This window comes from Chroicocephalus ridibundus, chromosome 3 (genome assembly GCF_963924245.1).
Source record: "Chroicocephalus ridibundus chromosome 3, bChrRid1.1, whole genome shotgun sequence".
NCBI classification, from domain to species: domain Eukaryota; kingdom Metazoa; phylum Chordata; class Aves; order Charadriiformes; family Laridae; genus Chroicocephalus; species Chroicocephalus ridibundus.
This window is the reverse complement of record NC_086286.1, coordinates 128,207,324-128,319,399: the sequence shown is the minus strand read 5'-3', so window position 1 is coordinate 128,319,399 and position 112,076 is coordinate 128,207,324. Positions and strand designations below refer to the sequence as shown.

The 112,076-nt window shown below is 55.8% G+C and overlaps 4 protein-coding genes across 6 annotated transcripts; 1 reads left to right on the top strand and 3 right to left on the bottom strand.

Annotated features, from left to right (window-relative positions):
- The first annotated feature begins 745 nt into the window (after positions 1–745).
- ESCO2 (establishment of sister chromatid cohesion N-acetyltransferase 2) lies at positions 746–19,682 on the top strand. The gene is made up of 11 exons (XM_063330777.1): positions 746–798; positions 2,587–2,655; positions 4,193–5,192; positions 7,565–7,655; positions 10,173–10,233; positions 13,559–13,688; positions 15,173–15,304; positions 15,584–15,673; positions 16,122–16,265; positions 17,031–17,218; positions 18,828–19,682. Exons 1-11 carry the CDS (start codon positions 782–784, stop codon positions 18,961–18,963), a joined length of 2,058 nt encoding a protein of 685 aa, XP_063186847.1. The 5' UTR covers positions 746–781; the 3' UTR covers positions 18,964–19,682.
- Positions 19,683–19,923: 241 nt separating this feature from the next.
- PBK (PDZ binding kinase) lies at positions 19,924–36,257 on the bottom strand. Its single transcript, XM_063327883.1, has 8 exons — positions 36,197–36,257; positions 34,281–34,341; positions 32,837–32,927; positions 29,266–29,408; positions 26,225–26,394; positions 25,312–25,441; positions 23,063–23,239; positions 19,924–20,466 (listed from the first exon to the last, which is right to left on the bottom strand). Exons 2-8 carry the CDS (start codon positions 34,327–34,329, stop codon positions 20,261–20,263), a joined length of 966 nt encoding a protein of 321 aa, XP_063183953.1. The 5' UTR covers positions 34,330–34,341; positions 36,197–36,257; the 3' UTR covers positions 19,924–20,260.
- Positions 36,258–38,250: 1,993 nt separating this feature from the next.
- On the bottom strand, positions 38,251–77,778 carry SCARA5 (scavenger receptor class A member 5). Of its 3 annotated transcripts, none has more exons than XM_063327880.1 (9): positions 77,509–77,778; positions 76,137–76,258; positions 71,479–71,607; positions 62,154–62,828; positions 56,579–56,659; positions 54,073–54,171; positions 46,372–46,419; positions 40,121–40,318; positions 38,251–38,413 (listed from the first exon to the last, which is right to left on the bottom strand). In XM_063327880.1, exons 2-9 carry the CDS (start codon positions 76,246–76,248, stop codon positions 38,277–38,279), a joined length of 1,479 nt encoding a protein of 492 aa, XP_063183950.1. In that variant the 5' UTR covers positions 76,249–76,258; positions 77,509–77,778; the 3' UTR covers positions 38,251–38,276. The 3 variants fall into 3 exon arrangements, with proteins under 3 accessions (XP_063183950.1, XP_063183952.1, XP_063183951.1); XM_063327882.1 differs by having other exon boundaries at positions 40,121–40,315; XM_063327881.1 differs by having other exon boundaries at positions 76,137–76,255.
- Positions 77,779–88,395: 10,617 nt separating this feature from the next.
- On the bottom strand, positions 88,396–108,427 carry LOC134513692 (L-gulonolactone oxidase-like). The gene is made up of 12 exons (XM_063330771.1): positions 108,268–108,427; positions 106,259–106,360; positions 105,491–105,616; positions 104,127–104,221; positions 101,924–102,014; positions 101,046–101,231; positions 92,680–92,787; positions 91,733–91,809; positions 90,348–90,497; positions 89,802–89,966; positions 89,326–89,416; positions 88,396–88,839 (listed from the first exon to the last, which is right to left on the bottom strand). Exons 1-12 carry the CDS (start codon positions 108,268–108,270, stop codon positions 88,711–88,713), a joined length of 1,323 nt encoding a protein of 440 aa, XP_063186841.1. The 5' UTR covers positions 108,271–108,427; the 3' UTR covers positions 88,396–88,710.
- Positions 108,428–112,076: the final 3,649 nt, after the last annotated feature.

Here is a 112,076-nt window from a genome sequence, read left to right as displayed (position 1 = left end):
AGGGACATCTTCAACCAGATCAGGTTGCTCAGAGCCTCATCCAGCCTGGCCTTGAATGTCTCCAGGGATGGGGCCTCCACCACCACTCTGGGCAACCTGGGCCAGTGTTTCACCTCTGTCATTGTGAAGAAATTCTTCCTAATGTCTGATCTAAACCTGCCCTGCTCTAGTTTAAAACCATCATCCCTCATCCTATTGCTACATGCCCTTGCAAACAGCCCCTCCCCAGCTTTCTCGTAGGCCCGCTTCAGGTACTGGAAGTGGCTATAAGGTCTTCTCTTCTCCGGGCTGAACAACCACAACACTGTCAGCTTGTCAATGTCTGTTTATGGAGGATGATGCTTTTCAGAGCAGGGCTCTGGTGGCCCATTTAAAAGCAAAAGCAAGTGCTGGGCACCCCCTCGCCGCCCCCTCAGCCTTTCCAAACGCCTCTCAGTTCACCCTCCGTTCATATCCCGAAGTTCACCACCCTTGAACACCCAGGCCCCCACTGCATCGTTCACGGACTACAACTCCCATGATGCCCCGTGCTCTCCCAGCAGCGCGCAGGCGGCCCAGCGCTCGCGAGGCACTCTGGGAGTTGGAGTCCCTCTGGGCCTGTGTATGTGGCGAGCTCTGCTCTCTGATTGGCTGCAAAACGGGGTAGGGCGGGTGCAGAGCGGCGCACCGCAGTCAGGCCAATGGCAACGTAGTAAAGGTGAATGATGGGGTATTCGGCCAATGGGAAAAGGGAGGGCGGGCAGGCGGGAAGAAGGCGCGCGGGTTGGAAGGCGCGGGAGCGATGGCGGCGGCGCTGAGGTGAGGGAGTGCAGTTGGGATGGGGCTATGGGGATGTGAGCTCGGGGGGTGGCTGGGGTGGGTCTGGTGTTGTGTCGGCGGGTACGGTCTGGGAAGGGGAAGCGATGGGTGTCAGGGCCTGGTGCGGTTCTGAGGCGCCTGTGGGGTCTGAGGGGTGTGGGTGGTTCGCTGGGCCCGAGGCCTGGCGGGGTGTTTGAGGGGGCGTGAGGGCTGCGAGGCCCCGGGTTGGGGCTTTCGTGCGGTGCTGAGGTGCTCCAGGCCCCACGGACCGGTGCAGGTGGGGTGGGAGTGACAAGAGGAGCAGCGGGGGTCAGGAAGAGGGAGATTTGGATGAGATATTGGGAAGAAATTGTTTGGTGTGAGGGGGGTGAGCCCCTGGCCCAGGTTGCCCAGAGAAGCTGTGGCTGCCCCATCCCTGGAGGGGTTCAAGGCCAGGTTGGCCGGGGCTTGGAGCAACCTGGGCTGGTGGGAGGTGTCCCTGCCCAGGGCAGGGGGTGCCACTGGGTGAGCTTTAAGGTCCCTTCTAACCCAAACCGTTCTGTGATTCTATGAATACTGAGATGCCGGGCTTCGGGGATGAGGAGCTGGCTGGGAACTGGACTAAGAACATTTTGGGAAGCCGGGCAGGTGTAGAGCCCCTCTGCAGAGAGCTGGCTGTGGGATCAATGGGTTAATGGTGGAAGCAATAAGGATTGCTCCACACACACACGCACCTGTGCTCTCCTGCCAACAGTATGTCCTTGTCCTACCTTCTCCCTCTTATCTGCACCTGATATCTTACTTCCCAGGTCCCTGCAGGCTGTTGTTTTTGCCCTGTGCTTCCAAGGCATTGCCTGCCCTTCTTGAAGTTCCCCTCTGCCAGCGCTGCTCTGTCCTGAGGTTGTTCAATTCCTGCTGCAGCTCCTGGCTCCATCCTCTGCCATGTCCTTGGTGTTCCTGGGCTTGACAGCAGCTTGTCATGTCTGGGCTGTCACCAGTCACCGCTTCCCCCAAAACTGCACTGTGTTAACGCGGGCAGGTTAGGAGGAACTTCCCCCTACTGGCAGATTATTGAATAAATTATCCTTTTGAGCAGTTTATGAATATTTATTGGTAGTCTTCTTGGACACAGGGTATTTGTTTATTCTCAGGTTTCAGTTTTGAAATGCCACGTAACAGAAAATGAATATTGTGCGATAGTTGTCGCAAACTGGTAGAGATGACACAAACAGCGTTGAGTATTAAAGTGGTTTAAATGGCTACTGTGTTAATGAAGGCTAAAAACGTGTGGTTTGTGGTATTTGGTAAGGAGGGAGCTGGGAGAGAAACTCTAAAAGTCTGTTGGGCAGAGAGCTGTCTTGTCTGGAAGGTAAATGTCACCATGAAATCCTCACGGGACTAAACTGACCGTGAACACAGGCAGGAGCAAGAAGGTTTCTAGGAACTATGTTAGTGAGGTCTGGAATGAGCTTTGCGAGGGGAATGTGACAGACAGAAAGTAAAACACATTTCTGAATTATCTGACTCCATTTTAGAAAAGGGACTTTAGGATGCATCTGTCCGTGATGACAGAATTGGACTTGACCTGGAAGATCCTTTCTGCGTGCACTTGGTTTATGGCTTATGCTCGACTGAAACACAGCCCTGTGGTGTTCTAGTCCCTGTCATGCATGAACTGCTGCCACTCAGTGTTTTCTTCCCAGTTCCCCACCTTCTCTTCCTTCTTTACTAATTCTTTTTTTGTTTAGTTTTGGGTTTTTTTTTTTACTGCAAATCTATTTCAAGATACTAAAAAATGCGTTCTTGTAGGCGCTCTGATGAAGACATGGCAGCTGTTACGCCGCAGAAAAGGAGCTGCAGTTCTACGGATACCGATGGGTACGTTAACTTTTCGTATTTTTTTTCTAATAAAACCACCGTAATTGCTGCGTACAGAATAAAATAGATGTTTAAAATCCTTGAGAGCTCTTAATGTAAAGTGGAAAAGATATTAAGATCTTTCTGACACACGGTTGGCATCAACCTGTGTTTATTATTTAGTGACTTACAACATTGTGTATTGTACTGAGCATCTTGAGGGATTTCATCTAATATTTACAGAAAATGAACACAAAAATGATCTTCAGTCCATAGCAGAGCCCAGAATTAGAAACGAGAGAAAGCCATTACACTGAGCTGACACTTTGCAGGCCCACATTAGTGGGTTGCATTAATTTGCACCTTTTTTTTTTTTTTTAATAAACGTACGGTGTCTTGTTTGAGCAGTCACCTCTGTCAAGTGTGTATCGCTGTACATGACAGTCACGCACAGACCTTGCCCTGAGTAAGTCACAAAACCAGCAGAAACCTAAAACCTGATTGTTTAGAAACCTGAGAAATAAACCCCCCGATATTTGCACTTCTCTGTGTGGCTTTCCCATTTGGAAAGGCTTTGATATACAGTGCGGAAATACTGAGGTCTGCACAAATCATCTGAATAGTCTTCTAGTGTTAATAGAAAAATAGTTCCTGTGTTATGCATGCGTAAAAAATTATAGATTTTTTTTTTTTCCCCTCTAAATCCAGGGGAGGAGAAGCCAATGGCTATGAACAAAGCTCATGGCTGAGCTTTAAATGCAAAAGAATACATTATTTCTCATTCTTTTGTAACTACCAGCTGAACAAACTTTTCTCATGCTTGTCCTGTACTTCCCCCACAAAAATATTTCGGGGGGAGACCAAGAGGGAAGTTTGATTTCTGATTTTGAAGGACAAATTCCTGAGATAGGGTGTAAATACTCGCTGAGGAAACGCCTCGCTGCCCTCTGCGCCAAATATGTTACAACCAGGAATGGATGAATTTGTCCTTCGTGAAAATGTGTATCTCTTTTTGGGCAATAGGTTCAGAGGCTGTTAGTGGTTTACTGATGAGGTTTGAGATTCTGAAATAGCCGCCAGAGCCAGATTTTGGTGTAAGCCTTTTGGAAACTGGTGTAAAATATTATAAGATTCCCCCCCAGTTTTATGCGTCTTACACACGGGGGTGGGGGATGCACAAGCTTTTTCAGAGGCACAAATCTGTGTCAACAGAGTTGGTCTGAAATAAACCAGACGTTATTTTTTTTTCTCCTTAATCACAAATAATGCTGATCCTGGCAGCAGCATTCCAGAAAGTAGAATGTTGCTCCCAGGTGCTTTAACAAGTTCAGGCAGGAAACTAGATTTGCTATTTAAAAAAAGAAATATGTGAAGAATGGCCAGACAGTCTTAGGCCTTTTGATATTTGTATATTGTATTTTGGTATTTGTATTTATTCCAGGGCATATACCAGTATGAGCAACTAGGCTGAGTGAAAATTAAGTGTTATTAAGTAAAACAAGAATTGAAAACCTTTCAATAGTACATGTGATGTTTTTCTCCGTAATTATTTTTACAGTTCATCCTTAGCCTTTGAGACTCCTGTGAAAAAAAAGATGCTGGGCTTTGCTGAAGGTCGGTCTCCGCTCAAGAAATCAAGAAATAATTGGTTTGCTTCTCAAATAAAATGGTCATCGAGCTCTAGTGATGAGATGAGAGACAATGAGGATGAAAATCAGAAGCCGGTGCTGTCGAGGAGGTTGGATATTTCACCCCTCCAGGCCACCAGTGTTCCCGCAGCCGCACAGAGGGAGCCGTTGGGGCAATTCTCCCCAAAAACTGCTGCCTCCTACAAGCCCCTTGTGCCTGTGGTGTCTTTTTACAGCAAGGAAAAACGATACCTTACTCCTCTTGAGAGGAAACAACTGAACGAGAACCGCTCTTTGAGGGAGAGGAGCAGGGATGAAAATCTCCCAGCTGCCAGCAGGACTGAGAAGATGAACGTGAACTCGAGCAGGAACGCGAGCTCAAAGCCAAGCAAGCACGCGACCAGCTCCAAGCATGGCAAAACTCTCCCCAAAACGCTTAAGAAGGCCAAGGGAGACATTCCACCGGGAAAACCCAGTGTGGAGAAAGAGAATGTGAATTGCCTGATTAAAAAGAAGATGGATTCGCCCTTCAGAGTCCTGAGCATGACAGTTAAACCAGCCCTGAAACTCCAGCTGGGAGCAGCGTTCTTTTCTGCCGGGAAGAAATCGCACTCTAAAAAACCAGTTGTAGACACTAAGTCCCTGCAGGGTGACCCCAAATCTCTGCAAGAAAACAGTCAGCCCGCACCACCGACCACTGCAAAGTCTAATTCAGCAGACAGAAACAAAATTCTTGAGGCGGGAGGGGTATTGAGAAGGATTTCTGTGCCTCAGAAGAAGGAAAATGCAAACGAGGAGGACTCTAAGAGCTGTGGAAATCAAGAGAGAGATTCGGCACATGAAGGAAAAAGATCTCCACAGAAAAGCGGGAGCAACCCTAGTCCGTTTGGGGCTTCCTGGTCTGCAGGAGACAGCGATACAGAGAATGTGGTGAGTAGAAGCGTCACGAGGGCCACGGAGGCGTTCAGGTGACACACACCCAGCGTGCTGAGCAAGCTGGAAGTAACACATGCTCCGGTTATTCAGACATCGGGTGTTTATTTAGATATATTAGTGGATTTTGCCTAGGAAGACTTTCACGGATTTAGTCCTGCCTTATGAAGGCGTGAAACTGGGGGAAACCTCCAGGAAGGTCGTGTCGGCATCCCTGTCTGTCGCTAGCTCTCTGTTGAAGTGAAATACTGCATTTATTGTGGCTGAAAGAAAAGCTTTCTGCGTGAAGTTTTGGCAAAAGACAATATATATTTATTTTTTTTATCCCCCTCCCCCCCCATAAAGGACAAAACTGAAAAAGAGGTTTTTAAGCATTTTTTTTTTCTTCTTGTTTTAATAAATATAACAAATGCCAGATCTGACCTCGCTGAGCTTTGTGGGAGGTCGAACGTTACCTGCTCAAAGCTGAAGGAAGTAGGTTCTTCGCAGGAGTTCTCTTCTGTGCTCTCTGAAGCCAATTTTAGTTTTCCCCAGCCATGCGCTTCTCAGCCAGTGAAATAATTGGGCAGAGAAAGCAAAATTGTTTGTAGAGTGTCTTTATTTAGAGGCTTCTCGTGGGTCACAAGATGTTGGTTGGTGGCGCAGCCTGTGCTGGAATTCCAGCAGCGCTCACGGGCTTTGCTCTGCTTGGGGATTATCTTTTTAGCGATTATTTTCTCAGCAGGAAGGATGTGTGGTAGTTCCGCAGCCCCCTTCTCCAAGGAAGTGAGAATAAGCCCCTGTTTTTCAGGCTTTAACAATCCAACAATTAATTTTCTGAGCTGGTCTGCATTTGAAGAACTTTAACCTTTTTGTATATCACTGAAGAGCTATAAACAATTTTCATCTGTCGCTACCTTAGCAGTGACTACACCCCTGGTGATAGAAAAGTGTTGTTTTGCGTGTTTTTTTTTTTTAACCATACATTAATTTCTTGTGTAAATAATGTTTATCAGTGCTGGAACGGTTAAGCTTTGCAGCGAGTCTTGCTTATTGCCAACCAGTTAATGCTGGCCAGACCTCGCTTTTCATTTTACGATTTGCCGGAGAATTGTTTAGCTTGGGATGTGGATTTTGCTTTCCGAGGCGGTGCTTAGGTGTGAAAGGTAAAGGTGGCAATGGAGCGAGTGCAGCAATAAAATACAAATCTGGAACAGGTTTGCAAACTATTTCATTGCACTTAATGTCATATTTTGCTGGTGCGCTCTGGCGTCGGAAATGTAGAAAATGGCACTGGAATATTACTGTATTTTATACCGGGCATTGAAAGGAAGCAGTGAACAAGATGAGAAGCTGTTTTTATAGGGCTAATGTGTTTTATATTCCTGCGTTGATTCAATAAAGGGCAATTTATTGCCTCTTTTGTTCACCTGCACTGGTTTAGTATCACACTCGCATTCCTGGCTTGATTGTCAATATGTTTTTACAACGCAGCGTTAATAAAACACAACTGTTAGCTTGTGCAATCTCATCTTGTACGTGCAGTAAAAAAAAAAAAAACCAAACCTAAACTTGAAAGCATTTGATTCCGCTGGGATGGCAGTTTTTTGTGTTGGAGGTTAACCAGAAGCACAGAGCGTTTGAGAAGGGAACTTAGCGACTTCGTTACTGAACACAGGCCAAGTTTGGCCTTGATCTGGTCTCAGATTCAGCTGCAGACGGTCCTTTACCTGATAACTGTCTCGGGTTCCTGATGGGAAATAATACACTGTCATATACAAAACAAGCAGAGTTCAAGGCAAAAAAACAGTTTGGCAAACTCATTTGTATTGAACGTTTGTGAGAGGCTTCCAAAAGCTGCGAAGATGCATAGCTGGAGAGAGAATGAAGCAGAGTCCCAGAAATGCTGAGGTAAAGAAATGATATGAACCTCTACAGTTAAGATTTACTTAAAAATAAAATAAAAAAAAAAACCCCAACACATCCTGCAATAAAACAAAAGCAGGGGCGTAAGTAGGTGTTAGGGTGTAGGGAATGAAAATCCATGATCACTGTCATAAGCTGGATTGGGTCTGACAGTAGTCAAAGATGAGAAACGTCGCTATTGCCCCTCAAGGCTGTGAGTAACCTGCAGGAAACGACTTTTTCCTCAGTTCTGGGGTGCAGCATTTTCAGCGACATTTTCAAATTCAGCGATCAGATGTCATTTTAAGACCTGTGAGATGGGTTGTCTGCTAAACCGCGTTCCGTTATTGGAAAATACACTTCATAATGTCAATTAATGCTCGTCGTAACGATCACTTGAGCTGTATGTGATTCTGTAGCTGCTCTCTGAGAACTTAACTGAAGAGTTTTCTTGTTGCCCTAAATAAAATTGTCTTAATTTATAGGATGTTGATGAAATCGGTTCTTCTAAAAGCCGTGAGTCAGATGATTGCATTATGCCTTCAAGCCAATCTCCGCCAAAGGGGAATAAGCGAGGTAAGTTGGACTCTCCGTATCTTGGTCCATGACTTTTGCTGCTGCAGGAAAATGAGGCGGAGGAGGCTTTAAAAATCTCAAATTGCCGGCTTTTGCCCAGCAGGATCAACTCTGCTGAATTCCCCTCTTCTCCTATAATTTAGTGTTTAAATTTGCTGGACAGTAATGATGGAGACTGCTGTCTCTCTGATGAATCTGGTTTAGCATTAAGCAGTATGTAAACTGGTTTTTATCCTCATGTCTAACCTGTCTTTCCTCTTTGCTTTACATGGCCGATTCCCGGAAAGATTTGGGAAATTGCTGTATATGAATCCTATTATTAGGTTTTTCCCCGTTCTTTTCTCCCTGGACTGTTATCCTGATTCTTTCATCTCTCCTTTTTAAATCTTGATTATTTTTTTTTTTTAGGCATCTGACTTTTTAGTTTATTTATTTTCTCCAGGCTGAGATGTGTCTTTCCTGGTGTGATACTCCCAAACAAACCTCCATGCGAGCCTTACCAGCACTAATTAGCAGGAAGGGAGTAATTCATACTTTTCACACGCAGGGAACACATACATTTGAACAATAATTATTTGAATATGGTACTTTTTTTCCCCTCCCGGTCAACTTTGCCCCTTTTCTTATGGTTGCTTTACAGAGACCATGTTTCTCTAGTAATGCAAGGGAATTTTCAGAAGTTATATATTAATTTTAAGACACTGATTATTTTTCCTCTTGGGAATAACAAGTGAAAATAAAAAGTAAATGTGTTGGTTAAATATTATTTTATTAAGGCAAACTACAGTGTTCTCCTCTACCTGCTGTCTCACCTTCCAAGTATACGCTAACATGTGCCAATATGTTTGCAGAAGTTGAGGTCGTGTTATTTTATCCTTATTTCCTGGTTTCTCCATTTTTTCCCTTTTAAAAATAGGCAGCATTCGCTATTCCAGCCCCAGCAGCCCTGGGTTAATTCCATCCTTGCTGGTCTGAAAAGGTCTGATTTGTCTGAGAGTTCTCTTCACCTCCTTCCCCCGCTGTGGAAGTTCATATCTCCTCTGTGTCTTAATTGCGCCAATGATCTCATCACAACTAATTCTTTTATTGATGACTGAAATAAAAAGGCACCGAATGGTTTGTTCTCATTTCTCATCTGGTTTTAGTGTTTTCTCCTCTTTTGGTAGCTGAAACTTCTGGGTTTTCCCCTTACAGGATGCTTCCCTAGTCCTGTGGCCTTTCCAGGTAGAGCTCATTTAACAGTTTGGCATTTCTGCTCAGCTTTTCCCTGATTTCTATTCCCGTTGCAATTCCTTGCGTTGCCAGGGAGTGAAAAAAATCATGATTTAGCCGTGTTTGTCTCTTACTCCACTTCTTTCTGGCACATCTGGTCTTAATGTGTGTCTTGAAGAAATTGCCAGCACTCCTGAGCCTCCCCCCCCCCCCCTTTAGTCTTGCTTCACTTGGGAACTTATTTATCCGCTTTTGGAACGTAGTGAAGTTTGTTTTATTGAAGGTCACCGTTTCTCCCTGCTGCCTCCTCTTGTTCTGAGGAGTGGCGTGCTCCGTGCTGCCAGCCGCTTTTCTCTCTGCTATCTCCGGTTTTGCATGAAACACTCCTCTTACTGTGTTTTCCACCTGTTTCAAAAGCTGTTGCCATCACATTCCCAAAGATTATTTAGGAATTACATTATTTGCCTGCTGGGGCCTTTCCCAAGAAGTGTCCTGGCCCACTAAGATCCTGCGTTTCTAGGAAGCCATAGGCTTTTTATTGCTTATTAGTGTCGTCTTCATGACTCCTCACAATCTTTTCCACTATTGATATTAACAGGAGACTTTTTTATTGTGGCCTGTTTCCTAGAAACAACTGGTTCATCTTCATGGTATGTTTTCTGCAGTCTGTTAAGGCCATTTTTCTGCTTATGTATTATGTTTCTGTCATTCCTGAAGTCTCTATTTGTGAATGCGGTCACAATACAAGAGCAGAAAGCAGTCCGCTACCTAAACTTTTTACACTTGAGGGAAAATGTATTCCTAACTAATAATTTCCTTGGTTTTATTTACCCAAGTCTTTGCTAAATTACCCTGAAACTTGCAGCTTGTGTGCTGAAACCTAGTGCTGAGCCCGTCGTTTCCCAGCTTCTCTAGGATGAAGAAGCCAAAATAATGGAAAAATGGAGAAACCCCTTCTTGATTAACATTTTTAATCAATAGCCAAGGAAACACTAAACTACTGCAGCAGAAATTCCTGCTTTATAATTCCAGTGTGAGAGGGCAAAGTACCAGGTAGCCCGATCAATGTCACTGAAGCGGATTAGAGGTAATTATGGCTGGATACCACTCACGAACATAACTTTTATGTCCTGCAGCACCAACAGCTGCCCAATACTCTTATAAACTCCTGTCTCTAGAACTCAGTTTCACCGTTGTGGGTCATTTTGAAGTCTCCTTTGTATTTGAATTTCCATTTCCCTGTATCAATGTGTTCTGCAGCTACAAAGGATTCTAAACCACAATAACTTCGCTCCTCTTTTCCAGCATCTCCTTCAAGTGCTGTTGTCTACCCCATATTCACTGCACCCCCCAGCAGCAAGAAAAGGTAGGTTAATCATTATTTTAAAAAAAAAAAAAAAAAAGATACTAGTTCTAAAAACAGTAGCTTAGCTTTCTCCCAATCCCTGTGAGAATTGGAAGCCTGGAGTGTTTATTGGGTTGGCTTTATTTTCTTTTAGAGGGAAGATGAAAGACGTAAGCTGAGTTGGTTTAGGGGGATACTAGGCTGTGAACAAGGAAATACACTGCCTGTAGTACATTTCACTTGTGAATTTGTACATATTATTGAGTTTATTATTATTTCCTTTCTAGTTAAAAAAATAATAATAGTTTTCTCTTAGCTTTTGCTAATGATAAAATCATTAGAACAAAGGGGGTTGTGTCATGATCTGTTCATTACCAAGAATGACATGGCCTTGCTGGTGTTACCCCTGTGGAAGGGTTCTTGTTTATGTATGCTACTTCTGTGTGTTCTGTCTCTCCACATCTGGAGTGTCCGTAACGAGCAGCATCTTTCGGTCTTTCTGTACCGGCCTCTCATCAGCCAGAGCCCCTCGCCAGCGCTAATTACGAGCTCAAGTTGGTACCACAGTTGTCAAAACGAATTGTCTTTACTCAGTTTGCCACGGTATAGCCTCAGTGGCCGTACAATGAGCAGGAGGCATTGCTGTCCCTCGCTAGAATCTAATCAACGGCCTGGCTTTCTGTATATTTCTATATATAAATCTTTTAATTTGTGCCATAGATGGCAAACATAACGCGTGCTCATGAGTTCAGTCCACCCACCGCATCAATCGGTACGGCAGCGATGCCGCCGCATGGGCATTCTTGCCGTGTTTGGAGCAATTCTGTGTCGTAAGCAACCTTTTTGAGCTGAGCTTGTGTACGTCAGCTGGGGTGCGTGAAAATTGGACTCTGTGGGCCAGTTAAAGTGCGGGTCCCTCGTCAAATAACGCCCAGGGGGCAGGTCGGTCGCACTTCTCGGGCCTGTCTGGGGCTCTTGCAGGAGCTGGCAGCTTCTGTGTCTCTGTCACACTGTACCTCCTTTACCATCAAAGCCTACAGTATTTGTTTCTAAACTATTGAAATAACTCCCTTTTGGGGAAGGCCCCAGCTTATTAAAGTTGTACGGAGCTAAAGATCTCAGAAAGCTTGTTTACCTGCCTTGTCCTGGTGGAATACCCCTGTTCTTTAAATTTACTGTCAAACCTCTGTCTCCTGCCATCAGGTTCATTGCTTTTCCACGCTAACTCTTCCTGTGATATGCATTTCTAAATATTTCAGTGCTGTGGCCAACCTTGACCAACATCTTCACTGTTAGCACCCCGAGAAGCGGCTGTGCGCTATACACAGATCACCTGAAGTGCAAAGATCAGTAACTGCACTGGGCAAGAGTATCTTGTAGTGCACTGGGTGGTTTTTTTAACCTAAAATTTAAGAAATTTCAGTACGGCAGCACTAGGTAGCAGCACGCTCACAAATTTTGATCTAGGTGCCGAAGACGCGACAGAAGTTGTAATAAAAATGGGTGAAAAGGGGTTAACAGAAGCACCTGCTTTTCTTACACTGTCCCGTGCTCACCTGAGTGGGTCTCTCATGAACCTGCTGGGCGATGTTTAGTGTGATGGAGATGAAGCACAGGCATATGAATTTTGCTTTTTGGTTCTTGATAAATTACTTGCAGGCACTGGGACTTTTGACTCATAAGGTGTAATCGTGCTACCTGACGTCTGTGCTCCTGATTAGCTTATTTCTTCAATTAATTTGCTGCCATACTCATAGATGTCTACTGGAAAAAGAGGCTTGTTTTCCCACGCAAGAACCAGAGCTACTAATCCCTTTCCCATATTGAATCAACTTCTTGGTGCATTTTGTTAACAATAAAGGCATTCTAAGCCGAGTTTATTGTGAACATAAAAAAAAACCCAAAACCAAACCACTTAAAGTTGCTCCAAAAAGAGCCAAAATAAACCTTCCAAGGCTTGTCGCGCTACTGTCGTCCTCTGCCACGGAAGTGTTGAAAGAGAGATCCGATTGCAATATTTGCTTTGCTTCCCCTTGTGGCTTTACAAATATCTTCCGTGGTGCAAGTGGAACCCTGGAATATGTGGAAATCCTGGTGTTTGTGATTAACTGAAAATCAGTCTTGGATTTGCAGTTGTCTCCTGGGAAGCTGATGAGCACAAGCTTTTCCTACATGAAGTCTCTGCTTTGGAAATTCTCCTTAGTATCCAAATCTATAAAATTGTTTGGTGTATCTCTAAATTAATTCCATGTTAAGGGTTGCTGCACAACAGTTAACAAATTCCTGCTTTTAAGATTGCTTAAGAAATGCCACCTTACGTACAGAAGTCTAAAGGTAGGTTAGAAAAACTGTGTTGTTATTAACACCCCCAACAAGGTGCTTCCCTGTCGCTGAAGCTCACGTCGTGACCTTAAAAATTCATGTAAGGCCTCCATATCTGGGTCTGAATATGAAAAATTCCTCTTGGCCTTGCTTTGGTCTGCTCCCCTCTTTGGGAAGCTGTCCCTGCTAGATGATGGTTTTTCCTGAAATGCTGCCGATCCCCTCATCTAAAGGGGTCTTGGCGTGGTGGCGGTGGAGCAGCAATGGAGTAGAGACGTGGTCTTGGGACCCCAGGTATAGATGGAATGCGGGCTTGAGACCAAGCTATGGTGATTCTTGGGCAAAAACTTGTCACAAGTTCTTGTACACCTTGATCAAATCCTAGATGAAATGCTTTGTAGGTTATTGGAGTTCAATTTTTGATTTTCTTACTTTTTTTCCCCTTAAGGGTAGAGGGATTTTTTTTTTTTTTTTTTTTTTACAAGGGCATGTAGTGATAGGAGGAGGGGGAATGGCTTCAAACTGAAAGAGGGGAGATTGAGATGAGATATTGGGAAGAAATTCTTTGGTGTGGGGGGGGTGAGCCCCTGGCCCAGGGTGCCCAGAGAAGCTGTGGCTGCCCCATCCCTGGAGGGGTTCAAGGCCAGGTTGGACGGGGCTTGGAGCAACCTGGGCTGGTGGGAGGTGTCCCTGCCCAGGGCAGGGGGTGGCATGGGTGGCCTTTAAGGTCCCTTCCCACCCAAACCACTCTGTGGTTCTATGAGAGTGGTGCTGATGTGTGTGCACTCTGAAGTCATCTTTCCTCACAGAACGGGGAAAGCTTGAAGCATTGTAAGGTGATTTCAGATGATGGTAGTGCTGAGTCCGGCCAGGAAGGACCCTTGTCCTTGCCTCGTATCTCACTGCCCAGAGGTCTGGCACGGATCCTGGAGATGCTCAGTCACTACCCTGCCCTGGTACCTGACAAGTAATGTTAACTTTCGTCTGCAGGGACTAATTTTCATCTCTCTGAAATAATTTTCAGGACACAGGCTGTGCTGGATGAATTGAATTCTCCGTTCGGGTCCAACCCACCTGCAAAAACACCTCACACCTCGCAGAAAAGCAAGAAGGCGAAAGAGCTCAGCAAGCGCTCCAGGGATCAGATGATCATTGTAAGGTTCCCCGTGGGGCACGCTGGGTCCTCGGGGTGGCTCGGTGGTGAGGAAACAAGAAATACGTCTTGAAGCTAACCGATAAGTAGATTTCCTTACGTGTAAGCCTCAAACCAACCACGTAACAGAGCGGTGATTAACATATTTAGCACTGGACGAGGACAGGGTAGTAGCTGGGAAATACATTGTTATGGTTTCCCTGGGACTAACGCTTTATTACATTAAGAGACTTACGGAACATAATACTAAAAAAAAAAAAACCCAAAGGGGGAACTGGGCCAAGGCTGTATGGATGCTATAGGAGGGAATTTGGCTGGATCCTCTTCCTTTCCCACGGCTTCCTGGCCCGCTGTGCGAGCGGCGTCAGCCACAGCACTGCAACCGCAGTGGCAAACGTCAGCCAGGGCAGCGCTGGAGCAGGACTGTGGGACCGAGGAATGTGCGACCGAGAGCTGAGCCCTGACGCAGCTCGCTCCGCTAACGGAGCCTCTTCGGTAGCTGCACGTCCGCTGTTGCCCTGCAGCGTGGAGCGCTGATTTTGGAGTGGGAGGAGGCCAGACGGTGTTGCTGAGGCTGGCGGAGCCATCACGTGTATGGGTTTCCAGAAAAATACGCCCTCAGTGATGAGTAATTTTTTAATAAACCATTTGTTCTCACTTGGTGACATACAGATGTTTTCAAGCCCGTTTCCTGAGGGAGCGGCGCTTATGTGATCATTCTCGTCTGCTGATCTGCCCTTTTTAGCACCTTTTGAGTCGTTTGGATGATTTCTGTCAAATTTGAGACCTCACAGACACAAATTTTTGAGTGTTTTGAAAGCCGGTCCCTGCGGAAGTGAGAAACGCGGGTGAGCGCCTGTGTGGAGAGGAAGGCAGCAGCGTGGGCTCAGCAGCCATCGCTGCCCCCGACAGGGCTGGCTGGTGGCCACGAGCCCCATGAGGGACAGACTCTGGGTGCTGTGACACAAGGGGAAGCCCGAGCTGGGACATGGGGCAGGGAAAGCAGCCAGAGCAGCAAAATAAAACGAGTCCTTAACAAATTAGGCTTTATTTAAAGATCGATTTGCCATTTGCTTGCACAGCTGGCATTTGGTTCCTCCTCTCCCCCTCCGTGTGTACTGACAGAGACAAAAATGAGGTTATTTTTAGGTAACTGATGAAAAGACTATACAGAATTTTCCTTTGGTTATTTGTGGTGCTCTTCTACTTTATTTCCTCGGTGAGGATGTTGCTTATCTGTTTCGAGGTTTGTTCCGAATGATGCATTCACTGTGTCCGTTGGATGATTTGATGCTGTGTAGCTCTGAATATTCTGCAAATGAGCAAAAGCTTGTCCTCCTCTTCACAAATTCAAGCGAAAACAAATACTTGAGTCTTTGATTCCTTAATCAGTCCTTAATCTGAACGTGATTCCTTAATCATTCCTTAAACTGAACGTGGTTTTGAACAGCTTCAGAGCGCCTAACTGGCTTTGTTTCTCGCTAGGATGCTGGTCAGAAGCATTTTGGCGCTGTAGTTTGCAAGTCGTGCGGCATGATCTACACGGCTGCAAGCCCGGAGGATGAAGCCCAGCACATCCAGCACCACGAGAGGTTCCTGGAGGCGCTCAGATACGTGGTAAGGCTGGAGGAGATGGGGGAAGGTGGGGTGGGATATCCAGGTACGCTGTTGAGGCAGCTGCAGGCCGTTTTGTCATCCAGAGGGGAGGTTAAAGTGTAAGTTAAGCATTTCCAGCAACCGTCTGCCTTCATCAGTTTGATGAATGTGACTTTATTCCTGAAAGCTGGAGTGGTTCAGATTACAGCTGCTTCTGCCAGAATCTCCGCTGAATCACTTCCTCTCTCTCGCTCGACCGCTAACTTGTTTGTTTGGGGTTTTTTTTCCTCTCTGTGGCAGGGTTGGAAGAAAGAACGGGTCGTGGCAGAGTTCTGGGATGGGAAAATTGTATTGATTCTTCCAAATGACCCAAAATATGCCGTCAAGAAGGTACATGTTTGTTTATTTTGGGGTTTATAATGTAGATTAGCTTTCTGCTGGCTCGGCCCCCGGCACTACCTCAGCGTGTGATTGTACATCGCTTGCCAGCGAACAGGAGAGCCAAGTGGGGTTGTGGCAGCCATCTGGGTGGCTGTGGACACCCACCCTGACACATCCCACCCCTGCTCCCTGCGCTGAAGCTTTTTCTTACCTGACCAACACAACCTGATCCTTTCCATCCCGAGAACTGGGGTGAGAGGCAGCTGCGCTCTGTGAGAGGTTTAGGGGGATGAAGACACGAGCGAGATCCTGTTCTTTAGTGTCTGTACGTAGTTAGAGCCTGATCTGTGTAAGCACAGGATGATTTGAGGGAACAAGTCCCCTTTCTGACAGCTTCCACACCAAAGAACGCGTCTGTTAGTTCCTAACACACCTCTCTCCGCTTTTGTTCTCTTAGGCAGAAGACGTGCGGGAGATCGTAGATAATGAATTGGGGTTTAAGCAAGTTTCGTTGAGCTGCCCAGCCAAGACCAAAATATACTTGTTTGTGTCCAATGAGAAGATGATTGTTGGGTGCTTAGTGGCTGAATCAATCAAGCAGGTACGTGCTGTTAATTGTATGGGGAGGGGGTGAAATTGCAGGCTAATCACTGGGGCTGTTTGTGTCAGCAGCTTTGTAGAGAGAGACCTGGGAGTCCTGGTGGACACCAAGTTGCCCATGAGCCAGCAATGTGCCCTCGTGGCCAAGAAGGCCAATGGCATCCTGGGGGGCATCAAGAAGAGTGTGGCCAGCAGGTGGAGGGAGGTCATCCTCCCCCTCTGCTCTGCCCTGGGGAGGCCACATCTGGAGCACTGGGGCCAGTTCTGGGCTCCCCGGTTCCAGAAGGACAGGGAACTGCTGGGGAGGGGACAGCAAAGGGCTACCGAGATGATCAAGAGATGGAGCATCTCTGTGCTGAGGAAAGGCCGAGAGCCCTGGGGCTGTTCAGCTGGAGCAGAGCAGGCTGAGAGGGGACCTTATCAACGCTTGTAAATACTGAAAGGGGGGGTGTCAGGAGGATGGGGCCAGGCTCTTCTCAGTGGTGCCCGGGGACAGGACAAGGGGTAACGGGCACAAACTTGACCATGGGAAGTTCCATCTCAACATGAGGAGGAACTTCTTTGCTGTGAGGGTGGCAGAGCCCTGGCACAGGCTGCCCAGAGAGGTGGGGGAGTCTCCGTCTCTGGAGACATTCCAACCCCGCCTGGATGCGTTCCTGTGCCACCTGCTCTGGGTGACCCTGCTCTGGCCGGGGGTTGGACGGGATGATCTCCAGAGGTCCTTCCAACCCCTGCTGGTCTGATTCTGTGATTCTCATCCCCGCAGGCTTTCCGGGTGCTGTCAGAGCCAGGAGCCATGCTGTCGCCCGAGCAGGACCAGGATGTGCTGCAGCACCAGCGGGCTTGGCGCTGCTCCACGGAGCCAGAACCCGCTGTCTGCGGCATCAGCAGGATCTGGGTGTTCGGGCCGAGGCGCGGGAAGGGCATTGCCCGTCGCATGGTGGACGCGGTCAGGTAGGGAACGGCGGGAGGGCCGTGGGGAGCTGGTATCCCACCTTGGGTTTGTCCTTGCGGGGGAAAGAAACGATGATTGCAGCCAAAAGTGGTTAGAAGGAACTCACGGAAAGGGAAAAATTTGCGTCCTTAGGCAAGTCTGAAATCCCCACTTCATAGTGGAAGGATATCAAGTGGACAGATACTCTGTGTATATCTAATATTTAAGTAATGCTTTCATTTAAAATCTGACACAAGTGTGGGCCAGGCTGTTAACTGCTGGGTATAACCGGAACACAGAGCTACACAGACTGGATTTTCCAAGAGAAACTGTGCTGCTTGGGAAAAAATACTGGTGGTTTTTGTTGGTGTGTTTTTTTGTTTTTTTTTTTTTTTTAATGGAGAAGTTGATGGGCCCAAACACTTGAGTTTGGCTGGGTAGGAAATTCCGAGCTTGAAAAGTTCAAACCCAGCTGGACGGAAGAGTTAAAAACTTCCCCTTGCCTGTGATATGGACCGCCTTGAGCGGGAACTTGGTAGTTCATGAACCTGTAGTAGCACGTACAAGGGGTGATAGCTTTAAACTAAAAGAGGGGAGATTTGGATGAGATATTGGGAAGAAATCCTTTGGTGTGAGGGGGGTGAGCCCCTGGCCCAGGTTGCCCAGAGAAGCTGTGGCTGCCCCATCCCTGGAGGGGTTCAAGGCCAGGTTGGACGGGGTTTGCAGCAGCCTGGTCTAGTTGAAGATGTCCCTGCTCATGGCAGGGGGTTGGGACTAGATGGCCTTTAAAGGTCCCTTCCAGCCCAAACCATTCTGTGATTCTATACGTATATATTTTTATATATTTATAATCATTGTATCTGAAGCTCATTATCCTGAAAATTCCTCAGCTGGTGTTTGGTCTCCGGTTCCTCCTGTGGTTAGTGTTTGATGTGCCAGTAGATGTGCTACCTCTGTGCCACCTTCCAGACCCGCAGGCCGTGCGAGCCAGCTGGACCTGGGTGACCTGTGGGTGCCCAGGAGAGTCCGGGCACTGCCGTGGTAGACCTCAGGAACTGCTCCAACATATTTAACAAACTTCTACGTTTCCACATAAAACTGTATTTGGGGGACTTCTGCCCGTATTCGCTCTTAGGTTACCCTTCTTCCTAATTTTAAAATGCCTCCTGGTTCCTGATTACACCAGAATCTGAGAGGGCAAACTGGCATCTCACAGCGGTTCTCTGGTTTGAAAGCAAAGGAAAAAAACCTCCCTGAAAGGAGGGGGTAGCCAGGGGGGGTCGGGCTCTTCCTCGACAAGAGGAAACGGCCTCAAGTTGCACCAGGGGAGGTTTAGGATGGATATTGGGAACAATTTCCTCCTGGAAAGGGTTGTGAAGCATTGGAAGAGGCTGCCCAGGGCAGTGGTGGAGTCGCCATCCCTGGAGGGGTTGAAAAGCCGGGCAGACGTGGTGCTGAGGGCCATGGGGTAGTGGTGGCCTTGGCACGGTTGGGCTGATGGTTGGACTTGATCTGAAGGGTCCCTTCCGACCGTAAGGATTCTATGACAGAAGAAATAACAGCTCCCTGCTGAGGGGGGCTGGAGGGGACACCGCTGCACCCCCCCGACAGCTCTGCTCTCTCTTTCAGGAGCACCTTCATGTACGGCTGCTACCTCGGCGCCCACGAAATCGCCTTCTCCGACCCCACGCCGGACGGCAAGCTGTTTGCGACGAAATACTGCCAAACCCCGCGCTTCCTTGTGTACAATTTTATGTATAGTTAACTGAGGCGGCTTGATTATTGCAAGTTGAGGTTTGTTTAAATCGCCTAAAATAATTTGATGTTGAAATTAACGCTTCTTAAAGCGTTGTTACCTGGCTAAACGCTGTTCTCCTGCTGAGCGCTAGTTCTCCCTCCCGCCGTGAGCGAGCTGGGGGGAGAGTGTGTCACTTTGTGTACAGAGTTGTGTTGTATTTTAGTGTATGCTGTGGAACCTTGCTTGGATTTCAGGTAGGTTTTGTTTCTTCTGAGATTAAATTTTATTGCAAGTAACTTAATTTCTTTAAAAGGTGGAATTAATATAAAGATGGCTGTTTTCTCCCTGATGTGTGGGGACGTAACTCTGCGCGCTCTGCTGCGTGTGCGCTGTGAAAGGCGGGGAGTTTGCTAAACTTACGGAACAAAAAGTTGCTAAATTGATGTAAAGAGCATAAGAGGTCTTAAAATGACTGATGCGTGTCAGGATTTCCCCCGGTGGGTAAGGCCTGGAACCCTCCTGGCGTTGTGCTGCCGGGGAGAGTGCCCCAGGGGCCCCCTGCTCAATAAAATGTGTGAAATGCTGCTTTTTGAGCTGATTTCTGTGTGCGGGAGACGGAGGAAGGCTTCCAAATTCGAACGCTCTCCTCATTTGAAGGGTTCAGATGAGAAGGGAGCGGTGCCTGCAGGGAGGAATGGGACAAGTGTGTGTTGCAACCTCTTCGTCTCCAGCCAGATGAGGGCAGGAATTTCCCCAGCCAGCGGGGTTTTATTTAGTAAGTGTCCAAGAGACTGTTTGGTTTTTTTCCTTTTTTTTTCTCTTGATCCTACATCCTCTTTTCCCGTGGTACGCTTTTCTGCAGAACAACCTGGTGTGTCAGGAAACCTTCTCCTTGAGACACACCCCCACCCTCTCCTGAGCTGGAAAAAACACACCGCTTTCAGGCCGAGATGAGTAAAGACTGTTTATTTTTAACATCTCGGTCCCCAAACTTGTTAATTCAACCCAGAGAGAGAAAGAGAGAGAGGGAAGGCTTTGAAAGCAGCTGTAACGTGACAACTAAAAGCACAACTCTTGCGCAGAGCGTGTAGCTTATTTTAGGCCCTAGGTGGAGGTGGGAGGGGATTGCTCGAGAAGCAACTTAGAGCAATCCCCTTCAGCCAGGGTTAGTGCATAATGAGTTCAGGCTGTAGTTTTAACTACACAGGATAAGGATAAAAGCTTCAAAGTTAAATCCCTGAGCTCCTGCACTCGCCCCGCGGAGCTCGGGGACAGCTTTGCTGTCCCCGAGCTCCGCGGGGCGAGCGCAGGAGCTCGGATGCTTTTATTCCTGGGCCAAACTTGCCTCCAAGGCTTCCACGATGCACGCGGCCGAGGGACGCTTTTTGGGGTCCTCGCTGGTGCAGATGGAGAAGAGGTCGATCATGTGTTGGTAGGATGAGTCCAGTTCCTCCATGTTGAGAGCCGGGCGGGTTCCCAGGGCTGCGTAATAAGCTTCTTCGTCAAAGCAGTCTTCATTGAAAGACTCGTCTGGGCAGGAAGGTGGGGGGAAGGGTCATGGCGTAGGGCTTTGCACCCCGGCAGATTATAGAACCATGGAATGGTTTGGGTGGGAAGGGACCTTAAAGCCCAGCCAGTGGCACCCCCTGCCCTGGGCAGGGACACCTCCCACCAGCCCAGGTTGCTCCAAGCCCCGGCCAACCTGGCCTTGAACCCCTCCAGGGATGGGGCAGCCACAGCTTCTCTGGGCAACCTGGGCCAGGGGCTCACCCCCCTCACACCAAAGAATTTCTTCCCAATAGCTCATCCCAGTCTCCCCTCTTCCAGTGTAAAACCCTTCCCCCTCGTCCCACGGCTCCCCTCCCTGCTCCAGAGTCCCTCCCCAGCTTTCCTGGAGCCCCTTGAGGGACTGGCAGGGGCTGGAAGGTCTCCGCGGAGCCTTCTCTTCTCCAGGCTGAACCCCCCCAGCTCTCTCAGCCTGTCCTCCCAGCAGAGGGGCTCCAGCCCTCCCAGCATCTCCGGGGCCTCCTCTGGCCCCGCTCCAACAGCTCCGTGTCTCTCCTGTGCCGAGGCCCCAGCGCTGGAGGCAGCACTGCAGGGGGGTCTCCCCCGAGCGCAGCAGAGGGGCAGAATCCCCCCCTCGCCCTGCTGCCCACGCTGCTGGGGATGCAGCCCAGGCTGCGGGGGGGTTTCTGGGCTGCCAGCGCACATCGTTGGGTCATGTCCTCTTTTTTTTTTTTGTCCACCGCTATCCCCAAGTCCTTCTCAGCAGGGGTGTGGTGGTATGTGACCTACATGTCAGCTTTGCTATTCCTTTGTTAGTCCTAATTACTGCCTGGGCTACGCCATTATTTTTCCTTTGACTTAAATCGCTTATTTTGAAGCTGTATCTAACCCTGTTCTCCCAGCAGAATAACTCTGAGTCACCCCTGCGGAGCTGGCTGGGAAAAAGCTCTGCAGCCAAGAGACGCTGAGAGCAGGAGAGTCAGGAAACATCCCCTGGCTGCCTGGAGACAGAGGTAGAAAAACACAAGCCAGCCCGAAGGGCCGTGCCAGTGTGAAAGCTGGAGCGAGAGTTTTCCTTGCACAGCGCATAGAATTTTTAGCTTTATATTGCTCCAGGGCATGGATCTGCCCACAGGCAACTGTAGCAGCCCCTGCCCCATCCCATCCTGTTGCTCCCCGCTTGTCTGCTTGGTGTAACTCCAAACGAGGGGGTGGCCAAGAAGGCCACCAGCATCCTGGCCTATGTCGGCACTAGTGTGGCCAGCAGGAGTGGGGCAGTGACCGTCCCCCTGGACTGGGCACCCGGGAGGCCCCAGCTCTAGGGCTGTGTCCAGGGAGGGGCTGGAGCGTGTCCAGAGAAGGGCAACGGAGCTGGTGAGGGGTCTGGAGCACAAGTCTGGTGAGGAGCGGCTGAGGGAGCTGGGGGTGTTCAGCCTGGAGAAGAGGGGGCTGAGGGGAGACCTTCTGGCTCTCTACAGCTCCCTGAAAGGAGGGGGTAGCCAGGGGGGGTCGGGCTCTTCTCCCAAGGAACAGGCCATGGCACAAGAGGAAACGGCCTCAAGTTGTGCCAGGGGAGGTTTAGGATGGATACTGGGAACAATTTCCTCCTGGAAAGGGTTGTGAAGCATTGGAAGAGGCTGCCCAGGGCAGTGGTAGAGTCGCCATCCCTGGAGGGATTGAAAAGCCGGGCAGACGTGGTGCTGAGGGCCATGGGGTAGTGGTGGCCTTGGCAGGGTTGGGTTGATGGTTGGACTCGATGATCTGAAAGGTCCCTCCTAACCTAAATGATTCTATGATAAATCCTCACTTGGGTGCACAGGAGGTGCCCAAAGTATCTCAAAGTGCTTCCCCTGTCCTCTCAGAGCCGAGCGGGTGTTTGGCAGCGAGGGCCCAGCCCCGAGCACCCTCGGCCGGGGCACAGCACACTCACTTCAGCTTCTGTTTTCCAAAAGGCTCAGCTGCCTTAAATATTTTTGTGCGCCATTTCAAGCACGGTGTCATTTGAAGCTTTTCTGGCCACACCATTTCTGCGCTATCTCCCCATCATCCGGCCCACAGCTACAGCCTGGCAGGTTGCTCCTACGCTGCCATGACAGCAAAGGACAGGGGACGGAGCCGGGGCACAGCCAAGCACACCGTGGGGCTCTCGGGGGAGCAGCAGTCAGGCTTGGCGACATCTTTCAAGCCCACTGAACCGCGCTGACGAGCAGCAGAATTTGGAGCAGCTCTTTCCAGCCGTTAGACAAGCAGCTGGAGCACTTGCAAAGAGCTCTGGATGGCAGTGATTAGTTACCCCCATTTATCAACTTCTCTTGTGGAGTTAAAAAGCTAAATGAAGCTGAACGCAGCCCTTGCACAAACGCTGAACACCACCTACAAGCGCAGAGCGGCCGCGAGGCGGTGCTGAGCCCCTCGGTGCTGCAGCAAACTCCCCGCTGAGCTCCCTATGTGCAGAAGCAGAGCTGGGAAACGCATCAGAGACGGATTTGCAAGCCCTTTGGATGGCACCCAAGGGAAACCCAGCCTTTTGGGGTTACTAACACGCTGCAAAAATCAACCCTCCTAAGAGAGGACAGCATTTCTAGGAGAAGTTGCTCAGAAGCAAGGTGCAGAGACAAACCTTCGTCGTCGAGGTCATCGTCCAGGTTGAGGTGGGGCACGGAGAGGGTCATCATTTCCCAGAGAGTCAGCCCGAAAGCGAAGATGTCAGCCTTGTCGGTGATCACGCCGTCATCCTGCAGAGCCTCCTTGGGCTTCCAGGGCTCGGTGCCCACGTAGCACAGCTCCGGGTCGCTCACTGGAAGGGAAGAACGCGGCTTGGCTGGCTGCGGGGCCTTGCAGACATGGCAAGACACCGTCTGTAGCTCAACCCTGCTGTAAGGCGCCCTGCCACGAAGAGGTGAGAAATTACGTGCATTTTACCCTTCCCCAGCTTGGTTCTCCCCCCCCAAAGGAGGCAGGACCGGGGTGACAGGGCACCTTCACTTTCCCTGCGCAATCCCAGGGGACAAAGCCAACACCACCCCGGTGCTCCTGGGGCTCCCTCAGCCTCCACCGCACGGTTCCTCCCGGCCCCACAATCCTGGTTTCTTCAAGTTCTCACTGCTTTGTTCAGTTTAATGCCTCCTTGATCTTGACGACCCTTGGGAGAGCCGAAGCCATCAGCTCTCAGCCTGACGAAGGACACGCCAGCTCTGCCTCCTTCCCCTCTATCCCTCTTCCCAAGAGGGGGATGCCGCATTTTCCCCCTCTGTCCGTAGCAAATTCCCGAGCTATCAGCCAATCTCAGATGCTCGAGAAACACATTTTTCTCGCCGGGCTCATCTCCAAAGCCTGGAAGGGGAAGCGAATGCCCAAATCCCTCAACACTTCACGGGCTGTTGCGCTTTAATCCTTGGCTGCCACCCGCCGGGGACCCAGCACCTTCGTGATCGGTGGGTGCCCGTTGTCTCCACAAGACCCCAACGTCAGGGCTGGGGGGGAGAGGACTTTTTCCTGTTAAACCAGCCCAGAAAGGGGTACTTCAACCACGCTCCTCTCCGGGAGATTACACCGGGGCGCTGCCTCCACCTCTCTCGCTCCTTATAAAAGGGAGCAGCTACTAATAAAAATGTAATAGAGCGGCTTTATAAATTACGAGGCTGTCGCAGGCCCAAGCGCTGTGTAAAGGGGCAGAGAAAAGCATTCTTGTAATTAACCCAAACACATTCCCGCTGTTCACAGCCAAGCCACGACGCCATTAGCCATCTGCTTCTCGTTTACATGAAGTCTTTATAACGCCTGCCTTTGGCTCGCGCTTCCTTCTACCCCTATGAGAAAGATTCATTTACTTAACGCTCTGGCAAGAGAATCTCTTCCCCAGGGTCTGGTGGGGCCGGATCCAGCACCCCTCGTACAACGGCGTTCCTGCCCCTGGAATGAAGGGCCAGGTCCTGCTCTTGGGTCACACCAACCCCAGGGACGCTCCAGGCTGGGCAGAGTGGCCGGAGAGCTGCCTGCGGAAAAGGACCTGGGGGTGTTGGTCGACAGCGGCTGAGTATGAGCCAGCAGTGTGCCCAGGTGGCCAAGGAGGCCACCAGCATCCTGGCCTGTGTCAGCACTAGTGTGGCCAGCAGGAGTGGGGCAGTGACCGTCCCCCTGGACTGGGCACTGGGGAGGCCCCACCTCGAGGGCTGTGTCCAGTTTTGGGCCCCTCACGCCAAGAAAGACCTTGAGGGGCTGGAGCGTGTCCAGAGAAGGGCAACGGAGCTGGTGAGGGGTCTGGAGCACAAGTCTGGTGAGGAGCGGCTGAGGGAGCTGGGGGTGTTCAGCCTGGAGAAGAGGGGGCTGAGGGGAGACCTTCTCGCTCTCTACAGCTCCCTGAAAGGAGGGGGTAGCCAGGGGGGGTCGGGCTCTTCTCCCAAGGAACAGGCCATGGCACAAGAGGAAACGGCCTCAAGTTGTGCCAGGGGAGGTTTAGGATGGATATTGGGAACAATTTCCTCCTGGAAAGGGTTGTGAAGCATTGGAAGAGGCTGCCCAGGGCAGTGGTGGAGTCGCCATCCCTGGAGGGATTGAAAAGCCGGGCAGACGTGGTGCTGAGGGCCATGGGGTAGTGGTGGCCTTGGCAGTGCTGGGTTAACGGTTGGACTCGATGATCTGAAAGGTCTCTTCCAACCAAGACTATTCCATGAACATACAGGTGTGGAAGGGCATGAGACAGACATCACAGATCTGGAAAATTTACCCTGGACCTTCTGGAGATCCCCTTCACCCACGCACGGTGCAAACCCCTCGCCAGCCCTTCCCTGCTAGGACGCGGGAGGGTGAGCGTGACAAACTCCAGCAGCCACCCAGCACCCAGGTCCCCTTCCCGGCCACCCGACTTACCGGTCATGTTCTCATCCAGGGGCAGGGACATTCCCACATCACAGATCTTGACGGTTTCAAAGTCGCCTTTAACGACCACGTTGGAAGACTTGATATCTCCGTGGAGCAGCTTCTTATCGTTGTGAAGATACTGAGAGGCAGAGAGGAGCCGTTGGCGCCCGCTCACGGACACGGCGATGGAGAGGCAGGAGGAGCCATCCCCTCTGGACAACAAAACCCCAACCCCTTCATGTTTAACAGCTTCAGCCTGAAAACCTCAAGGATGGGTCTACACCTACCTCAAGCCCTACAAAACACAGCGTGGGTTGTTCCGCCCAGCCGAGTTTTGGAGGCTTTTAGTGAAAGGCTGCGAGAAGCACCTGAGAGCGCTTGGAAAGCGCAGGCAATAGCTGGTGGCCAAGGGCATGGTCACGGCGTTGTCCCCGGAGCCACCTCTCAGCCGGGGCAGCCTGTGCTTTACCCCGAGGCCGGCACAGCCGTGCTGAGGCTCAGAAGCAGTGCCGTGGTTCAGAGTCTCCGTTTTCCCCCTTTTTCCCTAAATTCAACCTCAGCGTGGCGAGAGGAGGCACGCGAGTGGCACCACTGGCCCCAGCTGACCTGCAGGGGCCAGCAGCCAGCCCGGCCGGCTAGCAAGCAGGAACAGCAGGTAGCCCCAGGGGAGGGCAGCAGAACCGCCGTGACAAAACCCCTATTGCGTCTCTTTCTGTATTACTTCAATCTCGAGCTTTAGGGATATTTTCACCCTAATCTGTACAGCATCCTGGTAAAAAACCCCCTGAGGCTGGATACGGGGCGTCGCAGTGTCCGCTCTCCGTCGCGCCTGGCCCTCTCACACACCACGTTCGTTTATTTTTCCAGTGTCACCAGTGGATGCGATTCTGCACGGAACGGCTACGGTTAACGTTAAACATACCTTCAGCCCCCGCGCCATGCTCAGGGCAACTTTGAAAATGGTGGCAGCAGGGAAAGGGCCCAACTTTTTTTCCCGTCTTTCTTCGAGTAAGTAGCAGAGGGATTTTTCTCCGCCGTACTCCATGGCCAGACACATGCTTCCGTCGTTGGCCTCGGTAAACGCACGGTAACCTTCCAAGAGACGGGCGTGTTAGAAAGCCGAGGGAGGCAGCAGCATTTCCACGTGCTCTACGGTCCGACGGAGCCCGAGCTTTTGGGGCTGCTCCCCAGGAGCTTCCCCGGCAGCTCCAACCAACCCCAAACAAATTCCCACCCCGGGGACCTGGTTCTCAGCGTTACGTGGTGAGGTGAAGCCACAGGAATGTCCAGGGAGACCTGTGCGGCCCCAAGAAGGGCCACGAGCCACAAACGTTGTTGGGCTAAAGGAGTTGCCTCCCCCAGGGAGACCACAGACCGCCCCTGTCACTCCCCAGGTCAGGTTGGACCCTGTGCCAGGGCTGGGAGGCCCTGGGAGGTTTATCACGAACTTTGAGGGACAGAGAACCAGTAGAAAGGAGGGAGGAGAACAGCAGCAGACCTGCAGGGCCAACACAGAACCATGGAATACAATCAGAGAATGGTTTGGGCTGGAAGGGACCTTTAAAGGTCATTTAGTCCAACCCCCGGTCATGAGCGGGGACATCCTCAACTAGCCCAGGTCGCTCCGAGCCCTGGCCAACCTGGCCTGGGATGTTTCCAGGGATGGGGCAGCCACAGCTTCTCTGGGCAACCTGGGCCAGGGGCTCACCCCCCTCACACCAAAGAATTTCTTCCCAATAGCTCACCTAAATCTCCCCTCTTCCAGTGTAAAACCCTTCCCCCTCGTCCCACGGCTCCCCTCCCTGCTCCAGAGTCCCTCCCCAGCTTTCCTGGAGCCCCTTGAGGGACTGGCAGGGGCTGGAAGGTCTCCGCGGAGCCTTCTCTTCTCCAGGCTGAACCCCCCCAGCTCTCTCAGCCTGTCCTCCCAGCAGAGGGGCTCCAGCCCTCCCAGCATCTCCGGGGCCTCCTCTGGCCCCGCTCCAACAGCTCCGTGTCTCTCCTGTGCCGAGGCCCCAGCGCTGGAGGCAGCACTGCAGGGGGGTCTCCCCCGAGCGCAGCAGAGGGGCAGAATCCCCCCCTCGCCCTGCTGCCCACGCTGCTGGGGATGCAGCCCAGGCTGCGGGGGGGTTCTGGGCTGCCAGCGCACGGTGCCGGCTCCTGTGGAGCTTCTCACCCACCAACACCCCCAAGTCCTTCTCCTCAGGGCTGCTCTCCATCCCTCCATCCCCCCCTTGCAAAGATAAGGAGCTGCAGACGAGAGACAAAGGGCAGGGGGATGTCGGGCAAAGCCAAGCCCTCGTCTCACAAGGGCCATTGCAGAAAGTTAGTCTTAGCTGTCATCTGACCTTTCTTCCTCCGTGTTTTACTCCTAGCTATAAACAATACTCTTCAGGTGGAATCATAAATGGCCAAGCCTTGCATAACGGCATAGCAAAACACCTTATCCCGTAAATGATTTACGGCACCTTTTACAAAAAAAAAGCCGTGAAATGTTTGCAGTGTGAAAGGTCAAGACTCTCTTTGCTCTTAAACTCCTGCCAGGAGCAAGACGTGCCTTTTTAGGGATACAAACAAACTTCTCTGCAGGCAGCATTTCTAATACCAGCGACTGCACCGAGACGGTTTAAAGCACAAATAAAAGCAAAGTCAAACAAAGCTGCTGTTCGGAGTGGCGGGAGAGATTTTTAGACAAGATAAGAGCAGAAATTAAACACAGACTTGAGCAGCTTCTCAAAATATTCCTACCACTGAGAGCCAAGAACATAACAGAGCCTCGATTGTCCCTCACAAAGGTGTGTCCCCAGGGTGGGCTCACCGGAACCCTTTCTGCCAGGTGACTCACCCAGATAATCACGGCACGGTGACCGCCTCCATCTCAACAGGCAACGAGTGCCAAGGGGCTCCAGCCACGAGCCAAATTTGTGGGCAAACCCCATTGCCTTAATCTTGCACGGGGTCGGAGGAAGAGCCTCAGGCATCCACCCCTGCGGCACGGCGGCAACGCAGGGTCCTGTGGTCTGCGGGCTCCTGCAGATGCCACCAGCACATCCTGGCCTGTGCCAGCACTAGTGTGGCCAGCAGGAGTGGGGCAGTGACCATCCCCCTGGACTGGGCACTGGGGAGGCCCCACCTCGAGGGCTGTGTCCAGTTTTGGGCCCCTCACGCCAAGAAAGACCTTGAGGGGCTGGAGCGTGTCCAGAGAAGGGCAACGGAGCTGGTGAGGGGTCTGGAGCACAAGTCTGGTGAGGAGCGGCTGAGGGAGCTGGGGGTGTTCAGCCTGGAGAAGAGGAGGCTGAGGGGAGACCTTCTGGCTCTCTACAGCTCCCTGAAAGGAGGGGGTAGCCAGGGGGGGTCGGGCTCTTCTCCCAAGGAACAGGCCATGGCACAAGAGGAAACGGCCTCAAGTTGTGCCAGGGGAGGTTTAGGATGGATATTGGGAACAATTTCCTCCTGGAAAGGGTTGTGAAGCATTGGAAGAGGCTGCCCAGGGCAGTGGTGGAGTCGCCATCCCTGGAGGGATTGAAAAGCCGGGCAGACGTGGTGCTGAGGGCCATGGGGTAGTGGTGGCCTTGGCAGTGTTGGGTTGATGGTTGGACTCAGTGATCTGAAGGGTCTTTTCCAGCCCAAACAATTCTATGATTCCCCCACCAGCCATGCTGCCCTGGCAGCCCAGGAGCACTCCCAAGTCCCCATCACACAGGACAAGACTAATTTAATTTAACGAGGTCCATGGTGGACCCAACCGAAAGCTCATCAGCCCAGCAACCCATCGCCGACACCCAAGGACGGAGCAAGGACACTGTGCGCCCTCCCAGCCATCGCAGCCCGGGGCTCCGGACCCCCCGAGCCAGACGGGGAGGACAGAGGAACCCCACGGCAGTCTCGTGTCACATCACCTGGCCCCAGAACTGGCTCCAACAGCTCCATCTGCAATTCGTGACACGGGTTGTGCCGGAAACTTACCCACGATGTTGGGATGTTGGAGGTTTTTCAAGATCTTGGCTTCTTCGGTCAGTCTCTGCTGATAGATGCTTTGCTGGCTCTTGTTGCATTGGGAATTGACTTTTTTCACAGCCCACGGGGAGCGAGACAAACCTCTGGGAGATCTGCAGGGGGAAAATCCACACCGGTCTCGCAATCAGCAGCCCGGGTACAGCTGGCACGGCTCCCCGAGGAGCCATTCCGGAGGGCGCCTGCCTTTATTTTGTAGAAGTAATAAAGAACGGTGCTAAAACAAACTAAATCCTGCTCACGTGCACACCTCGGAGGCGCACGGCAACGCTTCGCCCCTACACAGCGCTCCTCCATCGGATTTCCAAGCGTTTTAGCAAAGGAGATTTATATCACTGATATTTATATCTCAATTTCAGGCGGAGGAGCGGAGGCTCGGGGAGGGACGCAGCTTGCCCGGCAGAGCCAGGAATGGAGCCCAAATCCCTGAATTCCAGGCCAGGGAAAGGCTGATTGTTACGGAAATTCCACGTGCCAGCCACCATAACGGAGTTTGGCCACCCAGATGGGACTCTGGGCAACCACTGCTGGACGTCGGACCCTCTCGTCTCCAAACGTCCAATTGCCGGTGTGGGGTGAGTTCACCTGGGAACTTTGGAGACGGGTGTTGAGGGAGATTAATTGTTTAGCATAAATAAGTAAGTTTTAAGTAGAATAAATTACTTAGGATTATAATTTGGTGTGATTTGTGCTGCTTGCTTAGCTCGACTTAGCAGGAGTAGCTGGATTTGCTGAAGCCTTTAGGCCGTGGGAAAGGTATTCGTAATAATTTTCCTACAAGCCGGTATGGTGGTGTTTAGTCTTTTAGCACGGGAAAGTGCCGGATATCACACGGATGTTTTGGTAGCGTTTCTTTCAAGTCCGGAACTCTTCGGTTTCCCCACGTTCTGCCAACAAGGGCAGGTGCACAAGGAATGTAAACCAGGAGATACGGAGGCTCCAACCCTCGGCCGAAACCAGATGAACCAGGCAAGAGCCTGCCTGGGCACGGGAGAAGAATCCCATAAGATGTTAGAAGACCCCAGACCAAAAGTCACCGTTGGACCAAAAGACGCCTGGACGGCGCGTGTAGAAATCCCAAGGGTGTAATTGCTCAGGGGTTTCTTTGTTCGGGGTCCCTCGCTTTGGAGGCGCCCGTCCGCGCTGGCCTTGCTGCTGGACCTTCTGATTAAATGAGTTATTTTATGAAATCTGACGCGGGAAACCGAGGGTCGAGCCTGAAGAAGGTGAAAGCGCCCGGGAGCGAGTGTTTGCGACACTGAACGGTGCGTGAAGGCTCAGGCAGCGGCTCCTCCTTTAACAACGGGAGGCCACGATCCACGAGGGGTAAAATCCCGCTACTAAATTCTAAATATTCCGAGTCCGAGAGGGTTCGAGTCCCACCTCGGCAGCGCTGGGATAGGTCTGTGCAGCCTGATCAGCGTAAGGCGCACAAATTTGCCATACAGATATGGGGAACAGCCCGGAGACGGGGACGCCCTTGGCCAAGATACTCGAAAATTGGGAGGAAAATGGATGGCACAGCAGATCTAGCAAAAAAAAACCCAACCCGACCAACGAGCAATACATTGCGTAGGGAAGACTGGCCAGCACTTAGAGGAGCTGGGGGCGAAGGATCCTTTGAATTAAAGAAATTTGCCACACGGAAGATTTTAGCAGACGAAAAACCTCAGGAAAGGGATGATTGGTATGTACGGGATACACCACCACCCCGCAACGCCGGGGCTTCGGTTATGTGGGGAAACCAAATGCCCCGGTAAAGGGAAGATGCGGGTCGATGCGCCTCATTATTTTTTTAATATCTGTTTGGGATATAATCTATCCTGGGCGATGTTAAGCTGTTATTGGAAGAGTTATTCCATCCAGACAGAAAGATAATTGGAAAAAAAAAGGTGGGATAAACCCTACAGGCAGGGGGAAATCGGACTGCCGGGCCCCAGGACGGCCCTAAGTGGGATTATAATAATTAAAGAGGTAATTGCCGAATGGTGGTTAGAAATGCGTTAAGTGTGATCAGAGTTTGGGAGGAGAGAGGAGTGAATCGCACTCAAGTGCAGGAATGCAGAGGCCGGAGGAACACCCCGCAGCTCCCGGGGAAGGTGGGAACAGGCTTCGCTGACGTGCCGGGCAACGGCTCTCCAGAATTTTAACAACGAATTGGCGGCAAATGTGTCTGTGGACCAAACCTGCAACTATTTGAAGGATCAAATGCCAGGGTGGCAAAGAGAATATTCGAAAGGTAGGAGACTACCTGGAGGGTTTATACTTGTACAGGGTGTAGGTGGTTTGTTACGTGCCAGCACGACACGCAGAGATTGCTGGAAAGACGCGGTTTGTCCACGTGCTGCTTGAGCAGGAAAAGGTCACCGTGTGTCTCTCTCTAAGCTTCAGCTGTGCCAGCAGAAAGTAAAACATTTAAAATTAATATTAACAGAAGGACAAAGATTAAGAGACCCAGAACGGGGCCAGGCTATTGTAGAAACACCTCGATTGGTAACGCATTAAAAAAAAGCGAGGATCTTTAGTAGGATACGACGGACCCTGACTCCGGGGCTGGAGGAGCTGAGGCAGCCTGGAGAGAAGCTAAAGGCAGAGGAAGTGGAGCCCGTACGTTGAGAGAAATAAGCAGATACGCTGAATAAAACACAGCGGGGACTTCTGGCACCTGCAATACATCTCATTAGATCACGTTAAATCTCGTTATTCAAGGTCACGTGCTTTGGTTGGCAATAGTAGGAAGCCGTAACCTCGCAACACCCTGAACTTCGGCCGAGCTCCTCCTCAGCCCCAGAAGAATGGCTGGCGGTTTTGCGTGACTTTGATGTATTGTAACTTAACTAACAGAAATAAATTGTGTAAGTAATACTAATGAAGACTGTATGCTTCAGCAATACGAATGAGAGTCACCGTTAGGACCAAAGGAAAGGGAACTATAAATCTTGGAGATGGAGAAAGGGCTCACTCTACCTGGAGTCAGCAGAAGATGGATGAGATCCAGGTGCAGGTGGGACAAAAAGCTCGTGAAACTGTGGAAGAAGGGAAAGGCGCCCGCACCCAAACTCCAGCCATCGAAGAGGAGACATAAAAGACACACACTTGTGCGAACAGGGGCACGGGCAGCTTATATCAGAGATTGCGAGGCTTTAAAAAGCACAGGAAAATAACCGAGGGGGTCCCGGCTCAGCTGTAGCGTTATTAACGAAAAGCGTTTCCATAAAGGAATCTGTCTTTCGGCTTGTGCGAGAACCTGGAGTCGCCCCTGTGATGGTGGCTGCCACGCGGGATTTCCATAATGCTGATGGGTGATCCCAAAACCACGGGCTCCTTCCCAGCACCCCATCCCTCCAGTGCAGACAGGAGAGCTGGAAATGGAAATTTCCCCCCTTTCCTCCGCTCCCTGCCCACTCGAAGGGGCGCAGGCAGCACCTGAAGGTCGGTGACGGCAGCTCAAACACTGTCCATCCCTTATGTTATTCCAGGGGAAAAAAGAATGCCGAGTCCCGTTCCCGAGCCCCACACGCACCTTTTCATCAAGTAGACGTTGACCCCAGTGCCGTACCCGAGCTTCTGCATGAAGGGAGAGGCCGGGATAGTGACAGAAACTGGTCCCCTGTCTAAAAAGAAGAGAGAAACCCAGGAATGAGCCCACGCAGCAACTTCTCCGGAGGAGCTTTGATGCTCTAACAACAAATCGCATCTGTGGCTCTACCACGTGCAGAACCAGTTCAGGTTTTAGAAAAGCTCCTTTCCAAACCCCCTTTTCCCCCCAGTATCGTACCAAATTCAAACTCCAGCCCCACCAAGCTGCTGCCACCACCCTCGTTGGGTTTCTCACCCGATTTCCAGTTTCTTTTTTCAAGAGGAAACGGCCTCAAGTTGTGCCAGGGGAGGTTTAGGATGGATATTGGGAACAATTTCCTCCTGGAAAGGGTTGTGAAGCATTGGAAGAGGCTGCCCAGGGCAGTGGTGGAGTCGCCATCCCTGGGGTTATTTAAAAGCCGGGCAGACGTGGTGCTGAGGGCCATGGGGTAGTGGTGGCCTTGGCAGTGCTGGGTTGATGGTTGGACTCGATGATCTGAAAGGTCCCTTCCAACCTGGACAGTTCTATGGTTCTATGACCGCTCGCTATGAAGTTTTATGTTCAAACCTGATCTCAGGTGCAGCTTTTTGGTCGTATCTGCTCTCCGGGCTAAGCAACTCTACTGGGTTTGGCTGGGATGGAGTTAATTTTCTCCGCAACACCTCATAGCGGGCTGGGGTTTGGATTTGTGATGAAAACAGCGTTGGTAACACCGGGATGATTTAGTTCTTGCTGAGCAGCACTTGCGCAGCATCAAGGCCTTTTCTGCTTCTCCCCAGCGATGGGCTGGGGGGGCACAAGGAGTTGGGAGGGGACATGCATGGGACAACTGGCCCCAAGGACATCGTGCTCAGCAATAAAACTGGGGAGGAGGAGGAGGAGGAGGAGGAGGAGGAAGGGGGGACGTTTGGTGTGACGGTGTTTGTCTTCCCAACTCACCGCTACGCGGGACGGGGATGGCCAAACGCACAGAATCATAGAATAGAATAATTCAGGTTGGAAGGGACCTTTAAAGGTCACCTGGCCCAACCTCCTAAAAAACATACGGACGGCTACACGAATTTGCATGTGGCAAAGACGACACCTGCCGATGGGAAGCAGCGAACGAATTCCTGGATTTGCTTGGCTCGTGCGGGCAGCTCTTCTTTACCTGTTAAACTGGTTTCATCTGAACGCAGGAGTTTTCTCACTTTTACCCTTGCGATTCTCGCCCCCATCCTGCCGGGATGCTGAGCTCCCTACGAGGGTGAAACCACGACACCCACCCTGACAGGCGGCTTTAACGCCCATCGCCCCCCCCGACCCCCGCAGCAAAGCACAGGGACCACGGCAAAGCCTTCGCTTTCCCTCTGGAAATATTTAGGGCTGACGCCTGAACTCCGCTCACCAGGTTTCTCCCTGCGCACCAGGTTGTTCTGAGACTTGAAGGCTTCCATCGCTGCAAACCCCTACAGCAGAGGAGAGACTTCATTATTATATTATTATATTTTAGACTTTATTACACCTCCACCCCCAAAACCGCTGGGGGTAACCGCTCCAGAGGACCTGGGAGCAGGAGCCGTGCAGGGCTCCAGTCCTAACACATGCAGGGGCACTACAGATAGCATGAAAATACATTAAAGGACATAAATTACGTGAATGACACCCGTCGGGAGTTCTCAGCTCTACGGGCACCCTCCTTCACCAATGTCACCCCACAGTTTGTCACCGCTGTGTCCCCCGCGGGGCTGATCACCCCACGGCTGGCTGGCAGAGGGGGGAACAAACCCTGTAACGGCTCCAGGGATGTCTCTGAGCCTGGGACCAGTGTCCCAGGGGAACTGGGAAGCGATGTGGCACCAAGGGAGGCAGCTGCTGGCAGGGGGAAGCGTCCCCAGGCTGCTCCCACTGGGACAGGGATGCCCCCCAGCCCTCAGCACAGCCGGCACCACGGCAAAGGGGGGCCTGAGGGTCCCGCCTCTGGGGTGATGGGGGCGATCTGCAGTTGGGGGGCGCAGGAGAGGACTGCTGGGTGCCACCTCTGGGGGTGAGGGGGGGGTCCCAGGTTGGAGGGGGATGGGGAGAGCAGGAGAGGACTCTGGGTGTCATTTCTGGGGGTGAGGGGGGGGGTCCCAGGTTGTGGGGGGAGCAGGAGAGGACTCTGGGGTCCCACCTCTTGGGGTGAGGGGGGTCTCATGTTGTTGGGGGGGTGGGTTGCGGGCAGAGAGGCCTTGGGGGTCCCACCTCTGGGCACACAGGGGGTGTCCCAGGTTGGGAACAGGGGGCAGGAGAAGACTCTGGGGTCCCACCTCTGGGGGTGAGGGGGGGTGTCGCAGGCTGGGGGGCAGGATTGGACTCTGGGTGCCATCTCTGGGAGTGAGGGGAGGGCGGTCCCAGGCTGGGGGGCAGCAGTGGACTCTGGGTGCCACCTCTGGGGGTGAGGAGGGGTCTCAGGGTGGGGGCCTGGGTGCAGGAGAGGGCTCTGGGTGCAATCTATAGGGGTGAGGGGGGGTCCCAGGTTGGGGGGAGGCAGAGGAAGACTCACAGGTCCCATCTCTGGGGGTGGGGGGTGTTCCAGGGAGGGGGAAGGGGTGGGCAGGAGAAGACTGCTGGGTGTCACCTATGAGGGTGAGGGGGTTCCCAGGTCGGGATGGGGGGCAGGAGAGGCCTCCTGGGTCCCACCGCTGGGGTGTAGGGGGTGGCCCAAGGTGGGGGCAGGAGAGGACTCTGGAGTCCCACCTCTGGGGGTGAGGGGGGGGGTCCCAGGTTGGGGGGAGACAGGAGAGGACTCCCAGGTCCCATCTGGGGGTGTTCCAGGTCGGGGGCGGGGGGAGATAGGAGAGGCCTCCTGGGTCCCACTTCTGGGCGGGTAAGGGGTGTCCCGGGGGGGCAGGAGAGGACTCTGGGTGCCATCTCTGGGGGTGAGGAGGGGTCTCGGCGTGGGGGGGGAGGCAAGAGGGGACTGTGGGGGTCCCACCTCTGGGGGCGAGAGGGAACGTCCCAGGTTGGAAGTGGGGACAGAAGATGACCCGGTGGCCCCACCTCCGGGGGCGAGGAGCGCGAAACCCATGTTGGGGGGCAGAAGATGACTGCGGGGGTCCCACCTCCGGGGGTGAGGGGAGGTCTCGGGACGGGGGGAAGGCCGAGGCCTGCCGGGTCCCACCTCGGGGAGGGGGAATGTGGAGGCCCAGGCCGGGGGTCTGAGGGCAGAAGGAGGAGCCGGAGCTGCCGGAGCCCACCTGGGTGAGGGAGGGGAGGTGGAAGCCCCCGACCTGGGCGAGGGAGGCGGGAGCCCGCCCGCCGGACCCGCACCGCGGCCGTTACCTGCCGCCGCCGCCGTTTGAATCCCGCGCTACGGCGGCCGCGGGCGGACAAACGGCGCGGGACGCGGAGGGAGGCGGGGCCAGGCCGAGGGGCGGAGTCAGAGCCGGGGGGCGTGACCAAGGGGGGCGTAGCCAATGGGGGCGTAGCCAAGGGGGGGGCGTAGCCAATGGGGCGTGTCCAATGGGGCAGGGCGGGGCTGTGGCGGCCCTCAGGGGGTCCCCGGGGGCGGGGGCGGGGGGAGGTTTGGGGGGTCCCCAGGTGGTTTCGGGGGGTCTGTTGGGTCCCCAAGGCCTTGGGGTGGGGGGCTGCAGTGCGAGGGGTCGCCAAGGCTTTGGAGGGGACACCAAGCCTTTGCGGGGGGGGGTCTCTAGGGTGCAGCAGGGTCCCCAAAGCCTTGGGGGGGGGTCTCCGTGGGGTCCTCAAGCCCGTGGGGGACTGTGTCTATGGGGAGGGACCTTGGGGGGCAGTGGGGTCCCCAAATCCCTGGGGGTCTCCATGGCATCGCCCGCCCCTTGAGGGGGGTCTCTGTGGGGCCACCAGGCCATGGGGGGGGGGGGGGCGGTTCAGCAGGGTCCCCAAGCCCTTGGGAGGGGTCTCTGGGGAGGGGTCCCAAGCCCTTGGGGTTGTCTCCATGGCATTGCCCACCCCTTGAAGGGGGTCTCTGTGGGGCCACCAGGCCATGGGGGGTGTCTCTGAGGTTCAGCAGGGTCCCCATGCCCTTGGGGGGTCTCCATGGGGTCTCCAACCCCTTGGGGGGTGTCTCCGTGGGGTCTCCAAGCCGTTGGGGGGGGTCTCCATGTCACTGTCAATCCCTTCAGGGGGGTCTCTGTAAGGCCCCAGGCCATGGGGGGTGTCTCTGGTGTTCAGCAGGGTCCCCAAGCCCTTGGGGGGTCTCTGGAGTGGGGGTCCCAAGCCCTTGGGGGTGTCTCCATGGCACTGCGAACCCCATTGGGGGGTCTCTGTGGGGGTCCCAAGCCCTTGGGGGGGTCTCCATGGCATTGCCCATCCCTTGAAGGCGGTCTCTGTGGGGCCACCAGGCCACGGGGAGGTGTCTCTGGGGTTCAGCAGGGTCCCCAGGCCCTTGGGGGGGGTCTCCATGGCATTGCCAACCCCTTGGGGGGGGGTCTCTGTGGGACCCCCAGGCCACGGGGAGGTGTCTCTGGGGTTCAGCAAGGTCCCCAGGCCCTTGGGGGAGTCTCCATGGAGTCCCCAAGCCCTTGTGGGGGTGTCTCCGTGGGGTCTCCAAGCCGTTGGGGGGGGTCTCCATGGCATTGTCAATCCCTTCAGGGGGGTCTCTGTAGGGCCCCCAGGCCATGGGGGGTGTCTCTGGGGTTCAGCAGGGTCCCCAAGCCATTGGGGTGTCTCTGGAGTGGGGGTCCCAAGCCCTTGGGGGTGTCTCCATGGCATTGCGAATCCCGTGGAGGGGTTTCTGGGGGGATCCCAAGCCCTTGGGGGTGTCTCCATGGCATTGCCAACCCCTTGGGGGGGGTCTCTGTGGGACCCCCAGGCCACAGGGAGGTGTCTCTGGGGTTCAGCAGGGTCCCCATGCCCTTGGGGGGGGTCTCCATGGAGTCCCCAAGCCCTTGTGGGGTTGTCTCTGGGGGGGTTCCCAACCCCTCAGGGGTCTCCATGGGATCCCCGAGCCTTTGAGGAGGGGGGTCTCGGGGGGATCCTCAAGCCCTGGCTGGAAGGGTGTCTCTCGGGGGGGGCGCTTGGGGGGACTCAGGCACCCCAGGGTGCTCTGTGTCCCCCCCCCAGCACACAGGGGCTTCTTGAACCAGGGATGAACCAGACCCAGGGTCTGTATTTACACCCCCCCATTGCATCCCCGCCCCCTGCCCCCGGACCCCCATGAATCCCCATGGCTCTTTGAAGCCCCCCCACGCCCCCCCGGCTCTGAGCATGGCAGCACCAGCAGGGTAGAGAATAATAAAAAGCCATTTATTTCTCTAATAATAAACCCATTTCAGGAAGCACAGGGGAGATCGGTGGGGTGTGCTGAGCCCCCCTCCCCCGGACCCCCGCAGCCAGACCGGGGGGTGTCCGTGTGTCGTCCCTGTCCTCCCCCCCCGCCCCCCAGTCACGGCGTCAGGCATTTCACGCCGGCGTCCTCGGCGTGGCCGCAGTTGGTCTTGCCCCAGCTGGAGAAGCTGCAGCGCAGCAGGCTGTCCTCTGTCCCCTTGCAGGAGACGTCGTCCATCCAGATCCTCCCCGTGCCTGCAAAAAATGGGGTCCCGGTGAGCGGCCCCCGCACCCTCAAAATACACTAAACCACTAGAAATAAAGATTTTGCTTCTTGGAACCTCCAAGGTGTCCATGGAGGATGGAGGATGCCCTTGGACAACCCAGATAACGGCAGCATCCCATAGCCCGGCTTTGAGACCCTCCCAGCATGGTCTGATGTTGGAGACCACGGACTGGAGCACGACCAGCTCCAGGACGTCTGGATCAAGAGGCAACCAGCAAGATTGCTGCAAAAATCCAGTTGTTTTGTGAAATTTTACTGTGATTAGTCGTAATGTGGGTGTTGGTGACCCACAACTGCCCAGAGAAGCTGTGGCTGCCCCATCCCTGGAGGGGTTCAAGGCCAGGTTGGCCGGGGCTTGGAGCAACCTGGGCTGGTGGGAGGTGTCCCTGCCCAGGGCAGGGGGTGGCACTGGCTGGGCTTTAAGGTCCCTTCCCACCCAAACCATCCTGTGATTTTCCCCATTTGCCCCCATGGAAATGAGGACCCTGGATCTGCCCACACAGGCAACGGGTGCAGCACAGTCCGTCCGGCACGTGGCCATGGGGTAGCCCCCAATTTTGTGGGCTACCAAGCCCCTGGGGATACGCAATTCCTGTTCTGGAGGAAACACCCCCAGAAGAGACACCAGCCACCAGCACGTGGTGGGGTTGTGGCCATGGCAAGGCACTGGACGTACCACGCTCGATGGGGCATCAATGGGGTTGTCCTCTGCATCTCTCCTCTGCAATGGGGCTGTGCCTCTGCATCTGCTGGGCTGAGGGATCTGGGCGCTTCCATTGCCGTGCCGAGGGGGTCACGGGAGGAGGAGAAGCAGATCCTCCCAGCTGGGACACCCCAAGTCAAGCCTATCCCCCGACACAGGCTCTGGGTGACGGTGCCCCAGGATCCCAAGTGGCCGTACCAGCCTTGGGGGGCAGTAGAGGACCAGGGTGGGACACAGCGGGAAGAAACCCAGGAGTGGACAACCTGGTCCCTGGTGGCGAAACGAGCTCTGAGGTTTCCCAAGGCTGATGTGAAGGACACCAACTCGTAGAGGGGTGCTCGCAGAGAAGGTCTGGCCAGCTGGCACCTTCATGGTTAGATGATGGCCATGGTGGATACCTGCTTATGGGATCCATCATTTCCTTGGCAGCCCGGAGCAGTTGGAGAGAAGGCAACTCAAGGAGTTAAAAAGGCTACGTGGAAAGGGAGCTGGTCTGGGCAGCAACACCCCAACCCAACGGTTTGGGGCCAAAGGCCACCCCTCCGCCCACCCATGCGTTCCTGACATTTCCCCTATGTTTTTAAAAGCTCTTCCTTTTTTTTTGTTTTTGTTTTGTTTTTCCTTTTCGTTATCCTACAAGGAAAAGAGATCTCAAAAAGTCACGTCCGGCTGAAAAACCCAAAGCGTCCGTTCAAAAACAACAAGCCCGGGGTCGGTTCTGCGGCGCCGAGTCAGCGCCAGCGACGGCCTCGCACGTGGTCCCCCAAGCCAAGGCCAAAATATTTGCAGACGGCGCAGGCCACGCTGAATACACCAAGACTGAAGCTTCTCAGGCCACCACAGCCCCCTGTCCTGCTCGTGGGGGACACGCTGGATCCCCCCAGGGTCATTTTTGGGGGTCTCTGGTCTATTTATGGGCTGGCCAAAGGTATTGCTGCTGGATGAGGTGGGGGTAGAGGTGGAAGGGTCTTACCTTGGCCGAACCGGGCCATGCGGTACACCTCCTCGGCGCCTCGGAAGCCCAGCATCCGGCACACCACGTCTCCATCCTTCTTGTCCCAGCCGTCGTCGCACACCGTGCCCCAACGCCGGTCGTAGAAGACCTCCACCCGTCCCTCGTGGGAGCCGGAGCCGTTCACCAGCCGAATCATCCCCTCCTCAGTGGCTGCTGCTGGGAAGAGATGGGGAGGTCAGAGGAGCCACGGTGCCATCTCCAACTGCTGCCCCTTGCCCACCTTGGACCACCTCCCATGCCCTCCTTGTAGTGCCCGCGGCTGCAGAAAGCACTGGGTGATGCACCTCCAGGTGACCTGAGGACATCTCACCACCATTGGATGTGGTGCTGGAGGGGTCCCATCAAACCTGGGGGTTTGTTGGAGGAGGCTGAGCCTTGCAACGGTCGTGCCAAGATGGGAAACCTGCTGGCAGCCCAAAAGTGCTGCAGGCAGGGCAGGCACCCAGCAAGGGTCAGTCCTGAAGCCACCGAGATGAGACCAAATGGACATAACTCAGGCTTGTGATGAGAAGAGAGATCACAGAGTCATAGAATTGCCCAGGCTGGAAGGGACCTTTCAGATCATCGAGTCCAACCATCAACCCAACGCTGCCAAGGCCACCACTACCCCATGGCCCTCAGCACCACGTCTGCCCGGCTTTTCAACCCCTCCAGGGATGGCGACTCCACCACTGCCCTGGGCAGCCTCTTCCAATGCTTCACAGCCCTTTCGGGGTTATTAAGCAGATCTGAACCACCACATGGGAGGAGGAAGGTGCCGGCAGAACCAGGGCACAAAGAGCTTCCAAAAGGGAAGCTCAAGCGAATGGGAGGCTCTTCCAACCACGGACCAAGTCCATGTTGTCCAGGTGGACCCTGACTTCATGCTTGAGGGGACGGTGAAGGAGAAGTTCACATCGGTCCAAAATGCCAAACTGGGGTGTGGGGACACGGCTTGTCCTCCTCCTCCCCACAGCGGCTTTGCTCCCTCCCCTCCCAGTTGCCTTTCTGTGGCTGCTCAGCCTTCCTCCCCCCATCACCACCCTCCTGCCAGGAGAGACCCCTATGGTCACCCGTCATCCTCTAGGCAGGGGGGAGCACAGGGGGGCGGTGATTTATCTGACAGGGGAATGACTGAGAAGCTCAGCACCAACAAACCGCAACGGTCCTTCCTCTACCCCCAGCCAAGAAAACCCAGCGAAAGGAAGAGGCCATAAATCCCGTTATTTGGGCCGAGAAAGGGGTCGAACGGAGAAAATCGCTGTCGGGCAGCCGGGCTCGCTCCGTGACTCACCGCGGGCTGGGACAGCAGCCACGTTTGGGTGGAGCTGGGCTCCCCCAGGGCGAGATTGTGTTGCAGCTGCTCGGAGACTTTTATTCGAAGACATTTTCTCAAAGCCAAGGTGGGTTGTTTTTCCCCCCCCCCCTCCCCTATCAAAACACACATTCCCACTGGAAATGCTCGATGACTTTACTTCTCAAATGCGAAGATAGCTGGGGTGTGGACTGCTGCGTGAAGCATTTCCAGGCAGACCGAAGTCTCCTCCTTGATGACCATCAGCTCTCCGGCTCATCCTCTATGCCCAAGGCTGGTCCCCGGTGGAGAAGAGGACGAGGGGCTGCATTCTGCTTCCGTGCCACCAAAAGCACCCCAACCCCAGCCGCAATGTAAACGGGAACAAAACCTTCTCGTCTGCTGTGATTTTGCCGGTACGTGGACCACGGCAACTTCTCAAGCGACGAACCCAAAAGGTCTCCATGCCAAGGGGCGACTGTCGCAGAGGGAGCTGTGAAAAGCTGGGTAAAATCCCAGAGAAGCTGTGGCTGCCCCATCCCTGGAGGGGTTCAAGGCCAGGTTGGCTGGGGCTTGGAGCAACCTGGGCTGGTGGGAGGTGTCCCTGCCCAGGGCAGGGGGTGGCACTGGGTGGCCTTTAAGGTCCCTTCCCACCCAAACCATTCTTTGATTCTATAAAATCTGACGTTGGTCTGACATCTACGTTAACTTCACGGTGGTGGGATGTCATGGGCAGCTGTGCTCAACCGAGGTCTCATTAGGCGCCTTGGCCAACCAAGCTGGTGGCCGTGAGGTTGGCCAAGGTGGGGGAAGCAGGGTCCCAGCCCGCCCCGGGCTCCCGGGGCTGGGAGGTGTGGGGTTAACGGGACAGTTAGAGACCAGGGACGCGTTTGGGTTCTGCTGCACAGAGATGCAGAGGGTTTTGGCACCGCCGGACGGCTGGGACCTGCACAAAAGTTGTGGTTTTTTTTTTTTTTTATGTTTCAGGCTCTGGGTTTTCCCTGGCTCGCTCCCAGCGGGAACAGGGCCACCTCTTCCAATGACCTCCAGAAAGAACAGTCCTTGCTTGGCCTCGGCACCGGCCGATCTCCCACTTCCAGGACGAGCTCGGGGTCAGGCTCAAGGAAGGGTCTGGAAACCTTGAGCGTGTTTTCCTGGATCTGGGCAGAGCATCGGGCCCACGGAGGAGCCAGGAAACATCTCGTGCTGTCCCTCAACCACCTCGCTGATATTTTGCCCAGCCCTTGCCATGGACGTGGAAGGGTGGCATCGCACCTTGGCGGAGGGGCTCGTTTGGGATGCTGCCGGCTGTCCTTGCTGACTGGGATGGAGGGGACGTCTCCTCCTCTGCCGAGGCCGCTGCCCTGGCTCACCCCAGGGGTGGTGTCATCTGAGGGCTGCGTGAAGCGACTCTTCCGAGCCGAAGACGTGGACCGGAGCTGCGGACGCTGCCTGGAGCTGCCAGAGGAGCTGCTCGTGCCAAGCCAAGCTTGTGCCGTGTCCAACGCCGGTGTCCCCCGCTAGGGAACCAGCCCAACGTCCCTGCTCCAGGTGGGCAAGCGGAGGGTGGGATGCGGCCAGGGAAACCCAGGGTCCAGCAATTCTCCACTGCTCAGGTCGAGGTGTCACCTCACGCAGTGTCATCTTCCTGGCTCCATGTGTTCAGTGACTGCGGCCACCACTGTGGCACCTTGGGGGTCCCCTTGCCTTTGGGACCACTGTCCCTCTTGCACCCCCGGAGCATCTCAGGGCAGGGGAGCCTTTCCTAGGGGCTGTCACCTCGTGTCTGCGATGCCTATGGGACAGCAATGGCAAAATGGGGCACGGAGCCCCCCAGCAGGCGTAATCCCCTCCGTGAAACCATCCAGCTCTGCCTCCAACGCTCCTCACGTTCCCTGGTGCCTGGAGAAGAGGCAGGTGACTGGGAGTCCAGGACCAGCTCCCTATATCCAGCACCATCTGGTTGTTCATCCCGTCCAGGACCAGCCCCGTATCTCCAGCACCATCTGGTCGCTCATCCCATCCAGGACCGGCCCCGTACCTCCATCCCAAGCCAGCTGCTCCTCCCAACACCCCCATTCCTCCCCCTCCGAGTCCGCCCTCACCCCGGCTCTCCGCTGGACGCTCCTCAGAGCCTGTGCGTGCTGGAGGACGACGGCGGCTTCTCCAAGGAGGGGGAGAGCCGGGCAATCGGGGCAGGCAGCCAGGCACCGCCGGGATGTTCCCATTAATCAGCAGGGTGAGGGCTGCTAATAAAGCCCCAGAGCTCGGCCACGTGAGTCCTGGCCACTTCGCCTCTGACAAATGTTGCTTAGAGGGCTAATAGAAGCTAATAAAACCCAGAAGTTTCCTCCCAAACCAGTGCCAGCTGCCCGTAACGGCCCCACAGCCCAGCCCAGGGCCGTTTTGGTGGCCACGAGCCCTGAGGACTCCGCGAAAGACATAGCTGGAGTCGGGGCTGCGCTCGGGGATGGCCCCGAGGAGCTGGTGAAGCCACGGGGAGGTGCGCAGGGACCAAAGGAGGGTTGTCCACCTCGTCGTGCTGCAGAAGGTGGGCCAGGATCAGCCCCTCCTGGGCTGCAGCTCTAGAGCGGCTCAGGAGCATCCCAGCCGTGTTCTCTGCCTCCAGCGACCCCCGGTCTGCCAAGCCTGGCCCCATCCATCCCGGAGCAGCTCCCTGGCCCTTTCCCTCTCCAACGCACCCAACAAACCCCCAAATTGCCGCAGCGATCACTTCCAAAGCCCTCGACCTCCTCCCTGTCCGGCCCCCAAAACCCAGCAAAACAAGAAAGGAAAAGCTAAAGAAGAGAAATAACTCCCGGTGGCCGAGAAAACAAGGGCCTGATTCTTTGCAGCTGGGCTGAGATATCATCTCCCCCCTCCGGTAATGGAGACCATCTGCCCCCGGGTCCGCTCCCCACCGCCCCCTCCCGCTGCCCCTGCTCCGCTCCAGTCCCTCAGGTTTGGGAATAGGGATGGAAATGTCAAGTTTCCAGGGGGGAAGATGTGGAGGACGGCTATCCCGGGAAATTAAATAGCGATATACACCAGCCTTTGTACTTCGCGGATGGGAACCAGCTGCGCTCGCCCACCAAGCGGTGGCTGGAAGGGGCTGGGGGTCCTGGATTCTTACTGGGGGTGCTGGTGCTTCCCACTGGGGTGCTCCCCGCTCCCCGGCCGCCTCTGCTGCTGCTCCCCGTCCAACCCTGCCGCATCCCGGCTCCTGCTTGGCACCGTCTGGGTGTCGTGGTGGCTGGTGGCAGGGACCTGGAGCCCCTGCATGGGCACCTGAGGCAGGAGGGATGGCCCTGGGGTGGCAGGAGGGATGTCCCCAAGGAGGAATGTGCCTTGTGTGGCAGGATGGATGTCCTTAGGGCGGCAGGAGGGATGTCCCCAAGGAAAGACATCCCTGGGGTGGCAGGAGGGATGTCCTCAGGGAGGCAGGAGGGATGTCCCCAAGGAAAGACGTCCCTGGGGTGGCAGGAGGGATGTCCTCAGGGAGGCAGGAGGGATGTCCCCAAGGAAGGATGTCCCTGGAGAGGTAGGAGGGATGTCCTTGAGGAGGGAGAAGGGATGTCCCCAAGGAGGGATGTCCCTGGGGCGGCAAGAGGGATGTCCTCAGGGAAGCAGGAGGGATGTCCCCAAGGAAAGACGTCCCTGGGGTGGCAGGAGGGATGTCCTCAGGGAGGCAGAAGGGATGTCCCCAAGGAAGGATGTCCCTGGAGAGGTAGGAGGGATGTCCTTGAGGAGGGAGAAGGGATGTCCCCAAGGAGGGATGTCCCTGGGGTGGCAAGAGGGATATCCTCAGGGAGGCAGGAGGGATGTCCCCAAGGAAGGATGTCCCTGGAGAGGCAGGAGAGATGTCCCTAAGGAGGCACATCCTGCCATGGGACGATGGGTGGAAGAGATGTGTCCTTCCAGCCCCTGGTTCCTCTTGCTGCCAGCTCCGGGCTGGTGACGATACTGTTTGCCAGGAAAGCGCCTGGGCAGGTGGGAGAGCTCAGCCCTGAGGCTGATCCTGTTTGTTCCCCGGGAAGAAGTGGGGAGTGAAAACTCCCAGACGGCTTCGGGCATCCTCAGTCCGGTTCTTGAACCTTGTGTGAACTTCATGAGGTCTAACAAGGCCAAGTGCAGGGTCCTGCCCCCGGGTCGGGGCAAGCCCCGGTGCCAGCCCAGGCTGGGGCTGGAGGGATGGAGAGCAGCCCTGAGAGAAGGGCTTGGGGGTGCCGGGGGGGAGAAACCGGCCATGAGCCGGCACCGTGCGCTGGCAGCCCAGAAAGCCAACCAAGTTGGGGGGGTTCAGCCTGGAGAAGAGAAGGCTCCGCGGAGACCTTCCAGCCCCTGCCAGTCCCTCAAGGGGCTCCAGGAAAGCTGGGGAGGGACTCTGGAGCAGGGAGGGGAGCCGTGGGACGAGGGGGAAGGGTTTTACACTGGAAGAGGGGAGATTGAGATGAGATATTGGGAAGAAATTGTTTGGTGTGAGGGGGGTGAGCCCCTGGCCCAGGTTGCCCAGAGAAGCTGTGGCTGCCCCATCCCTGGAGGGGTTCAAGGCCAGGTTGGCCGGGGCTTGGAGCAACCTGGGCTGGTGGGAGGTGTCCCTGCCCAGGGCAGGGGGTGCCACTGGCTGGGCTTTGAAAGTCCCCTCCACCCCAAACCATTCTGTGATTCCATAACCCAGCCCCATCAGCCTGGCTGGTGTCTCTGCACGCCGAGGGCTCCAGGGGGTGCAGAGGAAGGTGCTCCCCCCTCCTTGGCTCTGCCGTAACATCACAACCACTTTCCTCGAGCATCCTCGGTCCTTGCATGCTGCCGACATCCCTCCCCGCCGCTCCATCTCCTCCTCGCCCAAGCATTTCTCCCACCAGCTCCCGACACCGCAACCACCACCCAAACCCTGCCCAGAGCAGCGGGGAGACGGCCGTGAGCGGGCACTTACCCGTGCTGCCACCTCGGTCCCCCTTCTCCCCCTTCGGGCCTCGGTCACCTGGGAAAAGAAAGACCACGGGGCATAAATCTTGTTAAAAATCCCATTTTTACTGGATATCCCGCTCTTAGGCAATGAGGTGTGTCTGTAACTCTTGGATGGTTTTATCATCTTGGGGAAACTGAGGCACGAAGCAGCAAATGACTTGTTAGTCCCTCCCCTGACCCCCTGGCCATGCTGCGTGGTGGTGGGACCCAGCTCCTCGCTCCCCCGCCTTCTCCCGGGATGCTTCTTTTTGAAGGCATGTCATGGTTTCGGTTGGGATGGGGTCGACTTTCTTACTAGCCGCTGGGATGGTGGTTTGGTTTGGATTTGGGCTGAGGAATGGTGTTAGGACACCGGTGGGTTTGGTTGCTGCTGAGCTCTCACGGCCTCTTCTGCTCCTCAGCCCACCCCACCAGCGATGGGCTGGGGGAGGACAAGGAGTCGGGAGGGGACACAGCCGGGACCCCGACTGACCCCAGGGATATTCCATGCCATGGGACATCGGTGTATAAAGCCAGGGGGAGAAGGAGGAAGGGGGGGACGTTGGGAGGGACGGCGTTTGTCTTCCCAAGTCCCCGTTCCGTGTGACGGAGCCCGGCTCTCCTGGGGATGCTCAACATCTACCTGCCGTGGGAAGCGGGGAATGAATTCCTTGGCTTTTGTTTCACCCATCAAACTGTCCTTATCTCAACCCACGTGGTTTTCCTCACTTTTACTCTTCCGATTCTCCCCCCAGCCCGACTCGGGGCGGCGGGGTGTGTGTGTGGGGGGGGTGAGCGAGCGGCTGCCTGGTCCCAGTTGCCAACTGGGGTCAAACCGCGTCAAGGCAAAACCAACCCAGGGCTGGGAAAACGCAGCTTCGTGCGGGGTTTATCCCGCGTGGGACCAGCCGCTCCCCGGGCTCCGTGTGTTTGGATTTTATGCCCAAAGTTGCTTTTTCCCCTCTGCATCCTCATGGGAAAATGTCCTGCCCTGGGAACTCCCTCGCCGGGGGGGGCCGGGGCTGTGCAAGACCCCCCTTCTCGGGGTGCAGGGTACGGATGGGAGGGTGGGGGAACCCCCCAGCAGTCCCCCCCCGGGGTGCATGTCTGGCAGCGGAGGGAGGATGGAGGGCTGGGGCGGGGGGAGGGGGGTCCCTCGAACCATCCCACCCGCTCTGCTCCCCCCCCCACCTCGAACAGCCACGTCCCGGCTGCTGGGCAGCAGCAGGAACGAAGGAAAGAAAACCCTGAATCTGGGGCTAAAAAACCCCTATTTAGGGCTAAAAAGGCTTCATTTTGCAGGGGGCGGGGGCAGGGACGTGATTTCCCGCAGCCCCGATGGAGCATCGCCCCTTCCCGCAGCCGGCTGGTACCTCCTCAGGAGCGGATTTACGGAACCAGACCCTGAATCCATCGAAAGGACACGATGCTGATGGCGGGGCGTGAGTGTTCGGACCAGCTGGGTAAACAGGCCGTTCCTCAAAACCACGCCTATTTCCATATAAAAATAATGAGCTCAATAATTATCTGTGTCACGGCTTGGCTTTCCCGGCGGCCGGAGAGCCTGGGCTGGCTCTGCCCGCATCCCACCGCCTCCAGCAGCCCCCGCCCGCGCTCCGGCGCTGCTCCTGCCGGGCAGCAGCCGTGTTTTCCCGTGGAAAACACCATCCCGAGTGGGGCCGTGGGTTTGGTTTTGGAAAGGGCCGGGGAAGGCTCCGGGATGCTCCGGCCAGCGACGCTCCGGGCGAGCTCCAGCCCTTCACCGCGGCCCCGCTCCCATATATCCCCCTTCTTTTGTCCCCGTGGGAGAACAGCAAACAACACGCACACACACGCGTGCGCGCGGGGAAATTTCTTATAAAATAAAATAATAATGATAAAATAATAATAATTAATAATAATAATAATAATGATAATTTAAAAAAAAGTGCAGGAAATGCTTGCCCTTTAACTCGGAGGCTCTGGGAAGGCGAGATGGGTCCCCTGGGCAGCCGCAGCTGCGGCGGATGGAGGAAAGCTGCCTGCAGCCTGCCCCGCTGATGGGAACCAGATGACAACGGGGCCCCCCCCGAGCAGCGGGAGAGCGGCCAGAGATGCCGCTCGCCGGCACGTGATGGTACCGGGACGGCGGAGCAGCCCGCGCTCTCCAACACCTTCCTTCCCCAGCCCCGAGGAAAGGAGGTCGGAAAGCAAAAGTCGCGGTTCTTTCGTGTTTGTCCTCCAAAATCCAGGTTTTTCCCGAGCAGGAGCGCTTTCCTCGGAGGCTCCGGGCTGCGCCCTACGGGAATGATGGAGAGCGGTGCGGGTGGAAAGGTGGAGCTTGATGGACAGGAATAGCTGGAGAAGGACTTCTTACAAGGGCATGTAGTGATAGGACGAGGGGTGATGGCTTCAGACGGCAAAAGGGGACATTTAGGTGAGATATTGGGAAGAAATCCTTTGGTGTGAGGGGGGTGAGTCCCTGGCCCAGGTTGCCCAGAGAAGCTGTGGCTGCCCCATCCCTGGAAACATCCCAGGCCAGGTTGGACGGGGCTCTGAGCGACCTGGGCTGGTGGAAGATGTCCCTGCTCATGGAGGGGATTGGACTAGACGGCCTTTAAAGTCCCTTCAACCCAAACCATTCTGTGATTCGATGATTCTCTGGAGAGGCAGGGCTGGCAGAAGGCAGCGGAGCTGGTGGTGAGACCTCTCCAGCAGCCGGGAATGCCATGGTGGGAACCAGGGTCTCCTGGCACAGGCAGAGCGAGATGCCCAGCAGCACTTCAAGGCCAGATGCTGCTCCCCCGGGAGCCCTGATGGGGGTGTCATTCTCCAACCGAGCACACCCAGGTCTCCAAAAAGCAATGGATGGGCTCAGCGTAAGGATGCTGAGCTGTTAAAAATGGGTCCAGGGGCTCCTGAGGAGCGGGAACTGGTTACGGATGGGGAAGGAGGAGCTGGTTGCTGGAGGAGAGTGTGAGGGCATCCCCATAAGAGACCCTGAGATCATCTATGGCCTGGGACAGTGACACCGTGCATGCCACCGTGCTCTCCACGGGGTGGCTGGACCCATCCTGAGTGTTGCTGGGAACGGCCCATCATCGGAGCTGATGCTGCTTTGGGATGGGTTCGTGGCTCCAACCAAAAGTTCTGGGTGTGCTTCTCCTCCCCACCCCCGACCTGGGCTACCGCGTTTTCTGTTGGTTTGTCTTTAGTTTCATATACGTCGGGCAGGGGAAAGAGCCTTTCAAAGAAAGAGGCACTTTATGGACCATGCCAAGAGCTTCACGAGGGTTCTTTAAACACATCCCAAGCCCTCTGCCTTATCCTTCCCCACCCACCTTGGCTTTTCCCGTGCAATCCTCCAAGCCCCTTCATTTCCTTGCTCTCCTTTTCCTTCTTCTTTTCTCTTTTTCACTTCTTCACACCTCTCTTTTCTCCACAGCACCTCTCCGACGAGCAGAGAGGACAGCCCCTTCGGTGGCACAGCTTGCTGGCTTCACCCTGGGGTCAAGCGCAGCTCCCCGAGGTGTCAAGGCTGGGGATTGTCCCTACTGGGGACAAAGCCCCTGTGAGCTGGAAAGCAGAGAGTCTTGGGGCTGGGACAGTGCGACAAGTTCAGGAGAGCGACTTGCTGGCATCATCGCTGGTCCTACCAGGAGGTCCTGCCTGGTGCCTTCACCCAACGAGTGACAAGGTCTTCCTCAGCGTTTCCCACTGCGGGTGAATCAGCACAGCTCAGTCTGTTTTTTCTGGACTGTGCACACAATTTTGGCACAGACACCGTGACGAGCGATGCTCAGCCCTTCCCATGGCAGAAGCTTGGTCTCCACCAACGTTCTGCTCCTGGGCATCACCCCTTCTCCAAAAATCAGCGCTGCTGAGGGAGGCAGGGCACAGAACCTGCAGAGCTCGTGGGTGAGGACATCACTGGAAGAGGGCAGAGGGAGTTCCTGGGTCTGTAGGGTGAGGTGGACCACCATAGTCTTGAAGCAACCCATGGTCAGAAGATGCAAAACCTCCATCTTCAGAGGCAGAAACGTGCTCTGCCTTCAGCAACACTTCAGAAACCTCCTCCTCGCCTGGAGGTGGTGTTTAGGAAGGGGACTTCTCTTATTGCCCCGAATTTATCTATAGATTGGCAATCCCTACCTTGGCTCATTTATTGCTGTTTCCTCCTGAACGTGTTCCCGGCATGACATTCCCCATGGAAGAGTGAAGAAGACCGATGCACGTTCACTTTCCAGAATAATTTTCCCCATTTGGAAATGAGGAAAATAATACTCCACTGGGGTAATTTAGAGGGAAAATGCATCAAGGATAGGAAAATACCAACAAGTGAAAATACTCGGGACTCAGCTGTGGAGGGGAGAAGCCGTCCCTCGACCAGGACAGACCATCTCTATGAGATGGCTTGATCCGGGATTTTCGGTGAGGAGACTCACCCGCCCCAGATGCCCCCAGCCCCAGGACAGGCTGCATTTCCCAGGGAACAGATAGCTCTCCTGGGCTCAGAAGAAAGTCATTATAGATGTGTAAGACTAGTGCTGCAGAAAAACAGGCCTTTACTTAAAGCCCGGGCTTGGACCGTTGCCTGGCTCGGTGTCTGTTTCCTATAAATTTCAGAGAATCCCATAAACCGTAGAAATTCAGCGCTCGCTGCCAGCGCGGTTTGCTGTTTATTGGAGAAAGGGTTGGATCAAACCCCCTTATCTGAGCACCCCTGACCTCCGGGAGGTGGGAAATGGGGGCTGCGGTTTGGGGCTCTCGTCATAGGGGACGCATCCAAGCCCCGGAGGTGACCTCCATCCAGATGGGCCAGCAAGAAGAGGAGAAGGGAGGGACTCCTGTGCTGGTGATGGGCTCTGGTGGGACCTGGGGGTGGCCCATCCCACTGGTGGGAATATCCGATGGCTTTGCAACCACGGAGTCATTCTCATCCCAAACCAAGGACATCTCCAAGAAATGCACAAGGAAGGGGGTGCATCCAGGCCATGGCTGGCGAAGCCCTGGAGGCAACTTAACCTTCTTCAAGCCAAGAGGCCTCCTCAGATACAAGGATTACTCTACACCAGTGAAAGGATGATAGCTAGAAGCAAGGCACCACACGGCAAAGATCCGATGACCCTTTGGCACATCATCTGACCCATCGCCTCCCAAAACCAGGAGCAGAAGTGCTTCATCTTCCCGGGCAAGGGGGCTTGAGATGCACACCAGCTTTCGGGAAGGGTCACCGAGCTTGTGGGGCTTGATGCTCTACTACTGTAGCGTGGCCGTGGCTCTCCCCTGGAGGCAGGGGCTGCACTGGGGTGGTCTCCAGCACCTCCTGGGCTGGTGAGCACTGGAGGAAGTCTTCATCCTCAGTGTTGTGTCTCCAGGGAGCTCCTTGCTGGAGCTGTGACGCCCACTACAGGGTCTGTTAACACATCTCAGCACCAACCCAGCAGAGCAGCTGTTAACATCTCTGTCTTAAGGACGGAATCGTGATGCAGGAGCCCATCAACCTCCTCCCTCCAGAAAGGAAACGTCTCCCAGCGATGCATTTTGCAAAACAAATCTGGCATCAGGGCTTGGTCCTCTGCTGAGGCTCAATTCAACTGGCCCAGGCTCCTCGGGATAATTTGCTCGTCTAATGAGTACTTGGCACCGGCCAGTGAGAAAAGCCCACTTTCCTCTGCTCCGGGGAAGGAAAGGAAACCGCGGCCCTGAAGCGTGTTGTGGTTTTGGTTGGCGGAGCTCGGCGTTTGATGCGCCGCCAGGAACATCTCGGCGCCAACGTCTCCCTTGCGTTAGCACCCGTCCCCGCAGCGCTCGCGCCTTGGCAAGGCTGGTGCCAGGGAGGTATCCAGGGGGTCGGTTTGACCTCCCGCAGCATCAGGCCGGGCATTTTCACCCCGCAGATCCGATAATGTCCCACAGTCCCACAACATGATACTGCGATCCCACAGGACAGAGTTACCTCCAAAAAACCCAAGAGGCAGCACTGGAACGCAAGCAGGAAATGCTGGCTTCTTTATTCTTGCAGCGTTTATTCCGTATTCTGTGCCCCTCTGCCGTGGTGGAAGAATGGAGACTTGTCCCAGCCACACCAGCCCAGAAACCCTGGGCTTCCAGTTAGGTGGGATGGGGTGATGGAAACAGCACCCAGCAACGTTCTTCAAGACTACACAGCACTACATAAATGTCATCTAACCAGCCACATGGCCTGGAGAGCCATCTCCAGCAGCTGACAGGCCCCAGGAGCTCAGCTTGTGCCCGGACTGGGGTGACTGGGAGAGCAGTGGGATGAGGAGAACCATCGTGTGAGTAGGGTGGGTGATGACAGCAGTGATGGCTTAAGGGAAAAAGGACCAGACAGGCACTAAACCCTCCAGGAGACCTTCTTGCCTTGGGCTGCAGCTCTGGGAGGTTCACGCTGCTCCCTCGCTACAGAAGGAGGCCACTGGCAGCATCTCATCTCCTGCTTCTCCTTTCTACCTGGACTTAAAGCTTCCTGGGGCTGCACTGGGAGGTGGATGGCGTGTCCCTAGGAAAGGTCCTTCTCCTAAAGACACCATGAAGTGGAGAAGGGATGGAAGATGTGCTCCTAGACTAAAAGGGGCTTTCTGGTGGCATGCAAAGTACGGGAGATGGCCACCACTGTGGGCACCACACGTGAAGGTCGGGCCACCAGACACAACGTGGGGGTCTCACCCCAACCCCTGTCCCTGGCAATGACCAGCATTTTGGAGGACATACAGGAAAACTGGACACCAACTCTGGCCGGTTTGCCAGCTTGATGCCAAGTTTGCAGATAGAGAATAGAGAGGACATTCAGAAAAGGACGTTTTCCTGCAACTTTCTCACATGAAATTCACCCAAGGAGACAAATTGTAAGACGAATAACACAGTATCACCCACCCACAGGGCTCCGGGCGTTTTCCAGACCCAGACACCGGTCTGTGGCCACGGCCCCAGGTCCTGTTGGCCAGCGTGGCCACGTCCCAGGTCAACACCACGCAGAAGCATGAAATGAGGGGAAGGCACCGCTTTGGCCACCTTCGGCTCTGCCCAGGGTGGTGTCCCTTCCTTGGGCTGGGCTCTTCCTGCCTCCCCCTGCCCACAAGGCATTTTGAGGCAGAAAGAGCACGTTTTGGGATTATCCATCCCATTTTAGGTTGGAGCACGGAACGTCTTTTAAAAGGTCTCCTGGGACAGATCTGTCCTGCTAAATAGGTGCGTGGCCACTTCCTACACCCACGGCTTCTCCCTGCTCTTAGCCGGGGTGTGGTGAGGCGCTGCAAAACCACAGCGAGCCAGAAAAGGTCAGCAGAAGACAAACACAAGGCTATTCCTAAAACCCAAGCGTGGGAGGGCAGCCCGGCAGGTCCTCATGGGGCCCTGGTGAGGGCAGAACCCTCCTGCATGGCAGGAGCATCACATACCCAACAGTGTCGCCCTTCTCCCTCCGGCCCCTGGACTCTCTCCACCGCTGTGCCTTGGTGGAAAGGTCTCGGTGCAGAGGTTCTCCATGTGCACACTCCCAGTTCAGTAAGATTTCCTCTCCCGGCAGGAGCTCCAGGTGCCTGGTTTGGGACCCACCACCCTCACACCCATGACCAGTGTCTCTGCCCCTCATCCCAGTGGTCTCCAGAGCCAGTTTGCTGCCCAACAAGCCCAGCCGGATCCCATGAGCCACCCCGGAGCATGCACAGAGGCTGGTCCTTACCTTTGAATCCCCGCATCCCCACTGGACCTGGAGGGCCAAGGTCTCCTTGGTCCCCTTTCAAGCCACGTGGTCCTGGTGGTCCTCTCTCCCCGGGTAGCCCTGGAGCAAGGATAAAAGAGGCAAAATGACCCTGTTGCAGCAGAGACCTACAAAAACCAGATGTGCACACACACACACACACACACATCCTGCTTGCCAGCAGACGTGCCAGGTAGTCTCTGGTTCTTTGCCAGGAGACAGGGACCATCAGGAGACACCCAAGAGTCCAGCCCATCCTCTCCTTCTGCACCCATCCCTGGATACAGGACGGATTTATCCCAGAGATGGGCAGGTGCTAATGCAGCTCTGAGCATCTTAAGGCTCAAATTAAGGTACCTGGGCTCCAAAGCTGGAGACCAAGGTGGAAGAGCGAGGAGCCAGGGTGGAGCAGAGACCCCAAGGAGACACGAGGTGCCCCACATGAGCTGTGGGTCCCTTGTGTCCATGCACGCTGGCCAGGTGGGTTTGATATTTATTGGAGAAGGGTTTAGATGAAACCTCCTTATCTGAGCACCCCTGACCTCCAGGAGGTGGGAAATGGGGGATGTGGTTTGGGAGCTTGGGCTGCCTTCAGAGGGGACACATCCAAGCCCCAGAAGTCACCTCCATCCATGCGGACCAGCAAGGAGAGGTGGATGGAGAGACCCCTGTGATGGTGATGGGCTCTGGTGGGACCTGGAGGTGGTCCCACCAGACTGACCCAGCAGACTCAGCCCAAGTCTAAGCCTGGGCTGGATCCAAAGCTCCTGGGGGAGAAGCCCTTCAGATGGAGCTCCTCCAGCACCCAAACTCAGCCCCCGCCTGGCACGATGCTGCCCACCTCCCCTGCGCGTGCTGGGGGAGCCCTGAATTCCCTCGGCACTGCGCCTTCCGCCCCTCCTGGGCTGGGCTTTTCCAAACTTAGTCAATATTTTCCTCTGGTTTAAGAGGGGGAAAAAAAAGCTGCCAGGAGGAATTTGGGCGCCAGCTCCAGTGGGCACGGTCTGGGGCTTAACCCTTTCCCTCCTGCGCCCGGCCAACACCTCGCCTCCCTCCCAGGGGAGATGCTGCAGCGTGTCAGGGCCTGGCTGGGGCTTTGGGCAGAGGAGCTGGGGTAGAGGCAGGATGGCAGATTCGCTCTGCGAAACGGGATTTACCAGGGATGCTTTACAGTGCCTGACCCCGACTTTCTCACACCCAAAGGGCCGGTGCTGTGACCACATCCAGAAAAGCACCAGAGAAAGCGAGACAGAGAAAGACCTAAAAATAGCGGCCATTTCAGCAACTCTTCCCGAAGGTGAAGCCTCCAGAAATTGTTTTGTTTTTCTGTTTAAATAAAATATAAAAAAAAAAAAAAAAAGGAAAGAAGCCAGACGATACATTTCTGATGCTTGTTACACCCAAGAAAAACAGCCATGAATCTGTCAACGCAAAAAAATATAGCCGTCGGTGAAACGAGCACGGGCAGCCAGCGCTGAGAAGGGCTTTCAGAGAGCGATCGCGTTTCCAGGCTGGCTCTGCCTGACTTGGCCGGTCCCGCCGCCCGCCGGGGAGCTGAGGGAAAGGGGGTACCAAAATCTGAGGTTTTAAGCCCAGCCCGGGCTCAGCAGCTGTGCTGAACCCCCCCTTGCTCTGACACTGATGGTCCTACGTGGGTCTTGTCTTCAGCAAGTTGAGGTGAATCCAGGGCTGGACGCCCTGGGTGGAGAAGGAGGACCATGCCCCAGGCAGGACGGATCCTGTCACCTCAACAAGGAAGAGCTTCGTGGAGACAGAAACCCCCAAAAAGTCCTCACCAGCGGGGATCCTCATCACCTCCGTAGTTGGATGCAAAGCCAATTATTTTTAGGTTTGGCTTAAAATTAGAAACAGGCTCCAGCCGCGTCCTGTTCTCAGGGGGGTGGTGGTGGGATTTCCGTTCTTTATTTAATTGGATTTCTCTTAAAAACAATGGTTGGAATTAAGGAGCGGGGGAAAAAATGGCATTCTTGACATCAAAAAAAAAAATGTCCTATGGAAAGCCTCAGAGCCGCAGCCGGTGGCCGAGTCCCCTCTGCCAGGCTGGAGGGTCCCCACGCCGTGTCCCCATGTGCCGCAGGGGGTGTGCGGGCAGCGGGGCCAGCCCCGGTGCCTGGTAAGGGCTTGGGTTTAGAGCCACCACCACCTGGTGGTGGCCAGGTCCTGCATGAACCTGGGCTGGGTGGCTGAGTCAAAGGAGCCTGGGGGAACATCAACCTGCAGGTGATGGACCCTCGAAGCTCTCGGTCTCCTGGGGCCAGCTGGGAGAGGAGAGAGACTTTTTGCCCCTTTTTGTACTCTGGCAGGAGATGGGGCTGCGGGTTAACCCTGTTGCTCTCCAAGACTTGTGCCTAGCCAGCGAGGTCCCAAGGGACAGGTCGGGGAGTCACCAGGAGGTGTCCCGTTGACTCTATGGACTTTGGGTGAAGGCTTGCAGGGTTACGGGCGCCATGGATGTGCCGTTTCTTACCTCGCAGGCCAGGCAGGCCAGGAAGACCAGGTTCACCCTCCATCCCCTCATTGCCTTGGTCTCCTTTGGGTCCTGGTGGCCCTGAAACACAACAGGTATTGGAGTGCGGCCATCGCACCCCGGCTTTGCAGTAGATGCATCAGTGCATGCACTCACCCACCCTTCACTGGCCATTATCGTTCCTCAGCTCTCCAGGAACCTCTAATAAACACAGAACCCTGTGGGCAGGAGCAAAATGACAGCGAGGGAGCTTGCCAGCAGCCTTCTTCCATGATCTATGGATTTTAAAGGCCAAACACGACTCCATCAACCCGCCTCGCGTGCCAGAAAACTTCACCTTGCAGCTCCCGCGGTTCCACCTTGAGCGTGACTCTATGGGAAATTCCAGTCTCCTGGAATTTCCTTTTGACCCCAGGTTGTGACCTCTCCGATGAAATAAGGTTAAGAAAAAAGAAAAACCAAAAGAAAAGGAATGCCTTTTGGAAATAATGAGAAGAACCTTGAGGAGGGGATTTGCATCACTGATCTCATCAGGAGCGGGCCATCGGTGATCGCCTTTCGGTGTGAACTCTCGTGAGCGAGCAGAAAGTCCAACCCAATAATAGAGTTCTATTCCTCAGCCTGCAAAGGGCCAAGTCTGCAAAGCTGAAAACAATTATGAGCTAAATCAGTTGGAAGAAAGAATTTGAACAGGAAAAAAAAAAAAAAAAAGAAAAAACAAGGAAAAGACTCGTGGGATGACAGATAATAGGGCACAGAGAGGCCTGGAGGGGTCATTTGGTCTTTGTCCTACCAAGGCAGGGCGATAATTGGAAACTGTTAAACACCGTTTTCCTAGAAACCCCAAAAGCCATAATGTCTCAGTTGTGCAGAAAGCAAACAAGCAGCCAGGGCTGCAGGCGACGTGGTAATGCGAAAGGATCAGGGGGGATGTTTAGCAGCTCTAATGAATGACTAAGTCGGATCTGCAAATATTATGAAGAAATTAGCGGGTTCCTGAGCAGAGGAACTGCAGCAAGCTCAGGAAACGTCCCGAGCTGGAGATGGTCAGGGGCTGGGAGAGTAGCCGTGGCTGCCCCATCCCTGGAGGGGTTCAAGGCCAGGTTGGACGGGGCTTGGAGCAACCTGGGCTGGTGGGAGGTGTCCCTGCCCAGGGCAGGGGGTGGCATTGGATGATGCTTACGGTCCCTTCCCACCCAAACCAGTCTGTGATTCTCTGATTTTATGAAATATGGGTCGCCTTGGGTTCCCTCTTCCCTAGGTGATGAACATCTCTGGGCTCTGAGAGAATGTGGGGTTGAACGCTGAGGACATGTCCCCTGTTCTCGGTGGGCAAAACAAAAGGATGCAAAGAACAATGGACAGCTGGGAGAGCCGAGTACAATGAGGAGGCATTTTTGGGTGGGAACAAGAGGAACCACGCACAGCAGGGACGCTGCCTGGCCCTGGATGGGAGAAGCAGGATCCTCCGTGACGCATGGGTATGACGTGGGTATGTTTAGGCTGCCCTGTATCACCCAACCCCTTCAGAAATAAAGAACTAATGGAGAATGTCTAGCGACGTTCAAGAGCTGCTGCAGAGGGGCAGGGACCAGGCAAGGTGTGTGCGGTACGAAGGTGCCGGGATGGCTGGTGAAAGAGTTTTCGTTCCCATAGCATTAATTATAGAATCACAGAATGGTTTGGGTGGGAAGGGACCTTTAAAGACCATCTAGTCCAATCCCCTGCCACGAGCAGGGACATCTTCAACTGGACCAGGTTGCTCAAAGCCCCATCAAAGCATCCACCACCTCTCTGGGAAACCTGGACCAGGGTCTCACCACCCTCAGCGTAAAACTACACGTTCCTAAATTCGCTTACTTGCCTGCTGGAGTTTGAAAAACTGAAGAGACGGGCAAATAAATAAGCAATAGGAAGCACCTGATCGCATAAATAGACGGTGTTAAGTAACAGCCGTCAATTTTCCGTGCCCCAAAAGAGCAAGAGGGAGGTCAAGTCATGTCAGTTCGTTGAAGTGGAATGACGTGGGTATGTTTAGGCCACCCTGTATCACCCAACCCCTTCAGAAATAAAGAACTAATGGAGAATGTGGAAGTAAAGAATTAAAATAAGCCGACGCCATTAATTTCAGCCTACAGAAAACAAAGCCTGCCAGAAATCCGTGGCTTTATAGAGGCTATGGTGAGTTTGATGGGTAGCAGTGGGAGTGTCAAGGCAAAAGGGGTTTTTCTACCAGCATATCTCCTGCCCCAAGGTCCCAGGTGTCCCAGGATGCGGATGACCCAGCCGTGCTCCGGGGTTCGGGTCAAGTTCTTCCCTCCCCTGCTGCCCCCCAGCGTGGCAAAGGTTGGGCTGCTGAAAACCACTTGCTTAAACAAAACAGAGGCTCTTCCACCGCGAGCAAGACTCAAAGCAACCCTTGGAAACATCTGTGGTGGGAGCCACTGAGGAAGGGTCTCCCGTTTCCTCCCTTTGCCTTTGCCCCAAGCATCCTCTCCGAGGGGAAGGGGTCCCACACCAACGGCACCGGAGCAAAACTACTGCTGACACGAGATGTCTGGTTTCCCCCATGCCGGCTCCAGCATGGCTCGGTTGAGGTCCCCTGTGTGGGGGCAGCTCCAACAACTTCCATCTGCTCTGGTTTTATGGGCACACTGGGAAATAACCCACACTACGGCCCCACCTCAGTTTTGTTAACCCTGGAAGGGACATAGGAGCTGCCTGCTCGGGGCACCTCTCGGTGGGATGGGGGTTGGAGCTGCCCTTCCCCCTTAAAATCAGCTGCTACAGTGCAGTCCCCCAGGCCTCTGCCACCACCTCGTCTCATCTCGTCTCGTCTCATCTCATCACATCACATCACATCTCACCTCATCTCCATCTCCATCTCCATCTCCATCTCCATCTCCACCTCCACCTCCACTTCCATCTCCACCTCTTTCTCCATCTCCATCTCCACCTCTATCTCCATCTCCACCTCTTTCTCCATCTCCATCTCCACCTCTATCTCCATCTCCACCTCCACCTCCACCTCCACCTCCACCTCCACCTCCATCTCATCTACCATCTCAGAAAACCATCCCACAGGACATCTGGGAGGTCAAGGGCATGGACAGGCTAAGAAATGAACTAAGTTTCATGGAAGATGACCATGTCCAACAGACAATCTCACCTGCTCGGTAAGAGCTGGAGGCTGGGAGAACACAGCCAGAGAAGAGACATGTTGTCCCTTATTCCCTTTCCCTAATGCCTGGGGTTAGAAACGGGGCTCAGGATCCCTGGGCTGATCCTGTTTGCTGGCTCCTAGGTTTTGGCATTCATCCTTCAGAGCTATTCCCACAGTAGTGAGCCCCGTGGTCCATCAGCCACCCAAATATCTCCTCTTGGCTACATCCAGGCAGCCCCATGAGCAGAGATAGTCCCATCCCCAGGGAGAGCTGGTGGGATGGGACATGGGGAACAGCTGGGGTGGAGAACGGAGGAGAGCTGGGAGGGGTGGTTGGGAGAGGCTGAGCAGCACTGCGGACACCCTGCCAAACGGGTCCCCACCCCACAAGTGGTTGAGGTTTTGCACTCAGGAAAGAAAACCCCAGCCCAGATGCACCCCTCCTTCACCCTCCTGCCTGCCCAGGGCAGGGCTGCTCACTACTGCACCAGCGGAGGAGGAAAACCCTCCCAAACCATCGGGATGAGGACTTTTCATGACATGCACGGATCTGATGGCCAGATGGGACCGTTGCAATCACCCCGCCAGCCCTGCTGCGAGCCAGCACATCCCACCCAGTGAGTCGTGGCGGTGGATCCCAGGCATCCTCCCTCCTGGTGACACTCTTACTTAAGAGCCAGAGCCCCTCTGCGCTGCAAGGCCAAGCCCTCTCCAAGACACGCGAGCTGCTTGGAGATGAGCCTAGGGACCTCCCCATGCCGCCATCAACAGCAAACAGCCTCAAAAGCCAGAGACCAGAGTAGTAGAGGTCTTGAGGGGAGGAAAACGCAGCCCCAAGCTGGCAGCCCTGCATCTCCCCGGACTGGCTCTGCTGGTCCAAATCCAGCTGGGAGCACGGCGGATTCATCCGAGGACATTTGGAGCCAGGATAAAGCTAGCCGGGCACGAGGCTCCTAAAATTATCCAGCCCCAGGGTCCCTCGCTGCTGCCAGAGAGTGGGGAGGGCGGAGGGATGGGGAGAGAGGGAGGTGGGGGCTGCCAGGAATGTGTCAGAGCAGCGACTGATAAATCAGGTGCCGGCCCGTTGGGATGGGATTTGTTTTGTTTTCGGCTCATGTTAATTGGAGTAACATGGTGCATGGACATCAGGCGCCCTGGCGGTCCCCTTCCTCGGTGGCTTCATCCAAGAGAGGGTGACATCCTCCCCACGGCAGTGGGGGGAAGAGAGGGCAATGGGGGTGGTTGGGAAGCTGTGAAAACCTCAAAGCAGCGGGTGCAACGTGGTCCCAGCAGCCCCAAACTGGGCATCAGGAGCCAACGTCCCCCATGGGCCAAGGAAATGAACCCAATGAGCTGCTGGTACCCAAGAGTGGTGGTTGACCTGGACGGAGACATGTAGCTGCTGCGTTTCAGACCACATCTGTCCCCTCCCAGCTCTGCAGATGGCCAGAGGGAGCAAGTGCCTCGGCGTCAGCTGCTTCCTTCCCCATCTGGTATTTCAGCTGGAAGCACCAGAAATAAAGCTCCGCTTGGAGTTGGGGGTTTCGTAGCAGAGGAACAGCCCATTCCACCTCCATAGGTGCGACTCAACAGCATAGAAGTGGGGCAGCAACTGGCCCCCAACCTCTCGCTCTGCCCCCAAGAGCTTGCACTGGGTTCTTCTGTGTTTCTCCATGTTTTTTCCCCTCCTGTGGCCAGTTCATTCATTTGGGACTGCACAAGCCACCCTGGCCCAGGTTGTCCAGAGAGGTGGTGGATGTCCCACCCCTGGAAACATCCCAGGCCAGGTTGGACGGGGCTCTGAGAAACCTGGTCTGGTTGAAGATGTCCCTGCCCATGGCAGGGGGTTGGACTAGATGGCCTTTGAAGGTCCCTTCCCATCCAAACCACTCTGTGAGTCCATGATCCTATGATTTGGGAGGATGGTAAAGGAGGAGAAGACAGGAGGAGGGAAATGGAGTAAAGGAGATGTAGGGTAAAGCGAGTGGAGCGATCAGTGATGACTGAGGGTAGCTGCTGGGCAGCCCTTTGCTTGATCACTGCAGTACGAAGCAGGACAAAACCCCACCGTCTGCCGCACTGTCTGGCTCACTTTCATGGCCAGGAGGGACCTGGCAGAGTTTTCCCTGGCATCATTGAGGGAACCTTGGGAGCTTTCTTCCTAACATGCACGGGGGAGCATTTGGAGGGTCCCAACTACGCAGAGTCCAACGTGATGGAGATGCCTGAACACTGTGGACACCTAAACAGCAGAGTCTGATGGATTTGATGCACCCTGAGACATCCCCACAGGACATCCCCATGCCACGGGGACCATTTCCACCACCCCCAAAGCACCGAGAACACACTTCTCCTCACCATCAGGTGTCATGCATCAGCAAGGGAGCTGCTTACAAGAGGTTTTCAGCTTACCCCGTATCACAGAGATGTTCTTCAGCGCGATGGAGTGCTCCCAGTCCTTCAGCCGCAGGTCCTCCGTCACGTTGTTGAGGATGGCCAGCTCATGCTTCAGCTGCTCCTCCATGGCTATGTGGATGAGCCGCATCTGCCGGGCATCTTCAGTGGCGTTGCTGATCAGGACCTGCAGATCCTGGATGCGGGTATGGTGGATGTTCACGTCGTAGGAGAAGGTCCTGTTCATGGTGTCCACGGCCCCGCTCACGGCCGTCACCTGGTCGCTCAGGCTCTCCACCCTGCTGCCCAGGTGGCTCAGGAGGTGGTCGTGGTGCTGCAGCAGCAGCCGGCTGCTGTTGCCTTCCACAGAGAGCTTGTACATCTCCTGCTGAGCCGTGTCACTCTGCTGGGTCAAACTGTCCCACAGGTTGGACACTGCCTTGTCGGTTTGGCTGGCCTGGGTCTGCAGGCTCCAGAGAAGCCCTTCCAGCTTCTGCAGTGACCCCGTCATGAGGAACAAGGAGTCCGAGTGGTTCTGCAGGAGGTCCTGCAGCCTCCAGATGTGATCCAGCACGTCCCCCTTCAGAGGTAGGTGCAGCAGCTTCACCTGCATGTCCCGAAAGCTCTCGTTGAGGTGGTTGACGTTCCCCATCAGTGCCTTCAGGTCCTCAGGAGATGTCTGTGGCCTGGAGACTGCAAGGGATGGAGAGGAGGAGGCATCAGAAACCACCCCATGGAGGTGGGGACCCTCCTGAGAGGCACAACCCCATGTCCTCCCAAGAAGCGCTTGGACATCCCCCTCTTCCTTGGTGCTTGGAGGTGAAAGCCCTACCTCAAACCCCATCCCATCAGGCCCTCTTTGGCCCCATGGTTTTCTCCATGGTTGGAGAAGGAGGTTGGATGCTGAAGGACTGGAGAAGAAGGCACCTCGCTCAGGAAGGACAGCAAAGGCTCCCAGCAGCTCTGGGCTTTGGGGTGGCTCTGGGCTTTGCCAGATGGGTCACGATGCTACAAAGCCCTGCCTTGTGGCTTCGCCTTCAGTCAGAGGACTGGCTGCTACCAGCATCCGCTTCCCTTTCCTAAAAACAGACCTTAAAAACTGCTTCTTTCCCCGCCGAGGTTTTAATTTTCATTTTAACAGTCAGGTTTCCCTTCTGGCCGCTGATCCTGGGCCTGAGCTCAGCCCCTTGCTCTATAATGAAGACCATCAGGCGGGTTCGGCAGGTCTCCACGGCTCGGGGTGCGGTTTGCTGTCAGCCTCCAAGCACCACGTCCCGCATCCCGGGGCTGCCAGGTCTCTTCCCTTGGGAAGGAAGGAGGGAGGAAACCCATCCTGACTCAAGAGCATCCTCATCCCGCATCCCAGGGCTGCCAGGGCTCTTCCCGAGGGAGGAAACCCACCCCTGGCTCGGGAGTATCCTCATCCCGCATCCTGGGGCTGCCAGGGCTCTTCCTGAGGGAGGGAAGGAGGGAGGAAACCCATCCTGACTCAAGAGCATCCTCATCCCGCATCCCAGGGCTGCCAGGGCTCTTCCTGAGGGAGGAAACCCACCCCTGGCTTGGGAGTATCCTCATCCCACATCCCAGAGCTTTTCCTGAGGGAATAAACCCCTCCTGGCTTGGGAGCATCTGAATCCCACATCCTGGCGCTGCCAGGACTCTTCCCAAGGGAGTAAACCCGCCCCAGATCATGAGCATCCTCATCCCGCACCCCGGGGTTGCCAGGGCTCTTCCCGAGGGAGGAAACCTACCTTGGATCGGGAGCATCCTCATCCCACATCCCGGGGCTGCCATGGCCCTTACCGAGGGAGGAAACCCATCCCGGGATGCTCGGGAGCATCCTTCACCCCCTGCCTCCTCATCCCCAGTGGGACACAGCTCCTGGCCATCCAGGCACCCACCCCAACCCCCTCCTGGCCTCACACCAGCTCCCAGAGCACCAAGACGGGATTCGGAGAGGGAACCTGAAAATTTGGGGAGGAACCTCTTGCTCTCAGCGGCTCCCAGCACTGCTCCAGCAACCCCCTGCCCAACAAGCCCCGTAGCCGATCCTGGACCCCATCACCCTGCGACATGCCTTGGCGCACCCCAAAAACGCTGATCCCGGCAGGGGATAACGTCTTCTCCCCCCATCTTGCATCGACACTGCAGCCCGGGGGTGGGGGGGCTCAAAGCCAAACCCGCACAAATAATGAGATTTTTTTTTTTTTCTTTTTTTTTTTTTAAAGAAAAATAATAAATAATCCGTATTGTTCTTTAAGCTGCGGTGGGGCTTTGGCTGGCGCGGGAGCGGCCTGGCAGCTCACCCCCTCATTTCCACGGAGGAGAGACCGAGCGAAGGCATTTGGTTCGAATTAAAACCGCGGGAGTAAGGAGAGGGCGAGAGCAGCCGAGCACACGCGAGGGCTTGGGGCCACCCGCCGCGGCGGCGCTGAGGGACCCGGGGGGACGTGGAGGGGACAGGGGGGATCCGCCATGCCCGGAGAGGGGACTTTGGGAGCACCGTGGGGCGAGCAGCTGCCCCCCAGCTCTGCCATGGGCTGGCGAGTGCCATCACGGAGGAGCTGAGCATCTTCCAGGCACCGAAGGCATCTTTCCTCCGTTAATTAGCCCCCGTTAATTAATCCCGCTGCTGGATTATCCCAGCTTCCCAGGCTGGGCTGCAGCGTGCCAGCTCGGAGCTCTCCTCCTGGGGCACGGGGATGCTGTTCGGTCCCCTCTGCACGTCCCTGCTTGTCACCTGCATCCCTGCAGGGGGGACATCTCAACGCCACCGGTCATCGCCCGTCCCTGCCACCGGGGACCATCTCGGGGGGAGCCTTTGCCTGTGGGGGTTCACAGCGGGGAAAGCAACCAAACGGCGTGCCCGAGGCCACCCGGAGAGGGGACAAGTGGCAAGGAAAGACCTCGGGAAAAAAGCTATAGGGCTGGTGATGGGGTGCTGCCTGTGGCGTGGGCGACCAAAGCAGCTCCGTCACATCTTTCTGGACCCAGGGTGGCCGCCATGGCTGCGGAGACAACCACGGCTTCCAAGGGGATAAGCAACCCCGTGCGGCCAGTGCAAGGAGAAATAACCCCAACACCAGGTCCTGCGGGGGCCGAGGGCTGGGAAGCCCCCGCCTTGCACCGGTGGTAAGCTACAAAGCCAGTGGAGTTCCCCAAATTCCCGTAAACCGCTTCCAACAACCAGCCGGGATCCCGGTGGCTCTCCCCTGCCCAGCCCTGGCACTGCAGCCCCCAAGCCTGGAGTGAGCCAGGCTGCTCCGGAGCATCCCGCAGCCAAAAACCACGTTGGGAACCTTCCAAGCAGCAACACCTCCAGCACGGGAGGGCTGGCAGCAGCTCTCCTGCATCCCACATCTCCTACATCCCAAATCTCCTGCCTCCCACATTGCCTGCCTCATAGAATCCCGGAATCCCAGACCGGCAGGGGTTGGAAGGGCCCTCTGGAGATCATCCCGTCCAACCCCCGGCCAGAGCAGGGTCACCCAGAGCAGGTGGCACAGGAACGCGTCCAGGCGGGGTTGGAATGTCTCCAGAGACGGAGACTCCCCCACCTCTCTGGGCAGCCTGTGCCAGGGCCCTGCCACCCTCACAGCAAAGAAGTTCCTCCTCATGTTGAGATGGAACTTCCCATGGTCAAGTTTGTGCCCGTTGCCCCTTGTCCTGTCCCCGGGCACCACTGAGAAGAGCCTGGCCCCATCCTCCTGACACCCCCGCTTTCAGTATTTACAAGCGCTGATAAGGTCCCCCCTCAGCCGTCTTTTTTCCAGACTGAAAAGACCCAAATCCCTCAGCCTTTCCTCATCAGAGAGATGTTCCAGTCCCCTCAGCATCTCGGTAGCCCTTTGCTGTCCCCTCCCCAGCAGTTCCCTGTCCTTCTGGACCCGGGGAGCCCAGAACTGGCCCCAGTGCTCCAGCTGTGGCCTCCCCAGGGCAGAGCAGAGGGGGAGGATGACCTCCCTCCACCTGCTGGCCACGCTCTTCTTGCTGCCCCCCAGGATGCCATTGGCCTTCTTGGCCACGAGGCCCCATTGCTGACCCATGGGCATTCTGTTGTCCACCAGGACTCTCAGGTCTAAGCCTCCCAGCTCTCCTGCATCCCAAACCTCCTGCCTCCCAGCTCTCCTGCATCCTACTTTCTACGTGCCTGTCAGATGGACTCATCCTGCTGCAAGGCAGAGGCAGGAACATCGCCGAGCTGCAGGCCACAGCACACACACGAATTCACGCAGCGCGCACGTGCACACACACACCCACACACCTTCCCCCGCCCACACAAAGAGATTCCTCTGTTATCAGCTCCAACCAGCCCCCGCACACCACGAGGAACCACCCAAGACCTGCCATGAAGCCCCTCATGGACTTACTGCACGTGTGCCAAGGTGCTGGGAATAGGGAAATGAGTTCTGGAAATGAATATGGATGTCAGTTCTGGAAATGGAAGGAATACGGCACTGAGTGCTGGGAAATGTAAGGACCACGCACATCCCGTATGGATAGAAGTCTCTGTGAGTCTTGCATTGGGTGGCCACGTGAGGCGGGGAGATCCCCCACGTCCCCGGCGCCAGATAAAAGAACGGCTGCTTCTTAGGACTACATTGGGGTTAAGAAGTTCGCTCCCGATTTCGGTGACACAACCTTCTCTTGCAGGACACAAATGGGCACAAACTTGACCATGGGAAGTTCCATCTCAACACGAGGAGGAACTTCTTTGCTGTGAGGGTGGCAGAGCCCTGGCACAGGCTGCCCAGAGAGGTGGGGGAGTCTCCGTCTCTGGAGACATTCCAACCCGGCCTGGACACGTTCCTGTGCCACCTGCTCTGGGTGACCCTGCTCTGGCCGGGGGTTGGACGGGATGATCTCCAGAGGTCCCTTCCAACACCGTCCAGTCTGTGATCCCGTGACACCTCGGTTTGGTCTCCAAGCTGGAAGCGCTGCTGGCGATTTGGATCTGCGGTATTCCCACCATCTCCCCTGGGCTTCCATGAGGAAGTAGGGCAGACACTGAGCCTGACCTTCACCACGCGACTGGATGCACAACGGCAATGGGGCTGGACATCCCAAACCTCCAGCCCAAATATCATAGAATAGAATCACGGAATGGTTTGGGTGGGAAGGGACCTTCAAAGGCCATCGAGTCCAACCCCCTGCCCTGGGCAGGGACATCTTCAACTAGAGCAGGTCACTCAGAGCCCAGCGTCCTACAGCCCCAGTCCTACACGGGAGCATCTCCAGAATTTCCGAAAGGATGGAAACCAAGCCCTGGGCTGGAAAAACAGCTGCAGGAGAAGGGTATGGGGAAGGATGGGCAGGATGGGACGGTGGGGAGCAGCCAACACTCAGCTCCAGCATCAGCCTTGGGGCTTATCAGCCATGGGGATGCGGGTCCCGCTGCCGGTAACTTTTTGGCAGCTCAGGTTTGCCCCGTGTCCCAGGGAGACACCAGCTGCAGGCACAGACCTGCTCTGGAGTGAGGGACCAGGAGCTGATGGGGGGGTCTGTGATCCATGGGGCTGGGTCTGTCACCTTCGTCTCCACCAGCATCCTTGAGTTTTGGGGCTACAACTCCTGAAACGGAAGGTGCTCCTTTCCTTGGGCGCTTCTGCCTGGAAACCTGGCCGGCTCTCAACGCAAATACGAGCACGGAGATGGGGCGCAGGTGGGATGCCCATCCCGATGACCGGTTCAGATGCCCACACAAAACCACCTGGGCTCATTAGCCGCGTCCTAACGAGCCCTGCCTGGCCTCCTGCTGCTCAGGGCTGGGCGCCCGGGTGTGGGGCCAGGTGGGGGATTCGGGTTCAAACACCAAAGTGCATGCAGGCAGCTGGGATTTAACCCAAAACCTTGCAAAAAAGGCGAGATCGAAGTCCTAATTTTGGGTTAGGTGCTTTTTTTGGGGGGGGATGAGGGGGGAGTCAGGGATGGGGAGAAAGGGAGCGTGAGTCTCCAGGAGCCAGAAAACTGCTGCCAGGCTTGCGAGGGAGGATATGAAAAGCAGGCTGGGCTGAAACCACGCCGGCTCCGTTGCCGAAAACATCCTGTTTCCGCAGCTCCGAGGTGGTTGACAGTATTTTTAGCAGTTTACTCATTTTCTAACCCATTTCCACGGAGTCGCCAGGACACCTGCCCAAGGCGGCTTCCAAACGATGCCTTGGGGGACCTGCTTTGCCAAAACCACCAGGTCCACGTGCTGGGGACACCAGGAGGTGTTTGGCGGGGGGGAGGTATCTCCATGGGGGAATTTACCTCCTGGGAAGCACCGTGGGGCGTGCAAGTGTCTGTCTGCACGCTCGCGCAGGTTTCTGTGCATGTTTGCAGGCGTATGTCCTTCCCAGGGAGGCTTTTGGGGAATTTCCCTCCTTTTCCGTGGGCAGGATGGGAAGCAGGTGGAGCATCCCCGCTCCGTGCTGCCGGGTGGAGGGGTGCTGGCAGCGCAGGGCATGGCCCAAGGGGCAGGGTTGCCCCTTGCCCAGGCAGCGTGGGGAGAGCTGGAATTTGGGGAGCAGGCGGGGTATCGCAGCTCCGCATCCCTCTCCAAAGAGCATCAGGTCTGGAGATGAGCCGGACACCCCATGGTCATTTGCTCCGGGTGGAATGGTGTCTGCTCCAGGTGGGACCTGCTCCGAGCAGGGTCCTCACCACGGCCGTAGGAGGGCAGGGATGGCATCCAACGGTGATGTTCCTCTTACAGCATCGCGGCCAGCTCTTCCCAGCCCAAGGAGCAGGTGAGAACAAGGCTACTTCTGAGGGACCCCTTCTGAGGGACGCTGGGCAGAAGGTCTCAGCTCCGACACGCTGCTCTCTGGTCTCCAGTAGCACAAAGTGGGATTTTCCATGGGAAAACCAAGCCACCACCATTAAGGATGCCCACGAATACCCAGTCCTGGACCAAGGTGGTCTTGGACCAGTCCTGGTTGGTCCTGGATGGTCCGAGGACCATCAGCTCCAACATCAAGGTTTCAGCCGCAGAGCCCTGAAGCTGAGGAGCATCAGGGTTGTCTCCCTGGGCTCCATGTGGCTCCCAGCTGGACGGGGTCTCCTCCCCGTGTCCCCAGCCACAAGACCACCCTGTGCCTGTGGTTTTCCTTGGCGTGATAAGGCCGCTCCGGGCACCGGCGGTCGGCACGGCTGGCTCCAGCACTTGAGTCAGCCACATCCAAATCCCAGAGGCTTGGCTCGAAGTTCAACACACGCAGAGAGCAATAACGATAGAGATGATTTTTTCCTCTTCATTTTGCCCTTCCCCCCCCCAGGATTGCGGTCCACAGCTCAGGGGGGTAAGGTGGTTTTACTGGGATCGAGCTGGAATCCTGCCCGTCACGGGAATCTCCCGGAGGTGGGGTTTTGCGGGTGCCCGTGGAGCCTCCAGCTCTCCCCGACGCCGTAACGTTATTGTTGTTGCTGGAGCTGCTTTGGGGCGAGCAGCTGTAGCTCAGCCCCGGACAAAAACCCCGTCCCGAGCTCTTTGCACAATTCATGGCATCCCTCGCTCAGGCTTTCGCGGGCCAACAACAACATTCGAACAATGTCATGCAAGAAATAAGTGGGAGAGGCTTCAAAATTCCAGCAAAACCTTCTCTGTCCCTTCCCTAGCCCTGAAAAAAAAAAAAAACCAAACCCTAAACCCACCCTTTGCAAAAAAAAAAACAAAAACGGGGCTGCCTGCAGCAGGCGAGGCACCGAAAATCACCCCCGAAGGGATGGTGCAGGGGCAGCGGGGGGCGATTTGGGGCTGGAAAAGGGGGTCCCCAGATCCACCCCCCTCCCCCCCCCCAGATGCTGGGGTTAAAGCTGGGAAGGAGGTGGGTGGGAAGCGAGGAGCTGGTCCTTGGTGGTGGCATTTCCCACCCGCTGCCACCCATCCAACGCCCCCCCTGACCCCGCAGAGCCCCACATGGGGGTGGGATGGGTGCAAGGGCCGGAGGGGGCGTGTATCTCGGATTAAGCATCTTCCCAAACTGCTTCCAGCACGACGAGGAGAGGAGGAAAACAAGCCGGCGGCGAGGCGGCCCCCATGGGATGTGTGCGCAGGGATGAGCTGGGGCTGGGAGCAATTAGAAGCATTTGCAAGCGGCTTTTTCCCATCCCCGCGCTCCCCAAAACGACGGAGAAGGGAAGCAGCAGCTTTGCCGGCACGTGCGGGGTGTGCTGTGGGAGGATAACACCCTGCCCGCGTCTCCATCGCTGGTGGAGCCGGCGTTTATCCTCGCCCCAAGCGAAATACGGGGGGGGGTCGGTGCAAACCCAGCAGCCGTGACCGAGGGGTGGGAACGATTCCAGCCCCAAACGCGGGGCTCCTGAGCTTCTCTATCCCCAGCACATGATGCTCAGACCCTGCAGCGACTCCAGCCTCAAAGCTTAAACCAAAACCGCTCCGGATACGCCGTATGGAGCTGGTATGGGCTCATGTTGTTGTCCCCAAAGAGCTGGAAGCTGGATCCCATATTTTCCTCCCCTGGATGGCACGGAAAACCCTCCCAAACACCTCTGCAGAGGGAGCAGAAACGTGGTTCCATGTCCATGGCCAGACCCAGTTGTCTGAGCTCATGCACAGGGGAATCCCACACCGGCAGGGGTTGGCAGGGACCTCTGGAGATCATCCCGTCCAACCCCCGGCCAGAGCAGGGTCACCCAGAGCAGGTGGCACAGGAACGCGTCCAGGCGGGGCTGGAATGTCTCCAGAGACGGAGACTCCCCCACCTCTCTGGGCAGCCTGTGCCAGGGCTCTGCCACCCTCACAGCAAAGAAGTTCCTCCTCATGTTGAGATGGAACTTCCCATGGTCAAGTTTGTGCCCGTTGCCCCTTGTCCTGTCCCTGGGCACCACTGAGAAGAGCCTGGCCCCATCCTCCTGACACCCCCCCTTTCAGTATTTACAAGTGTTGATAAGGTCCCCCCTCAGTCGTCTTTTTTCCAGACTGAAGAGACCCAAATCCCTCAGCCTTTCCTCATCAGAGAGATGTTCCAGTCCCCTCAGCATCTTGGTAGCCCTTTGCTGTCCCCTCCCCAGCAGTTCCCTGTCCTTCTGCAACCGGGGAGCCCAGAACTGGCCCCAGTGCTCCAGCTGTGGCCTCCCCAGGGCAGAGCAGAGGGGGAGGATGACCTCCCTCCACCTGCTGGCCACACTCTTCTTGATGCCCCCCAGGATGCCATTGGCCTTCTTGGCCACGAGGGCACATTGCTGGCCCATGGCCATCCTGTTGTCCCCCAGGACTCCCAGGTCTCTTTCCACTGAGCTGCTCTCCAGCAGGTCACCCCCAACCTGTCCTGGTGCAGGGGGTTATTCCTCCCTAGGGTACCGTTGCACCATGGAGGGAGGACCCAGGCTCAGCCTTTACCTGCGAGGATGAAGACCCCGACGAGGATGAGGAAGACGAGGAGGTAGAGTCCCACCACGGCGTACTTCAGTGCTGCCAAGGAGCCCAGCCGGCCGCAGCGTCCCGCTGCCTTCATCCTCCGCCCGGGACCTGGGGGGCAGAGCGGGAGGTCAGGGAGAGCATCACACACCATCTCCCATCAGGAGAAAATATTGCAAATATAATTTCGGCAACACCCAGGTTGCCCAGAGAAGCTGTGGCTGCCCCATCCCTAGAGGGGTTCAAGGCCAGGTTGGCCGGGGCTTGGAGCAACCTGGTCTCGTTGAAGATGTCTCTGCCCAGGGCAGGGAGGTGGCCTTTTGTCGTGGTTCCAGCTGGGATGGAGTTGACTTTTTTGCTAGCAGCTGGCATAGTGCCATGTTTTGGATTTGGGATGGGAACAGTGTGATAGCGCACTGGTTGTTGCTGAGCTCTCACGGCCTCTTCTGCTCCTCAGCCCACCCCACCAGTGATGGGCTGGGAGAGGGCAAGGACTTGGGAGGGGACACAGCCGGGACCCCAACTGACCCGAGGGGCTTTCCATGCCATGGGACGTCATGCCCGGTGTATAAAGCTGGGGGGAGAAGGAGGAAAGGGGGGATGTTGGGTGTGATGGTGTTTGTCTTCCCAAGTCGCCGTTATGCGCGATGGATCCCGGCTTCCCTGGGGATGCTGAACCTCCACCCACGATGGGGAACAGGGAATGAATTCCTTGGTTTGCTTTGCTTGTGTGCGCGGCTTTTGCTCTACCTTTAAACTGTCCTTATCTCAACCCACGAGTTTTTCCTCACTTTTCCTCTTCCCATTCCCTCTCCCATCCCACCAGGGGGGAGTGAGCGAGTGGCTGCGTGGTTCTGGCTGCCGGCTGGGGTTCAACTACGACTCCTTTAAAGGTCCCTTCCAACCCAACCCATTCTATTATTCTAAGGTGCTTGGACCCTGACATCCCTGCCGGCCCCTGCTTGTCCTCTCCTGCACTCGCTGCGATCCAGCGCCTCTTCGACACTGCTGTAGCCAGGAGGAAAACGCAAGGAAAGAAGAGGGAAGGAAAGTCAGAGGTGTCCCTGCCCAGGGCAGGGGGTTGGAACAAGATGGCATCTTCAAGGTCCCTTCGAACCCAAACCATTTTATGATTCTATGAAAGGCTCTCCAGCCATGAACCCAACAGCAGTGAAGTCATCTGGTTTTGGGCTTTGCACGTGTTCAAAGCTCAAGCCTAGTTGAAATCTGGGCCAGGTCGTGGTCTTAGGTCTTAGGAGCCAGAGCCCGATCTGGACACAGCCCCTGCATCCCTCTGTCCCCAGCCCCAAGGCTGCAGTGATGCTTCAGCCTGACGCCTTGGCTCTCTGGGTGACACCGTGCTGCCAGGACAGGGTGCAGGGCGTTGGGTGCCTGCATTTGTCTGTTGGACCCTTGCAGGAATACAAGGTTTCTTAGAGCAGCTGAGAAACGGCAACTTCAGGCCAGGTCAACAAGCACTGCCTGGTTTTGCACCCTTGCCAGATCTGAGATGTCTCCAAGGAGACACCAACAAAGGGTGAAGGAAGAGTCCCAAACTCCCACCTCCTTGACATTTGGGTGGCTCCATCCTGTTGCTTTTTGCCCTTTAAGCCCTGAGAAACAGCGTAGAACCGATCCAGAGCCTGCATCAACCCAGCAGAAAGGGTGAAGCATCGTGGCCCCAAAGCCAACCTCCTGGGGAGGAGATCACGCTCATCCATGGCCATCAGCAATGCCCACTTCCAGCGAAGACCTTCCCTGTTGGGTTTTGGGGCCTCACCCCATCCCACCTCCCATCCATGGGGCAGAAGCTCACCAACCAAGGCCAGGTTGGACGGGGCTTGGAGCAACCTGGGCTGGTGGGAGGTGTCCCTGCCCAGGGCAGGGGGTGGCACGGGGTGGGCTTTAAGGTCCCTTCCCACCCAAACTATTTTACGATTCTCCCTGTGGGACCAAGCTGGCCCTTGGGGTGCCAGAGATGGAGAGGAGGTACGAGGGGTTGGGGGTGTCCCCAGCCTGGCAGGAGCCCTTCCCTTGCTGGTCCGTGTGTCTGTCCTGCTGGAGGACAGGGAGGTTTTGCAAAAGCCTCCAGCCAGCGAAGGGTTACGCTGGGCGTATCGCTTAACTCAGCCCCATTTTGGGGCTCCGCAATGATCAAGCGCTGAGGTCAGGCTCGCTGACACCCCACGGGGACCCCACGGGGATGTGGGGTGCTCCAGGCGCCCCAGCTCAGGTGCGAAAGGCGGTGCCGCTCCTCGGGGGACCCCTCCATCTGCAATTCATTACCCGCACGCCGCTCCCATTTGCTGTCACCGGCCAAACAGATGGAGCCGAAGGATTCAGGATGAGGAAAGCTGCAATATTTTTCTGACATTAACACTTATATCAGGTCCTGGGGGACTCCGGGAGGAGCTGGCCCCGGGCCCCGAACCACCCACTCCTCTTGTGCTGCTCTGGGAAGAGCAGGAGGGACCGCAGCTGCGTAAGCAGGGTTTTCACAACAGCCCGCTCCGCGGAGCCCATGGGCAGGCTCCGGCCAGTAACCAAGGGGAAAAGCAAATATTTCCTCCCCCTGCCCATGCCCAGGGGAGCCGGAGCGGCGGCCCGCCCGGTCAGGGGGGGTACAGAAGGCAGGAGGCTGAAAGCAGCCAGGATTTGTTGTCCCCTGAGCCCTGGGAGGGGGGTGGTCCAGGGCAGCTGTCCTGGGGGTCGTGGCAAGCGGCAGGTTGCCACAGTGGTCCTCAGCCCCACGCCAAACACTTGCCACGAGCCCAGGAGGGACCCGGGTGGTCCCATCCTCAGGGTGAAGCCCTCAAGGTTGACCTTACCCCTGCCCCGTGCAGCTGAAGGCCAGACACAGCCCCACAAGTGTCCTTCCAGCACCCTCTCCCGTGGGAACGGGGTTCCTCGGAGGGCCAGCTCTGCATCGGGGTGACTTATGGATGAGCAGATTTGCCCTCAGAGACCCAGGGCAACCTGCCACAAAAATACCAAAGCCAGGGAGATACCTGGAACCCTCCCTGCCATCACTCCATGCACACGCAAGGTCTCTGCTGGCGATGGCGGCCCTAGAAGACACCAACCCTTGGACCTAGTAGACACCTCCCATCTCTTCCAGTGTCACTCCCTTCAGGCTCCACCATCCCCCCGCCACATCTGCAGCGGGACAGAGCACGGGGACAGCCCGTGGTCAGGATCTGCCCCTCTCTCTGCTGCAGGAAGGTGGGATGGGTGCTGGATTTTACGAGCGGGCAGCAGGAAGGTGGGCAGAGGCAAGAGCAGACACGCCACTGAGAGCAGGGGGACCCTTGCAGGGTGACATCAAGTGTGGGGAACTGCATCGAGACTCAGCTTTCACCCGGGTGGAAAATCCACCCTCCAGACTCAAAGCTATCCCTGTCCCAGGGGCTGGAGGGCAGGAGAAGACCCCACACAGTGACGCCACGTCTCCTCTTGCAATAACCACCAGGAGCCACCAGGATCCAGCAGCTATTTGTCCAGGGCTGGGTGCTCCTGGCTCGCTCGGTGCCTGCATGTGGCCCATCCTGGCCATGGGCTGCCCTCTGGAAGCACCCAGGACTCTCCACCACATCCCAGGGATGTCCCTCATGCCTAAACCCAGGAAGGTGAGTCCCCCATCACCCTGATCCCATCCTTGTGGTGGGGGACAGTGGTGCTGGGAAGCCGGCTCAGAACAAGACCAGTTTCCCCAGCAGCCCCACAGGTCTCTAAGTAAAGCTGCCAGTGAAGGGGACCTCACATTGAACCACAGAATGGTTTGGGTTGGAAGGGACCTTAAAGACCATCCAGTTCCAACCCCCCTGCCCTGGGCAGGGACACCTCCCACCAGCCCAGGTTGCTCATCTCTACATGAGGACCCAACTCTGCCACCCTCTCCCACCTGGGCTGCAAAGACCTCGGGAAAAATTCATCAGGGCTGTTTGGTTGGAGACCAAGCCTGGAGCTGGTGGAACATGGACAGCATTTTGTGGGGCAAGAGTGAAGGAAAAGAGCTCAGCAAGTCTGCAGTGGAGATAGAGGCCAGCTAAGACGGGCAGGAGATGCAAGCAAGTCCCACAGTGTCCTGCTGCCACCCTCACTGCGGGGCATCTCTGGACAAGGCCACATGCAAGACAGCCAGAAGACGAGAAAAAAACCCCAAAACCTCAAAAATCAGCCTTTAGCAAGCACAACGACTTTCCTCGGAGCACAGCCCTTGTCAGTGGCAGAACCAAATGAGATCCTGGGCACCTCGAGAGATCCACGGTGCCCTGGGTCTGTCATCACCCCATCAGACCAGAAAGGGGGGGACAGAAGAGGAGGCACAGAAACCTCCTTGCAATGGGATTCCCTGTTTCTCCCAGTGAGGAGAGGAGGAGTTTCCTGCTCCGTTTGGGTCACACACATTCATCATGGTGCTAATTCCACCAAGGCACCCTCACCCTGGACACCTGGGGCAGGGATTGCTCCTCTGCTCTGGTGCCCTGGGACCTGGAGGACCTTTACCTGCATGGGGACGAATTGCTGAGCTCCCTCCTGAGCAACCCAAGCTCCCATTTCGCCCCACATTGTCTCTCCAGGTTTCTACCACCAGGTTCAAAGCCCCCCAGGACCAAGCAGGACGTGGAGCCCGTACTCACCGTCCTCGCAGAGGTTGAGTTTGGAGAGGTTCCTCCCCTCGAAGGGCTCCTCGAAGATGGAGCCATTCTCTCTCTCATTGAAGGTGTGAAGGTACATGGCTTTGTTCTCCATCCTCCTGCTGCTGGTGGAGCAGAACAGGCGCGTGAGATGGTTCTTGGTGGCTATGGAATATCCCGACATGGCAGGGGCCCGATCCTGGCTAATCCCATACCCCGCATGGCTCTGCCACCACGGCCCAGTGCGAGGTGGTGTGGGCTGGTGCTGGGGACACAGACCTGCTGCCAAGGGAGCTCGGCAGAGCTGAGCACCACAGCTCAACGTGTGGCTTCTTGACTTGCCCGAGGCTGGGCTTGGCAGTGCCCCCCAAGACGAGAGCCAGACCCCCTCAGCGAATGCAGGGAGCAGCTGGTGGGCGAGCTCAGCAGGACCACGGGTCCACCACCGCCTGGTCCTGCCTGTGTCCTTGCAGCTCAGTGAAATGCCCACCGCCACCACACACCCCTCGCTCGTTGGCCAAGGAGGGGCTCCTGCCACCCACCCGTGTGCCACCACGTGCCCTGCGGATGTCCAGCCTTGGTGTCCTCTCCGAGCACGCCCTGGACATCTGTCCCTCCCCAGGGATGGGGAGATGGGGGCTCAGTGTATGCATTCAAGTCCCCCAGGACCTCTTTCACCCCTAGAGCTTGGGGTACCCCCGCACTCACACCGCCTCTAGGTACCCCAGCACCCTGACCGTGAGCCGAGCCTGCTGTCCCCACGGGCCCGATCCTGCTGTCACTGCCCCTCTGGTCAAGAGGCTTGAGTTGGGCTGGTCCCAGGGATGGGACAGTGAGTGCTGTCAGCCCTGGGGAGGCTGTGACACCGCTGCCACCGAGGTTTCATCACAGCACCCAACCTGGGGGGGGAAAACCACCCCCCAGCCCCCAGCCGGGCTCTGGTGCGGAAGGAGTTAAAATCGCCCGCTAAGTGGGACCCGCTGAGCACTCCCAAACTCGCCCCCTGCACCCCCGCGGCTCTCAGCGCATGGGTGCTGTGCTCCGTGGGGACCCCCAGCTCCCGCCGCCTCCCCCCCCCAGGAGCAGGGAGCAGCATCCCCGGCCTCCGGTCCCACTCCCACGGGGGAGAGACATCACCCGTGTCACCCCGAGGAGTGTGACGGGGGTGGCGTCACCTCGAGGGGGGGTGGGGGGGTCGTGTCAGACCTCGCTCCCCCCCTCCTGCATCCCATGCTGGGGGTGGCGGGGGATGCTCGGGGAGACACCGGCCCCTCTGCGCCCACCCCACGCGGGAAGTTGGGGGCGATCCATCCCCCTCCCCTCCCCCCGCAGCCGCCTGTCCCCCTTTGTCCCCACCCCCCCCAACCCCACTCACCTGCGGGGCGACCCCACGGCGGGGGGCGAGTTTCCCGTGGCCACCTCGCTCAGTCCCCGGGCTGCGCCATGGTGGCCGCGACAGGGGGGCGAGGGCAGCCCCCGACCTCACCGCCAGCTCCCCAGGGGCGCAGAGGGGCGGCCGCTCCCCGCCAGCCTCCCATGGGGCGGGGGGGGAGGGAGGTGGTCCCCGGGGGTGGGCGATGCGCGGAGCCGGCGGGGCGGCTGCGGAGCCGGCGGGCGCTGAGCGAGGAGCGCTCGGCCGGGAGGGTTTTGTAGGCGGGGAAGGGGAAGAGGAAGGGGAAAGGGGGCGGAGGGGGGAGGGGGGGGGGGGGGCGGGTTCCCCACGTTCCCCCCACCCCTCTCCGGGGCCGCCCCCGCCGCCCATTCGCCGGCCTCGGGCCGCCCCGACAGCGGGGAGTCGGGCAGGGGCGGAGTGGGGGGGCCGAAGTAGGAGCATCCCCCGGGGTGGCAGGAGCATGCCGTGGGGGGGGCCGGGTAGGAGTAGGGAGCCGGGGGCTGCAGCATCCCCCGGGGGGACCGGGGCAGCAGCATCCTTCGGGGGGGACCGGGCAGGGGCAGGAGGGGGCCTGGGCAAGAGCAACCCCCGGGGGAACGGGGTAGGAGCGTCCTACGGGGAGTCGGGGCAAGAGCAACCCCCGGGGGAATCGGGCAGGGGCAGGGGGGGGCCGGGAGAGGAGCATCCCCCGGGGGGACCGGGACAGAAGCGTCCCCTGTCGGGGGGCGAGTAGGGGCAGGAGGGGCCGGAGCAGGAGCATCCCCCGGGGGGGCCGGAGCAGGAGCATCCCCTGGGGAAGAGGGGCAGGAGCATCCCCTTGGGGGGGGGGGCGGGCAGGGGTAGGGTGGGCCGGGGCAGGAGCATCCCCCGGGGGGCCAGAGCAGCAGCATCCATCGGGGGGACCGGGAAGGGGCAGGGGGGGCCGAAGCCGGAGCATCTCCCAGGGAACGGGGGCAGGAGCGTCCCTCGGGTGTACTCGGCTTGCTGCGGCGGTGGTGGGGGGGGGAGTTTCCCCCTGGAATTCTTGCCCCTGGGGCAGGGGGTGGGTGCATGGGGCAGTCCGTGTCCCATCTCCAGTGGGTCTCCATGGCTTTCGCTCTCCCTTCGCTGCCCAATTCCCGACCAGCTCAGCCCACAGCGGGCAGGAGGAACCGCAGCCCCCGGAAAGGGGGAGAGGTGCTTGTCCCCTCTCTGGGCCCATGGGGAAACTGAGGCACGGGGGACCAGAGGGAGCTGAACTGACCCCAAACCACCGCTGCCCTCAGCCTTGGTGTGGGCCACGTGGTGCAAGCTGTGCACCCACAGTGGTCAATCTCTGGAAGGGGCCAAGGTGGGGAGGAAGTTTTAAGGTGCTACTGCAAGTCCCCCCTCTCTCTGAGGGGTCCTGCCTGCTCCTTGCTGCAGCCTGCAGCCAACCCAGGGCACTCAGGCTCACAGCCCACAGCCCGGTCCCCAGGCCCCCGTGTCCCTACTCCATCCCTGGTCCTGGAGCAGAACAAAGCACCCTCCAAGATCTTTACGTGGTTGGGGGGACTGACTTGGTCAGGTGGCACGACCAGGAGGGTGACTGCTGTCCCCTTGGGGTGGGTGTGCCTGGGTGTACTGCTCCCTTTCTCCCACCTGGATGAGCACTGGGCAGACTGGGACGGTGGGGTCACATCTTGGTTCATGTCTGGTTCAGCACCCGTAGGGATGACGGGGCCAGGAGAGCTGAGCACGCTGCGTCATGCAACGAGCCACTCGGTCCCCCAGGTGCTGTCAGACAGGCCATGACAACACACCTCTTTGGAAGCCATAAACATGCTGGGACTGAGCCCTAGACCTGGCATGAGGCTGTCGAGACCTGGGATGGGGATGTCAAGACCTGGGCAAGCGCGTCTTGCCCAGGGGCATCTCCATCCGTGGTGGCATCCTGAGGACACGCATTGCCTCTTCCATGAGGAGGAAAGAGAACAAGTCTTTGGAGCACAGGTCTTGTGAGGAGCGGCTGAGGGAGCTGGGGGTGTTCAGCCTGGAGAAGAGGAGGCTGAGGGGAGACCTTCTGGCTCTCTACAGCTCCCTGAAAGGAGGGGGTGGCCAGGGGGGGTCGGGCTCTTCTCCCAAGGAACAGGCCATGGCACAAGAGGAAATGGCCTCAAGTTGTGCCAGGGGAGGTTTAGGATGGCTATTGGGAACAATTTCCTCCTGGAAAGGGTTGTGAAGCACTGGAAGAGGCTGCCCAGGGCAGTGGTGGAGTCGCCATCCCTGGAGGGACTGAAAAGCCGGGCAGACGTGGTGCTGAGGGCCATGGGGTAGTGGTGGCCTTGGCAGTGCTGGGTTAACGGTTGGACTCGATGATCTGAAAGGTCCCTTCCAACCTGGGCAATTCTTTCATTCTGTGATTCTATGAAAGCTCTCCAGGGTTGCAACCACACAACTGCAGGTTTCCTCCCACCTCGGTGCAACGTGAGTCCACGGCAGCTGCCCCACACGGCCCCCCCAACCAAGGCTTCTCCTTGGGACACCCACCAAGGACGCCCCGAAGGTCTGGGACAAGGGAAGACAACACACTCAAGGTCTGAACAGCCTGGGGTAGGGCTCTGACCGCTGAGCTGCCTTTCCTCTCCAAATGGCCAAAAGAACCATCAAAGCGTCCCCCGTTCAGAGGCCAAACATCTGCAAACGGTGCCCCAGCGACACCGAAGCCGGGGCAAATAAAAGCAATTATTGTAGAGTATTCCCAAGGCTTCACCTTAATACGAAACACCCGACCAAGCAGTCCGGTCACTTCTGTTGCATTAAAAAAAATAATACGAGTCATGTGTAGTCCAAAAAGGTTAATATTTTATTAGATTTCAGGTAATTTCCAGCAGAGTTGCGCTTTTGGGTCTTTACAGCCTTCTCTATATGCCACACAATAAATTTGCCATTGGACAGTTCTGGGTTTGATTCAGGCTTACGCGTGTCCCGCTCCGCTGGCTTCTACTGGAAAACTGAAATATGGGCGGGAAAAAAGAGTACAAAAACTATGCACAAGCTACCACTAACTTTTAGTATAAATGCCATTAAACTCATACATGTCATCCATCGCCCTATTTCCTAGAAGACGTTCAACAAAGCAGCTGGGGCACCAAAGTTCTCACCAAAGAAGGTCGGCATGGGGAAAAGCCCCTTCACGAGGGGCTGGCAGATGTGACATGGGACCTACAGGAGATCCAGACACTCCTGGGTCCTCACGAGCCTGCCTTTAAAGCTACTGAATCTAATCCATAATAATTCTAAAATCGCCACTCGCTTGATGGTCAACACAGAAAAGCAATGAACCGGCTGGTTAAAAGCAATGAAGGATAAAAGCAACAACAACAAAATAATATTTTGATGGGAAAAAAAGCAAAGAAAGACTCTTCTTGCAGGTCTTTTTGGTCACAGGGATTTTGGCAAAGCCTGGATGTCTTGGCGTTCCTTCTGGAAAGCTGCATGGAGAAGAGCAAAATGGAACAGATTTAGTTGTTGGCCTGGGTTTTTTTGTAGAAGGAGAAGAAAATTATAAAATATTTGGTAGAAATGAACGGGAACATGCAAGTACGCTCAGCGGTCTGGACCCCAGCTGTTTATTTAGGAATATATGGTGGGAAAAGACGCACAGCACCCCAAGTGTGTCCCCAGGCCCTCTCCCACCCACCATGTTGGTCCCAGAGAGAAGTTGGACCATACTTGGCAGCACCCCAACCAGTTGGTCCCACAGACGAAGGGTGAGGCTGGGCATGTTGGAAACGTCCTTCTCCAGCATCTTGATGATATGCTCCTGCTGTGGCAGAGGACCACAGCGTCAGACATCAGACAACAGAGCCATTAAGCTCCAGGAACTCCCAGTTTGCACTATTATCTGCTGGGACTGCCAAGGTTGTAACGCTAGCGCTGGCAGCTTTGACCTGGGCATACCCAAAAAACCTGCTGGGGAAGCATCAAAACCAGTCTTCCATACCCAAAGCAGAAGAAGAGGAGTTTATTAAGTGAGTCTACATCCCACCCAGGTGTCCATCATCTCCAGTCAGGCCATCGTGCCAGATCTTTGGCCAGCGTAAGGGAACTTCGCTCCGATAACTGCGATGAGTCTTGGCGTGTGCGATCACAGCCTGAATCCACCAGGTTTCAACACACAAGAATGATCAGAATGGCCAGAAATGGGGTAGAAGAGCTCATATGAGGTCAGAAATCAGGAAAGGAAAGGACCAAGCTAGGAAATTACTCCCCAGTAAGCTATAATTTTGCTTGCTAATTAAGAAGGTGACAAAGCTGGTTTTGGGGACAACTGGAGAACCGAATCCAAACAAGACTCAGCTGAAGTTCATCAAGAGCTCATTTTTCAAAGACACTTATAACATTGCAGAACAACCTGCGTCTCGCACAATTGCTCTGTCATCTTAGTAGCTACGTCCCACGCGGTCCATAAAATTTCACCGAGCATTAAAAGTGCCCTGCAGTGACCACTAGTCCAGCCATTAATTTGCCAATCACGTTTTTCAGGTTGACAACAGCAGGTTTTGAAGCATCACTCACCGTCAGATCCTGGAACTGGCTCTTCATCTTCTCCTTCGTTTTTTCAAACAGCTCCCTCCCTACTTCCACCTCAATGGCATCTTCTGGATGGGTTTTTTATCTGCTCGCATGTCTCCTTCCCGCTTATCTGGGCAGCCCCTCTTGCAATGATGGGCAACATCAACGTGCTGTTGTTGATGCCAAAGCCTGGGAACCAGCCAGTGGCCCATTTCATTGAATCATAGAATCGCCCAGGTTTGAAGGGACCTTTAAGACCATCGAGTCCAACCGTTAACCCAAAGCTGCCAAAACCACCATTAAACCATCACCCATTTCCACCTCTCAGTCCCCCCTCCCCAACCTACTCTTGCCATCCTAAACAATTCCTTTACCCAACAGCAAAAACTTCAAGCTACCTCCTTCCAGTTCTCCTCCAGTTTTCCCCAGTAGCCCTTAAAAAGGTCTCTGCTCCCTAGCCCCACATGCTTCTCTCTCCATCCCAGGCAAGAAGAGCCTCCAGTTGACCCACAAGAGAAGCGCGATGGGTTTATGCGGTTTGACAACCAAGGGGTGGGACAACAGTATCAAAAAGAGGAGGGATTTATGCAGTAGGTTTTGGAACTCAAACATTTTCTCTGGAAATAAGATCGTGACACACTGAAGGCATCACCCAAAGGCACAAATTTGCGCATCCTCCTTCAGCTGGTGAAACTAAGGGCTTCTGTACCCAGACTCCATGTAAGAGCTGGGAAAACATGTCCCAGGGCCAGACGGCAAGCTCGCTGTGACAGATGCAGAATTAGATGGAGAACCAGGTCTGCCTTCCTAACACTGCGATAAGGAGCTTTGGATGGACAACACAAGGGCTCATAGATATTCTTCTTTTTAAGAATTTCCCTTTCAATGGCTTTCATCGTGGTGTTTGTCTGCAGGAATTGATGCCAAGTGTTTAGCAGTGTCTCTCCAAAGCCACGTTTGCCAGCAGAATCCAAACACTTCCAAGCCCAGGGGCAGGCAGAGCACGCCTGGGGGTTACGCAGAATCGAGAGGGTAAAACTGAGAGATATTGGGCTGCATAGAATCACGGAATGGTTTGGGTGGGAAGGGACCTTAAAGGCCACCCAGTGCCACCCCCTGCCCTGGGCAGGGACACCTCCCACCAGCCCAGGTTGCTCCAAGCCCCGGCCAACCTGGCCTTGAACCCCTCCAGGGATGGGGCAGCCACAGCTTCTCTGGGCAACCTGGGCCAGGGGCTCACCCCCCTCACACCAAAGAATTTCTTCCCAATAGCTCATCTCAATCTCCCCTCTGTCGGTGTAAAACCCTTCCCCCTCCTCCTAATGCAATACTCCAGTAGAGAAGGAAAAAGGACTTTGACCACACAAAGAAGGCAGAAAGTACTCACCTTCTTCCTTCCAGTGTCCCCGGGGGAATGAAAATAAAAAAAAAAAAAAAAAAAAGAAGAAGAAAAAAGTACTCTTTTAGCAAATACGGCAAAGCTGAACCTTTTATCCTGCCCTTTAGTGAGAGCAGAAAGTTTGTAGAAAGACGACAGTGTGGCCCAGCCCAACTCACAACATTGTGGGTTTTACTGGCTCAGCACAGCCCCGGGTGCTTAAATCCATTAATTTTGGCTGTTACAGAGCGAGACAGTCCTTTCAGACTCCTCTCAACTGGTTGGACTAGATGATCTGAAAGGTACCTTCCAACGCAGGCAATTCTATGATTCCATGAATGAAGGATGGTTTCCGTGGTGGGATCCCCGACAGCCCATCACAGGGAGAAGAAAAGGGCTGTCTGGGCAGAGGGGGGTTATTGGCACGAACGGAGAAGGGAGGCAGATGGTTTGCGTGGGTCAGAATGACGGAGACGAAAATAAGGGGGATGAGAGAGGGCCTGGAGCAGGTCAAAATAACTCCAGGGAAAGGCAATTAAACTCATTTTACTGGCAGAGCAGTGGGGTGGTGCTGTAACCCCCCGAAACGCGCCTGGATGCCAACGTTCTTAAATACATAATGAGCTTAGAAAAATAATAAAATGTCCCAGGGAATTAGTCGTTACGTTGGAATGCCATGTTCCACACAGAGGGTGGGCAAGAGAGGCTGGGAATGAGACCTGATGCTGCCATGGATAAAGAGCGTCCCCTCTCCAGCCTGCTCTTGGGGACAGGCTTTTTAGCAGGGCCTGTAGTGGTCGGACAAGGAGGAACGGTTTTAAAATAAAAGAGGGGACATTGAGATGAGATACAAGGAAGAAATTGTTCACGCTGAGGGTGGTGAGCCCCTGGCCCAGGTTGCCCAGAGCAGCTGTGGCTGCCCCATCCCTGGAGGGGTTCAAGGCCAGGTTGGCCGGGGCTTGGAGCAACCTGGGCTGGTGGGAGGTGTCCCTGCCCAGGGCAGGGGGTGGCACAGGGTGGGCTTTAAGGTCCCTTCCCACCCAAACCGTTCTATGATTCTATGATTACAGACAAGTCCAGCTGTGTGGGGCAGAAAGGAGAAAGCTATTGCTTCCCCCGTTCTTCCCTTGGGTTGTCCCACACAGACCAAGGTTCACCACTGCCCACCAGAGCTCAGCGGTGCTCGATGCACAAAGGTGCTGAAGAGCCTGATGCGGTTGGGGTGGAAGGCAAACTTGGAGGAGGGGTGCAAGGAGAAATCATAGAATCAATCCCACTGTCTCAAAGTCCTCGCCAGCCCCAGGTCACCCCTGGTTTTCCACAACCAGGCTGTGCTCAGAGGAGCAATGCTAAGATGTCAAACACTCTGTTTCAAGAACGGCTTGAGTGAGAAAAAGAACATAATTAAGACATTTTCCAGCTGATGTCACTTGTGTCATTGCTCAGGCACTGGAACGTGACCAGAGCTCACCACCTACCTCTTCGATGGCTGGTCCTGGCACAGGACAGCTTTGTTAGCTGAAGAAGCCTCCAGTGCAGCAGCCCCGTGGGTGCGAGATGAGCAGCAGGGCAGGAGAAATTATTTTCTACCCTATGAATGTCTGGGGGATGGTAAACATATGCAAGGTTTGGACATGAAAACCAGGAGAAGGCTTGCTTCCTGATGTAGACCAGCCAGGAGAAGAACGCACTCAGATGGTGTCCAGAGGACCCATGGCCAAGCATCCCTGCTGCCTCCAAGACCACCTGGGGGATGCTTGAAGCTCAGACCCCCCCTCCAGCAAAGTGGCTGCTTCGCTTTTCACTGAGGTGTGAAGGCAAGGTCAGCCCTGGAGCTGCTTTCAGCGAGTAGAAAGCTGGGATAGGCTGGTTCCCCGCCTGGGAAGCGCCCAGGAAAAGATGTTTCCGTGGATGGGGCATCCATCACCTCTCTGGGCAACCTGGGCCAGGGGCTCACCCCCCTCACACCAAAGAATTTCTTCACAATATCTCATCTAAATCCATGTTCTTTCAGTTTAAAATCGTTGCCCCTCGTCCCACGGCTCCCCTCCCTGCTCCAGAGTCCCTCCCCAGCTTTCCTGGAGCCCCTTGAGGGACTGGCAGGGGCTGGAAGGTCTCCGCGGAGCCTTCTCTTCTCCAGGCTGAACCCCCCCAGCTCTCTCAGCCTGTCCTCCCAGCAGAGGGGCTCCAGCCCTCCCAGCATCTCCGGGGCCTCCTCTGGCCCCATGCTAACCCCTTTGCTAAGGATGGTTTCCATCCTCCTGGGGGTTTGTGATCCACTTTGCCTGGCAGCGTCCGTTGGTAACGCGGCGACTGTCACACTGAGATCCAGACCCAAGGTGCCCGTGGGGAAGGGGGACAGTGGGGCGGTTTGGGAACGAAAACCACAGCGCTTTACGCCGCTGCATTGGAGGTGACCCATCTCCAGGACACTTTCCTGCGTAGGCTTGGCTAGCTGGCCCAGCAGTCCATTTGCAGAATGAACTAATCAAGTAATTAAGGCGTCTTCCTAAAGCAAACACTAAGCGACCTCCAGATTCTGGATTTTTTAACTTTTTCATTTTCTGACTATGCCACCTACTGATGGGAAGGGAAGGCGGCAACGAGTCCATGAGTTTATTGCTTTAGGGTGCCAAAGGAGACGTGAAGGGTGTCCTTCCAAGACAGACAAATAACAATGAATTAATCCTACAATAAAGAAATCCATAGTTTATAAGACTCAGCAAATTAGGGTAAAACAGGCAGCTAATTTTCTGTATTTGATTATGATCTGCTCTGGATTTCGGAAATCTCTCTGAGTTGATGACCAAGCGATCCTTTTGCCCCACGGATTTCTTCCCAGCTTTTCAACTGCCCCTTCCAACCCAAACTATTCTATTATTCCATGAAATACCAAGTTTGGGTACGCATGGAGCAAAACTGGGATCGTTAGGGAAAACGTAATTGGGGTGAGTAATTTATTTGGGAGTGGACTGCGAGGGATTGAGGCGGGTGGGGAAGAACAAGACGAGAAAATGGGGAGGAAGAGGGAGAAAAGGGGCTGATGGAGTGCAAGCAAGGCGCGGCTCAACACACTTGTCTGGCCAAGCCCTGCAACCAAGCACCACGGTCTGTCCCACCTTCTCATTAAACCCTCCTCCTAACGACTCTCTGTGCGACCTTGGGCTACTCAGGCCAACCACAGAATCCCAGGCTGGTTTGGGTTGGAGGGACCTTAAAGCCCAGGCAGTGCCACCCCCTGCCCTGGGCAGGGACACCTCCCACCAGCCCACGTTGCTCCAAGCCCCGGCCAACCTGGCCTTGAACCCCTCCAGGGATGGGGCAGCCACAGCTTCTCTGGGCAACCTGGGCCAGGGGCTCACCCCCCTCACACCAAAGAATTTCTTCCCAATATCTCATCCAAATCTCCCCTCTTCCAGTGTAAAACCCTTCCCCCTCGTCCCATGGCTCCCCTCCCTGCTCCAGAGTCCCTCCCCAGCTTTCCTGGAGCCCCCTGAGGGACTGGAAGGCCCTTACACCAGACAACTTCTGACACCGAACCACGACAAGCCAGCAGGCTGTGCTTGGAGAGGAATTGCCACAGCTTCTCCACAGACTGATCCAGGAGGTCCTTTAGGTCATTTTGCGCCTTTTTATCTGGAGGGAGGACATGGCGAGAGGGTCGGAGCTGCGCCTGCAGCCCTCTCTTAGTGAGGCATCTCCCACACCGAGCATCTCCCCAGGGTCAGCATCCCGAAAGGGATGAGCTCAGGGAGGATTCATCCCACCTGAGCTCAGGTACCTGCCTCCCGGTTTCACAGGAAGATACATGAGAGACACAAAACCTCTTTTTTTTTTGCCTCTGCTTATGTTAAATTCCCCTTTTATGCCACCCATGGAAGGTGCCTTCACAGCCCAAGCCCTAAATCTCCTCCTCTGTGTTGTGTGTGTGTGTGTGTGTGTGTGTGTGTGTGTGCTACAAGGACCCAGTGCCTCTTACTGGTGAGACCTGTGTGCGTGTGGGTGGGTTTGGGGCCAGATGCTGGAGTCAGGCGGGGGGAGTGGGTGCTCCTGGACCATGGTGTCAGGCACTGGGGCCAGTGGGGTCACAGTACAGCTACTGGGAACAGAGGTCCCAGTGCAATTACCGAATCAAATAAGGGTCTTTAGCCTCCAGGCACCGGGGCAGGAACAATATGTGACCCAAAACCCAGCTCCTGGGGAGACCAGTGTGAATGGGGTGAGTGAGGGGCTCTGTGCTGGTGACTGGAGTGGGACCCGTGGGTGCCTGGTGCTGGATGCTGGGGACCTGAGTGTCTGTATCCCCCCAGTCCTGGTGTCTATATCTTCGAGTCCAACCATCAACCCAACCCTGCCAAGGCCACCACTACCCCATGGCCCTCAGCACCACGTCTGCCCGGCTTTTCAATCCCTCCAGGGATGGCGACTCCACCACTGCCCTGGGCAGCCTCTTCCAATGCTTCACAACCCCTTCCAGGAGGAAATTGTTCCCAATATCCATCCTAAACCTCCCCTGGCACAACTTGAGGCCGTTTCCTCTTGTGCCATGGCCTGTTCCTTGGGAGAAGAGCCCGACCCCCCCTCTCTGGACACGCTCCAGCCCTTCAAGGTCTTTCTTGGCGTGAGGGGCCCAAACCTGGACACAGCCCTCGAGGTGGGGCCTCCCCAGTGCCCAGTCCAGGGGGATGGTCACTGCCCCACTCCTGCTGGCCACACTAGTGCTGACACAGGCCAGGATGCTGGTGGCCTCCTTGGCCACCCCCACATTTGGAGTTACACCGAGCAGACAAGGTCACAGGGGGACATGACTCCAGCATCTTGGTCTCTGGTCTCTATGCCCAGCCCTGACCCCCGCAGTGGGGCTGTACAGGGACACCGAGCCCCTTCCCCGGTCCCCAGTGCTGGGCACCTCCATCAGACTCATGTCCTGCCTGAAAGCACAGGCTCAGACAAGGTCTGCTCAAGGGAAGTTCTTTATTAAGATGTTGGCTTGGACAGGAGGCGCTTGGGGCTGTACAGGCCTTGGAGGCACAGGGGCATGGTCCCCCGTGAGCTGCTGGCTTCCAGGAGAGATTTCCAGGCACCACAGAGCCCTGTTAACATCAAGGGCAGAGCACGACCCTGCCCACGGGCTGCTGTCACAACAGATGAAGGCAGATGGGGGCTGGGGGTGCAGCACCTTGGGACCACAGAGGACGGTATGAGCTACGGGGTGTCCCAAGAACTGGGGGTGGTGGCTGATTTTTCCTCCATCCCCTGCATTGCCCCCATCAGTAGAACACCTTTTCCAGGTAGGCGTTCAGGAACATCCCCGTGGGATCCAGCTTCTCCCGGACGGAGCAGAATTTGGGGAAGGCTGGGTACATCTTCTCGAAGTCCTTCCGGGTGCAGCTGTGGGCCTGCAGGAGACAAAGTGTCTGGGGGGGCTGCCCATCACTGGGGAACGTGTCACTGGCCCTGGCCCACCCCCTGACGTGCTGTGGGAAGCCCCTGCAGAAGTGGTGGGACTTCCATCCCCTTATCTACGTGGCCCTGGCCCTGGGCCCACACCACCACATGCTGTGGGAAGCCCCTGCAGAAGTGGTGGGACTTCCATCCCCTTATCAATATATCACTGACCCTGGGCCCTCACCACCACGTGCTGTGGGAAGCCCCTGAAGAAGTGGTGGGACCTCCTTCCCTTTATCTACATGCCCAGGGTGGGTAGCAAACAGGGGAACACCATCTCCTCGAGGCGCCCATCTCCCTCTGGGACCAGCCTGATGTGGGGGCCTTTCTCTGACCCCCACTCGACTGCAAACCCCCCGCTCCCATGAGGAGTCATGATGGAGAAGGGGCCCCCTTCCACCAACCCTCTCCTCCCGGAGGAGCGGAGCCATCGGTACCTTTGCCCAGTGTGGTCTCCCACCATGCTTCTTCATGATGCCCTCGTAGGTCAGCCAGTAGTTGAGGCGGGGGACGTTCTTCCCGTAGGGCCTGGGTGGGCATTGGGCAGGGAAGGCATTAGCAGGGGCTGTGGGGGGATTTCACACACAGAAAACGCCCCCGAGAAACCCCCAACTGGGGAGAAGGTCAACCCATGGCCAATCCCCCATCATGGCCTCTTTGACCAGGTGAAGGAAAAGCTCTGGGAACCAGCATGCCACCAGCACTTGGCCAATGGACTCTGACATAGGACAACATCCTCAAGAAGAAGGAGTGGGTGGCTCTAGGGTTCTCCAAGGCCACCCCATCCACCCCACGGTTTGAGCTGGGTGTTTGCTGGTGCTGGGTTGCTGGGCACGGCTCCTGGTGGACCAGCACACTGACCCAGGGAGGAAGAGGAGGAGGAGACAGGGGGCAGAATGTGGACACGGATCACCTGTACATGATGATGTTCATGTAGCAGCTGTCCCGCTGGAAGCAGGGACTCAGCCAGATCTCGTCCGCCCGAGCGAAGCGCACCTCCACGGGGTAGTGAGCCACCATCTTGGGGTTGTTCTCCAAGGCAGCCTTCAGCTCCAGCAAGGCTTCCTTTGTCTTCTCACTGCCCCGGAGAAGCCCCCAGCCCCAGTTAACACTGGCATGTGCACAACCAGCTCCCTTTAGGTTTGAAACTCCATCCCCACAGCTCCATCCCTGGCCCCATGCTAATCTAGGGAATGGCTTGGCAGGTCCCAACGCATCCCTCCCACTGCTTTGGGCTCACAAAGCCCCAAGACATGGCATGGTGTGGATTTGGTACCCCGGGACAGGGATGCAGAAGGGTCCCCATGCTAAACTAGCAGGTAGGAATGGTGTCTCCTAGTCAGGTCCCTTTCCCCATGGCTTTGCTCCTGCTCCAGGTAGAGCACAGGCAGGGGATGGCATGTGGTTTGGACACTGAGCCCAGCTGGGGCTGGGCAGGGAGGGTCTGAGAGCCATTTACATGGGGATGGCCCAGTCTTGGACGTGCTGCTTGAAGCGACACTCGTAGTTGAAGATCTTGTAGCTGATGGCAATATTCTCCACCCGGGAGCTGAAGAGGAGCCAGAAGAAGAAGCGGTTGATCCAACACACCAAGCTGGGCACGAAGGTGCTGCAGGGGAGAGAGCAGGAGGTGAGACCTGACCCCGGAGCTACCGGGGACAGGGTGGAGTGGGAGGGTGGACCCCTTGGCAGAGTCCTAAGTGGCCAGTCCTTCTTCTCCCTCTTCATGGAGTACAGCTTGGCTCTCCTGTGCCACCAGGGTCCTGCTTCCCAGCCTAGCCTCCACGAGGGGTCTCCTCTCTCCACCCTGGTGCTCAGGGCATGCTCACAGCCAACACTGTCCCCCAAAAAGCTTCTTTGCTGCTGCAAACCCACGCAACCTCAGCACTCTGCTCCATCAATGGGCCGAGGCCAATGGTGTGAGGTTCAACAAGGCCAAGTGCCGGGTCCTGCCCTTGGGTCACACCAACCCCAGGGACGCTCCAGGCTGGGGCAGAGAGGCTGGAGAGCTGCCCGGCGGAAAAGGACCTGGGGGTGTTGGTCGACAGCGGCTGAGTATGAGCCAGCAGTGTGCCCAGGTGGCCAAGGAGGCCACCAGCATCCTGGCCTGTGTCAGCACTAGTGTGGCCAGCAGGAGCGGGCCAGTGACCGTCCCCCTGTACTTGGCTGAGGGAGCTGGGGGTGTTCAGCCTGGAGAAGAGGAGGCTGAGGGGAGAAGTTCTCGCTCTCTACAGCTCCCTGAAAGGAGGGGGTAACCAGGGGGGGTCGGGCTCTTCTCCCAAGGAACAGGCCATGGCACAAGAGGAAACGGCCTCAAGTTGTGCCAGGGGAGGTTTAGGATGGATATTGGGAACAATTTCCTCCTGGAAAGGGTTGTGAAGCATTGGAAGAGGCTGCCCAGGGCAGTGGTGGAGTCGCCATCCCTGGAGGGACTGAAAAGCCGGGCAGACGTGGTGCTGAGGGCCATGGGGTAGTGGTGGCCTTGGCAGTGCTGGGTTAACAGTTGGACTCGATGACCTGAAAGGTCTCTTCCAACCGAGACGATTCTATGGTTCTATGATCTCTGTGCACACGAGAGGGCAGTGCAGCCCCAGACATCAATCCCAGCCCAAAGCTGCTCCTCCTGCACAGGAACCTGCTTGGAGGAGAACAAGCATTTCCTCCTTCCCCAGGGATGGGGGTGCTCCGGGTCACAGTCCTCTTTTGCCGTCGTCCCTGGGACTCCCAGCAAAGCAGCGCAGGTGTCGATGTAGAGGTGCAGAGAACAGATCTGGATGAGGCCAGCCCTGGTGAAACCTACCCAACCCCACGCGTCCCCAGCCGCTGCCCAGAGCATGCTCCTACCTGATCCAGAGCAGAAACTCCAGCAAGTAATAGCCAACAGCATAATCCCACAACCAGCTGGCGGAGGAAGAGGCAGGCTGCAAAGCCAAGCAGAGGAAGATGATGGTCATTAGGGACTACCAGGGTTTGCAGCTTTCTTGCCAGCAGGCATGAAGGTGGGAGAAAATGCCTGGACCAAACTGGGAGTAGGGGTTTGGAGAAGGGTACCCCAGGGCTCCCCAGATCTCTCTCCTCTGATGAAACACGGCCACAACCAGCCCACATTGAGGGGCTGGAGCGTGTCCAGAGAAGGGCAACGGAGCTGGTGAGGGGTCTGGAGCACAAGTCTGGTGAGGAGCGGCTGAGGGAGCTGGGGGTGTTCAGCCTGGAGAAGAGGGGGCTGAGGGGAGACCTTCTCGCTCTCTACAGCTCCCTGAAAGGAGGGGGTAGCCAGGGGGGGTCAGGCTCTTCTCTCAAGGAACAGGCCATGGCACAAGAGGAAACGGCCTCAAGTTGCACCAGGGGAGGTTTAGGATGGATATTGGGAACAATTTCCTCCTGGAAAGGGTTGTGAAGCATTGGAAGAGGCTGCCCAGGGCAGTGGTGGAGTCGCCATCCCTGGAGGGATTGAAAAGCCGGGCAGACGTGGTGCTGAGGGCCATGGGGTAGTGGTGGCCTTGGCAGTGCTGGGATGATGGTTGGACTCGATGATCTGAAAGGCCCCTTCCAACCCAGGCAATTCTGTGATTCTGTGAGGATGCTGAGAGTTTGGACAGCCCCAGCTGTATCTGTGTGCTGGGACCCCCAGACCACGGAGCACGGGCAGAGCCCAGCCCAGCCCCAAAACGCCATTTCCCTGATCAGCCCTTCCCCGGCAGAAGCCCATCCTAAACCGCTGTCTCTGGGAGGGCACTCAGCTTTGTCCACGGGCCTTTCTCCCTTCCCACATGGAGCCCGGTGGGACCTGCCTTGTTGGTGGGGTCCTGGTAGATGACGCTGACGTTCTCGCTGTGAGGGAACCACAGGAATCGGAAGTATTGGGATCTCTTTAGGTGGTCCTCGAGGTGATCAAGGACCTGCAACAACCAGAGAAATCGGGGCTGGTTGGTGATTTTTCCCGGCCCAGAGAAGGGATCCCAGGGGGTGGAGGCATCTCAGAGGACTCCCAGGGAGGCTGGGGTAGGTCCAAAGAGTGTCTGCAGAGTCTCCGTGAGCCCTGGGTTGGAAGGGAGTCAGTACAGCCCAGCCACGCACCCAGGGGCTCACAGAGACCATGGACCTCATGTTTGGGAAGGGAACAGGGCATGCCCGTTGTCACCTCTGCAGAGCTCCCCATCCTGAGGATGCTGCTGGGGCTGCACCTGGCACACGTCCCAGCTCAGACCCCACGTCCTCCTGGATTCACACCTCTGCAGCCCCCAGACTGCTCCGTCAGGTGTTCCCAGACGCGAGGCAGCACAGATGGGGACCCTCCAGCCACCAACCACACGGCAGGGGATGCTGAGGGCTTCCAAAATCCACCTCCCGGTCCAGCGTCAAGGATGCCCTCCCCAGCTTTCAATCCCTGGCAGCACATCCCTCGGCAGCTCTAGAGCCCCGGGACTCCGGAGGATGGAGCCTTACACAGCCCCGTCCCAGAGCTGTCCCCCGCTTCAGCTGCAGAATTGCCAAATTATTCATAAAGACACAAAAAAGAGCTTTAAGAAAGGCAGCTCTCTCGGATGAGCCGAGGATGGCGAGGCATGGGCAGCCTGAGCGGGCAGGGGACAGGGAGGATGATGCAGGTGATGGGGTTCGAGGGGGTGACCACAGCCCTGGCACATATTCAGCCTGTTCCCAGGGCCACCGGGGTCCTGTCCCAGGGCTACTTGGAGGAAACCCCGGTGCCTGACACAGAAATGAAAAGACTCTTCAGCCCTCGTCCCTTCTCCATGACCGTGCGTGCAAGGCTGGAGGGACCCCATGCATGGTGCCATCTCAGCCGGGCCAGCACCTCTCCCTCTTGCAAACAGCTTCTCCAACCACCCCCTGCTCCTCCTGCAGGCATCTTCCCCAGCTTCGCAGAAAGACTTACAAACCCAGCAGCTTTGCTTTGAGGAGGTTGCTTGACCCAGGAGAAGGTGTGATGACCCATGGAGACAACCCCGGGAAGGTCGTGGCAACCTTAGCTATGAAGCTGCTCCTTTGGGTTTTGAGTTCCTCCTTTGTTCCTTTGAGTTATTTGTCTTAATGAGCTATTAATCACCAGGCTGGGATGCTTTAGCAACAAGCATCTTGCCATGACCCTGCCATCAGGTGAGGGTCTTTGTGGCCGTAATGCCGTGGTCCCGTTAAAGCGGGGAGGATGGGAAGACAAATAGTATATTCCTGGAATTGGTGAGGATTAATGCTAATGCTGTTGTCTTCATCTTCACATCTGCAACTCCCATAAAGCCACAAGATCTCTCTAAAATGTTCCCCAAACAGCCTATTTTCTGGCCAGAGAAGTTCTTATGTTGTGAACAGTTAATGATTGCGCAAGTAGAAGCCGGGCAAAAGCTGTGACCCCACTTTTTCATCGGTTCGCTTTCGGAACAAATGCCTCGCGTAGCTAAAACAAGTCGGGGAAAGAAGGACTCAGCTCTCCCAAGGTGATCCTGCCGACGTCTGTTTGCCTTCCAGCCACGGCGTTTTAAGTGCAGAGGCAAATCGCTGGCGGGGGCGACCTTTTCAATGTGCGCTTTTGATCCTGGCCGATAGAGGAAGATCGCTCTGAAGAAAATAAGCCCTGCGACTTTGTAGGATAATTACAGCGCAGCGGGCAAGAGCTGAAGGCAGCGAGCCAGCCGGCTTCGGCAAGCCCTTGGGGACGTCGTCTGCTGGCTGAGCGCCGGAGTCAGAGGCAGAGGTTGGGGTGGTGGAAATCTTGTTGCTGTAACGTGGCCAACGCACGCAACGGAGATGACCCTGGAGCATGCGGGAGACCTGGGGGATTTTGTTCCTCTTTACTTCCCTCACAGGAGCCCAGAACAAATCCCTTTGCTTCGTAAAGGCCAGGTCAAGAGAAGCTGTGGGCTTTCTTGCTTGCAAACACCCTCAAAAGCTCGCTGAGGTGAGGGTCAAGCACCCTGCGATGAAGGTTTGGTTGCTGCAGATGGTCCTTGGGGAAAGGACAAGGGGCAGATGTGGCCAAGGTGCTGTGGAGGACGAAGCACAAGAAGTCCCGTAGGTCCATCAAGGCAATGAAGGGGAGTCAGGGAGCATGGAGAGCTCACATTTTGGGAGAGGAGATGGATGCTCAGCCTCCCCTTTTTGCCTACTGGCAAAAGGGTTTAGTGGGAGGTGTCCCTGCCCATGGCAGGGGGTTGGGTGATCTTTAAGGTCCCTTCCAACCCAAACCACTTTGTGATTCTACTGTGCTGCCTGTGTCTGCCGGGATCCCGCCGCATCAGGGGACGATGTCTGAGCACCAGTTGGAAGAGTCACTTCCGTGCACTGAGGCCAAACCCAACTGGGTTTGGACTAGGAGGGCCCAGTAGTGGTGAAGGGGTTTAGGCACTGGGTGGTCTGGGAGGAGCTGGGCTTGAGGGATCCATCCCAGGTGCCTGAGACAGCCCCCAAAGGGTTGGGGGTCAGGTGAGGGTTAGGAAGTGGTTGGCCTGGACCAAAAGAAGCCCTTCTCCACCCAGCAGGTCGCTCAGCTGGGCCAGTCTGCAGCTGGTTAAAAGTTTGCGTGGGTTCAGCAGCAGATCAGAGACCTTCCTGGCTGAGAAAACCCTTGCGTTAGTACACGTATATCACAGAATCACAGAATGGTAGGGGTTGGAAGGGACCTCTGGAGATCATCTAGTCCAGCCGCCTGCCAGAGGGGTTGGACTAGACCCACCTCCAGCTCAGGAAGCCCCAAAGCTGCAAAGATCAAGGGAAGAAATGTCCTGTCTGAGTCTGACCCACCCTCACCAGCCTCCCAGCGGGTCTGGGGAGGCCGATTCCACCCCTGCCACCGTCCAGGGATGCTCTGCAGGTCTCTCTGGTGACCTCAGCTGTGCCACGAACCCTCTCGGTCCCGTGCCTTGTTGCCGGTCATCGGCAGCAGCTCGAGAGGCTGAGTTTATCCCAGTGATAAAGAAAATCACGAGGCCAGGAAAAAAAAAAAAAAAATAGCATGCAGATCTTATATAAGCACAAAATCCGAGCCCGGCTCCTCTGACACATATATTATTTGCAATGTCTTAGATAACTCAGGCTTAAATATTTCAAGCAACCTGCTCCCTTGCCATTATTCTCTTCCGCCTCGCTGGGCCACTCGACATGAAAGCCGGAGATCTGGAAGCAGGCGAGGGAACGGCGATGACCGAGAATTGATAATGGCATTAATATTTATAGAGTGCATTCTCGTTTCACCCTCCTAACAGCCCCCAGGGAGGGGGGAAGATGGGCTGAGCTCTCTAAGGGAGCAGCGCCCGGGCAGATGATGCCGAGCAGGGCGAAGCTCAGCCGGGGTTACCTGCCCTGCTCAGGGTTCTCCTGCACGAGGAGCTTAAATTTCCCACCTAAAAGGCAGATTAGGAGGTGGAAAACAGCATTTAGCCTGGCACTTTGGCCGAGGAAAGGTGCTAGAGGACGCGGTGGAGGTCCAAGGAGTCTGGAAGGGTGGGTGAGGACCAAGCCGTAAGGAGCTGGTGGGCTCCCACCGCATTTAAACCTATTTAAATGCATATAGAAGCTATAAAAAAAAAAATAATCTATGTTTAAATGCATTTAAAGGGGGGAACTCCCTGCTGCAGGACAGCAGGGATGGCGCAGCTCAGGAAGCAAACAGGCACTTCACGGGCAAAAGATACTCCTGGGCCGTTAAACACAAACCCGTCACCTCTGCAACTGGGGACACCGGTCACGAACCCACCGCAGGCTGGAGGAACATCTTGGCCGGTTTCTCTTATTCCTCTGTCTTCCCTTCCCACCTCCCAGGAGAAATAAGACCCTGAAGTGCTCCAGCTCTCCACTGCTCTTAGGGGGGTGGCAGACGCGCTAAGGGACCTGGGTGACGAGCACGGACCTCTCTGTCCCCCTCTGCGGCCACCCACGGCACGGCACAAGGGCCACTGGGTGGCTTTGGCTGAAGGCTTGTGAAGAAGATGCTGCAGAAGCGTGCTAAATTCACTGTCGTGGTGGCGTTTGAGCCACCCCAACGGGGCACTGAATAATTCAGCCCTTAAAAAATTAAGGACGGCGTTTCTCAGAGCGTTCCCGGCGCTGCGGCTCTGATCAATCCTGCAACAAATTTCGCTGGCTTTGTCCAAGGACTATTTATTTTTCATGAGCCCGGCTTAACGAAGGCTTGTGCTGTCATTAGCCAGGGCTGGAACTGGACCTGTGAGATTCAAATGAGACAACGGCTGAGGATGCTGCTGAGGATGCACCAGCGGGGACGTTCAGACCACAGGAGGACAGAGACGATGGGTGGTTGAAGCAGATCCAAGCTCCTGGAGAGGTTCCTTTCCACCACCAGCAGTTTATTCCTCCTGACGGACTTTGTGCCTCAGTTTCCCCATCCAGAAATTTAGCTCCTTCCAGTGAACGCGGCGAGTCCACACAGCATGTAGAAGGCCACCAGGTCTTTCAATCTGCAGGTGGCCCCTTCTCTGTAGGCTTCAGCTGGTGTCATTCCGCAGCCTCCGGCGACAAGCTGCTGCCAGAGACCCGGCACAAGCTGGACGATGATGGCTCAGCTCAAGGCAGTCGGTCGCACCCTGACACGGTGGCTGTGCCAGGCTGTCCCAGCCATGGAGGGGCCGAGCGTCAGAGGGAACAGCTCGCTCCATCCGACTTCCCAGCGCCAGCAGGGTGGGAGGGCTCCAAGGAAACGCCTCCAGTAGTTAAAAAGGAGTTTATATAACGGCAGGGACGGGGAAAGCCGGTTTTGATGTGTTCCCAGGAGAAAGAATTCCTTCAAATCGCTCTGTAGAAATGCCCACGGGGCCTTCAAAAGGCTTTCTGATCACACCCACCATTGGCCACCAGAGCCACGTGGAGACCCGAGCTCGTAAAGCCCAGGAGGTGCACTGCCCCAAAAAATGTCCCAAAAAGGGACATTCCATGCCTCTTTCCAGGGAAATCGGCCTGTTTCAGCCTCGTTATTGATGGGGATGGAAAGCTCGGCTGTAGGCAACCATCCTCCAGCACTGAGCATCTCTGTACCAGCATCCCAGGACACTGTCCCCAGGGCCTCAGACCTGTACTGAACAAGGAACTAAACTTCTCCCGCTCTCCACGGCCAAGGAAGTCCCCTTTCATGGGCTCCAGGCAAGATGTGGTCTTCAGGAGGGACACGGCCACAAAGAGGGGACAACAGGGAGAGGACGGATGGTGGGACAGCAGAACTTGACGAGGAGGAGACGGCATGTGAGGTCTCCAGAGTCATGTAAGATCCTGATCTACGGAAGAGCAGGTCAGAAACCCTCCTCAGAAAGCCACCTCCCCTGGGGGTGTCCCAGAAGGACCAGTCACTAGCGCCATGCACCTTAGTCTGGGTGATGGGGACCTTTGGCAAGACGGAGACAGAGCAGGCGACATGACAAACGGTTTAAAGGGTGCTTTTCCATCACACGACCCAAACACAGCTCTGGACTTGGATCCTGATAAGGGATTTGCTCCATCTGGCCCTTGAAACGTGTCACCCATGGCTCTCCTCCTCATCCCCAGCATGGTTTGTCCCAAGTTCAGCTCAAAAAAAAAACAGAGTTAAACCCAACTTTCACACTGGGAGATGGAAAGCCCCATCCCGAAAAAGACCCTGACCTCACACAGAAGGAAAGACCAAGTTATTATCAGGAGCACAAGATGCTCACGGACTATTTTGAGTGACCCATCTGTCACTGGAAAAAGCCAGGCTCTCCGTTAGCTGAGCAGCAGGAGGCAGCGAGATGGGAGACGGCTCTTCCTGGGCGAGCACGGGGCTCGTGGGACGCTGCTCCTCTCCTCCGGGACCTGGCTGGGGGCTGTCTGCCCCCCGGGAACGCTGCCTCAGCGCCAGCACAACTCCCATCCCTCTTCTTGCCGAGTCCAGGCTCACCAGCCCAGCCCAACATTTCCAGCAAGGGCAATTTTCTCCAGCTGGAAGATTAAATCTGCATTCGGCTTAGTCATGAGTTACCAGCTCTCTGTTGACCTGCCCGGCGCCTGCCAACACCGGGTGAAACGGAGCGGAGGCGTTGGCCGAGCTGTCTCACGGTGACGTTTCCCACCACCAGAAGCAAGATGTGATGCCCGCAGGCTCCTCCAGCGTCCCTTAACTCGATTGTGCCGGAGCCTCTGTGCTCAGCCCCACGGCAGCTGGGAGGCAGCCCAAGGAAGATGAAGCCAACGGCTGCGGGCAAACCTCCATCCCTGCTCCCGTGGGACCACCGGCATGGAGCAGCCCAGGTCCCCACCGCGGCGGCTGCCCCAGTTTCCGAGTGCTGCCTCCAGCGCTGGGGCCTCGGCACAGGAGAGACACGGAGCTGTTGGAGCGGGGCCAGAGGAGGCCCCGGAGATGCTGGGAGGGCTGGAGCCCCTCTGCTGGGAGGACAGGCTGAGAGAGCTGGGGGGGTTCAGCCTGGAGAAGAGAAGGCTCCGCGGAGACCTTCCAGCCCCTGCCAGTCCCTCAAGGGGCTCCAGGAAAGCTGGGGAGGGACTCTGGAGCAGGGAGGGGAGCCGTGGGACAAGGGGGAAGGGTTTGACACTGGAAGAGGGAGATTGAGATGGGATATTGGGAAGAAATTCTTTGGTGTGAGGGGGGTGAGCCCCTGGCCCAAGTTGCCCAGAGAAGCTGTGGCTGCCCCATCCCTGGAGGGGTTCAAGGCCAGGTTGGCCAGGGCTTGCAGCAACCTGATTTGGTTGAAGATGTCCCTGCCCAGGGCAGGGGGTGGGACTAGATGGCCTTTGAAGGTCCCTTCCCACCCAAACCATTCTGTCATTCCATGATTCCATGATTCAGTCACCTCTGGGCTGAGTCAGGCAGGGCACAATGGATGCTGAGCAGCGAGGATGATGCTGCAGAGAGGCCAGGACATGGGGGACACTGACTGGGGTCCCGCTGTCCAGCCTTTTCCCTAAGGAGGGCACTGGCTGCAACATACCCCATGCCAACGCAGCTTCTCCAACCTGGGGTCATGCCCAGGAGACGAGGCAGCGGTGCCAGGCAAGTCAGCCCTCCCACCCCAGCATCCCCCAGCACGCTGGTCCCATCTTCCCTGCCAGGACCCAGAAGATGTCTCTGAAGGACACAGCCACGTCCCAGCTCAGGGTCATTCTCTGGAGCCCAAGGTGGGCACAGAAAATCTTCGGCAGGTTCCTGAGGACACTAGGAGCCACCAGTTGGGATTCCCCTGCAGCCACGAGCTGCCCTGGGGCTGCACAGAGGTCAATCCAGGTGAGCTGTTTGAATCTCCGGATGGATAAATCCAGAAAGTCTGGATCGATGTGGACCAGTTTTAAAAGAGGAGCTCAGGGGCGAGCGTGGCAACGATGAAAGAGGTTTCACATCACCTTCACACCCCTGAGCTGCCCTGGGCCAGAAGTGGAGCTGAAAGCAGCTGGGAATGGGCACAGCTTCTCCCAGACGTGGTGCCTTGCCATTCTTAAAATCCACCAGGAATAATAAATAAAGGAAAGAGATTTCATCTCTGTGTCTTTCCCGGCAGCTCTCCCTCTCTGCCCAGCTCCCCCCGGCTGGACGCAGAGGTGCAGTGAGAGGTGCAGAAGGTCCCACCAGCTTTTTTGTGAGGGCGAAGAACTTCTTGTGGCAGAGACTCAGCACCCTGGGCTCCCCCATCCAACCTCCCCCCAAATTTTGTGGCCAGCAAAGCTGCCAGACCACATTCAGCCCCGGCCCCTGTTCCATGTAGGACCCCTGGGAAAAAAGCCAACGTCTTCCTGCAGCACAAGGGGGCTCAGCACCCCCATTTCTCACTGCCCCACTGGCCCAGCTTCCCACCCCAAACCCTGCTTTGCTCCTGAACGTCAGCTCCACGATGTGATGCCCACCTTGCTGCAGGTCCCGACCACCCACCTGCCCTACGTGGCACAGAGGTGGCACTCACCCGTACCTCCCCACCCCACTGCCTGCTCCTCTCCGGTCCCAGAAGATGCTCTTCCCACCCATGGGAAGTTAAAATGGCGTTTGCCAAGAAACATGGCTTTTCCTTCTTCTCCTTTGTCACCCTGGAGAAGTTTCCACCTTAAAGGACACCATGAAGATGCACATGGAGTGCAACCTACACGCACCTGTGGAATTTTCTACTCGAGTGTAACCACTTCCCAGTCTCCAACCATGTCCCCCAAGGAGGCTTTCAAAGCATTGCCCGCGTCGTACCTCGGTGAGGGTGGAGGGGAAGGCCACCTCGTGCAGGTGGAACTGGGGCACGCACTGGAAGGTGACCGTGAGCACGACGCCCAGGCAGCCGAGGTGCAGGCGGGCAGCCTGGAAGATGTCCGCGTTGATGGACTCGGAGCACTCCAGGATCTCCCCCGAGGCTGTCAGCAGCGTGAGCGCTACGACCTGCCGAGAGGGGAGCAAAGCTTCAGCGAGGGTTCAATGTGTCCCATCTCCATGCCAAGGCCCTGCAGCCATCCCCAAAGGGCTGGGGGCCAAGAAGGGGGACCCCCGTACCACGACCGGCATCACAGGGTGCTTTCTGCTGAGCTTAGCTCCACCAGCCCCTCTCCTGCCACCTCTGATGTAGTGACATAAAAGGATCCTTCTCTCTCTGTGGGGTGCTGGGAAAAGCCATCGAATAAAGAAGGAAAACTCCTCCAGATTACTTCACTTCTCCATCACCATCGGTGGGATCACCATACAGGATTTGGGGGAGGAGTGGAGGATAAAAATAGACCTGGGCCCTCCAAAGATTTGGTTTTGGGGGGCTCCAATACAAGAAGAACCGCTTTCCCTTTGGTACAGAGCTTATTCATCAATTACAAGCCCATAAAGCACAAGGAGAGAGGAGTTTGGGGCTGGATCGTGCTTTGGCTGGCAGATGAGGAGGTCCCAGAGTGTATGGGGGACTTGGGGGTCCCCAATAGCAGCCCCATCCTGAGGGACAAGACCCATCCTGCTTGCTGAGTACGGTGTGCTCCTTCCTTACCCCAGGGCTGGGCACACCAGAGCCAGAGCAGGTGGTGGGACGTCTCCCCTGAAGCCCTCAAGATGCTGGTGTCTGTGTATCAACACGCTCCCGACTCGCATCTCACCTGGGTGGGGAGGATGCCATGCTTGATCCCAGTGTTGTGCGTCCCCGTCCCGATGACACCAGCCGCTGCCACCTCAGAAACGGCTCCTAAGCTGGGGGCAGATGAAGGGGTTGGTGAGGACCTGAGCATGTGGGACACGGCGTGGGGCACAGCCCACTGCGCCAGGCATAATGCTGCGTGCAGACCCCGTGTTCAGGTAGAGAGTCCCCCAGGACAGGTCCCCTGCCCCAACGAGGAGGGGTTTCCACCCTTTGGGGTACCCTGTAGCAACAGGTGGGTTTGTTTGCCACGTGTGCACATCTCCATGGGACATAGCTATCAGGATGCTGCTATAGTCCATGGGGAGGAAGAGGCAGCTGGTGAGCGGAGGTCACCATAGAATCACAGGATGGTTTGGGTGGGAAGGGACCTTAAAGGCCACCCAGTGCCACCCCCTGCCCTGGGCAGGGACACCTCCCACCAGCCCAGGTTGCTCCAAGCCCCGGCCAACCTGGCCTTGAACCCCTCCAGGGATGGGGCAGCCACAGCTTCTCTGGGCAACCTGGGCCAGGGGCTCACCCCCCTCACACCAAAGAATTTCTTCCCAATATCTCATCCAAATCTCCCCTCTTCCAGTGTAAAACCCTTCCCCCTCGTCCCATGGCTCCCCTCCCTGCTCCAGAGTCCCTCCCCAGCTTTCCTGGAGCCCCTTGAGGGACTGGCAGGGGCTGGAAGGTCTCCGCGGAGCCTTCTCTTCTCCAGGCTGAACCCCCCCAGCTCTCTCAGCCTGTCCTCCCAGCAGAGGGGCTCCAGCCCCCTGAGTCGACCATGGTCAACACAGCTGTGCCCCATCTCACAAGCTGCCATCTCACCCCATCAGCCTGGAGTGACTCGTTGGGGTGGAGACCTCCGTCCCACATGCATTCAGCGCAAGGGGTGAGGAACCCGAGTTTACCCCACAAACATCCCTGCGGAGCCCGGCTGGAAACAGCAGCCACAAGCATAAGGTCTGCAGACCAAGGTCCATCCCTCCAACCATGGCCAAGGTGGGCAGGTGGGGATGGTAGAACGTTAAAGCAAACAGTGTGCTGTTCCTGCCGTTACCCCCCAGTACTCCTCCAGCTTCCAACAGCTGGGGAGTGGGGATCTCCTGAACCAGATGTAGTTTCTATGGCCATTGCAACCCTGGTGGATTCCTCCTCCTTGAAGGAGTCCTGCTCACCCCATGGATACCCTTGGATATCTGGTCAGGTGGGGCTTATTTCTGTGAATCCTCACCCCAGCCCTGGCCAGGGCTCTGACAAACCCATCTCTTGTACTGACTGAGGAAGGCAGGTATTGAGCTGGGCTGTAATTAAAGAGCAATTTCTCCCCTGAGGTCAGCAAAAAAAAAAAAAGACACGGAGTGTGAGAAATGCTCTCCATGACCATTTCCTTTGCAAACCCCTATCTGAACACGGCTCCCTCCAAGCCCTTGACAAGACACCCGCTGCAAGGGACAACCATCCGTGTTGGAGGCAAAGGGATTGGCTGTGATCACCTTGAAGCATCCCATCCTCTGCCCTCAGATTACCCTGCACCCCCAGCCCATCACTTCCGCCTCCTCTTCTGGGGACACCAGATATCCCAAAGCAATGCAGAGCATGCCTCCTTGTAAGATATTCCAATGGCTAATTGCCCTTTGCCATCAAAAACTCGTTTCTAGCCTAATTTTGGCTACCACCAGCCTCCTTTGCCCAGATCTGCCTGCTATCAGCCTCTGCCCCATTCAAGATGTCCCTAGGAGGGGTGCTCTCATCTTTTTAGGGCCAGGGAGAGCTGAGTTGTCCTTCGTGACGTGGAAAGGACCAACCCGGTGGGTGCAGTGAGAGTATAGGGTTGGTGTGGGGATAAAGGCTCCCCGTGTCCAGCCTCCTGCTCCGAGGCAGGATCAGCTACTCCATCATGAGGGAGGTTTGACCTGGGGCCTGCAGAACCCCAGTGGAAGACCAGATCCTGAAGTAAAGATCCCTAGTCTGCAGTAAAAGCTCTTCAAACGCCCCTGTTTTGCCATGTCCCAGCACTTGACCTGGGGCTAGGGTGGACACGTGGGAGGACACCCAAGGACAGGTCCCACTAGGCTAGGATGGACACCTGGGAGGACACCCAGGGATGTGTCCCACTAGGCTAGGGTGGACACCTGAGAAGACACCCAGGGACAGCCCCATGCACGTGTCCCACTCACTTGGCCAGGGCCAGCCCGTGCTTGCTCAGCTCGACGTTCAGATCCGAGAGGAAAATCCCACCTTCCACCGTCACTTGCTGCTTCTCCTTGTCCACCTGCAAAGGACGGGATGGGAGAGGGGAAGGTCCCACAGCTCGGAGGAGAAACACCACCTGGGAAACACCTCCGCTCTTACCAATGCAGTTGATAATGTCCATACAGGAGAACCGTGGACGGTTCTCCGTCATGAGGGACTTGCTCCACCCTGAGCTGCCACCTCTCTCAAACCTTCACCCAACCCAAAACTCATCCAACCCAACGGTGTCACCGGTTCCTGCCCCTGGCCCAGACCCCACTCCCCTCTGCCCTCCCCAGTCTCAGGGGGGTGTAACATCTCCCATAACTTCCCACGGGTCTTGGTCAACCCAAGGGAGAAGACACCCCCGCAGCAGAGCTCTACCTTCAGCAAACCTCTCTGCTCTGCCCTCCTGCCTCGCTCAGCCAGCTCCTGGTGGAAGGACAGCTTATTCCCGTTGGGAGCTATTCATCCCGCTTCTGATAGACAGAGCTGTCAGGGAGGGAGCCGTTCCTTAATTAATTACAGCTGTTAATTACCAGTAACGACCCAGCTCTCAGAATATGCTGCTAGAGTCAGGATTTTTTTTTCATCTTCAGCTGCACACATAGACACACGTGCTCACATACGGAAAGACACGGGTAAATATATATGTGTGTGTGTATATATGCACAAATGCATGCACGCACACGAGCACACACATACGTGTGCGTACACACAACACCCAGGCATGCACGTGTGCACAGAGGCCGTTTATCATTATAATCACCGTCTACGATTCTACGATAACCAGGCAGCCATGCGGTCCCAGTGAGAGCCCAGTATCTCCCTGCACCTCAGAGGTGTACCTTCCCGCACCTCTCCCTCCCGGCAGCCCTCGTTTTCCCCAAGTCGTTCAGGATACGATCCATGGGCAACCAAGAAGAGCCGGTTCCTTCCCAGTGTCATCAAACGGAACGATCTCCCATGGGGACATTTCCCGCCTGACACAGGGGGCAAACCATGGACCACGAGCATCTAGCCGGGTCTTTGCCAGGCTGTTGTGCCCGAGGCACCTTCTCAAGCTCCCATCAAGTGAGCCGTGAAAGGTGGTCCTGCCAGGTACCTCCTCCCCATCCAGCACACCATGCTGTGACGAGGACAACACAACGAGGACAACTCCTGGCTGTGAGGAGAAGAAAGCCTCTCCGTCCTTTCACTTCTCACCTTGGGTATGGCAGTGTTGGTCTCCCTGCCCCCGGCGGCCACATAAACAGGGGTGCCACCACATCTCAGGGCCACCGCGCCACCTCCGAGAAGCAGGTCTCACCTTGAGGACCCTGTTCATCTTCCCCATCTGGATCATGAAGTCATCGGTGCAGGCGATGTCCGAAGGAGAGTGGCCACCCCCCACCACCTTCACCCTCTTGTCCCGCTGCCTGGCCATATCCAGGATCTGCAGAGACAACGGGAAAGCCCTGAGCATCCAGCACCTCTCTCAAAGCCGCGTGCTAAGGGAGATGCCAGAGGCACTGTGAGACATCCCAAGGTAAAATCTCACCCATCGTTGACACCACCTTCACTTGGACAACTCACCACCTGGGGTTAAAACCAACCCTGGCGCCCAGACACCTCCTAAGACAGCCCTTGGGGTCATCCATGGGGGTTGGACTAGGTGACCTTTCAAGGTTCTTTCCAACCCAAACCATTCTACGATCCTAAAAGAGGTGATGCCCACCTGAGATACCCTAGTGTGACAGAGGTATCTCTGGGGTGACAAAAGTGACACAGGGCTCCCACCCCTCAGCATGGCAGCTGAGGCAAGCAGAGGACTCCAGGAGGATGCCAGATGCTGATGCCCAAGGAACAGAGTCCAACTGGGGCCAGGCATGATTGTTTTCTGCATCTTTTAGGTGTTTCATGCATCTGCTGGAGCGCACCTGCAGTTCAGTAGGGCCATTTCCTGGGGCTGAGGAAAGGACTCATGCTGTCACCATCTGTGACTGCTCTGACTGAACATGGTGGAGCATCACAGCCCTTCCTGGCCTTTCCTTCTCTTCATTTCTAACACATTGTCTCCTGGAAACATCCCTCTTACCTCCCGGATCTCCTCCACCGAGGTGGGCTGGAAGTACAGCTCTGGAGAGGAGCCATAGGTCTTGGCCCAGTTCTGGAACTTGACTCCTCCTTGGCCATGAACCTGGACCAAAACAAAGAGCTAAAGCAGAAGAAAGCAAGTGCCTCCCCTGCTTTTCTGTATATCCCATCGTTCCTCTGCCGAGGGCACTCTACCAGAGCCAGGTTTCCAAAAGAATCAATTATTTGTGGAGACTGAGGTTCAACTCAACCCCTTGAGTCTCTAGACTGGAGATGTCTCCATGTGAGTAAGGCGGCCCAGGCTCCTTTGCAGTCAGTGGGGTGAAGTGGGAGGATGCCCCAGTGTGTCTGAGACATCTCCCATGAGCACAGCCCATCCCTTCCTCCTACAGCATGACGTGTGCTGGGGTCCTCTTGGTTTGCATGGCCTCTTCTGCTCTGGCCTCCTCTCTGGCCTGGTCTCAGCACCCGTACCTACCTCGTGGCTTCATGTCATAGAATCATAGAATCATAGAATTGTTGAGGTTGGAAGGGACCTTTAAGATCATCGAGTCCAACCTTTAGCCTACCCTGACAAGAGCCACTTCTAAACCATGTCCCTAAGTGCCCCATCTACCCTTTTTTTAAACACCTCCAGGGATGGTGAATCCACCACCTCCCTGGGCAGCCTATTCCAATGTTTAATAACCCTTTCAGTGAAAAAATGTCTCCTAATATCTAATCTAAACCTCCCCTGACGTAACTTGAACCCGTTTCTTGACACCTTTGCTATCACGGTGGTGTTGGTTATTAAATCCGTATCAAAACCCGTAACTTGTCCCGGTGTCCCTAGATGGCCTCATCATGAGGGGCTGGCTGGGACCAGGTTGGGACGTCCCTCCAACCTCAGCCATCCACCCTGAGACACTGTCCCAAGACCTGTCCCGAAGGGGTGCAGCCAAAAGACCCATCCCGTCTCCAGGCAGCGGTTACCCCAAGGCAGGGCATCCCCTGGGAGGTTTGGATGGGTCCTAGCTGGGATGAGGAGGAACAGATTGTCCCTGGCCGTGGCCAGCCCAGCTGGGGCTTGGGAAGGACATGGCAAGGGCACCAAGCCCCAGAGAAGACAATGAATCCCTCTGCCCCAGGCAGGACTGGATCCAACAGCGCTGCCCCACCAACACGTGTCCCACCTTGGCTGCAGGAGATGACTTAGTCCCTTGCCACCTTCTGCTGTCTCCTTCCTCCCGTTGCCTCCAGCCTCCTCTCCATCAGCAAACCCTCCGCCTTCCACCCTCCTGCCCGCGCTCCCTCCTCTGCCCTCCCTTCATTTTCCTCCTCCTCCTCTCTGATGGGTTCAACTCCCACCCAAAGGGCAAACCCCAAAACGGGCCAAACACTTCCAGGGGTGCAGAAGGGATTGTCCTGGGGGTGTCCGCAGCATCCCTCCCCCCTGCCACCCCCTTCCCCCACCATTCCAGCCCCCCCCACCCCCCACCCCGGCTGCTTTTAGAGGCTGGGCAGGGCAGGGACATTGGATGGCCCATCACCCAGCCCAGGGAGGTGACACTGCCTGGAGCCAGGGCCATCAGGAAGCTGTTGTAGATAGCCCGGATAGCAGCAGGGAGCCCTCGGGGCCAGGGGGAGGTGGGGCTGGGGCTGCCCCGCAGCATCCCCCAGGCAAGTTAAAACCCGGAGCCGGGCTGTGAGCCAGGGTACAGAGGGGGAGAGAGAGAAAAAAAAAATGAAAAACAAACCCAAAAGAAGAAAATTGAGGAAAGCAAAAACCCGTGGGTAACACTCCCGCTCGGCAGCCAGAGCCTGACATGATTTATCCAGGGAATCTGCTGCTTTTCCTTCCCTCTCTCCTTCCCGAGACACCTTTGCTATCACGGTGGTGTTGGTTATTAAATCCGTATCAAAGGTGGGGATAAAACCTCATCACACCGACAGCCCCAAACACGGCGCGTGGCTCCACGCTGCCTGGATGCCCCCAAAAAATGGGAAATTCCCCACTTGGTTTTTCCTTACCATCCCGCCAGCTTCTCCGGAAGATGCTGCTGGAGCGAGCGTGACTCCGGCTGCTCCGGCACTGGGGACAAGGGCTGATCCCGGCTGATCCTGACCAAGGCTGGAAGAGCTTGTTGCTGCCCTGTGGGTCAACAAGGAGCTTCTCTCCAGGCTGGAAGGCTAATGAGTAACAGCCCACCCCCCATGGGCTTTGCCTGATTCCCTGGGGGAGGAGAGGGGCTGGGCCCTTTGCTCCCAGCTGGCAGAGCGGGATCTGGGCAGGGTTTTGAACCTGAGGTCCTACAGGGATGTTGCAAACTCTGAGGGTTTTGGGGAGAAGATGCTTCGGAGGTTTTGAGGGAGAAGATGTTTCAGAGGGGTTTGGGGAGAAGATGCCTTGGAGGGTTTTGGGGAGAAGATGCTTCAGCGGGTTTCGGGGAGAAGATGTTTCAGTGGGTCTTTGAGAGAAGATGCTTTGAAGGGTTTTGGGGAGAAGATGTTCCAGTGGGTCTTGGGGAGAAGATGCTTCAGAGGGTTTTAGGGAGAAGAGGCCTTGGAGGGTTTTGGGGAGAAGATGCTTCAGAGTGTTTTAGGGAGAAGAGACCTTGGAGGGTTTTGGGGAGAAGATACTTTGGAGGGTTTGGGGAGAAGATGCTTCAGAAGGTTTGAGGGAGAAGATGCTTTGGATGGTTTGGGGGAGAAGATGCTTCAGAAGGTTTGAGGGAGAAGATGCTTCAGAGGGTTTTGGGGAAGAAGATGCTTCAGAGGGTTTTGGGGAGATGGGGCTTCCCTTTTTGGGGTCCTTGTCCTGGAGCAGGTTCCCTGAACCTGCCGCCTGTGCACCAGGGAAAATGGAGAACAGTGAAAAGGCCCTGTCAGGTTTGGGGGGACCCGGCAGCGGGCGCATGGTGGGGGGGGGTCAGGCCGTGGGTGATGGGACGGCCTCGCTTCATCCCATCTCCGTGTGGCGAATGGGCGCTGGGGGTCTTGGCTCCCTGCCTTGCACGGAGGAGGGAGCTCCACGCCTTGCACCCCAACCTCGCTCTGCCGTCCCACCGGGAGCAGATGGCGGGGGGACAGCATCCAGCCGGGGAACGGGTCTCCTCTGAAGGACGGGCGAGGAGCGGCGCTTTGCAGGAGCTCGGCAGCGCTCCGTGGCTGCGCTTTGGTGATAAGCAAACCCTGCCCGGTCCCTCATTAAAGGAGGGGATGATAATGATTTTTCCGGAGCCGGCTAACTCGGGCAAGGTGACCTCCAGGGAGCATCGCTCCGAGCCCCGAGCGGGCAGGGAACCGCCGCCGCCGCCTTCGTGCCACCACGGGATGCTCTCGGAGACCCAGCTTTTCCAGCACAATCATGAATCGGGGAGGGGGAAATTACTTCTTAATTACAGAGCAGGAGCCGTGCAGCCTCGCGAAGGACCTCCCAGCACTTCCAGCAGCTTTTTCCATTGGTCTTCGCATCTACCTTCAAAAGCTCCTTGACCTCCTGACCATCCTGGGAACCCGCTGATGTTTTCCCGGCTGCCACGCAGCAAATTAATGAATAATCCTCCGAGTCACCTTCGAGCCCGGAGACATGCCGAGGGGGACAATCGGTCGGGATCGGACACCTCCACGGCTGCTCCGGGTCCAAGTGGTGTGCAAAGGTCATCAAAAACCTCCAAAAATATCCCCCCTCCATGCTCCCAAGGGATTATTGATTAACGGCGCGGAGTGAAGGGGATGCAGGCGGGGAGGGATGCAGCTCTCCCCCGCCGCCTCCGCGGCAGCAGCTCAGCTAATTACAGCTGAACAACGGGGAATAATTCAATTAAAGGAAAAAGAAAAGGAAATAAAAAAAAAAAAAAGAAAAAAAAAAAGAAAAAAATGGCATTTTTCCAGGTGTCGAAGCGATTTGTGAATTTATTCGTGGCATTTTTGGTGGGATGGGAAATGCTCTGGCGCGCCGTGGGGTCTCTCCTGCAGGGAATCCGGGCAGCAGGGAATCCCCTCCCTTGGCGGGGGACACATCCAGGGAAGGGAAGGATTCAACCCCACCACCCCCCGCCCCGGGATTATCCCTGGGGATGGGGAGACCCGTCGTCAGCTGGTGTGAATGATGGGAGCGCGATGGCGGCCGACGCTTCGGTTGGGTTTGGCGTGCTGGTGGCGTGTGGGGGTTCGCTTGGGCTGGGGGCACAGGACACGGCCGGGGTTCCCGCCGTGCCGGGGGGACATGGGGTATCGGCTGCCGTGGCCTGGTTGAGGGTCTCCGGAGCGGCCAAAATGGGAATGGGAGCTGGGAAAGGCCACGCTCCGCACCCTCACTGGCACCTCTGGAGCTGCTGGCCTTCGGCTGGAACTGCCGGCCTGGCAGCCGCTGTCACCTGCACCGGGAACGGCCAATGTTCTCCCAAATTCCAGTGCGTTACCAAATTGCACTCCTTTCCCAAATTCCAATGCACTCCCAAATTCCAATGAGTTCCAAAACTGCAATGCATTCCCAGATTGCAACGCACTCCCAAATTCCAATGCACTCCCAGATTGCAGTGCGTTCCCAAATGCCAATGCGCTCCCAAATCCCAATGGGCTTCCAAATTCCAGTGCACTCCCAATTGTGGTGAGTTCCAAAATTGCAATGCATTCCCAAATTGTCATGTGTTCCCAAATCGCAATGCGCTCCCAACTTCAATGATTTCCCAAATTGCAGTGCGCTCCCCAATTGCAAAATGTTCCCAAATTCTAATGCGTTCCCAAATTCCAGTGCCTTCCCAATTGCAATGCACTCCCAAATTGCAGCACGTTCCCAAATTGCAGTATGTTCCCACTTTGCAGTGCATTCTCAAATTGCAATGCATTCCCAAATTTCCACATGTTCCCAAATTCCAATTTGTTCCCAAATTCCAGTGCTTTCCCAAATTGCAACGCACTCCCAGATTGCAGAGTTCCAAAATTGCAGTGCTTTCCCAAATTGCAATATGTTCCCAAATTCCAATGCGTTCCCAAGTTCCAGTGCATTCCCAAATTGCAGTGCACTCCCACATTGCAATGCACTCCCAAATTCCAGTGCATTCCCAGATTGCAATGCACTCCGAGATTGCAATGAGTTGCAAAATTGCAGCGCATTCCTAAATTGCAATGCTTTCCCAAATTCCAATGCATTCCTAATTGCAGTGCGCTCCCAAATTGCAATGAGTTCCAAAATTGCAGCACATTCCCAAATTGCAATACGTTCCCACTTTGCAGTGCATTCTTAAATTGCAATGCATTCCCAAATTTCCACGTGTTCCCAAATTCCAGTGCATTCCCAGATTGCAATGCACTCCCAGATTGCAATGAGTTGCAATATTGCAGTGCTTTCCCAAATTGCAATATGTTCCCAAATTCCAATGCATTCCCAAGTTCCAGTGCATTCCCAAATTGCAGTGCACTCCCACATTGCAATGCACTCCCAAATTCCAATGCACTCCCAAATTCCAACGCATTCCCAAATTCCAATGCATTCCCAGATTGCAATGCACTCCCAGATTGCAACGGGTTGCAATATTGCAGTGCATTCCTAAATTGCAATGCTTTCCCAAATTCCAATGCATTCCCGAATTCCAGTGCCTTCCCAATTGCAATGCGCTCCCAAATTGCAATATGTTCCCACCTTGCAGTGCATTCTCAAATTGCAATGCACTCCCAAATTTCCACCTGTTGCCAAATTCCTATGCATTCCCAAATCCCAATGCTTTCCCAAATTCCGATGCTTTCCCAAATTGCAATGCACTCCCGGATTGCGATGAGTTCCAGAACTGCAGCGCGTTCCCAAATTGCAATATGTTCCCAAATTGCGAGACATTCCC

Excerpts from the sequence above, each read along its gene's own strand:
- ESCO2 (XM_063330777.1), top strand. Across the intron at positions 15,305-15,583 it reads TGGAGGCGCTCAGATACGTG|GGTTGGAAGAAAGAACGGGT; the intron begins GTAAGGCTGGAG and ends TCTCTGTGGCAG. Across the intron at positions 17,219-18,827 it reads CGCATGGTGGACGCGGTCAG|GAGCACCTTCATGTACGGCT; the intron begins GTAGGGAACGGC and ends TCTCTCTTTCAG.
- PBK (XM_063327883.1), bottom strand. The coding sequence starts at position 34,329 with ATGGAAGCCTTCAAGTCTCAGAACAACCTGGTGCGCAGGGAGAAACCT. Across the intron at positions 23,240-25,311 it reads CCTGGATGAGAACATGACCG|TGAGCGACCCGGAGCTGTGC; the intron begins GTAAGTCGGGTG and ends CTTCCCTTCCAG. Across the intron at positions 20,467-23,062 it reads CGATGACCTCGACGACGAAG|ACGAGTCTTTCAATGAAGAC; the intron begins GTTTGTCTCTGC and ends CTTCCTGCCCAG.
- SCARA5 (XM_063327880.1), bottom strand. The coding sequence starts at position 76,248 with ATGGAGAACAAAGCCATGTACCTTCACACCTTCAATGAGAGAGAGAAT. Across the intron at positions 62,829-71,478 it reads CGGGGTCTTCATCCTCGCAG|TCTCCAGGCCACAGACATCT; the intron begins GTAAAGGCTGAG and ends CATCCCTTGCAG. Across the intron at positions 46,420-54,072 it reads GGGGATGCGGGGATTCAAAG|GTGACCGAGGCCCGAAGGGG; the intron begins GTAAGGACCAGC and ends TTCTTTTCCCAG.
- LOC134513692 (XM_063330771.1), bottom strand. Across the intron at positions 104,222-105,490 it reads AGATGAACAGGGTCCTCAAG|GTGGACAAGGAGAAGCAGCA; the intron begins GTGAGACCTGCT and ends CGTCCTTTGCAG. Across the intron at positions 90,498-91,732 it reads GAGTTTCTGCTCTGGATCAG|CACCTTCGTGCCCAGCTTGG; the intron begins GTAGGAGCATGC and ends TCTCCCCTGCAG.